General features: G+C 38.8%; 1 protein-coding gene across 18 annotated transcripts; it reads left to right on the top strand.

The window, feature by feature from the left end:
- Positions 1-24,823: 24,823 nt before the first annotated feature.
- LOC118832959 (E3 ubiquitin-protein ligase DTX3L-like) lies at positions 24,824-69,864 on the top strand. 18 transcript variants are annotated; one of them, XR_005009240.1, is made up of 17 exons: positions 24,857-24,971; positions 51,931-51,966; positions 54,800-54,865; positions 54,946-55,025; positions 55,292-55,346; positions 56,394-56,468; positions 56,734-56,775; positions 57,293-57,408; positions 58,016-58,095; positions 58,944-59,011; positions 59,549-59,605; positions 60,420-60,499; positions 60,767-60,869; positions 61,406-61,488; positions 61,795-61,874; positions 64,299-64,344; positions 65,648-69,864. XR_005009240.1 is itself a non-coding variant. In XM_036740359.1 (2 exons), the coding sequence occupies exon 2, from the start codon at positions 47,340-47,342 to the stop codon at positions 49,611-49,613; it is 2,274 nt and encodes a 757-aa protein (XP_036596254.1). In that variant the 5' UTR covers positions 24,824-24,971; positions 47,279-47,339; the 3' UTR covers positions 49,614-51,601. The 18 variants fall into 18 exon arrangements, 1 of the variants encoding a protein (XP_036596254.1); XR_005009247.1 differs by lacking the exon at positions 61,795-61,874 and having other exon boundaries at positions 57,334-57,408; XR_005009246.1 differs by lacking the exon at positions 61,795-61,874 and having other exon boundaries at positions 57,299-57,408.
- Positions 69,865-144,179: the final 74,315 nt, after the last annotated feature.

Below are 144,179 nucleotides of genomic sequence, written 5' to 3'. Positions count from 1 at the left end.
TTCTCTCCCTTCCTCCCCACCCACCCCCACTGAGAAGGCAAGCTATTTGATATATGTTATACATGTGTAGTCACACAAAACATTTCCATAAATGTCTTGTTGTGAAAGACTAATTATACTCCCCTCCATCCTATCCCACCCTCTGGAGGGTCTTTCAAATGCTCTTCAATTAACCCTTTTGATTTTTTGAATAAAATAAATACTCTGCATTCATGGTCATGAATAGAAATATCAGTTCCTGGGGTACTTGATCAAGGCACTGCATAAAATTTTTTTATTAGTCTTCACTCTGAAGTGGCCAAATCCACATATGTTACAATCCTTTTATCTTTTTGGTATTTCCAAACCTGGGTGTGTGGCACAGATTTACGAATTAAAGCAGAGGCATCTCAAGGTGAAAGTAGAAAGGAAATTTTATGAAGATCCCACGGGAAAGGGCAACTCAGGCACCAAAAGGGCCCCAAGGGTCCTCTCAGTGTCAGAGCACACAGGACACAGAAAATTTGGGTGTTCATATAGATCCCTAACCCCAACTCCTCCTCCCAACCTCCTTCCTCTGGGCTTGAAGACGCAAGCCTTGAGGGTACAATCTGGATGCCATAAAACTACCTGGTGACAATGGCAAAGAACAAATGGTATGGTTATTTTTGACAAGCAGGTGATGCACCATTCTTATATCTTAAGTGATAAATCTACCTCAGTGACAATGACAATGAACAAATGGTTTGGTTATCTGTGACAAGCAGAAGCCAGTTGTTGGTTACTTTATCTTCACATCTGTGGCAAACTAGCCTTTCCCACCACCTTTGCTTCTTCAACGGATGCCTCTCATCACCCTTACATCTGTGACAGATATCCCCCAGAACCCTTAAATTTTGTCTCCAATCATTCTTATACCTAACTGGTCTTGCACGTCTACATTTCACCTGGCTTTCCGGTTTTTCATCCATTATTCTTCTGAGCCGGGGGTCCCTTATCCTAGGGTCAATACACAGGAGGTGAGCATCCTGTGTCCTATCCTTATTCTCAGAGGATTTTATGGTTGCTAACTTATTCACCTCTGCCCTTCTTTCTTTCAGGCCTCTCGCCCTTAGGTAAATACACAGGACATGAGCATCTTGTGTCCTATTTTTATGCTTGAGGGATCCTACAGTTACTAACTTGTCTTCCCATGGTCACTAACTCATCTTACAGAAAAATTTAAGTAGAAAGCTGAAGTTTAGAGTTCATGAGAGGCCTTGCTATCTTAGTTATTCCTATTTATTCAATTTTTCCTTTTTATGAGAGGTCTTCACTTGTTCCACTCATGGGTTTTAATTCAGAACATTGTCATAGTGTCAATATACATTTTATTGAAATAAATGCTGCTTATTATAAGTATGCTTGTTTTTTTTAATTGTACTATCCCTGCCTAGACATTCCTGCAGCTGACCCAAAAAATAAAACTTCAAACAATGTGCATCCCCTGAGTGTTTTCTGCCTTTCTAGAACCTCTCACAGATCTTCCTACTGGGACCTACTGAGCCTCTGGGCTTATAGCCCTGGGCCTACAGTCAGAGAGAGCTGCATTCCAGTCTTCCCTTAGAAGCCTAACTAGGTTTGGGACCCTGGGCCATCCCTGGAGCTTTCTAGGCCTCACTGTCCTCTGCTCTAAAAAGAACAATGAGAACGTCCACTAGCTCAGCTGGCTGTAGTGACGACCAAATGAGCTCACCATGCAAAATGCTTTGGCAGCCTTAAAGCAAATGCAACATGAGGCTTGGTCCATCCCTAAAATTCACTGGGCTACAAGGCCACTATCCATTCCAATCTTCCACAGCTATGACATCCCTCTATTTCAATACCCCCTCAACTCTGACAGTCTCTTCTCCTGGCCACTTAAAGTCCTAGATAAAATCTGTTCTCAGGCCTGACCTAAGGATCCACCCTCTTGTGACTGGCTATGATTTGGGGACTTTGGAGTCTGTGTATTTTTTTGTGAATTCACTGCTTATGGTTCTTAGAAATACTGTGATTTAAAGCACAGAGATGTACCCTTTCCAATCTTGTCAAATGAAGCATTTTGTAATAAAATAAATACTCTGAATTCCCTGCCCAGAAAAGAAATAATAATACTGGACTTACTTGATTTCAGGTCACTGTATAGAAGTTTTTATATTTCCCGATTTTGCTCCTGGAAGATTGATGAATGTTCCAGGCCTTTCACCTTTTCTTTGGGGGTTCCACTTTCCTTTCCTGAGGTTTAACTAACAACATCAACTCTGTACTAATAAATCTTTTTCTGAAATAAAGTCTGTTTATTATATTCTATATTTAATTGTTTTAAAAATGACACTATTGGGGCAGCTAGATGGTGCAGTGAGTAGAGCACCGGCCCTGGAGTCAGGAGCCTCAGACACTTGACACACTTACTGTGTGACCTTGGGCAAGTCACTTAACCTCAATTGCCCTGCCTTCCCCCCTCCAAAAAAAATGACACTACCCCTGCCTAAACATTGGGGTAACTAACAGAAAAAATAAATTTGTGAAAATATCAGAATTCCCTGAGTATTTTTTTTATTTTCTAGATAACACTCCTCCTCCTCCTCCCCCACCCTACCAGCATTCAGTACAGACATATTACATCCACCCTCAGACACAGGTTTGGGACCCTGGGCCATCCCTGGAGTGTTATGACCCTCACTGCCCTCTCTTCTAAAATGAGGAGTGACCTTGGCAGCTAGCTGGCTGCTTTCTGAGGAGAATAACATGAGCTAGCATTGAAATGAGATTTAATAAATCTACAAGGCCTGACATTCCATGTTCTAAGGTCTCGCCCTCTTGTGACAGGCTAGGCTTTGGTGTCTTCTGAGTACAGGTATTTTATTGAAACTACAGTGGTTTACAAAGACAATGGAGGCCCTTTCACATCCTCTCCAATTAACCCTTTAATGTTTTGAATAAAATATATACTGGAGATAAAACCACTGCTCGGGGGCTCCTGGGACTGAGGTTGCTGCTGGGGTTGGGGGAAGGGGTAAGTGAAGCTTCAGAGGAGACTTAGGGGGAGCCTGGGTCTCTTGGGGAGCCTGGAGCTGCAGCTCAGGCTCCAGAGGAATCTGTTGGTGCATAATTGGCAGAGGAGGTGGTGGAGAATGGGTCAGTTGGGATAACTGAGACTGCTGATGTGGCTATTGGGGAATCTGTAGCTGTGCTTGGAGTTGCTAAGGATGCTGCTGGGGCCACGCCTGGCACTCGGCCAACAGACCACTTGGGGCAGGCCTGGGAGAAGGTGTGGTGCCCCCGGAAGTGCACCAGGGCTGGCCACAGCACCCGTCGGGGCTGCACTGCTCTAACCACCCCCCCACCTTGGGTAACAACGTACCACAGATTTGTTTGTACCACACCATCCCCTGCACACACGGCCCTTGCGCATCTTGGGCCCTTGCGCATCTTGGGCCCATGGAAGGTCAGCTCAGACTCCCCTCCTAGGACAGGGGCAGGTTGGTGGCCCCTTACATAGGTGCCTGGCACAGCCTGTTGGTCAGCAAGCAGCACCCGGGGCACCTCCTTCATTGGGAGCTGCTGCCTCCTCAGCTCTCCCCAGCAGTGTGGCTGGGTTTGGCCAGGCACCTGGCAGAGACATTCCTCTCATGCAATAAAGGAACAAAGGACCAGGCCTAACAGCCCAAGGCCTGCAAGCAGCCTGGGAGAAAGGGCAGGGAAGATTGGGCCCCAAGGTATGACATGAACTTGGACAGACTTTCAGAGAGAGTGGGGGATAGAAGGGCCTGGCCTGCTATGGTCAATGGGGTCAGAAAGAGTCAGACAGGACTGAACAGCACAACGACAATAACTTGGTTGTTCTAACAGTGGAAAACTTGGATCTGGATTCTGTCAGCCCAGCCCCTTTTCTTCCCCTTAACTAGGTCTCAGTCATGGTATCCCTAAAATGAGGGAGAAGGTTAGTAATAATGTTCAAACTGCAGACCAAGTGATAATTTCAAACATGAGGGTTCAAACCTATCCTTGTGTGAGAGATGATCTCTTAGAAGGTAAAGTCTCCTCAAAGGGTTAATGATTTCTTGTGTCCCCTGTTCTATTAAAATGTACCCCCTTAGGGCAGGTAAGGGGGAATGAGTGAATCTTGCTCTCATCAGATTTGACCTGAGGAGGGAATACCATACACACTCAATAGGGTATCTTACTCCACAGGAAAGAAGGAGGAAGGAGGTAAAAAGGGGGGGATGACAGAAGGGAGGGCAGATGGGGGAGTAGGTAATCAAAAACAAACACTTTTGAAAAGGGACAGGGTCAAGGGAGAAAATTCAATAAAGGGAGATAGGTTAGGAAGGAACAAAATATAGTTAGTCTTTCACAACATGACTATTGTGGAAGGGTTTTACATAATGACACACATGTGGCCTATGTTGAATTGCTTGCCTTCTTAGGGAGGGTGGGTGGGGAGGGAAGAGGGGAGAGAATTTGGAACTCAAAGTTTTAAAAACAGATGTTCAAAAACAAAAAAAAAATGTTTTTGCGTGCAACTAGGAAATAAGATATACAGGCAATGGGGCACAGAAATTTATCTTGCCCTACAAGAAAGGAAGGGAAAACGGGATGGGAGGGCAGTGGGGTGACAGAAGGGAGGGCTGACTGGGGAATGGGGTAACCAGAATATACACCATCTTGGAGTAGGTGGGAGGGTAGAAATGGGGAGAAAATTTGTGATTCAAACTCTTGTGAAAGTCAATGCTGAAAACTAAATATATTAAATTAAAAAAAAGAAAAGAAAAGAATTTATCAAGAATATATTCTAAGGGTTCTTCAGAAATCATGGGATCAGGGGGAGGAGCCAAGATGGTGGCTGGAAAGCAGGGACTAGTGTGAGCTCCCCACCAAATGGCTCTGAACCAATTCTAGAACTGCAGAACCCACAAAACAGCAGAGGGAAGCAGGGCTCCAGCCCAGGACAGCCTGGATGGTCTTTGGTGAGGTCTATCCCACACGGAGCTGGGAGCAGAGCGGAGCGGAGTGGAGTAGAGCCCAGTGTGAGCGGTGTGGACCAACCAGACCAGGAGCTGGGCAGAGCGTGCCCTAGAGCCCTGAATCAGTAAGCTGCAGTAGTTACCAGACTTCTCAACCCACAAACACCAAAGACAACAGAGAAGGTTAGTGGGAAAAGCTGCGGGAGTGGAAGGAGTTCGAGGTTCGGCTACCACCCCAGGGGCAGTGGAGGTGGGGCAGCTACAGAAGTACAGCTGCAGTTGCTTCCAGCCCCAGGCCCACCTGGTGGGAGGAATTAAGTGACTGATCAGAGCAGAAGTGAATAGCCTGCTGAAGATCTAAGTCCAGTCTGGGTTGGGGGTTCTTGGGGAAGGAGGAGTGCTGGTGTAGCAGAGCTGGTGCATCCCCCCAAGCGTGGAACATCGTTCTCTTAACTCCACAAGCAGTCATACCCCATTGAAAAACTCAAGGGTCAAGTAATTTGGCTGGGAATATAGCCAGGCAGCGAAAATGCACCCAGATTCAGTCTCAGACTTTGGATTCTTTCTTTGGTGGCAAAGAAGACCAAAACATACAGCCTAAAGAAGTCAACAAAGTCAAAGAGCCTACAACAAAAGCCTCCAAGAAAAACATGAACTGGTCCCAGGCCATGGAAGAGCTCAAAAAGGATTTGGAAAAGCAAGTTCGAGAAGTAGAGGAAAAATTGGGAAGAGAAATGAGAAGGATGCGAGAAAACCATGAAAAACAATTCAATGACCTGCTAAAGGAGACCCAAAAAAATACTGAAAAATATACTGAAAAAAACAACACCTTAAAAAATAGACTAACTCAAATGGCAAAAGAGCTCCAAAAAGCCAATGAGGAAAAGAATGCCTTGAAAGGCAGAATTAGCCAAATGGAAAAGGAGGTCCAAAAGACCACTGAAGAAAATACTACCTTAAAAATTAGATTGGAGCAAGTGGAAGCTAGTGACTTTATGAGAAATCAACATATTATAAAACAGAACCAAAGGAATGAAAAAATGGAAGACAATGTAAAATATCTCATTGGAAAAACCACTGACCTGGAAAATAGATCCAGGAGAGAGAATTTAAAAATTATCGGACTACCTGAAAGCCATGATCAAAAAAAGAGCCTAGATATCATCTTTCAAGAAATTATCAAGGAGAACTTCCCTGATATTCTAGAGCCACAGGGCAAAATAGAAATTGAAAGAATCCATCGATCGCCTCCTCAAATAGATCCCAAAAAGAAATCTCCTAGGAATATTGTCGCCAAATTCCAGAGCTCCCAGATCAAGGAGAAAATACAAAAAGCAGCCAGAAAGAAACAATTTGAGTACTGTGGAAACACAATCAGAATAACCAAAGATCTGGCAGCTTCTACATTAAGAGATCAAAGGGCTTGGAATACGATATTCCAGAGGTCAATGGAGCTAGGATTAAAACCAAGAATCACCTACCCAGCAAAACTGAGTATCATGCTCCAAGGCAAAATATTGACTTTCAATAAAATAGAGGACTTTCAAGCTTTCTCAATGAAAAGACCAGAACTGAATAAAAAATTTGACTTTCTAACACAAGAATCAAGAGAAGCATGAAAAGGTAATCAAGAAAAAGAACAAGAAAAAGAAATTGCAAGGGACTTACTAAAGTTGAACTGTTTTGCTTACATTCCTACATGGAAAGACGATGTTTATGATTCATGAGACCTCAGTATTAGGGTAGCTGAAGGGAATATGCATATATATGTGTGTGTATATATATATATATATATATATATGTTTATGTACATATATATGTATATGTGAGTGTGTATGTATGTATATATGTATGTGTGTGTGTATATATATATATATATATATATATATAGAGAGAGAGAGAGAGAGAGAGAGAGAGAGAGAGAGAGAGAGATTGAAAGAGAGAGAGCAGACACAGGGTGAGTTGAAGATGAAGGGAAGATATCCCAAAGAAATAAAATCAAATTAAGGGATGAGAGAGGAATATATTGAGAGAGGGAGATAGGGAGAGATAGAATGGGGTGGATTATCTCGCATAAAAGTGGCAAGAAGAAGCAGTTCTGTGGGAGGAGGGGAGAGGGCAGGTGAGGGGGAAATGAGTGAATCTTGCTCTCATCAGATTTGGCCTGAGGAGGGAATACCATACATACTAAATGGGGTATCTTACCCCACAGGAAAGAAGAGGGAAGAAGATAAAAAAAGGGGGGATGATGGAGGGGAGGACAGATTGGGATGGAGGTAATCAAAAACAAACACTTTCAAAAGGGGACAGGGTCAAGGGAGAAAATTCAATAAGGGGGATGGGTTGGGAAGGGGCAAAATATAGTTAGTCTTTCACAACATGAGTATTGTGGAAGGGTTATACATAATGATACACATGTGGCCTATGTTGAATTGTTTGACTTCTTAGGGAGGGTGGGTGGGAAGAGAAGAGGGGAGAGAATTTGGAACTCAAAGTTTTAAAAACAGATGTTCAAAAACAAAAAAAAAGTTTTTGCATGCAACTAGAAAATAAGATACACAGGCAATGGGTCATAGAAATTTATCTAGCCCTACAAGAAAGGAAGGGAAAAGGGGATGGGAGGGGAGTGGAATGAAGGAAGGGAGGGCTGACTGGGGAAAAGAGCAACCAGAATATACACCATCTTGGAGTGGGGGGGAGGGTAGAAATGGGGAGAAAATTTGTAATTCAAATCTTGTGAAAATCAATGCTGAAAACTAAATATATTAAATAAATAAATTTAAAAGAAGGGAAAAAAAAAGAAATCATGGGATCAGTTTCATAACTAGATAAAAGCTTAGGTACCACCTAGTCCAGCTACTTTTATCAAAATAAATTTTATTGGCATAAAAAATAATATATTCTAAGCTATCAAGCAGGAAAAAAAATGTACCCCCTTAGAAGATGTGAACTTCATAGTAACCTGGAAAAACCTACACAATAAAATGCTGAGTGAGCGGAGCAGAACCAGGAGAACATTGTACAGAACCACAGATATATTGATTCTGTGACAACTAACCTTGATAGACTTCACTCTTCTCAGCAATACAAGGTTTAAAGACAACTCCAAAGGACTCATGATGGAGAGAGTGATCTACATCCAGAGAAAGAACTATGGAGTCTAAATGCAGACTGAGGCAAACTATTTGCTCTCCTTTTTTTCTATTGTTTTTTTTCTCTTTTGTTTTTGGTTTTTTTTTTTGGTTTTGCTTCTTCTTTCTCATGATTCATTCCATTCTTCTTTACAACTTGACTATCGTGTAAATAAGTTTAATGCAAAGTTATATGTAGAAGATATATCGGATTCCATGATGTTTGGGGGAGGAGGAGGGAGGGGGGAAGAAAATCTGGAACTCAAAATCATGCAGAATTGATGGAGTGCTTGTGCTTGGACCCTAATTCTAACATCACATTTCCCCTTAGCCTCTGCTTGGGTGCCTGTGCCTGAACTCCAGTTCTAAAATCACATCTCTCCCTTGCTTCAAAGCATTGGCCCTAGCAGTCTCTCTAGCTAAAGGGCAGAGTGCCCCAAAATTATCTCTGCTTCTTCCTCAGTAAGCAGCTATGCCCAATTATAGATTGATTCCTGATGATACACTGAGTCTAACACACATCCTAGACATAGTCAAATATATACTCCCTTACATTAATCTTGTCTAACAAGACACATGATAGAATCCACCTGGATATGCCCAGTCAGCCCTGTACTTTTGGTGACTTAGTGACGTTTCACAGCAAAAATCACACCTCCTCCTAGGCCCCCCCCCCGCCACTTGGGCTATTTCCCAGTGAATTTTGGGTAAGATACCTGTGCAGTAGATACCAAAAGTGCATGTTCCCTTAAGAACTGACCACTCCTTAATCACACCTTAGCCACTCTGTAATCCCACCCCAAAACACCTAATTGCCAGGTTTCATCCCTAAATCTTGTACTTAAACTTTCCCTGTAGCCCTGTATGGTTGCAGGTTTCCTAAGCACTCTTGCCTGCTTTATTTATGTAAAGCGTAATAAATCTTTGCCTCCATGATTTAAAGAATGCTTGGGTCCGTGAATTCATTCCAGGTGACCTGGGAACTTTGGTTTGGAATTCCTACATGCCTGGGATTCATTTCTCCCTCAACATTTTGGTGGCCTGCATGGGGAGAGCCTGAGGTCCCAAGTTTTCCGCAAGTCACAGTTCCCCTTCCCTAGCCCTGTAGACAGGTTTTTTCCCCTCAAGTACCTAGGCACTGCTTGTAGGGAGTTGGGTAGAGCCCTCAGAAGGCTCAGGAGCCTTCAGAAGGTTCAGGTTTAACTTCGGATAGGTCTCAGCATACTCCCCCTCTCTTTTGGCGAGGGACACCTTGTTTTGGGGGACACTTGCGGTTTTCTCTCACTCTCTAGGATGCTAGTCAGTCGAGATTGCTGCAGGTGTTGCAGTACCCCTTTGTTTTTTTTTTTTTAGTTTTAAGGCTTACAGGCAATAAGTATGGGCCAATCTCCTTCCATCCCCCGAGATTCACCCCTAGGATGTCTCTTAAACAACTGGAAGACACCAGAATGTTTCCCCTACAGCCAGGGATCTGCCCCAAGTCATCTTAAAAGCAGGGTCTCCAAGACCCCAATAAAGCATGGCACCTGGCTTCCATTACATTCCTGAGGGCCAAGCAAAAAGGATTCCTAAAAGTCCTCTCTGTGATTCCTGTCATTTTCTGTGTGTTTTCTGTGTCTGTGTTTCTGTGTGAGTGTGTAATCTGACACCCTGTAATGTTCACTATCTCTGTATTTCTCTCCCTCCCTGATTCCAGTGCCTTCGGAGGAGCTGGAGGGTGGGGAAGAGAGAAAGAGAGAGAAAAATGTTTTCTTGTTTAGGTTATGTGATGGAAATGGCAAATTGTAAAGGGTAAGAAAAGTGTCAGGTCAAAGTTAGAAAGAAATAAGGTTGGGAAACTTTTGTGAAGTTGGAAAAAATGTTCTTTTCTTTTTCCCTCCATTCCAAATCTGGCCAATTCGGAATGTGAAGAGAGATAAGAAAGAAAGTGGGAAACTTTTCCCTTAAATTTAAGTGAAATGGGTTACTCCTAATTTGATGTTTAAGATAAGTCAGAATTTATTATACTATTTGGCACTAAGACAAATTGGGAAAATGCATAGATCTGAAAAAGAGACACTTTGAGCTCCCCAGTGCCAGGAGAAGGGATTAGACTCCACTGGATCTTTTCCAGTGTCCCACTAGCCTTTGACTGGCAAATTCAAAGTTCTCACTTTCAAAAAAATTTTTAAGGAGTGAACACAAAAGTGAAGTTTACTTGAGTAAAAGTTAGAATCATTAAGATCTCTCACCCTGCTATCCTGTCTCTGACCAAGCCAGGGATGCAATAAAGTTAGAGCAGCTAAAACAAATTCCTCTCATCCCAGATCAGAGAAAGGAACAGAGTAATGGTAAGGAATTTGAATTACCCACCCCTACCTGGGAAAAGAAAAAGGGGGGAGGCATAGCAGCTATATCGGGGACTCCACTGGCAACAGCCCTGGACCCCTGGGCACCCTGAAGCCCACACCTCTAGGCAAGCAGAGGAACCTCTCCTCTCAAACCCGCAAGTCCTTGCTCCCACACCACTGGAACCTAAAGTTTTGCTCCAAGTTTCCCAAAGCTGAGCAACCCCTATCAGGAGGACCAGAGGTTCCTCAGGGACCCTCCTCCTTATCCACCAAGTCCTCCTCCTGAATGGCTCCTCAGACCCTTAATTCAGGTGCTGGACTTCACAGCCTCCAAGCACTCCCTGGTCCTTAGTTCCTCTCTCCCCTTTCCCAAATCCCTGACTCGACCACCCCTGAGTCCACAACCAGGCTCTGCAACTGTGGGGAGAGAAGAAAACCCTCTACATTTGGTAAGTCCAATTTTCTATCAATAATGTTTAATATGTAATGATTTGGGAATGCAATTAATGTCATCTGAAATATTCTGCTTGTGTTGTTATTGTATTTCTAAATTGTAGTAAAATTCTCCTGTATTGTAAAAATTGAGTGACCATTGTGAATCAGAATTGATGTTAGCAGCACTGCTAACCCTGTCTTATAATGTTTTATAACTGCCATTTAGCAAGCCAGGTATTTCTACCTTTACCTGTAGTTAATAGGAAGTTTACAGCTAAAACAATTTGGCTATCACTTAGCCCAACCTTCACTCACATGGGGGGGCGGGGTGGGGCAGGTCCCAGGGGGTATCTCCTTATATCTCCCCTTCAGTGTACTAGACACAACCCTAAGGGCTTGGGACAATGTCATGACTCATGAGCTTCCACTAGTGCATTTTCCCCATGAACATCAGTTGATATCATTTAGCTAACCTGACCTTCTTAATGTTCAGAAAGGTATAATTAATAGAGTGGAAGAATTGGCATAAAACTAACTCCAGCTCTCCCAGAGTCATCCTCTAGTACACATGAGTCCAAAAGAAAGTGGGCTCCAGAGTAGAGAACCCAGGTGGGAAAGAGTTACTAGGCAGTTCCTTGAAGTCCTTTTGCTGGATCCTCAAGATATTCTCCTTATTTAGAATGGAGCTTTTCTGCTGGGCTCCTTGTAAAGACTTCCTCTGTTTCTCCTCATGGTGTGGAATCTGCCCTCTCCTCCTGATGCAGACACTGCTGCCTACTGGGACACTGCTAAGATACTGATGAAAAGTCCAAATCCTCTGGCCCTATAGAGTTCCCAAGGTCCTACTTTGCTTGAGAGGAGGAGAGGAGAGGAGACTGAGAGGATGTGCCTCCTTACCCCATTCCCAAGTGATTCCTGCTGAAGGACTTGGCTGGAGGCTTCTACCAATGAACTTCTAGAAACTGAAATGCCCCGATGCCAAACCGGCTCTGGCTTTCTCGAATCTGCCAGGGACTTGACCACATTCCTCAACCCATCTGCATGGACTTCCTGTCACACTTAGTAAAAATGCCAGAGATGATGGCCGGGTCTGGTTCACATCTAGTTCACATTTCTGGATTTCTCATTCAATTTCCATGGATTCTTACCTGATGAAGGTAAGACTATGGTGAGAATGGGCTGTAGAGGGTGGGGAGATTGATTGACTGACTTAATCTACACCCAGTGTTAGACATAGAGGAAGCTTTACTAGCCTTAAAGGGTGATATCAGCTGGTGTCCCAGAGCTGTAAGGATTGGGAACCACTTGGCTCAGACAGCCTTAGAAGGGAGGGAGGGCACTTATCCTTAGTCCATTTTATAGTTCAGAAGGTAGAGAGATGAAGTGACTTCTGAGCTGTGCTGGTAAATGTCTATCAACTGGCTTTTGGTGGGGGGGGGGGATCTATTAAACATGTTTAAGATTAATCTCCTTTGTTAACATTTCTATACCACTCTCTTAGGCCTAGACAATCAACCAAACAATAAAAGTAGCCCAAAATTTTAGCATTTCCTGTGACCACTTAGTTGGCAGAGGAGTATGTAAGGATATCAGGGGGTATTTGCCTGATATCTTCTCAGGGAAGATGGCAAGGTGATAGCCTGCTTGCCTGCCTGGAGAGGAAGGGAAGCATGGCTTGGCCTGGGGCTGGCTGAATGTAGTGGGCTGGGTGACTTTGTGCTTACTCACCAAGGAGGCTGGGCAGGGAGGAGGATTCCAACAGGGTAAGGATGAAGTCCCCAAAGAGATTTTCTCTGGAAGTTGGGGAGTGAGTGCTGAGATGGGTGAAGGGAAGCACTTATAGGCTGTGTGACTTAACCCTACCCCCATGGCCATCCCCAAACCACTCCCTTTCCAGGCTGGTCATTTCCCTTCTCTGGGCCTCTTTTCCTCCTTCTGGGCAATGGGAATCATAAGACTTGCACTTTACACTGTGGAATTAGGGTGAGAGCTCTTACATGGGTCTTGTGAAGATCAAAAGGGGGCATGTGAAAGGTTCTTTGTAATCCTTAAATCACATTGTGATCTGCAGAGCATTCCGTAGCATTCAGATTCTCTTGGGAAATTCAAGATTTCAAGCAAATATTTGGCCTAGAGGCAGACTTATGGGCACCTGGCAAAGTGACCATGGAGTCCTCACATGAAATGATAGATTCCATGTTTGTTGCTCCTCCTGAGTCAGTTCTTGTAGCCACAGCTGATTTGCAAATCTTCTTTTATGTAAGGTTATGCTCTCTCTCTCTCTCTCTCCCCCACCCCCGCACACATGCAAATATATGAATGTTTGAGATTTGGGGTATGTTTGTTATCTCCCATTAGATTGTAGTACCTAGGGATTTAGGTCTGTGCCCAGTTGGCTGCTCAGAGAAAAGGGGGAAAGAAGCTCCCCCCTTCTTGGCTGATAGACTGCCATGGTACCAGTCTAATAAGGAGCTAGCATCAAGGCCAGCAACTCAGCGTAAGATTTCCTTGGTAACAGACAAGTCACCATGACAACCAGAGGTAGGGCCCCTCTGATACAGCTTTCAACAAAACAATTCTTCCTCTGCAGGGCCTCACTCCTGAAGGGTGGGGCTGCAGCCTAGAACCCATATTGAGAGCCTATCCTCTTCCAAAGACTTTGCCAGCATTCCCCTGTCCCCCATTCCCACAGGACGAAGAAAAATTAATTAGGATATGGTGAAATTGGGATGAATTGACACAGGAGAAGAACATTCATCCTTAAAGCATTCGCTTAGCACTCCTCACCCACCAGCTTCCACATTCCCAGGAGGGAGGAATATACCATCTGACCTGTGGCTTCCTGACTGAGGCCTATGTTGACTTTCTCCCTACTGTAGAGACTTTGTCACATCTCCCCTCAATTAGCAGTAGGCATAGCTTCTGCACAGTCACTTCAGAAGGAAGAGGGTGGGAGGTGGGCATTGAAAACATGTTATTTTCTGTCTGGATATGATTGTAGGTTAGAGAGGCCCCAGATTGCAGAGACTGCTCAGGTTACACTTTAGGCATTTCCTACTTTGAGCCTTCAATGACAATAAAATATGGTAGATGTTAATTTGACCAAGACATAGAAGGAAAAAGATTCCTAGGAAGGAACTGGGGAGGAGGGCCATACTTGTTGCTTCCCCATCCTAGTGCTTAGGATAATACCAGGTACATAGTAAGTGTCTAATAAATGTTTATTAATTGATCAAAGTCCAAAACCAGAGGCCTTTCTTCTGTGTCACAGTGAATAAGTGTAATTTGCAGGTAGATAGGAGGAGAAGCATGTAAGGATTAAGTCTCCAACATCATGGTTTCTGGAGATCAGGACAATGAGGGCTGAGACAGGCATAGAATGAAGCATCTACTACCTGTGTGACCTAACCTCAGCCCCACGGCCATCCTGAAATCAACATTCTTTCCAGGCAGGACATTTCCCTTTTCGGGGCCTCTGTTCCTTCATTTGGGCAATGAACATCATAATACTTGTACCTTCTACCTCAGAATTAGGGTGAGAATGCTCCCAAAGGCTTGTGAAAATTGAATGTGGCAATGTGAAAGAAGAATTGTAATCCTGAAAGCTCTTGTGATCTGCAGAACATTCCTGAACATTCAGATATTCTCTTGGAAAATTCAAGATTTCAGGACCCTGGACAGATTTATGTACACCTGGTTAGGAGATGATCACTGAGTCCTTGAATGTAATGATAGTTGATATGATTCTTCTTCCTCCTGGCTCAGTTTTTGTAGCCACAGCTGGTGAATATGTCTTCTTATACATATTGTTCTACAGCTAGCTTCTATATGAATCTATCTCTGGCTCTCTCTCTCTTCAGCACTTGGCAAAGTGCCTGTCACACAGTAGGCAATTAATAAATATTTATTGACCAATTGATTGATGTTGAAAGTATATTGATTTTACTAACAAAAGGGGATATATTTGGGGGATTCTGTGAGTTCTAATAGACCCCATGTGACTAGCCAGCTTGTAATCAAGGAGAAGTAGATGTTTCTTTTGCCTTAGTCAGACCATTCTGATGCAGAAAATCTTGAGCTTCCCAGAAGGGAAACCTGCTCATAATGGTAAAATGAAGTGGGAATGGGGATGGGAGCTTTGGGAACACTACCTCCCCCTTCCTTTAAGATGATGACACCAGGTTTCCATGGTGGTTCTGATAGCAAGTAGTATTTCTGGGGCCAAAGTAATGGGACTTGTTTCTACTGATTCCAGCTATCAGGAGAAATAGAAGTAAGTTGGCTAGAAGGGTGTGGGCCTGCTCTCATCAAGGTTTCTGTTCTTCTGCCTCAAGGTCAGATGCCCCAGCAGTGGGGCTGACAATATCCTCATTGGCAACCTCCTGTTCTCAGTTCTGGTCAAAAGTGGTTCAAGACTTCTTCATTAGTTGCCCTGGTGGCTCAATGAGCTTTTATTTTGCAAACCTTAAAATGCTATATAGATGCTCCTCCTCCTCCCTCCCCCTTCTTTAAATTCCTTTAAACATAATTGAAATAAGCTCTTCAGGCAAATGCAAAGTGAGCCCGGACAAGACCAGCCACCTTTGAGGTGCTCCTACGCTCTGGAAATGGGCCTTCTTCCCATACATACAGGGGGGCACTCCAGTCTTTGTTCACTAAGGCTAGTTACATATGGAGACCTATCCCTCCACTTCCTTACAAAGGGAAGGGAGCAATGGATGCCTGCCATTTTGAAAAGGATGTCCCATATGCATCTCAAACTCTACATGTTCACAAGAAATGTCATCATCTTTCCTCTCAAACACAGGCCTCTTCTGAACTCTATTCTTGTCAGGGACAACATAATCTTTTAAGCCAGGCAGGACTGAAACCTCACAGTCATCCTCTAATAGGTGACCTGACAGTGTATCTTTCATGAAACCAAGACTGCACCTCATTTTCTAGTCACCATTAACTTTCCCTCTCTTTCCAATTCCAGATCAGTTGTTTTTGATAATGTATGTACCTTACATTTTCTTGGTTTTTTTAATTCTTTCCACTTTGTTTTAATACTTCTCCCATGAAGTCACTGCTTTCTCTGTCTCCTTCACCATGAACATGTCCATAGGTAAATCACTTTCCTTCTCAGGGGCCCAGGTTGCTCATATTTGAAGATAGGAAAATGGTATTTGAACTAATGACTTACAGAATTATTTTGAAGCCAGAGCTTTAGAAATGTAAAAGTGCTATGACAATGGGAACTATTGTAGTTATGAATGTTGTTGAATCAGACCTATGATTTCTGCTAAGGCAGTTTGACTCCTGCTCTGAGATCTGGAGTCTTACAGAGCCGCTTGAGGAACTGGGATATGGGCAGGGATAGCTATGATAGCTTTCACTACAAAGATTCAAAAAAAAAGAATCAGAGGTCCATTCCAGAGTAGAAAACATTAAGGCACTTTCAGGAAGGGCTGCTTTGGGTTTTCTGTGTCCTTGAGGTTATGAAGTTTTCCTTCAGGTACATAGTACACAGTACAGGAGTGTTATTGGCTGCTTAGAGGCATCTCAGAATGACTGCCATGTGCAAAGCTTTGCCACAACCCATAGAGGGGCAGTCTATGTTTGGGGATATGTCTGTGAACTTCTTCATTTACAGTGCCCTCCTGGTGCCTGGTGGGGAGGGGGCAGAAGAAACAGAAGGTTCTCTGGGTCTGAGATGGGAACACCTTCTGGCAGGATCTAGCAAGCTCAAAAGGCTTCTAGGGAAGTGTCTGTGATGAACTGGATGTCTGAAGTCTGAGCACTAGTCTGGACAATCTCTAAGAACATCATCACAATGTTCACGATCATGTTCCCCCTTCAGGGTCTGCAGGAGAATGGATTTCACGGTTAGAACATCTCTTGAACCCCACTGGCTAATCTGTGGAAGGTTTTCATGTGAAGATGTGGAGGTGAATATACCTCCCTAGATAAAATACAAATTCTGGGCATATTGGGGCAGCTCAGGATTACAAAATGCCCTCCTAGGACCTGTGACTTTTTTCCTCATAAGAAAAATTTTCATCTGGTGATATAAGACCTTTCAAAACTTTTAAAGAAGAGGCTGCTTGGGGGTTCCAGAAAAAGCACTAGATGAAGAAACAGGAGATCTAGGGTCTAGTGCACCCTCTGCCACCCATTAGCTGTGTGACCTTTGACTGGTCCCTTCCCCTGTCTAGGTCTTCCTTTCCTCATCTTTCAGGTGAGGAGGTTGATGGATGTGTTTGATTTCCAAGGACATTTCCAGCTCTGACATTGCAGAAATCTAATTAACCTACAGTAATAAATGTTTAACAGCTTGCTCTCCAAAAAATGTATGCATGACATACTTTTAAATTTAATCTAAACTGTTAACATTTTGCCATCACTTTCTTAAAACTAGACAGTCAAAAAATACAAAAAAATGAAGCCTTGATTTATATCATTTGCCAGTTTCTGTGCTGTAAAGGCTCACGCTGACAATTTCATTATTGGCTCTCTCCAGCTGGTTTGAGCTGGCTCCAGCATATCTTGCATCAATTTCAGTGAGATTTGCCAAGGTTTCCAAAAGAAAAGAAGCCCTATTGAAACTTTTAAGTATTTTTTCCTTTTTATAAATGTTTACAATTTATTTTGTTTTATTCGGAACTTCACTCCCAGAAAAAGAGCATATTTCCACAAGAAAAAAGGACAAGAAATGAAAACATTTGCATAGATCTACCTTATATAAAAATTCATTCCATGTAGCATTCCAGAGCAAGTGTCTTGTTTGGTTTGGTTTGTGATTTAAAAAAAAACTATTTCTGCAAAATCACTTATAGAAAGAAAATAATGTTGTCGTATTCAAAAATTTCCAAGGTTTCTTCCAGCTCTGACATCCTAAAATTCTAAGACCTGGAACCCCTTCCTTTCTCCATGCATTGCAGTTGGGGAAGGTTTTTGTGAAGGATTTCAGGCACCCAGGATGTGGAGGACATGTCTGACAGGAAGGCTAGAGGATTTTGTTAGGGATCCTGAGAGGCTGAGGAGGTGGATAACCTAGAATGAGAGCAGTAGTGAGCTTAGCAAAGGGGAACTAGTCTCTTGGGGCCTAAGCCAGCATAGGCATCTACTGGTACAATAAGAAGAGCCCTGGTCTGGAAGTGGGCTACAAATACAAAGAATGAACCAACCCATACTCACAAGAGCTAAGAAATAAAGGAATAAATGGAGTTTTCCTTAAAATGATAAGTGGTATCTATCTAAAACCATCAGCAAGTGTTATACGTAATGGGGATAAGCTAGAAGCTTTCCCAATAAGATCTGGAGTGAAAAAAGGATGCCCATTATCATCACTATTATGCAATATTGTACTAGAAATATTAACTTTAGCAATAAGAGAAGAAACAGTAATTGAAGGAATTAAAATAGGCAGTAAGGAAACAAAACCATCACTCTTTGCAGATGAAATGATGGTATATTTAGAGAATTCCAGAGAATCAACTAAAAAGCTACTTGAAACAATTAACAACTTTAGCAAAGTTGCAGAATATAAAATAAACCCACATAAACTAACATTCATTTTTATAAGATTTATAAGGTAAAAGTTCCAATTTTTCTCCTTGCCTCCCCCCTCCCAAAGACGGTAAGCAATCTGGTATAGGTTATATATGTGCAATCATGTTAAACATATTTCTACATTAGTCATGTTGTGAAAGAAGAAGCAGAACAAACCGGGGAAAACAATGAAAGAAAAACCAAAAAAGTGAAAATAATGTGCTTTAATCTGCATTCAGACTCCATAGTTCTTTCCCTGGATGTGGATAACTTTTTCCCTCATGAGTCTTTTGGAATTGTCTTAGATCATTGTATTGCTGAGAAGAGCTAAGTCTGTCATAGTTGATCATTACACAATGTTGCTGTTACTGTGTACAATGTTCTCCTGGTTCTGCGCACTTCACTCAGTCAGTTCATATAAATCTTTCCAAGTTTTTTTTTTCTGAAATCTGCCTGTTCATCATTTCTTGTAGCACAATAGTATTCCATTACATTCATATACCACTATTTTTTCAGCCATTCCACAACTGATAGGCATCCCCTCAATTTCTAATTCTTTTCTACCACAAAAAGAGCTGCTATAAATACCTTTGTCCATGTAGGTCCTTTTCCCTTTTTTATTATCTCTTTGGGATACAGACCTAGTAAGGGTATTGCTGGATCAAAGGGTATGCACAGTTTGATTGCTCTTTGGGCATAGTTCCAATTTGTTCTCCAGAATGGTTGAATCGTGAACTCCACATTTCTTGAGAAATGCAATGCTTTGCTGTTGGAAGGATCCTGACATAGGAAACAGTGAACCTTGTCAATAATGCTGACATTTCACATACGCAGAAAAGGCATCTGCCTATGAAGCATCATTTCAGAGACACAGAAAGTGCCCTCTCCCCTAGTCCCATTGACCTATAAATTCTACTCTTTCACTGCAATGCCATAGAAAGGCATTTCATTTTGGATTTGAAGTCAGCAAGCATTCCCCATCCTTTTCCTTCCTTGGTTCTCCTTTTCTTCTGTGTCTGAGCTGAGTCAGCATCTACTACAGGATGGGAAGAGGATTTCCCAAGCAGTCTCTACAAACTTGAGGGTCCCTAATCTAGGGCCAATCGTAGGGAGACAATAATCTATTTCCAGTTATTCCCTCCCCCTTCTGATACGATAGAACAGAAATTCGTGTCTGTTGCTTGTTGAGGCAGGGTAGGAGCCAGAAGTGGTATCAATGTGTTGGCAAAGTCTGAAGCAAGAAGGGAATTCCAAGGGAACACTAGGCATAAATGGCACCATCAGTAGGTGACTCCCTGCTGCAAAAGGAGAGATTGGTAAAGGAGGGCTATTTAGTGAGTGCTTTAAGGATTTCTGGGCTCTTCCAGTGTTAATTCAGCCAAATTTTGCCATGTTGGGATTCTCTCTTTGCTCTGTGGATTTGAGTATAACTGCTCTACATCTGGTGCATAATTCCTCTTTGCTGGAGGTTTGGGGAGTTAATAGGGTCTGGGGAAAATATTTAATCTGAAATTTTGTTGGTTGAATGCATACCCAGAAGGCTTTCTGTTCCTCCTGGCACAATAATCCCATCCCACAGAGTCTCAACGACATTTGTGTTATGAAGCCAAAGGGAGAAAAGAGAAAAGAAGATGGCCAAGAGTTAGAACATACACTTAGGGAAATGTGATGGAGAATGAAGGAAGGGAAAAGTGTTTTCCCATGAAAAAGTGAGGACATGGACATGATTAGACAAGAGGAATTGTCATGGTCTTTTTTTCCAGGAACTTAACAATCTTCAGCAAACACAAACGACATCATGGAAATACCACCATTGGCCTTCCTCAGCTCTGTTACATCAATGGCCATCAGGACTGTGCTGAGGAACCTCTACAGGTGAATAATTCCTTATACTAATGTAAATCCATTTTGCAGAGGGTGCTGAGAACTTGAGTGACTTGCCCAGGGTCACACAGCCAATAAGCGTCATAAGTGAGACTTGAAACCAGGTCTTCCTAGCTCTATGGCCAACTTTCTATCCACTGTGCCATATTGTCACTCTAGCATTTATTTGGCCACAGTTCCCCATGAAGACTGTCTCCTATGTCATAGAGGTGTTGGAGGAAGCCTGGTCTACCTACATAGCTTCAGGCAAGCTTTATTCTTTCCGTACCTTTCACTGTATAGCCCACGGTCCCAGGTATCCTCACCACCTGTGGGGTATGGATTGTTTTTTTAAGCCCCAATCATTTTTCTTTCAAATGTTGTATTATGTATTTTGTTCTGGTCCTGCTCACTTTTCTCTGAATCACTTCATTTCAGTCTCTGAATCAGTCATTCATTTCTTATAGCAACATAACATTCCATTACATTCATATCCCATAATTTATTTAGGCATTCCTCAAATGATGAGTACCCACTTTGTTTCTAGGACCTCACTATTATAAAATTTACAGCTGGGTCTTTCTCTTCTGTCTTTGTTCTCTTTGGAGCATTCACCTAGTAGCTGTATTGCTGGGTCAAAGGGTATGCACCATTTAGTGATTTTTTTGGGTAGACTTTCAAATTGCTTTCCAGAAAGGTTGGATCAATTCTCATTTCCAGCAAGGGTTCCTGTCCTTCCCATAGACACACAAACAGTTGTTATTTTTCTGTTCTTGTCTTCTTTGACAATCTTTTGGTTATGAGGGCAAAACACAGAGAAGTTTCAATGCGCATTTCTTTCATTATTAGTGATTTTGAGCATGTTCTCATATGGTTATTGATAGCTTGCCTTTTTTTGAGAATTGCCTGTTCATTTCTTTTGGCCATTTACCTATTGGGGAAGGGCTTTTATTCTTATATATTTGTGTCATATTTGCCTATATATGTTGGGTACTAGACCTTTATCAGAAAAATTTACTGCAGAGATTCCCTCCCAGTCTACAGTCTACTATTTTATTTTTAATTCTGACCTCTTTGATCTTGTTTTTTAAAAAAGTTTTTCAATTTTATGTCATCAAAGCTATCTCCTGTAACATTATCACCTTTTTGGTAAGAAAATGAATGAATGAATGAATTCTTCCCTCAGTCATAGCAGGAAAGGTATCTCCTCTAATTTCTTAATGATCTGACCTTTCAATCTGGGACACAACCATTTGAAGCTTATTGTTTTATATGGTGTGAGGTCCAGGGGTGGTGAACCTGCCTTGAAGCCACATGTAGCCTTCCTAGTCCTTGGATGCAGCCTTTGGACTGAATCCAAATTTTGCAGAACAAATCCTTTTATTGTTTTGTGAAGTTTGGATTCAGTCAAAGGGGAACACTTGAAAACCTGGAGGGCCACATGTGGCCTCATGGTGGCAGGTTCCCCACCCCTGGACTGTGAGCTATTAGCTCAAGCTTAATTTCTTCCACGTTGTTTTCTAATTTTTCAAGCACCATGATATGTTGTTACCTATCCAGCCCTTATGCCAGTACTTGACATTCTTGGGTTTCTAAAATCCAATGCTTTTTAACATTCAGTGACTTTGGGATCTTGTGTGCTTAATTTGTTGCACTGATCAACTTTTCTATTTAAAAAAAGTACCAAATTCTTTGGATAATTATCGCTTTGTAGTATAATTTGAGATCTGATATGGCTACCCTATTTCTTCCCATTTTTTCATGTTTTCTCTAGAGCTCTTTGATCATGTGTATCTCCAGATGAATTTTAGTAGACCTTAGATAGTTCGGTATAGTGCTAAATCTGCAACTTATGTAATGCAGTAATGTCATTTTTATTAGATGAGCTTGGTTCATAAGAAGCCATATGGCTTTTTGAATAAAGAATTAGCTGTACAGCCCTGACGACCTACCCAGGTTCAAGTCCTTCCTCTGACACACATTGGCTGTGTGACCCTGAGCAAGTCACTGAAACTCTCAGTGCTTTAGGCAGAGAAGGTACCAGACATAGAAGGAGCTTCCTCCTTGGGGATTTCCCTATAATAATGAAATCACAGGTCCAGTCTCTAGCCTATCTCTATCATGTCATAACCTTGAACAATGGGCTTGTCTAAAATTATTTGAGTCATCCCTTAACTTTGTAGAGCATGTTTTGTGGTTGTATTCATATAATTCCTGAGTAAGGCTTTGTAGGCAGATTCCCACATCTTTTATAAATTCTGTGGTTGTTTTGAATGTAATTGCTTGTCTTTGCTGGGTTTTGCTAGTAATACACAGAAAGGTTGACTACTTGTGTGGGTTTGTTTTATATCCTTCTACTTTATCAAATATTTTGCTTATTTCTTTTACTATGTTAGTTGACTCTAGGGTCCCTAAAATATCACATCAACTGCGTCAACTGTAAAAAGTGACAATTTTGTTTCTTGTTTACATATGGTCATTCCCCATATTTGTTTTTTTGTTTGTTGTTTTTTTTTACCTCTTGTCTCATTGCTACACTTAGCATTTCTAGTACTCTATTAAATAATAGTGTTACCAATAAATATTCTTGCTTTATCCTTAGTCTTACTGGAAAGGCCTCTTGTGCTTCCCTATGATAGATGAAACTTTTGAGAAAACATGCCATCCTTTTTGTCAAAAAAATTAAAAAATATAGGAATAAAGGCTGAATCTGTTTCATTAATAGGGTCAACAGTATCTAAAATTAAGATAAAGTATCTATTCATATAATTATGTATTTTCCTTTTTAAAAATTAATGTGATTTATTACATTTGTAATTTTTCTTAATACTGAACCAGACCAGCATTTCTAGTATAAACATAATCTGGCCACAGTAAACTCTTTGTAATATATTCTGGGAGCTTCTTTGCCAATATTTTATTCAGGACTTTTGTATTTATATTCATCAGAGAGAATGGTCTATATATTTTCTTTGGCTTTTCTTGCCTTGGATTTGTATTTGAAATCATATTTTTTTCACAGGAGTTTTTGTATTTTAATAGACAAATTTATGTAAAACTGAAGTTAATTGTTCTTTAAAGATTTAGTAGCATTCACTTGTAAGTCCATTTGCTTCTTGAGTTCCTTCTCTCCCTTCTCCCCAACCTTTGCAAGTACATTTATGGTTTGTTCATTTTCTTTTTGTTATATTAATCTGGGTACTTTATGTTTTTGTAAATATTCATCCCTTTATCATTTCTGTTAGCATAAAATTGGAAAAAAAAAGAGTTTCTAATACTTTCCTTTCTTTCATCTGCCTCAGGTCTCTCTCCATTCTAATCAATCCTCATCATTCAGCCACCAAACTGATTATCCTAAAGCATAGGTGTGATTATACCACCCCTGTCTTCCCCTTCTCTCTCTGTCTCTGTCTCTCTCTCTCTCTCTCTCTCTCCCTCTCTCTCTCTCTCTCTCTCTCTCTCTCTCTCTCTCTCTCTCTCTATCCCCCTCTCCCTCTGTCTCTCTCTGTCTCTGTCTCTCTCTGTCTCTCTCTCTCTCTCTGTCTCTCTCTCTCTATGTCCCCCTCTCCCTCTGCCTCTCCCCAGTGGCTCCCCATTGCCTCCAGGATCAAACACAAAATCCTCTCTTTGGCATGCAATGCCCTTCCTAACCTATCCCCCTCCCACCTTCCCAGTCTTCTTACACCTTACTTCCTTCCATATACTCTTCAATTCAATGACACTGGATTGTTTTATCCATTATTATTGTTTATCCATTATTATTATCTGTTAATTATTTCGTATTTATCCTGTGTGTAGCTTTTTTTGTACATATTTGTTTGCTTACTGTCTCTCCCCCTTAGATGGTGAGCTCTTTGAGATCAGGGACAGTCTTTAGCCTCTTTCTCTATCCAGTGCTTAGCACAGTACCTGGCACATAGTAGGCACTTATTAAATGTCAATTGCCTGACTGATCTCCATCTTTTTTTCCATTAAAAAATCCAGTGCTTAGTACAGTACCTGGCACATAGTAAGCACTTATTAAATGTCAATTGCCTCACTGATCTCCATCTTTTTTTGCCATTAAAAAAAATCCTGGTAATTTGGTTGTCCTTTAAAAAAATTTCAATTAGCTGTTTGTGTAATTGCCCAAATTTTATTCTTCTTTTATTTTCAGAATTCTTCTTCATGAGCAGTTGGGGTTTTTTTCTATTTATTTCTTTTACAGGTTTTTCTTTTGATCTTTATGTTTTCTCTTATTCAAGAATGTATTTGGAAAGAAAAATTGTACATAAGGATTGCTTTGCCTGAATCCTGCAAGTTTCGGTACGTTGTGTCATTTTATCAGTTCACTCTATGAGAGGATCTCTTTTTCTGATTTGTCTTTTTTCCTTTCTGATTTCCAGCTCTGGCCAGATGCCTGACATGTAGGAGGAGCTGAGCAAATCTGGATTGACTGCCAGACTGATTTGTTCTGCGGGGGCGGCACTCTCTCTCAAGACCCCCACCCCCACCCACCCCACCCCCGTGTCACGACTTGCCTTCCATTCGTTGAATCTAGCCCTGCCTCCAAATGTGATGTCACGAATCTCCTCCTTTCTGCGGCTTTCACCTGGACTGGGGTGTTGCGCATTCTGCGAAAAGGGGCTGCCAGCAGTACAAGCTCCATCCGCCTCCCGCTCCCGTCCCCCGGGCCTGCCAGATCTGCGGTACGAGTCCCCCGTGTGGGGGAGGTAAGTCCCCTTTACTCCCTCCCTTACCTCCCCAGAACCCCAAGGGGGTGTAGCTGTTCTCTTCCCCCACCCCCGCACCCCCAGACCTCCGTCTTGGGCCTTTTAGACTTAACCCACGGATGGATCTGCAGCTAGATGTGCCCAGGCCTCTGTCTGTCTGTCGTGAGGGATGGAGGTCCCCCGGGAATGCATCCAGTGATTTCCCACCTCATCACCCCAACTTCAGCTGCCCCCCTCCCCACTGCCGCTCCACTGCGCCCCCCACCCCCCACCCAGCCCCTCTGTGGAGCGCCGCCCAGAAGGTGGGACTGGTGGGTGGCGGTGGGGAAAGCAGAGCCAGTCTACTAAATACCTCTTATTTTTCTATCTTCATTTTCATTCATTTATTATTCTGGACTCAAAAAACGCCTGATCAGATAAACATTTCCATGTACATCATGCAAAAGAAAAAGACAGTTGTCCACGCACCTGTTGATCTTTGTCATCTATTGCTTCGTTTTTAGGGTTTTTTTTTAACTACGTAATAAATTCAATCTGTATTTTTCCAAGCTGTCACTGCTTCTTTCTGGCCTTCCTTCTGTTCTCGTCTCTTCAGTTGTTTGGGTGTTTGCTTCTGGTTTTTGGTTTTTTTTTTTGTTTTGTTTTGTTTTTTGCTTTTTAAAAAAAAAAATTTTTTTTGGTTTTGGTTTTAAGATGCCTTAGTGACCGTCTTTTTTTTTCCTTTTCCCCTATCTCTGTCTTCTCTCCCTCGTTAAAAAAAAGAAAGAACGAAAGAAAAAAGATAGCCTTTATAACAAATATACATGGTCAAGTAAAACAAATTTCCACTTTATCTGTGTATGAAAATGTGTCTTATTCTGCATCTAGATTTCCTCACCTGTCAAGATGTGGGTCCCATGCTTCATCATCAGTCTTCTAGGATCTTAATTAGTCCTTACATTGATCAGGGTTCTGAAGCCTTTCACAAAGGCAAAACTCACCTCTTTTAGGCTCACTGAACTGGATACAAAGCTAATGTAGCTTTATGAGGCCCCCAGGTATGGACAACTTAAATACTTAAAATGCACAAAAGGATTGTTTCTATATAGGACGTCTCACCAATTTTATTGGACTGGGAAGAGTAATTCTCTTATTTTAAAGGTTTTTTTAAATTTATTTTTACAAGCCTTTATTTTTACTGCTTCCCAGTGGCGCCCCCTTCCCCACAACAACAGCCACAACACCCTCACAATCAATATGAATATTCTAGCAAAAGCAATTCCCATCTTGACCATGTCCAAATAAGCAGATGTCATTCTGGATTTTCAGTCCATTACCTCTCTGGCAGGAGGTGGGTAGCATGATTCACCTACTGTCCTCTGGACTGCATTACTTAGGGTTCTAAAAGCTTTTAAAGTTTTTTTCTCTATATAATGTTGTCATTGTGCAAATTGTTCTAGTCCTGCTCACTTCAGTCTGTATCAGATCTTAAGAGTTCTTCCCAGTTTCCCCTGGTACTGTTCATTTCTTATGGTACAATAAAATATTTTGCTGCCATTATAGTCATAGACCATAATTTATTTAGTTGTTTCACTATAGGTGGATACCCCCATAGTTTCCAGTTTGGGGCTACTTCAAAAAGTGCATCTATAAATATTTTTGTATATATGGCCCTTTTCCTTTGTTCCCTAGCCCCCCAGTGGAGGTACAGTTAGGCCACAGTTTAGTAACTTTGGGGGCACAATTATCACTTGCTTCCCAGTACGTCTGGGCCAATTTGTGTCTTTACTAGCAATGATTTCTGTGTGCCTATTTTCCTGCAGCCTCTGCAACATATGTCATTTTGTTCATTAATAGTCAATAAACATTTATTAAGCACCTACTATGTGCCATCCACTGTGTTAAGTGCTGGGCATACAAATACCAAAAAGAAAGACAGTGCTGGTGTCAAGAAATTTACAGTTTAATGGAGGAAGATAACACACACACAAAAGCCGGTGTGTGTGTATGTGTGTGTGTGTGAGGGAGATTTCATTTTTGATTTTTGATAGCAAGTCTGATGGGTGGGAGGTGGCACCACAAAGCTGCCTTAATTTGCATTTCTCTAATTATTAGTAATTTAGAGTGTTTTATCATGTCATTGTAGAGTGCTGAGTTTTCTTCCTTTGAAGCCTACCTCTTCATAGCTTTTGACCATTTATCTATTGGTGCATGGCTCTTAGTCTGAGAAATTTGAATCGATTATTTATATGTATATATATATATATATATAATGTGTGTGTATGTATATATGTATAAACACACATGTATAATAAAGCCTTTAATAGAGAAATTTGCTGCAAATTTTCCTACATTAACCTTTTTTTCTTCTAATTTTAATAGCATTAGAATTTTTGTGCAAAAGCTTTTTCAATTTTATACAATTGAAATAGTCCATTTTGTTTTCTGTGATCATCTTCATAGCTTGTTTTTTCATGACCTCTTCCCTTATCTGTAGATGTGAAAGGTAATTTTTTCTCTTGCTTTTCTAGTTTCTCCATAGCCTGTAATGTGTGCTCTTGGCCATAGTGGTTGACGCCTCAGGCTTTCTTTTTAAAATGTTACACAATGTGAATGATGATGCCTCATGGACAGGGCTGTATTTTAATGGGACAAGATGCATATAATTATTGATAGCCAAAAAAAGAAGGTACTGGCCATTCAGTTCCAGGATTAAAAATCTTGAGATTTCTGTCATGACAGAGAAGGACACTTACACTGACATCAGAATCCCTAGGGAGTTTCACACCATAGATTCATCCCATGATGCTATGCTCATTATATCATCAGATTTGTACCTAGTAGACAGGGTGAATCTAGCTCCCTGGTAGAAATTAGATGACGTGAATACCTCTATTGTACCCTGTGTCTCTTTTTGTTTTAAGATATAGTGCCCCCAAATACCCTGAGCCTCTTGGATAGGATAGTTGAAAAGAATAGGAAAAGAGAGTTGTACCTCCCTCAGAGAGCTAGCCTGTCTGATGGATTATTGATAATATTCAGAAATGCTGAATATTTGTCTGGGTTTATTATTGTTCATTATTAGGATTAGTTTTTAGTTGACTTTTTAAAGTAAACCATCATATCATCTGCATAAAGTAATAGTTTGTATTTTTCTTTGCCAATACTTATTTATTCAAAATGTTTTTATTGTCTTATTTCTATGCCTTGAATTTGGAGTAAAATATTGAATAGCAGTGGTAATAATGGACATCCTTGTATCACCCCTGATCTTATTGGAAAGACTTCTAGCTAATCCCCGTTAAAGATACTACTTGCTCTTAGTTTTAGATAACTTCTTATCATTTTAAAGAACTTTCCAATTATTCCTATGCTTTTTGTTTTTTTTTTTCAGCAGGAATCACTATTTTATAAAAATTTTTTCTGCTTCTATCAAAATAATCAGATGATTTTGTGAATTTTGTTGGTAATATGGTAAATTATTTTTATAGTGTTCCTAATATAGAGCTAGACCTACATTCCTGGCATAAATGGAGCCTGATCCTAGTACAGGGGTCAGGAACCTGTGGCCTTGAGGCCACATGTGGCTTTCTAGGTCCTTGGGTGTGGTCTTTTGACTGAGTCCAAGTTTTACAGAACATATCCTTTTATTAAGGGGATTTGTTCTGTGAAGTTTGGATTCAGTCAAAGGGCTGCACTTGAGGACCTAGAGAGCCAATGTGGCCTTGAGACCACAACTTCCCCACCCCTGTCTTGTATATATTAATGTAGCCTCCTTGCTAATATTTTATTTAAAGTTTTCTTATCAATAATCATTATCAAAAGTGGTCTATACTTTTCTATCTCCTTTTGACTCCCTATATTTAGTTACCAAGTTTTTGTCAGAGAAGGGATTTTTTAGGCTCCCATCTTTACCACTTTTTACCAGTTTATGTAGTATTTGAATTGTTTAAATTTTTGGGAGAGTTCAGGGTTTTTTGTTTTTCGTTGGGGTTTTTTTTGCTAAATTAAAAAAAATTAACATTCTTTTTTTCAAAATTTTGAGTTCCAAATATTCTCCCTCCATCCATTCCTTTGCCTACTCATTGAGAAGGCAAGCAATATAATATACATGATACAAAGATGTTTCCATGTTAGCCATGTTGCAAAATAAAAAAAGCAAGAAAAATAAAGAAAACGAAAAAACTCTGCTTCTATCTGCACGCAGAGTTGATCAGTTCTCTCTGTGGAAGTGATCAAGAGTGATTTAGAGTATTTTTTTCCATATGCCTATTTATAGCCCTATTTCTTCTGAGTACTATATGTTCATATCAGTTGGGAAATGGCTTTTATTTTTATCAATTTGGCTTCATTTCCTTATCTGACAGGTATATTTTCCATGTTCCCCTAATCTGTCTAAATCTTTTACCCATTTTGATCTTATCTTGGTATATGGTGTGAGATGTTGGTCTTAGCCTAGTGTCTGCCAAATTGCTTTCCAGTTTTCCCAGAAATTTTTGTCAGATACTGACTTTTTGTCCCAAAAGCTTAGATCTTTGGATTGCTCAAACACTGATTACTATGGTCATTTACTACTGTGTGTTGTACTAATATGTACTGTATGTGTACTATAATGTGTACTGTATACCTAATCTATATTGCTGATTTACCACTCTACTTCTTAGCCAGTCCCAGATTGTTTTGATGGTTACTACTTTGTAACACAGTTTGAGAACAGGTACTGCTTGGCAGGCTTCATTCACATTTAGTTATTGTTTTCCTTGATATTCTTGACTTCTTGTTCTTCCAGATGAATATTGTTATTATTTTTTACCTTTATAAGATAATTCTTTGGTATTTTGATTGGTATGGCATTGAATAACTAAATTGACTTAGGTAGAATTGTCAGTTTTATTACATTGGCTCAGCCTATCCATGAACAATTAATATTTATCCATTTGTTTAGATCTGTATTTATGTGAAAAGTGTTTTGTAATTGTGTTTATATAGTTCCTAGATTTGTCTTGCCCATTGACTCCTACGTAGTTTACATTGAATTGTTACTTTAAAAGGAAATTTTCTTTCTAGCTCTTCCTTCTAATTTGGGGGGGGGGAGGTAAAATATAGAAATGAAGTTGATTTATATGGGTTTATTTTATATTCTAAAACCTTGCTGAAATTGATCATTGTTTCAGCTAGTTTTTGAGTTAATTCTCTAGGGTTCTCTAAGTATACCATCATATTTTCTATAGAAAATGACAATTTTGTTTTCTCATTACCTACTTCTATTCAGTTCCTTTTTCTTGTGTTATTGCTATAGCTAGCATTTCCAGTACAATATTGAATGATAGTGGTGATAAGAGATATCCTTGCTTCATCCCTGATCTTATTGGGAAGGGTTCTACTTTTTCTCCATTAGAGATAATGCTTGTTTTGAGTTTTAGATAAATAATTTATTGTAATAAACCCTGTACTTATTTCTGTACTTTCTAGTGTTTTTTGTAAGAATGGGTATTGTATTTTGTCAAAAGCTTTTTCTATACCTTTTGAGGTAATTCTGTGATTTTTGTTGTTTTCGTTAGTAATATGGTCAATTATGCTTATTTCCCAATATTGAATCATCACTATATTCCTGGCATAAATAACACTAGGTCTTAGTGTATGATCTTTGTGATGTACTACTGTAATATCCTTGCTAATATTTTGTTTAAAATTCTTTATACCAATATTCATTATGGAAATGAGTCTGTAGTTTTATTTCTTTGCTTTTGCTCTCCCTGGTTTTGGTATCAAAACTGTATTTGTGTCATAGAAGGAATTTGGTAGAATTCTTTCTTTGTCTATTTTGTGAAATAGATAAATGTTTGGTAAAATTCACTTGTAAATCCATCTGGTCCTGGAGATTTTTTTTAGGAAGCTAATTTGTTGCTAGTTCAATTTCTTTTTCTAAGATATGGTTATTCAAGGATTCTGTTTCCTTTTCTGTTTATCTGGGCAATTTATATTTTTGTGAGTTTTTATCCATGTCACTGAGATTGTCAGTTTTAGTGGTGCATAATTGGGGGAAATACCTCCTAATAATTGCTTTAATTTCATCTTCATTGGTAGTACATTCATCTTTTTTCATTTTTGATATTGATAATTTTATTTTCTTTTATTTTTAATCAAATTAACAAATGGATTTATTTAATTTATAGATTTTTTTTTCATAAAACCAGCTTCTAGTTTTATTACTTCAGTGGTTTTTTTTTTAAATTTTATTAATTTTTTCAATTTTATTAATCTCTCCTGTGATTTTTAGGATATTTATTTTGGTGTTTAGTTAGAAATTGTTCATTTTTTTTTGCTTGTTTTTAGTTACATTCCTTGTTCATTGATGCATTCTTTTTCCTGTTTGTCGATGTAAAATTTCCACTACCTAGTGCTTTGGCTGCATCTCACAAATTTTGGTATTGTCTGATTATTGTTATTATTTTCCCCTTCACCTTCCCCCACTTTGCAAGGTATTTATTGGGCCAGAGAAAACATTTTATAATTTGCAAACCTTTAGCCTTTACACTGTTTGGCTGCCAACCTCTTATCTCTTTCTTCAACAAATGTGAGATTGATGCAAAATAAAGAAAAAAAGAAGAAAATAATGAGCACAACTGATTGATATATTGAAAAAGTTGGAAAATATGTGCAGTATGTAATCCCTGTGGACCTCCCACCATTGCTAAAGGTTGCATTATGAGCATATTCTAATACCAGTTCTTTCAACACATTTCCATATAATTTTGTGCTATATAAATATGTATGTGTGTGTGTATATATATATACACATATATATATATACATGTGTGTGTATAAACACATATATATTTGCATTTTGGTTGCTCTTTCCATTTACATTGTTGCAATCTTTATGTATATTGCTTTCTTGACTCACTTTACTTAACTTTCATCGGTTCATATAGATCATTCCATAGTTCTCTGTATTCAAATTCATCATTTCTTATGGCATAGTAATAGTCCATTACATTTGTGCACCACAATTTTTTTTAGCAATTCCCCAATTGGTGGGAATCTAATTTTTTCTAACTAATCTAATTGTTTCTGATTTTTTTTGCCAACTCTACAAGTGTTTCTTCTATAAAATTTTTTTCCATATGGGCATTTCTTTTTGTCAGTGGCCTCCTTGAAGAATAAACCCAGTAGTGGAGGTTTGGGGCCAAAAGTTATGGACATTTTATTCACTTTCTTTGCATTATTCCAAATTTCTTTACAAAATGGTCGTACCAATTCACAGCTCCACCAGCAATTTGTCAGTGTGCTTAATTTCCCACAACCCCTCCAATACTAATTATTCTCATCTTTTGTCATTTTGCCAGTTTTCAAGGTGTGAGGGGAACCTCAGGGCTGTTTGATTTGCATTCCTCTTAGTAGTGATTTTGAGCATTTTGTTTGCATGTGGCTGTAAGTGACTCCTTTGAGAATTGTTTGTTCATACTCTTTTACTACTTTTCTAATGGCGAATCACTTTTGTTCTCTAATGTATCTATTAATTGTCTATATATCTTGGATACCAACATCTTTTAAGAGCAATTTGATAGAAAAATTTTTTTTCCTATTCTACCACTTCCTTGCTTATCCAAGGTGCATTCACTTTGTGCAGAAGCTTTTCTGTTTTATGTAATCTAAGGTATTTATTTTATCTTTTGTAATTGCCTCTATCCCTTCTTTGGTTAAGAATATATATCCTACCCATAACTGTGAGAGATATATGGTCTGTTTCTCTTCTAATATTTGTATTGTATGTTCTTAATAGTAAGGTCACATATCCATTTAAAATGAATTCTGGAATATGGTACAAACTTAGCCTAATTTCTGCGAGACTGCTTTCTAGTTTCCCAGCTGTTTTTATCAAATTTAGAGTTCTTTCCTAAGAGTAACATATGTTTTCCACCATATTGAACACTGGGTTACTAAGTTGTTGTTGATTCTCCCTTGTCTAGTCTTTTCCATCACCCTACCTGTCTGCCTATAACCAATCCGAGATGGTTCTTGTGACTGCTGTTTTATAATATAGTTTGAATTCTTGAGGTGTTCATTCTTCAGTCCTACCTCATTTGATAATTTCACTTGATATTTTAGATCTTGGTTTTTCCAAATGAATTTTGTTATTATTTTATAAAATTCTATTAAGTATCCCCCAGATAATTTGACTGGCATGGCATTAAAAGGCTAAATTATTGGTAGTCTTGTCATTTTTATTCTATTGGCACAGCCCAGCTACAAGCACTGGTATTTATATTGTCCTTCATCTTTTGAAGGGACACTTCGTAAATGACTCTAAGTGTTTTGTGTGTATTTGTAGATTGATCCAAAGATATTTTAAGTCTTTCCTAGTTGTTTGAAATTGGATTTTCCTTTTTATTATTGCCTATGGTATTTTTTTATTATTACATAGAAATGCAGTTGATTTTTAACGGTTTATATTTTGGTTTGTCTTAGGCTGAAATTAACCTGTGGAGCCAATCCTTGGAATAATAGTTTATTGACAGAAGTAAAATAGGAGCACCCAGAGTATATGCATGTAGGTGGTCTGAGAGAGACTACAAGAGAAATCCACAAGAGCAGTCTTTTTTATATGGACAACAGAGTAGGAACTTCTCTAGGTATCTAAAAATAACTCATGTGCAGTACAGTTCTTTCTCAAAGCTTATATCTATAGGATTTTGTCAGATCTCATTTCAATAAAATTTATTCCAATACAACTAATTTTCAGAATTTTCATCCATCTATTTTTTTCATTGGTATGTTTATCATGACCTATGCACCTTGATAGTTGGAGTAACATTGGCTGGTTCCATTATATGCACCTGATCTTGGCAGGAGGGAAGGAATTATACAAAACTACTTCCTAAAACTGGGCTATGCTACAATTTAACCTCCCTAGGATAGTACTATGTTAGAATTTAACCTTCACTTACCCTTACAGTCTCCTTTTATACTATTTTATAGTATCACCCACTTAGAGAATCCATATCTTATCGAGAACCATACTGACGATTGTACAGTTCTCAGGTCTTTATATAACTAATATGTATAGAACTGCACTATAACTAACAAAGCTAATAAAATGTTGTGATAGGATGAACCAGAATCTTTAGAATAATATTTGCTTACAGGAAATATCTCTTAAAATAAACCTTTCACTAACTCCCCAGTGTATTTTTGATCCCGGATAATATTAAGAATTTAGGTAAACATTTGTGGGCAACATTCAGTTACTGTCCATTTAAAGCACAGGTTTCTAATTCTGTCATGTTGGGTTTAGCTTTTTCCTTCATAATAGCTAACGTTATAATAATCACTAACATTTATGTAGCACTATATGCCAAGTACTAGGAGGGAGGGAAAGAATGAAGAAGTGGGAAATGGAGAGACATGGAGTAGAAGGGAGAAGGAAAAGAAGAGAAAGAAAGAGAGACAGATGGAGAAATACATTGTGAGAAAAAGGAAGTAAGAGGGAAATACAGAAAGATGGAGAGGAAGGGCGTGTGGACAGAAAGGGAAATGAGAAGGAAGAGAGGAGGAGGTGGAAAGAGAAAGATAGAGACATAATGGAGAGGGAAATGGAGAGAGAGACAGAAAATGAAAGAGAGACAGAGGCAGAAAATATGGAGAGGTTGGGAGGGATGGGAGAGTAAGGTAGAAAGAAGAGGGAGGGAGAAGAAGGAGAGAGAAGGATTGAGGAAGAAGAAAAGGGAAAGAGAAAGATTGGGGAGAAAAATTTATAAAATTATTTTGGGGGAGAGAGAGACACAGAGAGAAGGATGAAGATGGAGGGGAAGAGACAGAGAAAGAATGGAGAGACAGAGAAATATGGAAAGGGAATAAAGCATGGAGGGAGGGAGAAAGGGAGAGATTGAAAGGGGAGAGACAACAGGGGAACAGAGGCAGAGAGAAGGAGATGGAGGATCAGAGAGGGAGAAAGAGAAAGGGAGATGTAGGGAAAGGGAGAAAGAAAGAAGAGAAAAACATGCAGAGGAAGAGAGAGACATCAAGAAGCATGGAGGGGGAGAGAGTGACAGAGACAGAAAAGTAGTCCAGAGAGAATAAGAAAGAGGGAGGTAGAGAGAGAAGGAAAAAGGGAGGAAGAGCAAAGGAAAGAGAGCATCATATAGAGAGAAGGCTGAAGAGAGAGACAGATATATAAAGGAATGTGAGATAGGGAAGGAGAGAAAGAAAGAATGTGGAGAAGGGAGAGACAAAGAAAAAAGGATTAAGAGGTTGAGAAAGGGAACTGGAAAGAGACAGGAGAGAAAAAGGGTGAAGGAGAGACAGACACAAAGAAAGCAAGATGGGGGAGAATGAGGCAGGTAGAAGAGAGAAGGATGGGGAGAGAGAAAGAGACAGAGGTAGAACAGAGAAAGATGGGTGGAGATGAAGAAATGAAAAAGAGATTAAGAGAGAGATGGCTAGAAAGGGAAGGAGTGACAGAGAAGATGGAGAGGGAGGGGGTGAAATATGGAAAGAGAAAGCAACCAAAAGAGAGGGGAGGGCAGAAAGGGAGAGAGAGAATGACAAGGAGGAAGCATAACTGAGAAATTGAGGAAAAACAGAAAGGGAGAGAGGGAAACAGAGAGGAGAGAATTACAAAATAAGGATGGAGTAAAGATGAGAAAAGGGAGAGAGAGACAAAGAAAGAATGTGGGGGGGTGCAAGCGAGGGTGGGAGTAGAGAGAGGGAAAGGGAAGGAGGGAGTGAGAGATATGGATATGAAGGGAGAGAGATAGAGACAGAAGAGAAAGATAAGTATGGAAAGGGAAGGAGAGAGAGAGGATGAAAATGGATAGAGGGAGGGAGGGAGGCAAATGGGAGAAAAAAGAAGAAAGAAAAACAGAGAGGGGAAGAGAAGGAAAGGGAGAGAAACAGAGAGAATGGTAAAAAGAAACAGATACACAAAGAGAGACTGGGGGTTGAAAGAGAGGGAGAAAAAGGAAAAGAGAGGGGTGGAGAGGGAAAGAGAGGAAAGGGGGGAGACAGATATGGAGAGACAGACACAAAAGGAGAGGGAGTTGGAGGGAGGGAGAAGAAGAGAGATAATTGAGAAGAGTGGAGGGAAAGAGGGAAAGAGAAAGATGTGGAAGAATGAGAGACAGGGAAATAGGTACAGAGAGAAAGGGAAGAAGAGAGGGAGATAGGGCAAAAAGGGGGAGAAAAGAGAAAGAGAAAATATTAGATGGCAAGACAGAGAGATACAGAAACAGAAGGAGACAACAAGAGAGGATAGGTATGGAGGGAGAGAGAATGAGGAAAGAAAGAGAGAAGGGGATGAAGGGAGCAGAGAGAAACAGAAAGAGAAGGATGGAGAGAAAGGGAGATGGAGAGACAGATTGGGGCAAAGCAGAAGAGAAAGTGATGGAGAGAGAGAGAAGGATAGAGAGGGGAGAGAGAGTGAAGATGGAGAGAGGAAGGTAGGGAGGGTATAATAAAACAGGGAGAGGGAGAGAGTGACAGAAAAAAAGATGCAGGGAAAGAGCTAGGAAGAGGAGAGAGAACAGAGATATGGAGATAGAAAGAAAAAATCAATCTCCCAATTATGAAAAGCTCACAAAAGAAGATACAATTCTTTTAAAATGGTTTAATTTTTAGGAAAAATTAACTATACAATTATTAACAAACATTCTTTATTACTAATAGCCCTTCAGTTTGTCCTAATTCGAAAACTGGCTTTTTAAGAAAGCAGTTAGACCACATGGTAGCCTTTTGAAAATGTCACATCTATTTTAACCTTCTTGCACATCCTGAAATGCTTTAGGACAACCAGTTTATGTAATAAATGAGCTTCAACAAATTGAGACAGACCTTTTCTGAAAACTAAGTGCTTTAGCGTAGTATGACTGTAAAGACCTGATGTATTTAATGAACTCCTACGTAACTATTTTGTATGGCATCTAGCCACATGTACTAAGGGAAAGAGAGGAAGTGATCTTTAAGCACTGACTTAGGGAAAGCAGAAATTTCTACTCAGCACATCACAGAGAATACCAAATTCTGTATTTACTGTCCATATGTCTCCTTGGACAGATAAGCTACTGGATTTTAAGTTTTCATTTGTAAAACCATAAAAAAACCATATTGCTTGTAGAGAGTGACAGCATTTCACTCCCTCCATCCTTTGTTTTCCAGAGTGTCAAGTTAATGCTATAAAAATCTCATTGAATCCTTCCTGACCTATTAGGTAGTCTGACAAGGATGTCTATTTCTGGTCATCCTGAGGACCACAAGGATTTCCCTTTTCTTTTCCCATTGTACGTATGTGCAATCTATGCACCTCTAGGTACACTACTTTAAGTAGTTTTGTGAAGGAGATGGATAACATTTATTGCCTCTTTTATCTTTGCATTTGAAAACACATAATGATGTAAAAGTTTACTGACAACTAACTAAAATGATTGAATATGTGCAATCCTTATTCCAAGTTGAGATCTTATAGACGATTGCTAAAGATAATCATTAAAACATATCCAAAGTCACTTAACCCCAATTGCCCTGCCTAAAAAAAAAAAAAAAAAATTTAAAAAAAAAAACCTATCCAAAGCCTGTATATTTTGGTATTTGTATGGATGGACATCTTTGGATATTCAAATAGATCTGACAGAAATTCAGTAGTTCCCTATTACCCCCAGGATAAAATTTAAGGTGGATCATTTATTACCATTATCTTTACTTCGCCTTTTCCATCTTTTTTTTTCACTGACATCTCAGAACTACCCCCTCCCCCAAGCACAATCAATTTATTAGTTAAGTTGTTGCTCAGTCATTTCAGTCATTCCCAACTCTTTTTTACCCAATTTTGGTTTTTTTTGGCAAAGATACTGGAGTGGTTTTCCATTTCCTTCTCCAGCTCATTTTACAAACGAGGAGACAGAGGCAAATAGGGTTAATTGACTTGCCCAGAGTCACATAGGTAGGATGTGTCTGAGCCAATAATAGGGAAAGCTTGAAAAATGCAAAACTCATTGTTTTTTTTTTTTCTTTTTCTACTTTTAGACTTCACTGGCAATAAAACTTTAAACTGACTTCAGTTTTGTTTATTCTCTAGTCAGTGAAATCACTTCCTTTCTTACCCTAAAATAATACATCTGTTACTCTCTAAGGAAGAGAGAGTGATAGAGGGTTCTGCTGTTTATATGCACCTTAGTCCTTGGGGGACTACAATGGCCAAAACCCATTAAGATCTTCCAGACTTTCACTACAATTTGGTAAAGAAATTTCCTTTCCATTCTCAAATTTAGCACACAATAATTTATAATGCTATAAATTTCTGCAAAAAGGGAAAGACTCTCATTCCTCTTATATCTTTGTCTCTTTGCCTTCCTAACCTGGACAGAAGTAGTAATACAAAGGTACAATTTTATCTTTTGAAAGCTTTTAAACTATCAGCATAAAAAGTTCATCTTCTTTTTCTACCTGTCCCTAACACATTAGTATTTTAAATTTTCCTGTAAGTGTCTGTATCAACAATCCAGCTAGCAGCTGTTGTGAGGGTATAAAACCAACAACAACCAGCTCACAGAACACTGCAAGCCCAGGTCCTTTTGATCTGCTGTACTGAGGAAAGCAACGGTAAGGGGTTAACAATCTTACTTTAATCCAGCATACAAATATCATTTACTTAGTTCAGGGGAAAAAACCAGCACCCTGAATTACAGACCAAATATAATTCGTAGTTATCAACATCTGAGTGTTCAGCCAGGGAGCTCGTTACAACGGCTGGCCCAGAGTCACATGCCACTCCTGCTGTGGTGCAGAGCTCCAAGAGAGAATGCTAACCTCTGTGCTTGTATATCCTGTTCAGGGCCCCGAGGGCCCCAACCTGACTAAGGCTGAGTATGGGAAAGTTCCCCACCCCCAATATCACTTCAGATACAAATAAATCAATGACTCCCAATTGTCTCAGTGCTGAGAAATACAAAAACATCCCACTTTATCTGCCCCATTCAAACAAAGGCCAGAATCATTAAAGGTCAACAGCAAAAATTCCCACCTTAATTACTATTACAGTGTCTGGAAAAGATAGTAGGTAAATCATAAAACCCTTTGGAAATTCTTTGCCATACATACTGAGATGTCCCATAAGTAAAGTCAGAGAAGACTTTAGATTAATCCTTCAGCCAATAGAAAAGAAAGCCAAGTATAGGTCAGTTGCTGAAAAGAACTATTCACAGGTACAGAAGTCCTAATAGTAGCATTATTAGCAACAAAAGGAGTCTTATAGTTCTTAAATCTTCAACAAAGTGATAAACATGTTGACCTTCTTCATCAAATTTCCTTTTCTTACACGTAAGATAAAGGTATTACATGGGAGCTACCCCTTTTTGATAATTGTTTCTCTAAATCTCCTATTACTGGCAATATTCCTTTAATCTGAGTTTTAAACAAAGGAATTTGCTTAATTCATGGGTATGACTTATCCTTCTAATTATTAATTATAACTGGTTCAATTCCTCTTATTGAGATAGCATCATTACTAGAGTGGACTCCCAATACAGAATCAATCATTTTCCTTTCATCCTGGTGCTTTTCCAGTGTGGGGTGAAACTTCCACTTTCCTACATCCCCCTCCTGAACCAGAAGGCACATAATAACTAAATCAGGTGAATTTTCTTTGGAAGTTCTAACAACTCCCTTTCTGGGTCCAGAATGTGATAACCTGCAATTCATATATCAGGTCCCTTCCCAACTGATTAACCCAAAAAACCCATGATTTTTGATTGAATGGAAGGTTTGGGGAAAGTGAGAGAGTGTTTCATTGTTTCACCTCTTATTTTTTATAGGTCTTTTTTGGAGCCAGAATACTCATCCCCAAAATACTAGTAATCCATGTGCTTTGGATGCAGGATTTCTAAAAGTCCTCTTAGACAAACCAGCTTGTATTCTTCAAATGAACCTTCTTTGGCTACTGCAAATCTAGCCCTTTCTTAGGTATAAACATTCCAAACATCAGAGGGAGATTTTAGCCATGGACATGTGCATGCAGAGAGAGAGAGAGAGAGAGAGAGAGAGAGAAAGAGAGAGAGAGAGAGAGAGAGAGAGAGAGAGAGAGAGCGCTGCCAGCAACACAATACCTGGCTTCGCATCTTTCTCCACCATTTTAGCCGGTGAAGACCCAGGTGTGATCCCTTTAGCTCATGCTGCCTGTTTTCAGATACACAATACCTAATCTCTAGTTTTTTCACAGCTTTTTGCTCGCTGAACCACTGGTCAGGGTGCAGAGTCCCAGCGGGAGACTTTTTAGAAAGTTACAGTCTCTTACCAGCTAGAAAGTGGCTACATTTTCCCACTGGGAGTTTACTCATTGCTCCTCCAGTGTCCTAGGAGCCTGTCAACTACACCAAATCATTACATTGAAATGAACCCATGTGGAAACAATCCTTGACACAATAAAGACTTGATTCAAAAGTGGAAAATAGGAACATCCAGAGTAAATGCATCTAGGCAGAGAGACTGGGAGGCTACAAGAAAAATATATAACACTCTATTTTTATACAGATGACAGAGTAGTAACTTCTGTGGTTATTTAAAAATACCTCAGGTATAGTACACTTGTTTCTGAGGAGTTATTTCAATACAAAATATTTTTCAAAACTTATCCCTTTCTTTCTTCATTGGTAAATTTATTGTGACCTGGGGGCATCAATAACATAGACATAAAATTGGCAGGACAATCTATTGTGGTTTGTTTCCAGTATGTGGACCTATTCTTGGCAGGAGGTAGGCAATAATGGAAGACTACTTCCTAAAATTGTTCTATGTTACAATTTAACCTCTGTACAATGGTATTTTTTAACCTCTTTTTGATGTTTATATTTGCAGCTTTCCTAAACTTGTTGTCTGTGATAGTATCTTTGCTGATTCCTAGGATCTTCCATTAATACCATCATAACATGAGCCAAAGGATAGTTTGATCTCTTCTCTCTTCTGTTTTTTTCCCTCATCTTATTGTATTTTCTAGCATTTCCAGAACTCTATATCAAATAATAGTGGGGAAAGTGAGTGTCCTTGCTTTCCTCCTGTCATTACAGGAAAAGCTTCTAGTATAACCCCGTCATGTATGATATTTGATTTTAGTTTTAGATAGATGCTTTTTAGGACATTAAAAAAATCCTCTAGCCCTATACTTTATATGATTTTTAATATCAGTGGGCATTGCAATTTGTCACAGACTTTTCCCAAAACTCTTCAGATAATCGTGTGGTTTTTGGATATTTTTGTTTGTAATATGATTGTGCTAATTTTTTCTAATGTTGAACCATCCTTGCTATGCTGATACGAATCCAACTTGATCACAAAGAATAATTTCTTGGATACATTCCTATAGTTTGACAGGTTTTTATTTAAAATTTTTGAAGTAATATTCATTAACGACATTGGTCTGTAGATGGCCCATGTTTTCTTCTTTTGTGTAATAGACAACATGGCCCCTCTGGAGATAGATACCAAGGCAGGAAAGAAGTAACATTTTTTAACCTGTTTGTATTTCCTCTGTCTTTGTGTGTCTCTCAGAATCTGTAATTGTGCTCACAGAGCTCAGAAGGAAAAACTTTGGCAGCAAAGCTATCTCTCTGTGTCTGGTTAGCTAATCTAGGTTTTTTTAGATTCTGTTCTCTTCCTTTGCATTTCTGAATTGTGGCCAATACCGCTGGGAAAGTAAAGTCTTAATAAGTCATTTGGTTTGTTTAACAACAATATGTGCTAAAATTACAAAAGGAAATTTTCAGTGGAGTGAATATAATTTGGAATATGGTTGAAATGTAGGATTTGAGTAAAGGAAAGTTGTGTAGTCTGAGTAATTGTTTTAGAAGATTTGGAAAGAGAAAAAAGCATGGGGGAAAATAAAGAAGGTAGATAAAAAAGTGAGGGGACACATCCTGTCCTTGGACATTTGCTCTGGGTGCCCTTGTACCAGCTTCAAAATGTCAAAGCATATTGACAAGGTTCAAGTATGTTGACGGAAAAGGGATGAAAAAGTTTTGGCTTTATTTAAGTGGAAAGGTGTGAAACTTCATGTGTTTATCTTATTGGGAACTATAGTAATAAAAAAGTTGCTGTTTGATTTGGAAGTATATAGAAAAAACAGTTCTAGAGGGCTAGGAGTAAATTGATAAGCAATGGGTTCTTTCTGAGACTGTAGAACCCAGATTTGAACTAAATTAAAATGTGCTCCTAAGTGTGATAATTGGGATAGGTTAAAACCTAATATCATGGTGCCACTTTTACAATCTTTGGCAGTGGATTGGCTGGAAATAGTGAACCCCATAATATGAAATGCTTGGAATAACAAGCCCTTGTGTAAAATACAATACTATATAGTTAAAATTATGAACTGAGACTCATTGCCACTTGGAAAATAAATCCAGGTATAATTGAATTGATTCTGGTCTTATTTTAAGTGAAATGTGTCTCCTAATATAATGTTTATGATGTGTCAAAATTTACTATGCTATTTGACATTAAGAAAAATTGGGAAAATGCATAGATCTGAAATTTTGTTAATTGGGTAGCCTTAAGCAAGTTACCTCACATCTGTTTACATCAGTTTACTAATCTGTAAGGGGATAATAATAGAACCTACCTCCCAGGGTTGTTATGAGGATCATATGATTGTAAAGCACATAATACAATGCTTGTCATAGGGCAAGCACCATATGAATGTTAACTTGTTGTTTCTTTAATTAGATGTAATTGCTTCATACATAATAACTTTATGAAGGTTTTAGATGTGATCAGCATACAATGCAAATGGTGGTAAAAGAATTTTATATGTAAGGTAATTTGGAAATGCATTCAACTGAATTGAGGTCACTTGAGTGTTAATGGGTTTGTTTCAAGTCTCAAATATGTACTGTTGTTTATGGCATTGTTATGTTTCTAAATCTTCTTATGCTGTGCAATTGGTAACCTATTGTATCAATTATGTCATTAGAAGAACAAATTTCATAACTTGGAACTTATTAGAGTATGAACTGAACAACTAAAAAAAGGTGAGAAAAATTGTTTGAAAACAGGCCTGCTAACCCTGTTTTATAATGGTTCGCATCTGTAATTTAGAAAATGGACATTTCCATCTTTGCCTATATTTAAGAGGAAGTTACAACTAAAACTATTTGGCTATGACTCCTGAAAGTTGTAAGATTGTTATCTGGAATTGTTGTTATAATGTTAAAACCAATCAAATATTTACGTAGATAGATTAAAAGTGGAAATTGCTCATTGATTACTGTGTGACAAATGGTATAAAGAAAAGATCTTGTAGACTCCCCTTATTTTGTAAACTTGCCAGGTTTCTGGAAACCATCTGGGCATGTAAGGTCATCAGCCCTGAGAAAAGAGCTTGTTATGGGTTATGGAGTTCCTAAACAATGAAATTGGCTTACGGAGAATTTACAAATTTGTGTATAATATAGAAGTGATTTCCAATGATTGATCCTTACACCAGGATGAGTCTAAGCTCAAGGAGAAGAATACAAAAACAATTAAAGAATGTTAAGTGAAATCTCTCATGTGTATGTGAGTCCTGGTTAATTTTTATTGTTTATTGTAACTCCACGAGAGTAAAAATAACCCTAAGTTGTGATTAGTGAAAGTTGCTATTTGAGATAAAAGCTCTTAGGACTGTAATTTATATTGTTTTGAATTCAGGTATAATAAACTGATGGATCATTAAGTCAATGATCCACCATAAGAAAGAAATGCCACAAGGTATTCACAAGGAATGCAATCCTGAACAGGTGGAGGTCTGTATCTGGGGAAAAGTGGAGAGTATGAGCATGGCATAGCCTAAGGCTTAGTTTCCCCATTATGTTACTTTTGAATAGAAATGTTTCCCACCCGGTTATGCCTGACTCTGGCTATGAGGTGGAATTGTTCTTGCATGATTGGTTGTCAGTTCTGACTCTTACCTGAACTCGGAGCTAAGGCTACTTTATCCTGCCATATATGTGTTGAGTCATTAAGGACCAGTTTTGATGCCATTAGAATCATGTCCCTGCTTTTTCCTTTTATAGCAAATTTCTGTAATCAGAGCAAGTGGTCAGTAGAAGATAAGAGCACAATGCTCTTATGTAAGATGCTACTGTTTTTAGTCTAAATATGTAGTCATTCCATATCCTATACAACTAAATAACATTATACTTGGGCTTGTCTTCTGCCTCCTACTACTTACTTAGTCATATGTAAGATTATGTCCCTGGAATAGCTCATTCCTTCTGAATGCTATGGAAATAACTAGACAAAGCTAAAAGAAGCTTGCAAAACAAAGATACAAACACAATGTAAAATCATTATCCCATAGACTAAGGCTAGAACATATCTGAGCTACTGTAATAAAATGCATGTGTGTAAGATCTGAGCTATTCAGCCTGGAATTATACTCCTTTCCATATCCTAAACAACTTAGTAAATGAGTATTTGGCCTAGTGACCTGCCTGTTACTAAATATGTATTTCTGTAAAAAATAAGGTCCTTAAATGTTTCAAAATGATGTAAAAAATTGAGTGCTGCTGCAACAGTTTATGGGACCAAGCTGTTATTTACTATTAATAATTAAAATGAAATCAGAAACATCTTCAGTTTGGTTTGAAGAAATAAATTTTAGTGCAATCAGTTCTCTTAGAGGAAAATAACTTATAGAATAATTTGTGTTACGCCAATAGAAACATCAATTTTATTTAAAATTCTTATTTAATGCAGAAATAACACTTCTTTCCTGTGGTTCAAAATGTTCTATTTTCAAAAATTTCGTTGGTATGTACTGTTTTGAAATTGATTACTTCCGTGTATCTCCACATCCCATCCCCAGTCTTTTGGTACAATTGACATTAACTCGGTAACTTTTATGGAAATTCACTTGTGTATCATAGGTCATCTCCTTTTAAAAGTATTCTATAATATATGTTTTAATGTGAGGAGTAGATCCTTATCTGTCCCTGCTCCTCCTAAGGGGGGAATTGAATAATTGATTTGAATTAGAGGTAAATTAAATTACGTGGTATTTACATTTGGAATTCTAAAGTAATTAACAATTAAAATAAAACTTGTAAAATTAAAAAGTGAGTAAAAGTGTTGAGAAAACAACAAGATCAAATGAATATATATATGTAATTTGGAAGATTTTAAGAGTTCTGCCTTCTGTGGTATTTAAAATATTTAGTTTGTATTTGAACGTATTGTGTGTGTGTATATGTGTGTGTGTGTGTGTGTGTGTGTGTGTGTGTGTGTGTGTGATATATATATCTCAATATAACAGTAATCCTTTAGCTTGTTGTTAACAATGTTTGTGTCAGATACAGAGTTTAAATAATGATAGAAACAGCATGGGGTGTTTATAGCCTAAATTCTCTGAAGTTTCAGGTGAACTATGGGCTCCTAATTTGATGTTCTCCTTATAGCTCTGTTATTGATTAGATCAGAAACACAAGGGTCCAGCTGGTTTCCACCACACATGCTAGTTGCTAGAGAGGTAAACTTTCTGACGGGTATTGGAATCTTGTATCAAAAACTGTTTTGTAAAAGAGTATAATGAAAATGTCTAAGGTTTCTATACAAATAATTTGGAACTAGAGAGGCAGTCCACTGAAGTGATGGCCCTGAGGACACAATATTTTCCAGACTGCCTGAAGAAGAAATGTGCCAAGGACAGGATGACTGCATGAGACATCTGAGACCCAAGATGAAATATATTCATTGAATGGATATTGGAAGGGTTACTAAATTGCAAGGAGACTTAATATTTGTTAATATTGATGTCCATTATTGTATCCCTTTGGCTTTTATTTTTCATATCTGTATCTTAAGTTCTCTTGGCTTTCTTGATGTATGATTTTTCCCCTCTGGATTAATATCTGATTTTGAACATTCTTACTATGGCTTGTACTAGGCTTCATTTATGGTTATGATCCGCGCTTTGTATTTGGAACAATCCTATATCAGCTGCAAGACGTAAAAGTGCCTTGTTCACTTGTTCTTGTTCTTCCTCACTTACTGTCTGTTGACCTTTATCTTGTTGGTAGCTTCTTTCTTCAACCTTAAGAGACCCTTTCTGAAATGTTTTACCAACTAAAATCTCTGTGGTCATTGGCATCCCCAGGGGTCACCTGTCACCAAGAGGGTATGGGGAGTGAATGTTAAGGGGTCTCCTGAACTTGTCTTTTTCACTTGCCGTATTTTGCAGAAACATTGGTCCCAGAGTATGCAAGAGGCCCTAAATGTGTCAATGATGAGCCACACCATCCCTAACCTGACACAGTTTGTTGCTTGCACCCCAAGCTGGATTCCCTGTGTGGGAGTCAAGACAGGTGCCAGTCAGTCTGCAATAGAGCAAGAAACTCTTTCTGCAGCTGAGATGCTTGTAGATGATCAGATCATCATATCTTCATGGTCTGGCAGTTCCCAAGGGAAAAGAATGCTGCTTTTGCCATTTTACTTATTCATGATTTCTACTTTCCTTTGGGAGGGAATTGGTCTTTTTCCCTCCCCTATGACTTTCCCTTTTTTCTCTAACTTAAATGCCAAGGCTTACCCTGCACTGCTAGGCTCCTTGGCAAAGGAGTTCCCACATGCATGTGCCTTTCTCTTGTAATAACTCAAGTTGCAACCTTTGTCTCATGGACTTGTGACACTAATTTTGGTTAACACTGTACATAATATACTGAGTATTTTTTTCTTCTGGTTCTATAGATACTTCACTTTCCTAGTTTGCTATTTTATTGATTTGATTTTCTCCCCCCTTCTTTTTAATCAAATTAGCTAAAGGTTTATCAATTTTATTAGTCTTTTCAAAGAATCAGCTTTTAGTTTTAGATATCATTTCTTTGAAGTATTTTTGTTTTCAATGTATCTGTTTCTCCTCTATTTTTTAAATATCTTTGTGCTTATTTTAAGCTTGCTTATTTGTTGGCTTTCTAATTTTTTCAATGAATATTCAGTTTACTATTTGTCTTATCTTCAATGTTGTTAATATATGTTTGTAAAGAGATATCTACATGCACAAATTTCCTCTTTAGGACTGCTTTATCTGCATCCTGTAAATTGTTGTTTATTGTTTCATGATCATGATCATCATCATCATCCTTCTCCTCATTATTCCAAATAATTACTTGGGTTTTTTTGGTTGTTCTTTGAAGTTGTTGTTATTTAGGATTTCATTGTTAAGTTGCCATTTGGTTCTCTGTCTTATGTTTGTGTTGTCTGAACCAATTACTATTTTTATTAAGTTATGATCTGGGCAGAGAGGAGGAGGTAAGGAGCTGACAGCATCCTTTCATCTCCCTTCTCTGCTCCCCACTTTCCCCTTCCAGCAACCAGTGATCAAACGTCACAGGCCTGACTCTTCGACTCACAAGTCCCTACCCTGCTGTGATGGCCACTGGCGGCACTGCCCACAGCCCGCCATACCGGGTCCTGGTCCGGGTGTCTGAGAACTACCCTAGAATGGAGAGGAAGCTGCAAAAGTATTTCCAGAACCCGTGGAGGTCAGGGGGAGGCAAGTGCAAGGTCAAAGTCGGCCCCACTGAAGGCACATTCTGGGTGGAGTTTTATAAAAGACAAGCCAAGGAGGGTGTGATAGCAAGGAGAGATCACTCTGTGGCAGTCACTGATACATCATATGTAAATGTCTTCCTAGAAGCAAGTGAAGATCCAGATGAGAAAAACACTTTGGAGATAAGCCAGCTTTTCTCTCAGACTCAGTCACTCCCAAAGGAATCTCCAGATAAGAAGCCCCTAGATGAAGGAGGTGCTGCTAGCTCCTCTAATTCCTTCATTCAAAAGGTATTTCTCTATGTGGAGGCCCAGCTGAACTTCAAGCTTTCCAAAGAACAAAGGGAGAAAATTATTAGCCTCTGCCCAAATCTCAGAATAGAGGGAGGCCATGATGGACCTGAGAAAGTGATTGGTGACTACGAAGATATTGAAAAAACTTATCGATTCTTAAGGGACAGCATCCTGGGAAATAACAAGAAAGAGGATTTTTCCAACTCAGCCTCAGCAAGAAAAATTGAGCAAATTATGCCAAATAACTATAACAGTCCTATTCTTCACTCAAATCCCAAACGCAGAGCAGAAGAGTCAGACCTTATCTCAGTTCCTTCATATTTGTATGAATATTTCAAATATTTCTTTGCTGAAACTCTGGACAGAATAGAAAGGGAGCATCAAGTACGTATCACAAGTACCATGTCGCATCCTACGGGCAATGTGTATTTAGACTTCGAGACAAGTAATTCAGGGGATAGGAAAGCAGCTCAAGAAGCTTTTACTAGAGCATTTCAGAGGGAAATACAGAATGTGAACCGTCATGATGTTCATTTCACAGATAATAAGCTGGCACTTGATGTCCAAAAAACACTGACTGACATGTTTAAAGGCCTCCGTATTAAAGCTGAAGGAAAAGTCTTAATCCTCTGGGGAAACCCACAGGAAATCATAGCAGCTCAGCATTTCATTGAAGCAAACTTCTGCCGCAGACAACCTCTAGACATGATGGCCTCCCAAAACATGATGAAGAATGGAATTGAGGTTGATACTGCTGCCTTGCGTCTTCTGTGCCAAGAATTCAGAGAAATCGAGATAAAATATGACATTGTAATGGAACTGGCGAACAATCCCCAAACTCGGAAAACTCTCGTTGTCTTTAAACCAAAAAACGCAGGCTTAGACCTCACTGTACATGCTTATCAACATTTCATTGATGGCTTTCAGATGCTCTTACCTCAGATTGTCAAAGAGGTAGTGATGCTGAAACCATTAAACCAAGAGAGAAAGTATTGGCCTGAAAGGGCATTCTTTGAAGAATTTGAAAGAAGGCACCCCTATGTAAATTTGGAGTGGAACGAACAAGAACTGATACTAACTGGTTTGGCCAGGTACCTTGTAGAAGCAGTGAAATATGTTAAGAGATATTTTGGTATTGAAGCTCCTGCTCCTCAGCAGAGACAAGGTCCACCTCCCTCTCTTGCGAATTGGAAAAGAGACTCCAGGTCCCCCTTGGACAGAATTGGTGCTGATTTAAACATGGCTTTACCTACCCTCAAGAGATTGCCTAGTTCTGGGGGCTTAGGAAAAGAGGAGAAGGAGGAAGAGGAGGAGGAATGTGTCATCTGTATGGAAAGCATTCAAAACAAAGAAGTCCTCCCAAAGTGCAAGCATGCGTTCTGTGGTCCTTGTATCAGAGAAGCCATGAAACATAAGCCAGTGTGCCCTGTGTGCCAGACTTCCTATGGTATCTTGAAAGGGAATCAGCCAGATGGAACAATGACAACTTCTTACAGAACATCTTCACTTCCAGGTTATAATTCCTATGGCACTATTGTGATTCATTATGACATGCGGGGAGGCATCCAGACAGATGATCATCCCAACCCAGGAAAACGCTATGAAGGAACAAGACGGGTGGCATATTTGCCAAATAACGAAGAAGGACAGCAGGTTTTGAATCTCCTCAAAAGAGCTTTTGACCAAAGGCTGATTTTCACAGTAGGACAGTCTCGAACATCAGGAGTCAAGGATGTGATCACTTGGAATGATATTCACCACAAAACTCTCCAATTCGGCGGGCCAGAAAACTTTGGTTACCCTGATCCCAGCTATCTGCAGCGAGTCAAGCTGGAGCTGAAGGCAAAAGGAATTGAGTAAGAGTGCTGAAAGCTTCAAGGATTCCTTGAGAGCTGGGCTTGCAAAAGCTGTAGCTATGGAAAGGAATCAGAACAGTCATTAAAATATATTGTGTGTCTGCACCATTTACAGAAAAATAAAAGACATTGAGAAGAAATCAGTTTGCTTAGAGGTGAGAGGAATGAACTGCTATCTGCTAACCTGTCTAATTTCTTGGAGATTTTGCTTTATATTCAACAAACTGAGAGCCTCGTAGGAGTGTAAAAGTTGTTCTAGTGAGAACCCAAAGTGTATCTCTCAGTGCTTTCCTGCCTGTTTCCATTTTTCTTTCACCAGAGATGCTGGAGTTAAGGAATCTTCCATTGTACCACTTGCACAAGGTGATGATTGACCCTCAGGTCCATTGACATTATTTGTGGAAAGCTGTTGGTGGTCTCAAAACACACCAGAGCTTGCTCCCTTATAACTGAAATGGTAGCCAAGAACATTAAAAATGTTTGGAAGACATCTTGAACAAGATTTTAGTTTCTGAATACTTAAATGAATGCTTCACTTCAGAAAGAAACTATCCATCCTTGGGGTTCTGTCAAATTTAATATAAATTGAGGAGTGGGGCAAGATATTTCTGTCTTTAATCCATTCCAATGACTTCCAATCACTTTCAGGAAGAAATAAAAAAGTCTGTATTTGGCATTGAAAGCCCTTCATAGCCTTGCCCCTCCCTTTCCTTCCACACTATGTACTCTGTGATTCAGTGATACTGGCTTCCTTGATGTTCCCTGCGCAAGAAACTACATCTCTCCAGATTGTGCACTTTCACTGGATATCCACGATACCTGGAATTCTTTTCCTCCACATTTCCAGCAACCAGCTTCCCTGACTTCTTTCAAGTCCTACCTAAAATCCCACCTTCTACATGAAGTCTTTCCCAAACCCCCTTAATACTAGTGTTTTTCTGGTGTGGATTATCTCTGATTTGTCCTGTATGTAGCTTGTTTGTATATAGTTGTTTGCATATTGTCTTCCCCGTTGGACTTTGAGCTACTTGAGAGCAGAGACTGTCTTTTGCTTTCCTTTGTATCCCCAGCGCTTAGCACAGTGCCTAGAATATAGTATACCCTTAAGTACTTGTTGACTAACTGTCCGACTATGGGCAGGCTCATTGACCTGGGAATCAGAGTTTCCACATTAACAGGCAGCTGGCAATGGCTTGTGTGCTGCCCTGGTTCTCTGCATTCCTAGCTCACCTTTTGGGGTGCACCTTGTGGCAATTGCTCTGTTTGTTTAGTCTTAGTGAGACCACATTTATAACCAAATGTTTTCTGACTTTTAACCTCCACAAAATTTTCTGCTCAAGTTGCTGTTGTTCTGGGTGCCCTCTCAAAAGTGTAGTTGTAGGACAACAGATGAAATGTGCCTTCATCTCCGAATGTGTCCACCTTTGGTATTTGTTACAAAAACTAAGTAAAAATATTCATTAGGAGCTGAAATACTGGATCCTGTGGCATTGCTTAGAGAATGAAAGAGAACCTGTGTACAGAGAGGTTTCTTTTCCAGTTACAAACATCTTATTGGTGATAATACAACACCTTGTTACCCCAGTGCAGAAGGTCAAGTATTGTAGCTCAAGTGATCTTTAGTTTGTTCTTCTCTAAATAATTAAATCATTTGGATATGACTCTATGTTTATGTTAGTGGAGACATGATTTAATAGCCGTGTCAGATGCTTCTAATATAGTGAAAACTGTGTAATTATCAGAAAAAAAATTGTGCTCCGTAAAATACTTATTAACTATTTCTGTGTTTTTACATTTGTAATATCTCTGTGCCCTAAATTGACATAGTCAATTTTTGTATAAGTTCCTTGTGCTACTGTGAAATGTGTATATTCTTTTGCAGTCCCATTTAGAAGATGCTAAAAGTCTTTATGGTCTAGTTTCTCCAGCAATTTGTTCAGTTCCTTATTTTCTTTTCCTTTAAATCTCTATTAAAATCATTCCAAACTGAAAGAGAGACATTGATGATTGAATATGTGAACAAGTTCATCTATACTCTTATCTTTTTATGAGGTACAAATCAGCAATTCCCTCATATGAGCCACGTGGATGCTTGCGTCTCAAGTGTGGAGAATACAGGAGCCAAAATTATTGGGGACCCAAGCACAGGCTGAAGGTTGGGAAGGCATAATGAATTAAGGTGGACCCTTTGGTGGAATAAACAACTTTAAATTTCCTGCAAATGTCTAGGAAAAATAGTAGGTAAATCACAGGAATGCTTAAATTTGGATAAACCTGATACACAGGTTAACTTTATCTAATTTTCCTTCTTTTCTTACCAGTAAAATTGGGTACTGCATGGGCACTGCCTCTTTTTGGTAAGTCTTTATTTCTCTAAGTCTTCAATTACTGACTTTATTCCTTCAGTCTGAACTTTAGACAGAGGGAATTGCTTAATGCATGGCCATGGATTATCCTTGGAACAACTGATTATAATGGTTCAATTCCTTTTATCAAGCCAGGATCATTCCTAGACTGGGCCCACAATACAGACTAAGTTTCCTTCATTTCACAGTGGTTTTCCAGCCTGGGGTGAAACCACCACTTTCCTTCATCCTCTTCCAGAACCTGAAGCCACATAGTACCTAAATCAGCCTTTTCCTCCCAAAAACACCCCCTCTGGGGTACAGAATATACAGGATATGTATCATAATTTACATACATGGTTTCTTCCCATCAAATCAACAGGCAAATAAAGTAATAGCAAAAAAATATGATTTTCAATTAAAGGTCCTATTTGAACAGAGGGTTTGGAGAGAATGAGAGAGCCTTAAACTGTCTTACCTCTTCTTCCATTTTCTTCCAATTTTTCTTCTTTCTGACTATCCAAATTATTTGTAAGTTTGTTGGAGGCATAATACCCACTTCACAGATATAAGTAATCCATTTGCTTTGGATACAGTGTTTCTCAACATCCCACTAAGTGTGCTAACTGACCTACTACAAATGAACCTTCCTGCAGCCACTGCAAATCTGGTTTTTCATAAATAGAAACATTCCACACATGACAGAAACATAGTAACCTCTTGAGATAGAGGCTTGCCATCAATGAACAAAGCTTCCCATATTTCTCCACCATTTTAGCCAGTGGAGATACATACAGGATCTTTTCAGAGCATATGATACACATTTTCTAATTTACAATACCTAGTCTCCAATTTCTTCACATCTCTTTATTCCCCAAGGCATTGATTGGAGCTCACTCACCTTTGGTACCTGAGAATCCTGCCCAGTCAGCCAAATTTTAAGGATGGAATGAACTTATTTTCTTTATAAATGTTTGAAAAGAGAAAAACAGTATCATCCAGAGTATATACATATAGGCAGTCTGCTATCAGTCAGTCAACATTATGAATGTACTGTGTGCCAAGCACTGTGCTAAACACTGGGAATGCAGCAAGGCAAAAGACAATCCTTACCCTCAAGGAGCTTACAATCTAATGGGGGAGACAACATGCAAAACATATAAACAAAAATATATACAGAATAAATAGTAACTACTTAAGCCTGAAACAACCAGAATTAGGAGGCTGGGGAAGTCTTCATGTAAAAGATGTGATTTTAGTTGAGATCTAAAGGAAGTCTGGGAAGTCAGTAGGTGGAATTAAGGAAGTCCTGGCACTAGGGGCAGCCACAAAAAATGCCCACAAATGGTGTGTCCCATTTGTGGAACATTTAGGAGACCAGTGTGACTGGAGCAAAGAGTACATGTAGGGGACTAAGGTGTAAGAAATCTGGAAAGGTAGGTGGGTAGGATATGAAGGGCTTTGAATGCCAAGCAGAGCATTTCGTATACACTCTTGGAGGCGATAGGGAGCCACTGGGAGTTATTGGGGGTGTTGAGGATTGGGGAGTGACATGATAGGATCTGATCTTTAGGAGAATCAATTTAGTAAATGAATGGAGGATAGATTAGAGTTGGGAGAAACTTGAAATAGGCAGACCCACCAGCAGGCTACTGTAGCTGTCCAGGTGTGGGTAACAAGGACCTGCACAAAAGTGGTGGCAGTGTCAGAGAAGAGAAGGGGACATATTCAAGAAATATTATAAACGTGGGAGAGGAAATGATTTAGAGTGAAAGGAAATTTGTTGCCTATGGAACAGGTATTCTACAAGGCACAGTGGAAGACTTGGGTGGTGTGGGAGTTACTTAGGGGTGAGAGGGTGGAGGGGGATGGGAATAAGTAATTGAGTGGTAGGGGGTGTGGAATGTGATTTGGATGATGATCTTCAGGGGTTCAAAATCACTGAGATGAGAAGGGTATGACCAGGTATGAGAATATTCCTCATTGAGTGGAGGATACCACTCCTCTTCCCAATGGACGCTGGAGATAAGGCTGGAGGAAGTGCAGTATAAGATGGGAAGCATACATTCAGATGGTCAGATGGAACACTCTGCTTCTCTAGTCCTCTTCCTTCTGAAGGGTGGAGAATAGGCAGGAAAAGGGTACAGCAAAAAGTGAAAGTCACACCTGCGCAATAAGAGACAGAGTCAGAAGTCCCATTCCCCACCAACTTTCCTCTTCCCTCAAGAGACAGGCACAGCAGGAGATGGAAGGCCTGACGTGAAAAGGTAGGTTGCTCCTCTTTGCCCCAAAGATTCTCCACATCTTAGTTTGTGAGATCGGGCTGGCAGTAGGAGGTAGAAGTTGCCTTGTGCTTGTACAGATGGAAGTTGGTTTGGGGCAGATGGAAGACTCCTAACCTGGCCTCTTGCCACCTTCCCACAGCGGAGATGCTGCACTAAGCAGGGGTTGGAAGGCACAAGGCATGTGGTTAGAGGAACATTAGGCTCCTCAGTTGAAGGAGCTTGTTCCTGAAGAGTGGGTAACAGGAAATGGTAGACTGCCATGGTGGGGGAAGTCCTTTGGGGCAGAGGAACATGCCTAGTCCCTTGCCACCTTCCCTCAAAGGACACTATGACCACTGTATTTAATTTTCCTTCAACTTGTTTTTCTTGTTCTTTGTGCCTTTTCATTCTCCTCTTTCATGGCTGTGTTGAATATAAGGAGGAAAAATAGACATTGCATGTGGCAAAGGATGTCATAGGTCTGGGTTGGAGTCAAGGGTCAACCATGATCAATTTCTCTGTCTTTATTTTTCTCTGAGTCCCCTATGGTTAACATTATGCCTGCATTTCTTCATCCTTAGGAGTACTCCTAGGAAGAGCTTAGCAGTCTAAATCCTGTGCACAACTGGAACCTTTACCTTTGGAAAGTGAGTCGCCTTCAGGTTCTCCGTCTTTTTGCCTGCGAGTCCCTTAAAGTTAACATGATTTCTCCATTTGTGGGTCCTAGGAATATTCCAGTGAAGAGCTGTGCAATCTCGCTTTTCTGGACAAATTTCATTTTGAAAAGCTCACTGTTATTTCAGAAAGGTGAGTTTCCAGAATTGAATTTGCTTAAGAAATTTATAGAGGATGGGGGTGGGGGCATCAGTCAGAGCAACGCTGGGCCAGTGCCTCCTGATGGGCCAATGAAATGGTTCACTGCACTCCTGAGGCATCTTTCTTTGCAAGTGCAAAGAAACATTTCTACCAGTAAAAAGGATAACTTGCTTCTATAAAGAAAGCTGTACATTTTGGGTCACTTTTTGGACTCCGAGCAAACTGAGATTAGTAATTTTCTTATCCCAATGTTGCAGGGGAGAGACCAGAGGATAACACAGGTTTAATGACTTGGTTACCTTGACAAGTCTGGTAAGTGGATGAGTTGGGAGGTAAAGTCCAGGCTTCCTGATCCTACAGATCAGGTTTTCACCACCAAGCGATTTGGAATGCTGCCTGTCAAGCATCGTTTTTCCTCCCCCGCCACATATGTATTCATTCTTGCCATGCTTGACTTCCCTAAAAATTCATGGTCCACATAGCTAGAAGTACAGGCCTTTCTAAAGATCTTCAGTTTTGAAGCCCCTTGTCAGACAACTGAGAAAAACGAGGCCATGGGATTTTCCAAGGCCGAATTGAAAGAATGTGTCTGACGTATGCATTAGGTCCCCTGCTTGGCAGACTCCAGATGCTGGCCACTGGACACTGCCGTAAGTGTGCCTCTACCTCGCTCACATTTTATTCTTTCTTATTGTTCCCATTCCAGGTGTGCCAGGTCTTTCCCCTTCTGTTCAGGATTAATCACAATAAGAACAGCAACAAAAAGGGCTAGAATAATAATTTCAACTACCAAATCAGAAACGAGCACAGCAGATATCATTGAAGGAATACAGTGTGTGTATGTTATCACCTTGACCCAGCAGCAGACCTCTGATTCCAATGCTCTTTGTAGTCCAATTGACAGAGGAATTAAGTGATGCTAAGACATGGGAAGTTACTCAGGCCAGGAGGAAACACTTCATATGTGGCTGAGGTGGGATTGCTAGTCGGGCCTTCCTGGCTCCAAGTCCAAGGCTCTAAGACATTTGGCCATTATGTCTGTTTCCATACTTCACTTTTTTTTCACCATACCATCATCCTTGGCTTACTTGGGCATTCATCTGCCCCAAGACCCCAAGTTCTGATCGGTTAATGCCAAACTGATGGACATGGGCATATTTTCCCCTCCTTTTTTGTATTTCTCTGATGCCATTTCATTTTTCCTCATCCTACTTGTATTCAAGGGGCAAAAGTTTCCTGGGGAAAAAGTTCTTGCAGGCTCAGATCAGATTCTGGGGCCTCCCCACAAAGTCATTTTCTCCTTCTTTTGGCCTCTTAAGGCCTTAAGGTTAACCTCATTTCTCTGTTAATTGGTTCTAGGATTATTCCCAGGAAGAACAATCTTCCCTTTGTGGACAGATTTCATTTTGACAAGGTCATTGTTTCTTTTCAAAGGTGAGTTTCCAGATTTACATTTGTTTCAGCAATTTGAATAGCTTAGGTCTGGGGGCCTAAGTCAGGGGAAAGTCAGAGAGTTTGCCCCCAAGGTGGACCTTTGAAATAATTCCCCTGCACTCCTGACACATCTTTCCTTGCCAGTGCTCATGTACCTCAGTAATAAAAGAAGCACTCCCTTGTATGCAACAAGCTCTACTTTTTGTGTGCCCTTTGAACCTCAAAGCAAACTGATATTGGTAGTTTTCTTGCTTTACTTTTGCAGGTCAGAGAGCTGAGAAGGAGTGAGGCCCTCTTGACATGACTGGTGAGTGGATGGGGTGAGATGTGAAGTCCAGGCTTCCTGACTGGCAAGTCAGGATGTGGCCTCTTAGTGATTTGGGCCCCTGCTGGTCAGCCATTCATTTTTCCTTCTCTGCCACATATGTATTCATTCTTGCCATCTTACATTATCCTAAAAATTCAAGGTCCATAGAGCTGGAACTATAGGCCTTTTCAGGGGCCTTTTGCTTGAAAGCTCCTTATCAGACAAGTGAGGGATATGAGGCCCATGAGATTTTCAAAGGTCTAATTGATAGAATGTGTCCAATCACATAGATGTGATAGATGTGACCATCAGGTCCCCTGCTTGGCTAACTCCAGAGGCAGCCTCCTGGATATTACCTTGAGTGTGCCTCTACCTTGGTCAGATTTGATTCTTCAATGGCATTTCCCTTCGCTTGACTCCATCGAATGGAGGCCGCAGGAAAATAAATTGAAAATAGTTGGGATATCACAAAGTTGGGACAATGTGCAGTCAGTTTTGCCATCTCTTTTCCTCTAAGTTCCAGAGGCTTCACTTCAGTTCTGTACTTCCCATTCCAAGGACTGTGTTAACCTGGAAAATTTCAGAAGACACCCTCAGGTTCACTATCGCAACCATCCCACTTCTTTTTGAAAGGTGAATCTCTTTAATTCCTCTTTTTGGGGGTGAGGAATGGATGATGATTGACTTTGGGAGTGGAATTTGGCCCAGACTACAGGCTCTCCCCTAACGTGATGGACAAATACCGTTCTTGCACTACCTAACGTGATGGACAAATACCAATCTTGCGCTCCAGGTGTACCAAGCATTTTCCTCTCTGTTCATGATTAATCACAATAACAAATACAACAAAAATGACGATAATAATACCTCTAAATACAGAAACAGAAACAGCCACCACAAATATCTTTTATAGAATAGAATGTATGTGTACTATCTCCTTTGAGCCAACAACAGACCTCTGATTCTCATGCTCTTTGTAGTCTAGAAATTAAATGGTGCTAAGTGATGGACTTGAGAAGATATATATTTTTCCCCTGCTTTTTTGTATTTCCCTGATGCCATTTCATTTTTCTTCATCCTATGTGTACAGAAGAGTGGCAAAATAACTGCTCATTTCCAGGGGCAAAAGTTCTTGCAGGCTCAGATCAGATTCTGAGGCCTCCCTACGAAGTCAGATTCTCCTTCTTTTAGCCTCTCAATGCCTTAAGGCTGACCTTATTTTTCTGTTGATTGATTCTAGGTTTATTCCCTGGAAGAGCTGAGGAACCTTCCCTCTGTGGACAAATTTCGTTTTGACAAGGTCACTGTTTCTTTTCAAAGGTGAGTTTCCAGATTTGCTTTTGTTTCAGAAATTTGAGTAAGTTAGGTCTGGGGGCCTAAGTCAGGGAAAGCCAGGTAGTTTATCCCAGAATGGTCCTTTGAAATAGTTCCCCTGCACTCCTGACACACCTTTCCTTACAAGTACTCTATCAGTAATAAGAAAAAGAAGCACTTCCTTGTATTAACTGTTAAACCTCAAAATTTGGTTGAAGGAAACAACAGAGCTAGGTGATAGAAAAATCCATGTTGTTTATTATTTTCCCTTAAAGCATAGCGGAGTTAGCTTACTTGTACGTACAAGGAGTCAGAGCATAAACTCTGGCTGCCTGAACAAAGCAATGAGAAAACTTATATACGTTATTTTAGCAGAGCTAACAAGCCTGTATGACCTCATTTTTATGACCCCCATGTATGTTTAACCATGATACAAGAAGAGGATTTTCCTTAATGGAATAGAGTTGTAAAGGATGTTGACAAAAGTCAGTTGAAACTACAGCCCAGCATCTCTGTGTCTCATTACATTCCATAACATAGTATATACCTGTAGAATATTAAGCAAGGTAATCTTTCTTGGGGTTAGGGTAATGTCCTTAGGTCAGTCTAATCTGGGCTTGTTGACAGAGGTAAGGGTATTTATTACCTGAGCAAACTTTTAGAGAAAATAAAGAAGCCCAGGTCCTGGATCTTCATCCAGTTACTCATTAAATCAGGCTCTGGGTCTACTTGAAATTAAAAATGTGAAAAATATTATACTATTTTATATCAACACCAAGCTCTACATTTGGTATGCCTGTTGAACCTCAGAACAAACTGTGGGATTGGTGGTTTTCTTGCTCTGATTTTTGCAGGTCAGAGAGCTGAGGAAGAGTGAGGTCACATGACTCGGTGCTCTTGACATGGCTGGTGAGTGGATGAGGTGAGATGTGAAGTCCCAGCTTCTTGACCCTGCAGGTCAGGATGTGGCCTCTTAGTTTGGGCCCCTGCTGGTCAGCTATTCATTTCTCCCTCCCCCACTACCACATATGGATTCATTCTTACCACTCAACATTACCACTCAACATTACCCTAAAAATTCAGGGTCCACATAGGCAGACCTATAGGCCTTTTCACAGGTCCTTTCCTTGAAAGCTCCATAGCAGATAATTGAGGGAAGTGAGACCCCAGGGTTTTCAAATGTCTAATTGACAGAATGTGTCTGATATATGCATCAGGTCCCCTGCTTGGCTGACTCCAGATGGTTGCCACTGCACATTACCCTGAGTATGCCTCTACCCTCAGTCATATTTTTTTCTTTTTTGGCATTCCCATTCTTTTGGCTCCATCTAATGGAGTCAGCAGGACAAACAATTGCAAGTACTTGGGATCCCAGATAGTTGGGACCATGTGCAGGGCCTCTCATGCATTCAGTCTTGCCCCTTTGGCTTCACATCATTTCTGCACTTTTCCTTCCTAGGAGGGAGATACCCTGGAAGATTTGAGAAGTGGCCCCCTCATTCACAAATGTCCTCAGGTAACAATCCCTCTTCTAAATGTAAATGTAAGTCTCTTCAGTTCTTTCTTTTGAAAAAATGGATGATGGTTGCCCTTGGGCAAGGCATTGGGCCTTGCCTAAAGGGTCTGCCATAATGTGCTGGACAGATTGCTTTCTTCCACTGCAGCCCTGCCAGATCTTTTCCTTCCTGTTCAGGATTAATCACAATAAGAACAGAAAAAAGGGCTATAATAATTTCAACTACCAAATCAGCAACAAGCACTGCAAATATCATCGAAGGAGTACAGTGTGTGTATGTTATCTCCTTTGAGCCAACAACAGACCTCTGATTCTAATGCTCTTTTTAGTCCAATTGACAGAGGAATTAAGTGATGCTAAGACATGGGAAGTTACTCAGGCCAGAGGACACACCTGATATGTGGCTGAGGTGGGATTGCTAGTCGGGCCTTCCTAGCTCCGAGTCCAAGGTCTAAGACATTTGGCCATCTGCCATCATTTCTGTTCCCATACTGCTTCATTTCCTCTCACCATGCCATCATCCTTGGCTTGCTTGGGTGTTCATTTTCCCCAAGAACCCAGGTATTGATATGTTGACAACAAAGTGATGGACATGGGTGTATTTTTCCTCTCCCTTTTGCATTTCCCTGATGCCATTTCATTTTCCTTCATTCTAAATGTACTCAAGGGTGGCAAAATAAGTGGACATTTCTTGGGGCAAAAGTTCTTGCAGGCTCAGATCAGATTCTGGGGCCTCTCCCAAATGTCATATTCTCCTTCTTTTGGCTTCTCAATGTCTTAAGTTTAACCTTCTTTCTCTGTCGATTGGTTCTAGGATTATTCCCAGAAGGAGCTGAGCAATCTTCCCCTGGTGGACAAATTTCATTTTGACAAGGTCACTGTTTCTTTTCGAAGGTGAGTTTCCAGATTTGCATTTGTTCAGAAATTTGAATAGCTTAGGTCTGGGGGCCTAAGTCAGGGAAAGCCAGGGAGTTTCCTCCTGACAGACTTTTGAAATAGTTCCCCTACACTCCTGACACATCTTTCCTTGGAAATGCTCACAAACGTCTATAATAAGAAAAAGAAACACTCCTTTGTATGTAACAAGTTCTACAATTGCTGTGCATTTTGAGCATCAGAGCAAACTGTGAGATTGGGGATTTTCTTGCTCTGATTTTGCAGGTCAGAGAGCTGAGGAGGAGTGGGGTCACATGACCTGGCGCTCTTGACATGACTGCTGAGTGGATGGGGTGAGATGTGAAGTCCAGGCTTCCTGGCCATGCAGGTCAGGATGTGACTTCAATGATTTGGGTCCCTGCTGATCAGCCATTAATTTCTTCCCTCCTCCCCACCATCACCACCACATAGGCATTCATTCTTGCCATCCTGACTTCCCTAAAAATTCAGTGTCCACATAGCTAGAATTACAGAATTTTTCAGGGGCCCTTTACTTGACAGACAGATGGGTGAGGAGAGGGAGGCTCTCTGGCTTTGCCAAGGCCTTATTCAGTGTCTATGATTGATACCTGCATTAGACCCTCTGCTTGGGAGACCCCAGATGGAGGCCAGTAGACAGAGCCATTTCTCCATGTTGGTCACATTTTCTTCTTCTTTGTAGCTTCTGTTCCCCTGGCTCCATCCAAAGGAATCTGCAGGAACATAAATTGTGATTAGTTGGGATAGCAGACAGTTGGAAGATGCACAGGGCCACCCACACAGTCAGTCTTTCCAACTCTTTTCCTCTTAGTCCCAGTCAGTCTTGCCATATCTTTTCCTCTAACCCCCAATGGCATCACATCCTTCTACAATTCTTATTCTTAGGATTTTTATATCCTGGAAGATTTGAGGAGTTATCCTCTTCTTTACAAATGTCTTCATGTAACCATCCCTCTTCCTTTTGAAAGGTAAGTCTCTTCAATTCCTTTTTCTTTTGGGAGAAATGGATGAAGGTAGCCATTGGAGGTGTTTGGCTTTGATTAAATGCTGTGCCATAATGTAATGGACAGATCCCATTCTTGTGTTTCTGGCATGCCAGGACTTCTCCTTTCTGTTCAGGATTAATCATAAGAACAACAGCAACAAAAACCACAATTATATCTTCAGCTACAAAAACAGAAACAGCTACAACAAATATCATTTATGGAATACAGTGTATGTATGTTTTCCCCTCTGACTCAGTAGCAGACTTCTGATTTTGATGCTCTTTGTAGTCCAGTTGGCAGAAGAATTAAGTGATGCTAAGACATGAAATAGGATTTTGCCAGGATGACACATCTCATAAATGGCTCAGGTGGGATTCCTGATTGTGCTTTCCTATTTCCATATCCAAGTCTCTAAGACATTCTGCTGTCCACCATCACTTTTCCTCCTGTGCTTCATTTCATTCTTGTTTTTCTTTATTATTTATTTAATTTAGACATTTTTTTAAAAAGTTTGAGTTCTGCATTCTCTCTTTCACACTTTTCCCTCATCCATTGTGATCACAAAAAAACACGACACCAATTATACATGTGAAATTTTGCAAAACATATTTCTATATTAGTCATGTTGCAAAAATAAAGCAAGAAAAATAAAGTCAAAATGTTATGATTTTATCTGCATTTAGGCTCCATCAGTTCTTTCTCTGGAGTTGGATAGCATTTTTCATCATGGGTCTTTTGGAATTTTCTTGGATCATTATATTTATCAGAATTGCTAAGTCATTCATAGTTGTTCATCATAGCATATTGCTGTTACTGTGTATAATATTCTCCTGGTTCTACTCATTTCACTTTGTATCAGTTCATAGAAGTCTTTCTAGGTTTTTCTGGGACCATCCTGCTCTTCATTTCTTTTTTGATAATATTTTATTTTTCCTAATTCCAAGTAAAAACAATTTTTAACATGCATCTTTTAAAGTTTTGAGTTCCTAGTTCCCTTTCTCATTCCATCCCCTACCTCCTTCTAGGAGGTAGGCAATTTGACATAGATTATAATGTCAGTCATGCAAAACATATTTCCATATTACTCATGTTGTGAAAGAAAACAGACAAAAACATTTAAAAAGGAAAAATAACATGCTTCGATCTGCATTCCAACTCCATCATTTCTTTCTTTGGAGATGGATAGCATTTTTCATCATGAATCCTTTGGAATTGTCTTATATAATTGTACTGCTGACATTCATTAAGTTATTCACAGTTGATCATCATATAATATTGCTGTTACTCTGTACACTGTTCTCCTGGTTTTGCTCACTTCACCTTGCTTCAGTTCATATAAGTCTTTCTGGTTTTTTCTGAAAACATCCTCTTTTAAATTTCTTATGGCACAGCAGGATTCCATTACAACACATACCACAACTTGTTCAGCCTTCCCCAGTTGATAGAAATCTCCTGAATTTCCAGTTCTTTGCCACTGCCAGAAGAACTGGTATGAATATTTTTGTACATATAGTTCCTTTTCTGTGTTTTTTAATTCTCTTTGGAATACAGATCTAGTAGTGGTATTCCTGTGTCAAAGGGTAGGCACAGTTTTATAGCCCTTTGGACATAGTTCAGAATTGCTCTCCAGATTGTTTGGATTAGTTCACAACAATGATCTCCTGGTTTTGCTCACTTCACTTTGCATCAGTTCATGTAAATCTTTCAAGATTTTTATAAAAGCACCCTATTTTAGATTTCTTATAGCACAGTAGTATTCCATTACAATCATATATCTCAACTTGTTCAACCTTCCCTCATTGATAGAAATTCCCTCAATTTCCAATTCTTTACCATCACAAAAAGGGCTGCTATAAATATTTTTTTGTACAAAGAGTTCCTTCCTCACCCTCCCCCCCTTTTTTAATTTCTTTGGGATACAGACCTGGTAGTAGTATTCCTGTGTCAAAGGGTATGTACAGTTTTATAGCCCTTCTGGAATAGTTCCAAGTTGTTCTCCAGAATGGCTGGATCAGTTCACAATTCCACCAACAGTGTTTTAATGTCCCTATTTTCCCATGTCCCTTCCAACATTTGTCATTTTCCTTTTCTGTCACATTAGCCAGTCTGATAGGTATGAGATAGTAACTCACAGTTGTTTTAATTTGCATTTCTCTAATCAATAGTGATTTAGAACATATTTTTAATATGTCTATAATCCTACTTGTCAGTCACGGTTGGAGAGGCTCTGTTAAGGGAGACTTTGTTGGGGGAGGCATCAGCCAGCCTTCAGCTTTTGTATTTCCTGCTATCCCTGGAGTGTTAGGTCACCTACTACCTGTTATCTAGCACCTACCATCAGTTAGAGTAAGGCAGAGATGCAATGTCCCATCCCCTTTTGCTGATATGGACATATTCGAATTAACTTTGTCTCATAGGAAAGTTATCAATAAAAGCTGGCTCCATCTCTAGTGATCAGCTTTTCAATGTATTGTTACCTTGATGTGCTTTTAATAAACTTTTAATTGTCTTTTTCCTGAATTTTCCCTCCTTAATCAGGGCAAAAGCCCAAAGAGTTTTCCTTTTAAGAAATGGAGAACCACCTAGAATTTTTTGAGGGTTTTCACTCATGGTTATCACTGTGGGTGGGGCAACCCCACCCCTGGAACCAGCAATCTGCCTGATAGCTGGCCCACTCCAGCAATTAAGCTTTGAAGTAGCTGAGAATTTGGGTCCCCAAAACTCAGGATGGAAAATGGAGAAACAAGTTCCCAAATCAAATTCTGACATTTTTTTTTCATTTGTGCACCAAGAAGGGAAGACAGAAGGAAAGTCAAAAGGCTTACCTGGAAGAGGCAGGTAAGTAAATGGCCTTGTCTGCATTTGCATGGGAATACCAGTATTCATAAAGGGAGTGGGAGGAGTGAGCCTTTGGGAACTCCAGGGTAGGCTAGTTGTAATAGCTTAGAAAACATACAGCCTGATAGGTCCACAACTGAGCAATAAAGATGGTTAAGAGCTGGGGAAATTATGGGGGGAAAACATATTTTGACCAAATAAAGGATGGGCCCTTAAGTATTGAACTCAGTCAGATACACATTCTAAATGTGATTTGAAGATCTCTAGGCTAGGCAAATTGGGTTTTCAGTGCTGTAGAGAGAGGCTTTGAAAACAGCAATTGGTGGAGGTGACAAGGTACTAGGAATACCTTTTGGGAAGGCTAAAGTAGAACTTTCAAGGCTTTTAAACATAAACAAAAAGGGGGGAATCTCTCAATTTCTGACTGGTCAAAGTGAAAGAGATGAAGAAAAAATTCAGGAATATTACTTCTAGAGACAGCCTGGGATATGATTGGTAAGGGAAGTATTTAGTCAGAATATAAAAGAAGCAAGACAGGTGCAGTTGTAAAGGGCTTTAATCTCAGCTTGAAGGAAAGGAGGAGATCAAGTTTAACCAAGTTAGGACTAAGAGGAAATAGTTAGGAAGTTAAGAAAAGCTGTAGTCTCATTTGCACTAATAGTGTTGTCAACCTGTGAGTTTGGTTAAAGGAGGCAAACAGACTAGGTGAAATAAAAATTAGTATAGATTTATTTTCTTTAAGCTAACTTGTTTAAGCAAGCTTCTGATTAACTTGAACAAGAGAGAGAGAAAGTTTAGGTAACAATTCAGAGCTGCAGTTTATGATCTCCATATCAAAGAAAAGAAGTTCTCAGTTAAATAATTAATTGACAAGGTAGAGTCACTTAGAGATGTAAATGTCTCTAGCCCACAGCCCTGGCTGCAGACTTTCTGTCACCACAGACAATAAAGATTTTTGAAGCTGCTGAGGCAGGAAAAGGGGATTTTTTTTTAGAATAGAGCAAAAGCAGTTTGGATTATTGGGGTTCAAATAATCTGAAAGGTTTGACAGTGTCAATAAAGGGCTTGAAATTTGGAAAGAGAAGTGGGGAAGGGTCTTATCTCACTCAGAGAATGAGGATGTGAGAAACTTTATTTGCTTACTCAAGATGATATGGAAAATATAGAAATGTATATGCAGCATTGAATTACTTGGAGATAGCAAACCATTAGCAGGATATATTTTAGTCCTTATGTGAGTAATATTCATTGATTATTTCATTACTGTGTAATAGAGGTTATGTTTGCAATTTCTGTGTTTCAGAAAAGTTTCACGGATCCTAAAAGAAGGGAGAAAATACAAGACTGTCGCTTTAAATGTTTGGCAGTAGACCAAATGAAAGTAGCTGGCCCTATAATTTGAAGGGCTAGCAGTAAATGGCCCTTGGACAAATTGAGATTTATATTTTACCATTAGTGATTATAAATCCAGATTTGATTTGGCACTGAAACTAAATCATCTTGTGGTCTCATAGTGAAATGTGTTCCCCATCAGGATAATAGTGGTAAAATGTAAAAATGCATTTATTATTTGGCATTAAGGCAGAAGAAAAAAATGCTAGAAAATGCATGGATCAGGAAAACCTGAGTCAAAAAAATCCAATCTCAGCAACTAATCTAGCCTCAAAAATTTATTGACTATGTGACTTCACTTCTGTTTACCTCAGTTTCCCCATCTGTAAAAGGGGAAATGAAATAATAGCACCCACCTCCTAGGGTTTTTGTAAGGGTTATATGATTGTAAAGTGCTTAACACAATGCCTGGAATATGACAAGCACTATATAAATGTTAACTATTGTTAAAATTATTATTTCTTTAATCAGCTGCAACAGTTCCATGCTTCATACCTTTATACCAGGTTTTAGATATGATCAGTGTAAAATGCCAAAAGTGATCAAATAAAGGGATTTCTATGTAAAAGGAATCAGAGATGCATTCAGACAAACTGGCATTCAGATAAATGTACCTCCAAATTCTGTTATGTTTTAAGAATCCATAATAGTATTTATATTGTTATTATGATTTAAATTTACTTTTGTTGTGGATGCTGGGAAAATATTGTATGAGACATGCTGAAAATTTCTTTTGATCTAGTTACTTTGAAATTATGATGTCATTAGCAGTTATTGTAATAATGTAAAAATCTATCAAGTATACAGTTGAGTATATTTTGAAAGGGAAAATTGATAATTCCTTACTGCATGGGAAAAGGTGTAAAGAAAATACCTCGTAAAATCTTTTTATTTGTAAACTTCCGAGATTTTTTGAGATTGTCTGCTTGGGCGACCTCATAAAATCTTATCAGCCCCATGAAAGAACTTGCTCATGTTGTGAAATTCCTGAACGATGAACTGGTTTTCTGCGAAAATGTGATCCCCTCTTATAACTCTTCCAAAAATGAGGGAGAAATATTCAAGCCTGCTTATAATAAAGAGTGAGTTTCATCTAAAGTTATTTGCCTATTACTTGTGAAGATTATGGAATTATGCCTGGAATAGTATATACTGAAGTTGCAACTTTACCCAACTTAATCTCAACAAATTCCAATCTTAAAGATTTATTTTTGCTTTAAGGGGCGAATATAGAATACGTTAAGAGCTAGTTAACTGTTAGTCTGGAGGTTGACAGCAATTGACCAGTGTTTTTCTGGGTTTTTGAGTAAACTCTCTTATATTCACTCTCTCTGTGAAATTCCAGAATGTAATTATTTTCTTCATTTGTAAGGATTAATTTTTACACCTGGATGAGTTTAAACTCAAGGAGGAGAAGAAAAAGAAGGAAAGAGTGTTTAATAAATTTTTAAAGGCCTGGTAAACTTTTTACTATTGCAACACCATGAGAACAATAGTAACAGCTGTATCTAGCCCTAAGCTTTGATTAACGAAATTTGCGATTTGAGGTAAAATCTCATGGGATTGTAATCTGATGTTATCCTAAATTTGGATTTCTGGTATGATTATATATATTGTCATGAGGCTAATAGTTCACCATTCAAGGGGGATGCCATGCACTGCCCAAAGGGAGTACAGTCTGGGAACTGCTATTAATGGATATCTCGGCCTGAAAAAAAGTTGAGGGAATGACCTTGGCATGGTCAAAGGGAGGATTCTATTGACTCAGTTTCCCCATGGTGCTATTCTTTTTTGAATAGGTTTGTTTCCTACCTGGACAATCCTGAGCTTGACTGGTTGTGATACTCTTTGTATGAGGTGGAACTTTGTTGCACGTTAGAAATACTAAGAATTTTACCTGGCCATGTGTGAATTTAGAAAAAAAAATTTTTATTTCATGTCATTATTTGATGGGGTGACTTGGCTGGCACAAGAACACTTAGCTAGGTACAAAGCTCTCTTTATAATACATCCAGATTCGAATTTCGTGCCTCGAACCCCATTGGTCAGCATTTCAGGGTTCACTAAACCCCACCCCTTGATCATATCCCTTCACCTCCACACCTCAATCCCCTTTTCTCTTCTCATCCACATAGACCCCTTTCTTTATATTTTTAGCTTCCTTTCCATTTTTCTGCATCAGATAGCATGAGAAAGGATCCCTCTCAATTGCTAAAGGGAATTGACAAAAACCATGAGTTTGAAGATTCAAACCCAGGATATCAATGATAAAAGAACCCATCTTCTAATACTGAGTCTAGTTTGAGTCTTATCCTTTTGTGATTGACACCTGGCCTGGCAGTTCTTTTGAGATACTGGGACAGGCCTTCTTGGAACAAAGAGAGGAGTCTGCCTCATAGATATGCTGATTTTCAAGGGGCCAAACTCCTCAACTGCTTCAAAAGCAATTTCATTTCCTATAATTAACTATAATTAGTATGGCTTCAAATCTTATTTTCATATAATCTCTGTGGAAACAAAATTCAATCATACCTTACATTGCATGATTCACTTTTCTTAAAATTTAACTACAACTTAGCTGAAATCAAACACAGCTAAGGATGCGTTATTCTGATATGCATTTCTGGAGTCATTCTGTGCCCTTAGACTTAGGCCTAGAGGACTAGTTTTGATGCTGTTCTACCTAGTCTCTCCTTCTTCCTCTTATAGCAAATTTCTTGTCAGAGAATTTGAACAGTGGAAGTTTGTCATTGCAATGCTAAATAAGTATGTTTTAAGCAAATTCATTTGTTTAACCTCTTGATAAGCATCTACTTACAATGAGTGCTGATAGCTATGAATTCATGTATAGGATAAGATCCTTAAAATGTCTCCTCCTGCTTGAGGGGAATTACCAGGCATGGAAAATTTGAGAAAGCAAGAAGATCAGACGATTATATATACAGACCTTGAATGTGTTATAATAATAAATTCTAAAAATTGGGTTCAGGACCTTATATATAAAATTGCATTGATAATTGTAAAGAAAAAGAAACACCAAGTGGTATGTAATAACTGGGAGTTTCTGGAGTTTCTGGGTTCCTAATTTGATGTTCTCATAGCTCCATTGTTAATAAGACCAGAATCATAAGACTTGAGCAGTTTTTTTTTACCACATGAATTGGTTATTGGAAAAATCACATTTAAGAGGTTATACTAAATTATATTGAGCCTGGTTACAGACAGATTTGAGTAGGATTACCTAGGAATCTCTTCAAGTGCCTTGGAATCAGAGATGCAAACCCACTGGAAAGAGGCCACTTCAGAGTTGCCCTCGGAATGAGGCCTATTCCTGAAAGACCAAGGGAAGACATTATCTGGGACTCAAGATAAAATGTGTTGATTAAGTGAACATTGGGAGTGGGTTACAAGGAAAATTGATGTTATTTCACATTAATCACTATTGTATTACTTTGGTCTTTTGATTCATGGTATTTATATTTACTGAATTTTCTTGGTGACTTTGTTGATATATAAATCTCTCCTCTAAAATTAGCACAGGGCGAGCTCTCTAAATGACTTGATGTGTAACCTGCTTTACTTTATATATAGAACTTATTTAAGAAGGTTTATGTCCTTGGGGGATACATGAGATTATGATTCCATACCTAAGATTATTTGACTTTATGACATTGATGGAAACATGGGATTATGATTTGTGATACTCATGGCTACAGTACACTTGTTTCCTTTTATAAGTTTAAGTCCCCTGGCTTATAGCCACAGATGCTTGCTCAAAATGATGCGGCATGAGCAGCAGAGAGCAAGATGATGCAGTTGAGGATAAAAGAGTGAGGTGAAACCAGTTGTGCTGCTGTTCCATATATATGTTTAGCACCAAATGGGGGGATTATAGAAAGTCCTGCTTGTCAATCACTTTTGGGGGAGGCATCAGCCCGTCTGCAGCTTTTGTATTATCACCTGCTATCCCTCACATATCTAGTCACCTACTACCTGTTAGCCTGCATGTCCTGGCAGTTGGGGAGGAGCTGAGGTGCAATGTCCCATCCCCTTTTGCTAATGCAGACCTATCTGAAATGTCTTTATCTTGTTATTAAAGTTATCAATAAAAGCTGGCTCCATCTTAAATTCTTGGCTGATGTCTTAGTGATCAGCTAGTCAACATGTTATTCCCTATATGTGTTATACCGACAGCGAGCAAGACACACCACAAGAGTTTAAATTTTGAATGGAGAAGTTTATTAGCCGGCGACCGTTTGGGGAAATAGAGTCTCCCAAATCAAAACGGCCCCGTTTGAAGAGAAAGGGTAGTTTATATAGAGAATACAGGTTCAGTGGTTAATTATCTCTTGAAGTTTACATATGTTACTTTGCAGACTCAGCAAGCCTGTGTTATTTCACTTTTTATGACCATGATACCTTAGAGGAACCTCCTGAATAGATTGTAAATACAACATATCAGATAGTTGACAAAGTGTCAATTGGAATTACAACCCAGGATCTCTGTCTCCAACTTTTGCCATAACTCTTGAAGCTAGGAAGGCTCAAGATAAGGCAAAAGTCATATAATTCAAGATAATGTCTAGGGCCAAGGCTTCCATCCTGGTAATTAGCTTATGTTCCTTGGAAGAGTCTTAGGGGCCCAGGACACTCACCAAATGGCAGGAACTCAGTCTGTTTTTTTATGCAGACTGGGGTTTGTAGTTAGAGGCTGGGGGCAGGGTTTTTTAAGCAATAGCTGGCTACTCAGGTACCACATATGCACTTTTAATAAACTCCTTTTAATGCTCTTTTTCCTGAGTTTTACCTCATTAATTAGGGTGAAATCCCAAACAAAGAATTTCCTTTGAATAAGACATTGTCTTCTCTGTCACCTGAAGGAATTGGTGTTGTTCTGAGAGTGAGGTAACTTGGGGAAGGAGAATCCCCAGGGAAAGCTCTACAAGGAATTGTCAGAAACTGCCGAGAAGGGAAAGCCCGAATTGGATACCTGAAAAATTTTCATTTCATGAGGAATATGGAGAATAGAGAGAGACTATTATAGTGTTCATGAACCAGGAAGTGGAGGATTAGAATAGAGAGAGAGAATGAATAAGAGAGTAAGAGAAATCCTCCTGAAAAGAGGTGCAAAATATGAATTTAAAAAACTAATGAGCAGGAATAGTTTAAGGGGAACAAAGGAAAGGTAAATCGACTTGACTAAGAGGGAAAAAGAAAGGAAGGATTAAACAGTTAAAAGCAGGAAAGAAAATTGAATTTATAATTTAAAAAAAGGTAAAGGGGTAACAAATGGGAGATGGGGTGAAGAGAAGATTGCCAGTGGGAACAGAGCCACTTTAAAAAAGATTAAGCTAAAGTAACTGAAGAGACATAGGACTATGTTTACAGCAGAAGAGAGGAAAAAAAAATTTTAAATCTGTCAGAGGCAAATGGAAAAAAATAAACCTAACTTTTAAAGTTTTAAATGTGAATGGATTAAACAATTCAGTTTTTAAAAGGACGTATTTGATAAGAAAACAAGACTACAATCTATGCTTACAAGAAACACATCGGAAAAACAAAGACATGCACAAAATAAAATTGATGGGATGGGGAAAAGTTTACTATGCATCAAGTGAATCCTAAAAAGCAGATATTGCAATCATGGTATCTGACAAAGCTAAAAACAGATTCAAAATTTTAAAAGGATAAATAAGAACACTCTATTATGCTGAAAGGAACCATAGACAAAATATCAGTAATAAGCTTATATGCTTCAAATACCTTAGCATACAAATTCACAAAGCAAATATTAACTGAACTACAAGATCACATAGGTGGTAACACGACAGGGACAGGAGACTTCAATATCCTCAGACAGAAAGTAAACAAAATGGAAAAATAGAACTGAATCAAATGCTGGAGAATTTAAAACTAAAGAACTTAAGTATTTTCTAAATGGGACAACAAAGATTATGCATATATCTCAGCACCTCATAGTCCTTTTAGAAAAACTGACCATGAATTTGGGCACAGAAATATTGGAAAGAAATGTAACAAGGCAGAAATACTAAATGGTGACCTTTATAGAATTTGTGTAATGTAATAAAAACAGACATTGGGTCAGGGACCACAAACAAAAGACAGAAAACTAAATGGAGACAACAGTGAAATCCCAAATAATGAATGGGTCAGAGAACAAATAGAAATAATTAACCAGGAAAGAAAACATTTTGAGTTACCATCTGCTTGAGCCTCCCATCTCCATGCCAATACTGTAAGGACAGGTAACCTATGAAGAAAAGTTGTACTTTAATGATGGGCTTTCTTCTCAAGTTCATAACTGAGGAATAAATTAGTTATTGCAAATAGTAATTGTTTCAATTATTTACTGACATCCCTTTGAATAATTCTCTTTGTGTGTGTGTCTTTCTGTCTATGGGTCACTTTTTCTTTATCTCTGTGAAAGCAAAGCAGAAGTATAAAAAACCATCAATGATTTCAAGGAGCTTAAAATCTAATAGTGGAGACAGAATGTAATTAAATAGGTATATACATGATATATGGGAAACAGAAGGAAGGAAAAGGCTCAGTTAGGTGGAATGAGCAAGGATCTGTAGGTGAGATTTGATCTGAGGCTTGAAGAAAGCCAAGGAAGTAAAGATGTGTAAATGATAAGGCCATTCCAGCTGTTTTGGTACTATATGTGCTATTTGCCATAATATTAAAAACAGGCATCCTTCCAATCTTTCAATGATACAAACATGTATCATAAAAACATAAATCCCAAAATGAGAGGGAGACAGTCTCGAGAAAGAAAATAATAGAACGATATTCCTGATAAACATGGACACAAAACTTTAAAATATTAGTACATTACAACAACATATTTTAAATGATTATCATGATATATTAGGAAGGCAGAATTTATGATTTCAAAGAGAATCTCATATGTGCCTAAAAGGTCCGGAACCGCAGGATATAAGGAATTCTCTAGGCAGAAGGCAGGAGAACTAAAGCATGTATTTACACTCCACAGTAACAATCCCACAAACCAGCGTCCCCATTTTGATATTTTCATCAAAAGCTTCCAGGCCCAATAAGTCCGCCTCACAAGAGTAACTAGGAGGCCACAGAGAAGCGAGATGGTATAAGGCAAAATCGTATACATGCTTCCCCTCTACGGTAGGAAGATTACCCACTAGCCTCTAGTCAGCTCTGCTACCGGCAGCTCAGCTTCGGCTGTAGGCGTCTCTGGCTCCAACCGGAAAAGGAAAGGAGGATCTTCAAGCTGTCCTCTCCCCTCTTATAGAGTTTCTGACATCATCAAGCGCCGCCTGAACGACCAGGGCCGATTCGTTCTTGACTTGGCCCCTCCCCCAGCGTAGACCACGTTAACACACCTCCCCTCAGCCAGCGCCACGACTCATCACACAGGAAGCTCTGGTCCTGCCCCGGAAGAGCAAGCCCCAGCATCAAGGGAAGCTCAATGAGGCAAGCTGAGCCATTCAAAGAAAACAAAGTCCATTCTGGCTACACTCCACCCCTCACAATGTTCTAGGATGCACAATCCAATCACAATTCAAATTAAATTATATATCCTAGAACATTGTGATCCAATTATGCAGGAAACTAAAACATATCATTCACAATAAAGCAAAACATATCATTCAGTGACATTCCCAAATATTGGTTTACGATTCAAATGTGATCCACCCCTAGATCCCAGCCAGATAATCTGTTCAATCAATCATCCCAAAATAATTATTAATAATTCAAATGTCCACCCCTAGATCTTTGTATCCATTACATAGGATCAATAATATCATAACAATAAAACAATATAGCAAGGATAACACAAAATAAGTACACAGAACACTATCATCATTCCCCCCCTCAAACAATTGGGGCTCAAAATCTTGGGGTAATGGGTGAAGGTCTCATTTTCCATAGCTTCTTCTTGCTGAAATTGGATGTAGAGGTGTCCCTGCCCCAAAGAGTCCCATTCCAGAGTTCAGTTCTTTAGCGAGCTGGCAGGAATTCCAAGAATGCTACGTACTTAGGCAGTCACCGGAAACTGCAGGGTGCTTAAACCTGCAGGAGACAGAACTAGCGACAAGGTTAACTAAAACAGAAAACAAAAAGAGTAGGCAAGTATGGGCTATTATCCTTTAAATAAAATCGTCTCCAGTTTAGTTGAAATTTCAGTTATGCAAAGATCCAATATCAGAGCCAAACTCAGATGGGAAATGTTTCTTTTTAAACGGAACACAATGAGGAAACTAAGCCAAGAAGATCCCACCCTAGATGGAGACCAGGATTGTCCTCCCAGCCTTTCCCCAGATGTACAAGGGAAACCAGGAGGATCCCATCCTAGATAGACTAGGATTGTCCTCCTAGCCTTTCCCCAGATGTACAAGGGAAAGCAGGAGGATCCCATCCTAGATAGACTAGGATTGTCCTCCCAGACTTTCCCCAGATGTACAAGCTTTTATCCGTTAATCACACAAAGTCACCTTCCCTCTGAGTGGCTTGTGTCAATTACCAGCATCAGCCATACCTGTGGGGTCCGTGAATCTAATATTATAGCCCTATTCACGGTAAAATATATGGTTCAGGGGTACGATTTGGTAATTATCTTCCCCTGAAGAGACAACTGTTACAGTGTTGTTCTTCCCATGGGCTATGACTTCTGCAGCCTTTGGAATATCATCTGGCTTCCGTTTTACCCATACCTTAGCTCCCAACTTTATTCTATCAATGGAGCAAGCCCCTTTTGCCCCTCTAGTAGTTATTCTGGGAGGAGGGTCAGTTTTCACAAAGGGTATTTTTTCACAGGGGATAATAATCACTTGAACTATCCTATCATTCCTGCCAAATTGTACAGGTTTTTCACCCAAATTCTGGAGTGTCACAACAATTTCTTTTTGATAATTCGAGTCTATCACTCCAGCCAATACATGTACTCCTTGAGCTGCTAATCCTGGTTTAGGTAATATCCGTCCAAAATGATTCTTGGGGATTCTCATACATACTCCAGTAGGGGTTTTTCTTATCTCTTTCCTATTCAACCTAAAATTCTCTATACAATGTAAATCATATCCTGCCGAACCAGGTGTTCCTGGACATGGTAGGGGGACATCTTCCCTCACAGTCCAAAATTCAATATTTTTGATCTCACGTGTTTGCTGTTCTCTAATCTGCAAATTTGGGGTCATCATTCTGGCTAGAGGTGTACTCCCCCCTAAGGGCCTATTATTCAAATTACGTAAGGCAATAGACAAATTATCCTTCCAATGTAGATATGAATTATTAGAGCTTAATTTTCTCAGCTGTTCTTTCAACAATCCATTCATTCTTTCAAACAGCCCAGATGCTTGTGGGTAATATGGAATATGATATATCCATTCTATATTATTCAACACACAATATCTTTTCACTTCTTTGCTCTTGAAATGTGACCCATTGTCACTTTGAATCTGCATTGGGGTTCCATAGTATAAACTTACAATATCTAGGGTTTTACAGGTGTTTTTCTGAGTTGCATCCTTATAAGGACAAGCCACTAGGACACCTGAATAGGTGTCAACACATGTACATACATATTTACATCCTTTATCCTGGGGTAGTGGGCCAATATAATCTATCTGCCAAATTTGGGCTGGAACTTTTCCCCTTGCTATTTCTCCAGTTACTATCCTAGGAAGAGTTCGTTCTTTTTCTAATTGGCATATACAACACCCCTCTGTTATTTGTTTTAACAACGCATGAGAGATACTGATACCTCGATCCTGTGCCCATCGGTGGGTGGCCTGGACCCCTAAATGGCCGGAGGTCTGGTGGACCCATCTCGCTAAGGCTAAGTCATCAGTTGGAGTTGGAGTAGGGACAATACATTCAGTGGCAATCTTTGCTAGTCGATCCGCGTGTGCATTGTACTCACGCTCTGGTGTGGTCAGGGTCGCGTGAGCATCAACATGAAAAACTGACAAATCCGTAACCAAAGACATGTCCCGTATATTTTCCCATAACTCTTTACTTGTTTGCCATGAATCTCCCAATTCTGATTCCTCCATATAGGCATCCAAGTAGCTAATCCATTAGCTACCGCCCATGAATCAGTAAATATATGACACTGTCCTCCCTTCTCCATTCTGATGGCCTGATGTACTGCCATCAGTTCAGCATATTGGCTACTTCCCCCTATCCCAGAACTTTCCAGAGTTCGCCTAGTACAGGGGTTATAGGCTACTGCTTTCCAATGTCTCTTCTGTCCTAAATATTTTGCTGTCCCATCAGTAAACCAAGCATGTTTCTTTTGTTCTACACTTAGTCCATCATACCCATTATTCCATTTCACTAAGGATGGCACCATCTGTTGCTTAGATTCAATGGGTTTTTCATTTCTTTCAGTGCCAATGTTCACCACCGATTCATGTAAAGCAGAAACTCCACTTTTGCCTGCTCTGGACCTATTCTGAATATACCACTTCCATTTGATTATGCTCACCTCTTGTGCATGTCCAATTCTGTGAGAAGCTGGGGTACTCATTACCCAAGTCATAATTGGAATTCCAGGCCTTAATATCACTTCATGACCCAGGGTTAGTTGCTCAGTTTCTACTAAAGCCCAATATGCAGCTAACAGCTGCTTCTCAAAAGGTGTATACTGCACTCCAGATGAGGGCAGTTTCCTTGACCAAAAGCCTAAAGGTACACTTCGGCTCTGTTGTTTTTGCCACAGACTCCAATTTGCATAGTCATCTTGTACAGTCACTTGTAACTCCACTGGCCCATTTTGCATAGGCCATAAGTCCAGAGCTAATTGTATAGCAGCCTTTGCTTCCTCAAAAGCTCTACTTTGTTCAAGGCCCCAATCGAATTCATATTTCTTTCTGGTGACTTTATACAAGGGTTTTAAAATCTGTCCCAAATGTGGGATGTGGTGTCTCCAATAACCAAATAGCCCTATGAACTTTTGGGCCTCTTTCTTATTAGTAGGGGTGGGAAAATCCTGAATTTTTTGTCGAGCTTGTGGGAGAATTTCTCGCAGTCCTCTATTCCACTGTATCCCCAAGAATTTTACAGTTTGAGCTGGCCCCTGAACCTTTGCGGGGTTGATTTCCCATCCTTTGCTTTTCATATGGTCAGTTAATAATGCTAAACTCTCCTCCACTTCTTTTATATTCTTTCCCTGTATCATGATGTCATCTATGTAATGTGTAAGCTGTACACCAGGTAGCTTTAATTCATCCAAATGCTCAGCTACAATCCTGTGGCAAATAGTTGGGCTATGAATATATCCTTGTGGCAGGCGTGTAAATGTATACTGTCGGCCTTGCCAAGTAAAAGCAAACTGGTTCCATTGCTTGGGGTCTATTGGGATCATAAAGAAGGCATTGGCCAAATCAATAACTGCATACCAAGTCCCTTCAGGTTTTTGTATTCTCTCTATTAAAGTAACCGTGTCTGGAACAGCAGCATACAAGGGAGGAGTCACTTTGTTCAGCTGTCTATAATCTACTGTCATCCTCCATGTCCCATCTGACTTTCGGACTGGCCAGACAGGGTTGTTCCATTGAGTAGTTGTAGGGACTAACACTCCTGCCTCAACACATTCTCTTATAGTGTTGGCAATTTCATCTTGCCCACCTGGCACACGATATTGCCTCAAAGTAATTACTTCAGAAGGTTCGGGCAAAGTGATTGGATCCATCTTGATTTTCCCCACTAAGACTGCATTAATGCCTATTTTCCTCACAGCAAATTGGTATTTCCCTTCAGGTAAATTTAAGGTCATACCCTTCAAAATGTCTATTCCAATGATGTATTCAGGAATAGGCACAATAACCACACTATATTCTTTCTTGGGCAACTGTCCAATTTTCATCATCAATTTAACTTGTCTGGCTGATATTTCAGTCCCTCCTAGTCCTGTGATGGTAATAGGAGTTCCATGGCTGAATTTGTCTGGATTCCCACAGATAAGGGTGGCCTCGGCCCCAGTATCTATTAATGCCCTAGTTACTGTACTTGACCCATTTTTCCAATATATGGTCAAGTTAATGTGAGGTCTGCAATCCAGCTTACGTATTTCCTTAATTTGGGCTGGGGCCTGGCCTGTTTCCTAGTATTCCCTGCCATGTGATTCACTTGGGTATGAAGGTTCACCATCTGTAGCATTTGCAGGAGCAGTTCTTATTTCCCTATCTCTCCTGTTATCGAGTCCTTTATCTCGGTACATCCTGTACAATTCATTGGTTGGAATGCCATCTATCATTTCAAAACCTACCCCTGCTCTCAATAGAGCAGTGAACATTTCTTTTCTTGTCACTCCATTTTGGCGCCAAGTTTGCTGGCTGTTCACCCTTCTCTCTCGAGGAGATCTGTCCCTTCCCCAGTCTCCTAAGTCATGTAACTGTAAAATCTTATTTATCACCTCTGTAAGATGGTTCCCTACTTCCCCAAGTAACAGATTCAAAATTAGTTGTTTATAAGCAGGGGGAGCTGTCCTAATTATTAAATTCCTATGAGGGATTCCTATGGGATCATTGTAATATTTGTCTGCAGTTCCTGTCATAATAGCAGTCTTCATTACCTCCTCCTTTAGTCTCATGATACAATCTTTAAGTGAATACCAGGGTCTGTGCTCAGTGGGCCACATAGAATCATTAGTATATCTCTTATTGCATCCCGCAGCAGCTAATGCCAACAGAGTAGTCCTGCTAGCATCATCTCCTCACTGATGATGTTCCCTAAAAGCTTGCTGAACTAGAGGATCGTGGCTGATACCGATGAATCTCATACAGTCCCTCTTATCTACTAATATTCCACCGGCCCCTTGATCACTGAGCCTTACCATCCAAGATATTAATGGTTCTCCTACTCTTTGGCTGAATCTACTCAAAATATCTGTGACCTCTTGTGGTGAGAAATCTTCCTGAAATTCCCTCGTAACTAAATTGCCACCTCTGGTTTCTGTCCTCCTCCTCTCTACGGGCCGAACGCTTGTCTGAGTATTTAACCATCTCCCATTCTGTGTGCGAGGGATATCCTGAACCCTAGTAGCGTTTTCTGTCTCAGCCCCTAACACTGTCTCATTTTCCCCCCACTCGCTTCCCCTGCCACCATGGCAAGGACAAAGCAGGCAGTCAGGCTTGGTCTGGGCTGAGTTGGGATGCACTCTTGGCTTATTTGGCCTCCTGTTGCTCCTAGCCACATTAATAGAAAAGTTCTCATCTGAGTCAGTGGGTTCTTGAGCAGCAATTTGTTCTCCTGCTATCTGAGATTCCCGTTCTTGCTGTGGGGTAAGAGTGCCCCCATCTCTTTCACTTAATCTCAATCTTTCATATACTAGCCGGTAGGCTGATAACACTATCCAGCTTTGCCTAGATAGTGATGCCCCTGACTGAATCCCAACCTCTTGTAAACACCTTTCCAAATCCTTAGGATCTCCTCTCTGTAGCCTTGGTTCCCAGTTTTCACAGGGTCCGGCTTTTTTAGCCAATTCCTTTGCTAAGGAGGAATAAAAAGGATCCTCCCGCCCTGGGATATTCATCTCTTCCTCTGAAGTTCTTCTGCTTCTGAACAGAGATCTTATATCTAGCGATCCCATCCTCATCGCCAAATATATTAGGAAGGCAGAATTTATGATTTCAAAGAGAATCTCATATGTGCCTAAAAGGTCCGGAACCGCAGGATATAAGGAATTCTCTAGGCAGAAGGCAGGAGAACTAAAGCATGTATTTACACTCCACAGTAACAATCCCACAAACCAGCGTCCCCATTTTGATATTTTCATCAAAAGCTTCCAGGCCCAATAAGTCCGCCTCACAAGAGTAACTAGGAGGCCACAGAGAAGCGAGATGGTATAAGGCAAAATCGTATACATGCTTCCCCTCTACGGTAAGAAGATTACCCACTAGCCTCTAGTCAGCTCTGCTACCGGCAGCTCAGCTTCGGCTGTAGGCGTCTCTGGCTCCAACCGGAAAAGGAAAGGAGGATCTTCAAGCTGTCCTCTCCCCTCTTATAGAGTTTCTGACATCATCAAGGGCTGCCTGAACGACCAGGGCCGATTCGTTCTTGACTTGGCCCCTCCCCCAGCGTAGACCACATTAACACACCTCCCCTCAGCCAGCGCCACGACTCATCACACAGGAAGCTCTGGTCCTGCCCTGGAAGAGCAAGCCCCAGCATCCAGGGAAGCTCAACGAGGCAAGCTGAGCCATTCAAAGAAAACAAAGTCCATTCTGGCTACACATGACAAGGTTGGGTTTACGCCAGGAATGTAGAGTTAGTTCAATTATTTGACAACATTCATCTTTATTACTATAGAAAGCAACCTTTCTTTCATATAGTGAACAATATCTAAGTCCAAGAGCAAAAATTTATACATAGTGGAGAAATGTTAGAGACTTTTCAAAAAAAATACATGTAAACTGAGGATGCCCATTATCATCATTACTATTTCATATAGTGCTAGAAAAGCTAGCTGTTGCAATAAAACAAGAAAAATAAAGAGAATAAGCATAGGCAAAGGAGAAAGAGAAGAATCACTTTTTGTAGATGATATGTTGTTAATTAGAAAAACCTAGAGCAAAGGTTCCCAAACTTATTTGGACTACCACACCCTTTTCAAAAAAAATTACTCAGTATTCCTATGGAAATCTACTTTCTGTAACTCTTTAACAGTTTCTTTGAAATTTATTTCATTTTTTAAAAATAGAAAATATTTTTAAATGACACATTTTAAATTTAATAATTTATTGTAAGTTTGTGGGGATTTTTTGCTCCCAAGGCCTGCTCTTGGATTTGCTGGGGCCTAGTCTGCACTGGCATGGCCTACACTGGACTGTGCTTCACTCTAGCCCCAGGTGGACAGACATTTCCTGCCAACCTTCTAAGTTGTTTTGGGCTAGGAAATTGTTTTACCCTGTCCTTTCATATGTTCTTCTTCAGAATTTGTTTTGGGGCACTATTTTAAAGGTATTTGAAGGGGATTTTGGGAAAGCTCAGGCAAGTCCCTGCCCTTTTTTCTGCCATCTTGGCTCTGCCCTCTCTTATATGTGCATTTTAAAGAAATATTTGGACCTAGTATCACTTTTCCCACGATTTTTATATCAACTGGTGTTAAGCTTCAACATTCCAATTGTCATAGGAAATCCATTTTGTGCACCTTTTCATTATTCTGAAGGGGATGAGGGTTATCAGCTCTAAACCATATTTTCCTCACCTCTTCCAGCTCATTGATGTGATCCCTTCTCTCCCACCAGAATGTGAGCTCATTCAAGGCAGGAATTTTCTTGCTTTTAGCTTGTGGCACTTAGCAAGCAATTTATAAATGTTTCTCTGACTCTCTCTCTCTTCCTCTGTCTCACTCTGTCTCTGTTTGTGTCTTTGTCTCTTTCCCTATGTTTCTCTCTGCGTCTGTCTGTCTCTCTACGTGGACTCTTTGATCCACTAAACTGGCCACTTTGATGTTATTTGGACTAGATGCTCCATCTCCCAATTCCAGGCATTTTCACTTGCTGTCCCTTATGCCTGGAATTCTCTCCCTCCTCATTTCCACCTCCTAACTTTCCTAACTTCCTTCAAGTCCCAGTTAAAATCCCATCTCCTACAAGGAACCACTCCTGATCCACCTACATGTTATTGTCTTTTACTCTCTGAATTATCACTAGTTTTCTTATAAATATCTTGTTTGTGCGTAGTTTTTTTTACGTTGTCTCTGAAATTAGATTGTAAGGTACTTGGGAGCTGGGACTGTCTTTTAATTTACTTTGTACCCCCCAAAATTAACCAATTCTTGGCATATAGTTGGTGCTTAATGAATGCTTGTTGACTGTTGACTGTCTTTCTATCTAATGTTCCTCACTCTTTCAGCCCCAGTTGATTGCCCTGTCTTCTCTTCACTCTGGACTTCCTCTACCAAACTTCTTTCAGCTTTTCATCCTTAATTCCTACTTTGGAAGTACCCTCTCCCTCTACTTGAATGGGTTCTTCCAGAACCTACACTGAAGGCAGGACTCAGACTAGCCACAGATCATTCCTCTCCAGATTTCCTCTCCTATGACAACCTATCCCTGCCTCTCTACCCCACCTCTATAGCTTTCCAACTTCCTTTTACTTTCTGTCTTTTAACATTAGAAGAGACTGTTTTTCTTTCTACTTGTATTTATATTCTCCATGCTCAGCACATCCTCTGGTACAATAGGAAGTACTTAATAAGTGTTGTTAACTGACTGACTGATACAACCTCTTTTCTCACCTGGGAAATTGCAACAGACTTCCAACTGGTCTCCCTGACTAAGGTATCTCCCATCTCTCCTCCACTCAACTCTACAAAGCATCCTAGAGTCACTGTCTTCTCATGACAATCCCATGTCCAATAAATTCTAGCCTACCTGCCCCTCCCCCACAGAAATTTTTTCATGAAATACAAACTCCTCTCTTTGTCATTGAATGCCATTCATAACCTGGCTACAATCCACATTTCTAGCTTTATCTTGTATGATTCCCCTTCAGGGATTCTATGGTCACTCTAAACAAATTTGTCTTCTTGTTGTTCTTTACCCACGATACTTTATTTCCCACTTCCATACCTTTGCAAAGGCTGTTCCCTCTGCCTGGAATGAACAATCTCCTCAGCTCTTCAGCTTAGAACATTAGTTTCCTTCAAGCTCAGTTACCATAACACCTCTTCTCAAGGCCTTTCCAGCTCCCTCCCTGCTTCTTAGAAACCCTCCCCTTGCCTTTTGTCAATGTTTTGTATATGATTATAGGAAAAGAGAGTGGGGACGGAGAGAGAAATGTGATATAGTGTGCCCTCAGTGGCGTGAATGTATGATAAAGTAATTGACACAAAAAGACAAAGACATGGGGCTAGGCGAGTTGTATAGTCAAGCTATAGACTGATTTTAATGAAATTACTGAAATATTTTATACAGGTTAATTGCTGAGTCATCCAGACTTCAAAGAAGAGTACAATAAAGCATCGGTTAAGTTTTTTATCTCCTTGTTCCTAGGAGTGAGACACTATTTTTCCTCAAGACTAACCAAATTGAAACATTTATGTTCTCTCGCATACAGATGACCAGAGTGAAACATTTCTGTCATCTCCCACGTGGGTACTCAGCTACAAAGGCGGGTTTTCTTTGCCAAGTCCTCTTATCCTAAAACTGGCCTTGCCGTGCATAGGCCCATTTTCAATTGACCCTGCCTTGCAGAGGTCTAAGAGGCCTAAATAGGATATAGCTGGCTCCCCACATCTCCCCCTTTTTCATTCTGTAATTTTACGTGACTTAAACATAGCATTCATTATCCTAAGGACACAAGGTAGACAAAAAAGTACCATGACCAAACAAAGAATATAAGGTAGTATATGAAAAATAGTCAAAAATACATTATTAAATGGGTTACATTTTTTGAAAATATCGATAATTGTTTTTGCTACCCCCTCTGGATCAATATCAGGAAGAGGGGTGTTTCACTATTTCAGCGTTCCAATCAACCCCCCCCTTTCTCTTTTGTAGGCACTTCACCATTATAGATACATGTAAATTCTTCGCCTTAACCATCAACCATTCAAGTAAATATGGGAAGGATTGATTGACACATTGACAAATCAAAGGGGGCAGTCCCCTTTATGAATATAGATACATAGACTCAAAAAGAAATTAAAAATGCAATTGTCTTTTTAAGATTCAAAATGTCTTTTCTTATATAGCTGTTTGGCAATGAACATCGTCAATGAAATCCTCTGGTCCTTGGTATCTGTTCCACCTTCTCCAGCACAGCATCTTCTTCTTTTTCTTGTCTTCTTATAGGAATCAGCTTTCTGTCCATTCTCCTACAAGAGTGATCTTAGCACAATTTTAAATTACCATTTCTAGTCCTTATAACCCTGATCATATTTACAAACTCAAAATTTGAACCGTGGCCAAGTGTCATATTTAAGAAATTCACCTCCGAAGCCAGTGTCTTACACTTTACATACAACCATTATTAAATTCCTCACTAGGAGGATGAGATATCACTTAAGGAATTAATAACAGGCTTCAGAACATACACAAATAGTCAATTTTTAACAGAATGCATATAGAATCTCAACCTTTTAGTCATGCCGTGTTTCTTTGATGTCATTTACAAAGTAAACCACAAACCTCTGTTTTTTGACATCATTAGTTCTAACAAAACTTTAGACAAGCATGATATTAATCAAATAACAAAATAACATTCTCACATTGCTTAAGGAACATTTACAAAGTGAGCCCACATGCATTTCTACCCTTGTTCATAAAACTTTACCAAGGTGGTGAAAAAGTCCTTAAGTAACACTAATTCCAGAGTATTGTAACAAACAAAGTTTCTAGTTATTGCAGGATTCTTAGATATCACAAATTTTCTTAGTCAAAAAGGTGTAACAGAATCTCACATTGTTAGCAGTAAGAGACTGATCACAGAAAAAATACTACCACTCTTAGAATCCTTTTTATCTCTTGTACATAAACTTGCAATTTCTCAGCAAGCTAAGTTTATTGTTTAGGACCTACATAAATCAAACAAGTTCTTTTCCGGGGCTGATGAACTAGCCCATAGATATGGTTTACAGGGATCTTGGCAATTTTACAAAATAAGGAGAAGTAACATGGATCTCAGGAAGGGGTTAATAGAAAAACCTTGGGCCTATCTGCTATCTTTTGTCTTTTCTCTGAGCACACTTAATCAAGGTGGAGGCTTTCTAAAAATCATGCAAAGGATTTTACAAAACTTTTCTTAATAAAAATATTTCCCTTTCTCAGAAACAGCTTACAATTTATCCTGATATTATTATTAATTCCTAAGTATTAAACAATTCTTAAATTTGATCACCAAACCTTTTCCACATAATTGAAGAGAAAAAAAGAGAAAACTAAACATAGTTTTGTAAATACTAGACTTAAGCTTAATTAACAATCTCACAAATTTTGTAAATGATAGCAAAACAATTAAAGACAAAATTTGGTAATTTATGAGTTCTTAAATTACAAAACTACAAAATATAATTATAAAGACATGGTCAATTAGAATGACTTAAAAGTTTTCTAATTCAGTACAATTCTTAGCCTAATAACACTTAGATTATAAAAGAAATTGCTTTTCTAACAACACAGATGATACAGTTGCTTACCAAGTTATACCATAAGGAAAATTTTAGAAATATAACAATATCATAAACAAGTATCATCTATTTAAACTTCAAAACCAAAACCAATTAATTACCATTCCAGTGGCTTTCCCTCAGTCAGATGTGATCCCAAATTGCCTGATACAGAGAATCATTCACCTCACATTGAAGAAAATTCACATAAAATTAATGAATATGAAGCAATTATATTCAACCTATAACAATCTATATTCAAATAGCATTTATTTTATGCCAAGCATTGTGCGAAACACCTTTATAATCATGTGATCTTTGTAATATCCCTGGGAGTGAATTCCACCACCATCCCCTTATTGAACAGTAAAATTAAAGTAAATAGAATTTTCTTGGGGCTATATAGTTGATAAATTTTTCAATGCCAGATAACAATATGCACCTTTTTATTATTCAAATATGCATTTCTAAGTTCCATTTACGTTTTTCTTGGGAAAGTTTTATAAACACTTTGGAATCACCTATTATAAGCAGTTCAGTTTAAAATGTGCTGGGCTAATATTCTAACTACTTCTTTTGGCCCAGGTAAAAAGGAAGCCTAAGGAATTTGAACCATTGCTGACAAGGTATAGTCAGTTCCCCCTCCAGGCAGAGGAGTTTGACAATTAATTGAACATTAATAATAATAATAATTCACAATAACCAATATCTTTACCATAGCTAATATCCCTACTAGATTTAATAGAACCTACCCATGAATCTAGCCTGAAAGGTGGGAGGACATGATTCCTTCTATCTCTCTAGAGCTTTAATGGTTTTTAACACTAAAACAGTAATCCCAAGAAACCTGGTTAACAATCTTACAAGTTTCATAAGTGCTGGCCGAATTGTTTTAGCTGTGACCTTCTGTTAACTACAGGTAAATGTAGGAATACCTAGTTTTCTAAATGGCAATTACAAAGCACAAGACAGGGTTATCAGGGCTGAGAAAGTAATTTGACCAATTTTACACAGTTGTTTTCATGTTTCAGTTTCAACAAAATTCAGATTAAAAATTTCTTTGTCTTGTGGTACTTGTTATTGCTGTAGATCCCTGCCCCACAGCCCCTGATAAAACCCACAGTCTGCATAAGAAAGGATGGACTAAGACCCTGCCTTTGGCATTCAGCAAATGTCCCTGGGGCCCCATGACTGTTCAAGACTCAGAGCCTGAACTAATTAACTAGAAGGAAAGCCTAAGGCTCAGAGATGTCTCTATCTTATGTCAACAAACCCAGATGGAATCCCTTGGTCTGTCTATGGCCATTAAGGATGAAAACCTTAGCCCCAGACATTGTCTTGAATTATGTGACTTTTCCTTATCCTGATATTTTATGAACATATACCATGTTGTGGAATGTTAATGGCAAATTGGACACAGAGATCCTGGGTTGTAATTTCAGTTGACACTTTGACAACTATCTAATTTGTTGTATTTACAATCTATTCCATTAAGGAAGTTCCTCTTCTTGTATCATGGCCATAAAAGTGAAATAACACAGGCTTGCCAAGTCTGCTAAAATAACATATGCAAGTTTCAAGAGATAATTAACCACTGCACCTTGATTTTTCTGTGTAAATATGTCTCCTTCACCCCCTACTCTTGGCCGTTCTGATTTGGGCTGCTTATGCCCTGGAACAGACACCGGCTAATAAATTCTCCATTTAAAACTTATACTCTTGTAGCGTGTCTTGCTCGCTGTTGGTACAACAGTCTAACACTATTTTTAGCTCACAACATTCACTCAAGTTTTACAATATAGGAGAATTTTACTACAATTTAGAAGTACAATAATAGTACAAACAGAAAACTTTCAGATGACATTAATTGCATTCCCAAATCATTACATATATTGGGCTTACCAAGCATAGAGGCTTTTCTTCTCTCCCCACAGTTGCAGAGCTTGGCTGTGGACTGGGGGTGGTCAAGCCAGAGATTTGGGAAAGGGGAGGGAGACTAAGGACCGGGGAGTGCTGGGAAGCTGTAGAGTCCAGCACCCGAATTAAAGGTCTGAGGAGTCATTGAGGAGGGTCCCTGAGGAATCTTTGCTTCCTAATAAGGGTTGCTGGGCTTTGGGAGACTTGGAGCAAAAATTCCACATTCCGGTGGTGTGGGAGCAAGGGTTTGGGGGCTTGAGAGGAGAGGTTCCTCTGCTTGCCTAGAAGTGTGGACGTCAGAATGCCCAGGGGTCCAGGGCTGTTGTCAGTGGGGTATGAGAGGGCAACAAAGCAGCAAAGTAGAGAACAGGGAGTAGAGCTTTTGTTGCGACACGTATTTTAATTTTTGTAGTTTCAATGATTATAATTTAATTTACATTGATATTTTAGGTGAAAGAAAAAACATCAAAATATAGGGCCTAAATAAGAAAAAGCAGCTAGTAAGTGGGGCAATTATTTTGAAAAGGAACCAACTCTCTATTGTATATTCACAGCCAAATCACTCATATATATATATATATATATATATATATATATATATATATATATATGGAGAGAGAGAGAGAGAGAAAATTCCTATTCTAAGAAGTATTTTTGTTTCTCAGGAAATATAGTAAGTATCAGTCTTTTGGGTAAAATATGTTCAGATTGGCTCTCATTCTCTGCTTTTATTTCTCTGTTTTGGAAGCTTTAAGCCACTTGTTTCAAACTCAAAATGAGAATGAGTGTCACTAAATTGCACATAAGGATCTCTGTAGTTGTATATAAAAAAGTACTTATTAATTCTATTGATTTATTTAATACCTTTACGTTATTAACTATTTTCCAATTCTGTTTATAGGATCATTACTAGAGTTCCTAATTCTAAAAATTGGGAAAGCACACTCTACTTTTTTATTTATACTAGTCTCATGGTGATTCTTATTAACCACACATGAATTAAAACATCTTTGTATATACTTCTGACATTGAGCTGGAATTCTTAACCCCCCCAAGGAGTCTACAGATAGATTGGAGGGGGATATAGAAAAAATACATATTTTTGTCATTTAAACTGAATATTCTTCACATTCATAAGTGTATTATTATTTTGAAAAAGGTTTCATCTATGGTTAACAGAATCTGCTAAAGAATTTTTAGCTGCTCTAACATTTATTGCAGCCCTAAAAAGATCTTAATAGTTCTAATTTTAACTCTAGTAACGTTTACTTCTGTGTTGTTCACGCCTAAAAAACTTTTTGGAAAGTGAGAACCTTGAATCCTCCAGCCAAGGTGAGTGGGAATCTGGAAAAGATCCAGTGGTGCCTTGCCCTTCTCCCCCATGCTGGGAAATTCAAAGTGTCTCTTTTTCAGATCTATGCATTTTTAAAATTTGCTTAAAGCCAAATAGTATAATAAATTCTGACTTCATCTTAAACATCAAATTTAGGAGTAACACATTTCACTTAACTCTATTTTCTTTCTTATATCTCTTCACATTTCAAATTTGGCCAGAATTGGAATGAGGGGAGAAAGAAAGAGCATTTTCTTATTTCAACAACTTTAACAACAAAGAGTCAGATAACATACTCTCTTCACACAGAGACACATAATACAAAACAGATACAGACAGAAAATGACAAGACACACACAAAGGATTTCTAGAAATCTGGCATTTTTCTTTTCCCTTTCTACTTTGGTAACTCCCAATTTGCTAGTCTATCCCCTAGTGGGTTATTGTCATCCATCCCTGGGCTGAGGCTCACAAGATCTCACCCCAACCCAGTATCATGCTTAATTGTTCTTTGTACCATAGGAACTTTTCCTTCTGGAGTAAGACATATTTTTAAAATCTTCCAAATGGAAAAGGCTGACATTGGGAAGTGTTCTGGTCCATCTTCCCTTAATCTCTTACTTATTTGTTTTTCAAGAATCTCCCATTTTTCTAAATCAATTGTACCTTCTTGTTTTTGCTCTTCTGTTATACAAAAACCTCTTTCTGTTACAATTTTTCTTAATACTTGCAGATACAGATCCCTATCCTTAAATTGTATCTGCCCCATAGTTAAATTTTCTAAATCTACTTTTCTAACTCTAAATCTCTAAAATTTCTACAATCCCCCAGTAAGCCTAGTTAAAATTAATCCTCTTACCCATTGTGAATCGGCTCCAGAGCCTGTATCAATAAGACCATCTGGACTTCAGGTCCCTGTTCCAACCACCAACTCTGCCCTCAGTGGCATGAACATATGATGAAGTAATTGACACAAAAAGACAAAGACATGGGGCTAGGCAAGTCATATAGTCAAGCTATAGACTTATTTTAATGCAGTTACTGACAGTATTTTATACAGGTTAATTGCTGAGTCATCCAGACTTCAAAAAAGAGTACAATAAAGCATTGGTTAAGTTGTTTATCTCCTTGTTCCTGGAAGAGAGACACTATTTTTACTCAAGGCTAACCAAATTGAAACATTTATGTTCTCTAGCATATAGATAACTGGGCTGAAACATTTCTGTCATCTCCCATGTAGATAATCAGCTACAAAGGCGGATTTTCTTTGACAAGTCTTCTTATCCTACAACTGGCCTTGCTGTGAATAGACCCATTCTCGATTGACCCTGCCTTGCAGAGGTCTAAGAGGCCTAAACAGAATATAGCTGGCTCCCCACAATATAGTGTATTAGGATGAAATTTCAAGTTCCAAAAGAACAGAGCAGTTTCATTTTTTTCTTTGTATCCTCAGCACCTAGGGCAGTTCCTGTGCCTTGTAGATGCTGAAGAAATACTTACACAACAATGTTTGTTTTTAAGGAAAATGACACCGTCTTTCAGTGACATTGAAGAGGTTTGGGGTTGAGGGGTGCTTGACACCCCAAAGTACCAACACGCTGGGTCCTGCCGAAAGAATTTGATTCAAGCCTTCTCAGCCAAGGGAAAAGACAAAGTTTATTAAGGGTTAGCCATATTGGTTTGCCTTAAGAAATCCCACCCTTTGTTGTAATACTGGAAAAATTAGGAACCCCTGAGAAACCCCTAGCTACTGACAAGCACCCCCAGAAAGAATGGACTCAGATCTCTTTGGCATTTAGCAGAAATCCCTGGGGCCCTGTGACTCTTCCAAGGAATGCTAATAGATAGGACCATCCCACCAAAGGATAACCTGGCAGACCCTTTCTGTCTAGCACATATCCCTGGGGCTCCCTGACTACACCAAGGAATGTCAATGAGATTATCCCACCTAACTATAACCTGACTGAATCTTTTGATCAGCCAGGACTTTTGTTCCTGTTCCCCCCACCCTGTAACCTGGCCTGTAGGTTCCAGGAGATAATTAACCATTGTACCCCCACATGTCCTACATAAGTCACACCGTCAACACAACACGGGGCCATTGATTTGGGTTGCAGCCCTGATGGCCGTTGGCTAATAAATTCCCCATTTAAAACTTATACTCTGTGGTGTGTCTCACTCACTTCTGGTACAACATGTGACGCCTGTTTTCACAAGCGGGCCAGATTCAATCTACTGAACTAGATTGAATCTGAGCACCTTCATGGAGGCAAGATGGAGATTATATACACAAAGATTGTGGGGTGGTCTGCGGTGACTAAAGGAGGGGTTTAGGGAGAGACTTGAGGAGTCTAAAGAGGAGCTTGATGAGACTGAGATGAGGTCAGACTCCAGGGTGGGAAATAGCTGAAGGCTACCTAGAGATGACAGACAATAGAGGGCTAGGGTAACAGAGCTAGGGTATAGATATTTTGATTAGGCTTAAGTGTGGAAAACAGCTGGACAATAGAGGGCTAGGCTAGGCAGAGACTTGGGCCCAATGATAATGCAAGGCCCATGGCCTTAGGGGAAGGCCAGATCTAGTTGGAAGACTCAAGGAGAGTTCAAGGGGGCTCCCAAAGACTGTACTCCAGGTTCAAGGGGGTTCCCAGAGACTGTGCCCTCATCATCTAGTGAAAATTTCTAGGTCTTCTTGTGGTTCATCCAATTACTGTTTTAGTTGGCCTCTGTGTGTCCAAATCCTCTTATTTCATTCTGGCCCTTTCCAAATCCTATTTGTATTTATTTTAGAGAATTCCCTTGTTGTTAATAGAGGCAGAATAGACCTAAAGGCAATCTTTCTTTTAGGAAGTGAAACAAGTAAGGAATTCTTTAGCATAAATAGGAATTCAGATTAAATTGTCACCATTAAAATTGCCTCTTACACTCTTAATTCTAACACAGGAGATATGATACAGGTTAAGACTTCACAGCAGTGGAGACAGCATTGAGCAGACTCAACCCTACCTCTCTGGGTGGAGTATTAATGTTGTCCACTCAAAAGAGCAAAACTTGGAGGAAAGAAAGAAAAGCAAATGGCTGATCTCAATCTGGAAGATCCTTTATGTAATAAGCATCAAAGTATGACTGAGACAATGGCCCTGTAAAGTCTACTCAGACAGGCTCATTCAGGCTTCCAAGAGGTGACTGCTATGTTTTCAGGAATTTCTGATAGCTGGTTGTGAAGTCAGTCAGTTACCTAAAAAGTAAGTTTATTGGGAGCAATCTCCTGTTTATGACTGATAAAGACCAGGTACCTTATACAGGACACATTTCTCTTACTGTATTGTTTTATGGGCACTATCCTTTTATGATGTAATCTTCTTGTCATGACATTCCCTCCTTTATGGCTGACAGAAACTAGACATCCTGGGGGCACTCTCTTGTTCTATGGGAACTGTAATTTTGGCTGACAAAGGACATGGGCATCCTGAGTCAGGGGAAAGAGAGGACAGAGCACTGCTTTGCTCTATGGGTATATAATCTGTGCAGCCTGACCCCAAAGTGAGTTCATTTTTAATTGAGTGCCTGTGCATTGATATGCATGTCCACTGGCTTTGCGAGATAAACATGAGCGTGCAACCTAATTTGTTTGTCTTTCTTAGAATGAACTCTTCAAGGTTGACATTTTTGGTGCCATGACTCAGATAGGACAGCAACTGGAGACTGTACTCTTCTCCCAACAGCTCTAGGACTGGACACCCTGAGGACTTGTTCTCCTGAAAGTTCACACCCTAACTGGGACATCATAATAGTACTGATTTCAATACTGTTCCAATAAAAATTGTGTGTCATATCATAAGCATGTTTCCTATTTTTTCCCAAATTATCATGTTTGCCTGTACTTTAAACCACTGAACATAGAAAACATAAATTATAAAGCAAAAACAACTTCTCAACTAGTTTATTTTATGAGTGTGGGTTGGATGGCCCCTCTCAGCTCACAAGATAGGCAGCTAGGTGGCACAGGGCCTAGGTCCCTGGAAAGGGATTCAGAAAGACTTGAATTCGAATCCAGACTCAGATAGTAATTTGGTTAGTGACCCTGGGCTCTCATTCACTGAGCCTCTCTTTGCCTCAGTTTTCTCATATTTAAAATGGGAATGATAAAAGCACCTAGTTCCTGAGGTGGCTTTAAGGGTCAAATGAGATAATATTTCTCCAGGATGAGGATCCTTCCATCTCTGACAATCTGGGGGCATCAGGACACTCCTAGCTCTCCCTTTCCCTATAGTAAGGGCTCTCCTATGGCTGATATTCCTGCCTTCCAATGACTATCCAGCTCCACCATTCTCTATTGCAGCTCCCACTGTTGTACTGACAGCGAGCAAGGCATGCCACAGAGTATAAGTTTTAAATGGAGAATTTATTAGCCGGCATCCATTCCAGGGCATAACAGCCCAAATCAGAACAGCCCCACTCAGGGCTCAAAGGATCACATTTATACAAACCCAGCCAGTCTGTGTTACCTCACTTTTTATGAACCTCATGTATGTTTAACCATGATACAAGAAGAGGAACTTCTTTAATGGGATAGATTGTAAATACAACAAATTAGATAGTTGTCAAAGTGTCAACTGAAATTACAACCCAGGATCTCTGTGTTTAATTTGCCATTAACATTCCATAACATGGTATATTCCAATAAAATATTAAGATAAGGAAAAGTCACATAATTCAATATAATGTCTGGGGCCAAGGTTTTCACCCTTAATGGCCATGGACAGACCAAGGAATGCTCCATCTGGGTTTGTTGACATAAGATAGAGACATCTCTGAGCTTACTCAGAGAACAAAGAGATGTTAGGGTCAGGCTTTTCTCAAGTATCACATTCCCCACTTCTTTTATGGAGCTATTCAAACCCTCGAAAAAGGAACGACCTGATTGGGGACGTCTAGAGTCTGGGAACAGAGGGCCTACAGTCACAGCCAGGATCAATAAAATGAGGGGACCAGCCAAAGCGCTAAGCAGGGTGGTGAGCCAGGGGGGGACATTGGTCCCCTGCAAATCACTCAATGTCAGCTTAGGCTCGTTCCAGGTGCACAGGTCAGCAGTAGTTCTCCTAACTGCTTCTTGTAAAGCAGAGCCCATAAAGAAAGGGGGTTGGGGGTTTACACAGACCCAGCAATCTTGAGCAAGCTTATGATTTGTTATATTCACAAGCCGATGGGTACATTCTAGGAGGTGAAAAAGATTTAAGTTTCGAGTGGGCAGATGAATGGTTGGTGGGTGTGGGACAGGGACAAGTGCTCCTAAGGTTACTGGTATCTCTGGGGTTTTCTGGAACATCAGGGACACCTGGGGCTTTGGGCGTAGATCTTTGAGGATTGATTCCAGAACAATGGTACAGGAGGGATTGAGGGGTGGTCTGGGGTGACTAGAGGAGGGGTTCAGGGAGGGTCCTGAGGAGGAGTCCAAAGATAAGGTCAGACTCCAGGAACCAAGAGAATGGGCCTAAGGGCAGGAAGTGGCTGAAGGAATATCAGGATTGGGAAGTAACTGAAGGCATGCATATAGTAACAATAGAGAGCAAGGCTCAGGTAGAGATTTTGGCCTAATGATAATGCAAGGCTTATGGCCTTAGGGGAAGGTCAGATCTAGTTGGAAGATTCAAGGAGAATTCGAGGAGGCACCCAGGGACTGTATTCCAGATTCAAGGGGGTTCCCAGAGATTGTACCCTCATCATTCCCCCCCTCAAACAAATAGGACCCAAATTCTTGTGGTGTCAGGGACGAAGTTCTCAGCTTCTGAAACTGCTTCCTGCTGGCAAGGGGCGTAGAGCTGTCCCTGCCTTGTTGACAGAGGTAGGGGTATTTCCTAAGCAAAGTTTAGAGAGTTTAGAGAAAAAAGAATCCCAGGTCCTGGACCTTCTTCCAGTTACTCATTAATTCAGGCTCTGGGTCTGGTTGAAATTAAAAATGATATAAAATGGTATAAAACGTTCCACATTTCCCCCTTTTCATCAAAGGCAAACTGAAAGTTTCTCTTGAAGATCAATTAAGGTATGGAAAAACCTCTGTCTTCCTCAGGGGTGAAGTTCTAAAAATCCTTATCTAGGTGGAGTCAGGTTTTTTTTTTTCCTTTTCTGTGTTTGGACATCCCCAGAGATGGGCAGTAATTGTAAACTAATTGTAAACAAGCAGAGGATGCAAGTTGCAAGGGGGATCAGGGTAGGGAGCATAATGGCTAAAAATACTAAAGACATAGGCAGTCTTGGGAATGCAAGGACTCAGAAAGGGAAAGAGCAGGTCTTTGCTCAGGTTCTGGTCTGGACTCTGTGAAAAAGTTGTCTGCGTCTGATGCTGTCCCCTTCAGGCTCTTTGAAACTGGAGGGCAAGGTCTCCTATGGGCTCAGATGTCCGCTCGGGAGCAGGGACAGTCTTCAGATGTTACAGAAGGATCAAGGAGTCCATATCCACATGTTGGCAGCTGTAGAAGCAGTCAGACTTAACAGGAGCTCCCAGAACACATATGATTTGATAATTGAGAGAAAAACAGCACAACACAGGTCCCAGCCACGCAGGCTAAATTCAAACAGCGCAATAAATGGTTCGGTATCCCAGTCACACAGAGCTGAGTTTAAACAAATACAATAAAGTTCTTCTCATAATTCACAAAACTTCACAATTACATTGAGTCAGGTACAGACCAAACTACTTAGATGGTTCACAATAGACGGGTATTGAGATGGGGAAATTTGCATGTCACATGTTTTACATTTACACATTAGATAACCAAGAAAACTTAAACATGAACTGTACAAAGTAATGCAATCATTATTAACAATATTGACAAATATTGAAGTCCTTGTATCCCAGTAACACAGTACATATAACGTCATAAACTTTTAGTCATGCCATGTCTCTTTGGTGGCATTTACAAAATAACCCACAAGCCATTCTTAACAAAGCTTAAAATGTTTCTGATTTAATTCCAGCACTTAATTGCACAATTTGTATACAAAGTAACTTTAAATCCCAGTTACATATTCCCAATGTTCATTTAAAGCAGCACCTTTTTTTTTCAGATACCTGATTGTAGTTATCTGGTCCCTAGATAGTAAAAGAGAGTTCTGCTTCTCTGGTTCAGATCTAGAAATTCTCAGACAATTCTTACTTAACATAACTTAGTACAATGACTTAAATTTGGTTCTCCTTTTTTTTGAAACTTCCGAGTATTTCAGTTTATATATCATCTGTTGTTTCTATCCTTAAACCTTTCAAATGTGAAGGTCCAACCACAAATTGAACTCATCTTCCTTTTAAAATTATCAGACAGATACCTTAACGAAGGAAACATAATTTCATTTGTACTACTATCTTATACAACTTTGCTCAAAAATCCAGAGATGCTATCTCTGTATTATTTTAATTTTTATTTGGCCATGAACATAGGTTAAAATTGTAAGCTACTCATTCCTGCATCCTATTACAATAACTCAGAGATATTCCAATAGTCATCTTTTACCTAATAGATTTACCATTGTGTTTACAAAACTTCTTGATAATGTAAATTTGCTATGAAAGAAATGAGGGACAATGTCATATATCTTAACAGAAGGAAAGAACTTCCTTAGCTCTGTTTGATTCCAGGCCATGAGTCATATCTGATAGCCAATCATATAGTCACTAGATACTGAAAGCAGGGCTTAGGAGTAATCAGGTGGGGATTTTCCTTTTCAGAAAGGAAATAGCAGAATTGGGAAATAGAGTCAGGAAGATCCTACCTAGGCCATGTCCAAGGTCGTCTTCAAAACTGTTTCCCAGGCACAGACATCCACCTTTAAATTTCTCAGCCTGTAATGCCTGCCATTCTACTACTGGCTTCATGTGACCTATCCCTGTAATCAGAGCTTAAAACAATATGAAATTGTAGTCCCATAAAATCTTAAATAGCAAATAAATATCCTTCATATAGGACTGTCCCAAATTTCATTGAGCTAATAATTATCAAATCAAGCTACATAGCTTTTCCATCTTCTAAATACTTTCTCACACTCTTTCCCAACTTACTTAAACCATCTGAAACTAGCATTCTCTCAGGACAGGAGAGGTTTAGCTAACTCCCACTTGTCCCCAAACTTTCTTATCTGCCTTTCGTATTTCCCCTCAAACCTTTATTTACCTTTCCAAATCTTTCAAACCCATTATTCAGTCTTCCTTTACATTTCAACATAAGAGAAAACAACTCATAAGTTAATACTTTTTACTGACCTGTGTATACTGGAATCCATTGCAGCTTAAACAAAGCAAAGAGGTTAATGACCAACCTCACAGGTTGATGGATTTATGTCCCCTGTTTACTCATTCTAGAGGAAAGGGACACTTTAAGAATAAAGTCTTATACACATTGTTAAGCTCTAACTCTCGCTTAAAATCACAAAAACATTTTTCAAAACATTTCTAGAATTATTTCCCTAAACTGAAGATGTCTCTGATTTAGTTGCGGTAATTAATTACACTATTTCTTTAGTACCTAATTGCTCTTATCACTTTAAAACATCTAAGAACTCTATCTCACATAGATACAATATAACTTTAAATCCCAGCCTTAGTCTATGGGATAATGAGTCAACCTTACATTTGTAAATAATATTATCTCATAAAACTTCTTTTCCCTTTTATTCCCAAATTATTCCCATTAATACTTTAGAAGCCATATTATCTTTCATTTGGCTATACAAGACTACCAATGTAACCAGTCATTTGATTAAAACAACAAGATTTCACATATTTGCATTTATCCAATTTTCCATTTTTTTTCATAAAGCCAACTTCTTTCACAATGGTAACAGATTCTGGCAGATAACTTCCCTTTTGTCACTACCTGCTTATTTCTGATTACAGAGATATGCCATATCATCTCCCCTGAGGGTGGGTTCTTTTCCATCAGATGGCAGGCTTCACTAATAAAAACTGTATCCTTGAGAACCACATCCTCAAAACCTAATCTTATCCTAAAAACCCATCATTTTTTGCTGACTTTAAGAAGCCAGGTTCAGATTCTTCTGACCCCCACTGTTCTCTTTCTTTCAGTAAAAACTCAAATCCCAGTAACTGCTGCTCCTCCCCCTTCCTTCCCTTCTGACAGGTGGGCAAAGGTAAAACTCTTCTTATCTAAACTAAGGGGGGAGGAGTAAGGAATGCACAGACTACAGCTTCGAACCTCCTTCCTCAAAATTCTAGAATAAGACATTGAAAGGGCCTTTCTTGGGGTACATAAAACACATGTTTTAACCACCCTCCCAAGACTCCTATAAATAAGCATTAATTTCCCAAGTATAAGGTTCCCACCCAGAAACTCTGAAAACTCACAGTAGGTTTGAACTGCAACCAATTAGCTTACAGGTGGAAATTCAGCAGGCCTTCTGAAAATTATACAAAAAGATTTTACAGAGCATTTTTCAAAAGTATTTTCCCTTCTTTAAAACAGTTTAAAATTGATCTTGATATAAACAGGGATTGTCACTAAACTTTCATGAAGAAAATTATTTAGAAGGTTTTAAAATTATAGACATCTCCTTAGTTTTCCTTAAACAAATTAACCCTTAAACGCTGGAATTCATTAACTAAGTTGGTGCCAAATGTCCTCATTCTCAAATATTGCACAGAATTCCTAGATATTACAAAGTTCCTTAGTCAAAAGGTGTTGTAATGTAGAGGACACTTAATTTCTATAATCACATACCCAATTAAATTTACCTTATCACAATAACAAAGTTTACCAGGACTTTAAAAACTTTTTTCATAGGAATTCCTCTACACAGAAAACCACACAAGATTGATAAGAATTCATGGCTAGATGGTTCCAAAAGTCCTTGTTTCAGTTAAAAACCTCAATTTCTTAATTAAGTACAATTCCTAATTTAACAACATCTAGATTATAAGAGGAATTGTTTTTCTAACAGCATAGGCAATGCAATGTTAACCAAGTTACATAATACAATAAATTTAGAAATATAAGTACACAACAAGAAATTATCATGTATTTAAAACTTGAAACAAGCTAATTAATTACCAATCAAGTGATCATAACTGAGTTGGGTAAGCAAATCAAATCTGGATTCATAATCACTAGTGGTAACATTTTAATTTCTAAGGCTCAATACTCTTAGCACTGTAAAGAAAAGATTATTATCTATAAAATCACATTTTCCTTCAATATTGCTGACACATGTGTTTGCCAAATTACACAATTTAGAAATGTAACAATGCCCTAAACATAATTATGCATTTAGAACTTGAAACAACCCATTTATCAATTTAGGTGATCACATTCCTAAATCTCCTTGCACAGAGAATCTTTCATCTCATCATTTGAAACTATAACTTTAAATCACCAGATATATTCTCATAATAGAAAATTTTTTCACATGGAAAGTCTGTTCTCATGGTTAAATATCAGTATTATTAATTATTTCACTTGTTATATCCACATATAACAGTTCCAAATTTTATCACATCCCTTTAAAAACCCAATTCACATATATTGCTATAATATCATTTCTTACCACACAATGGTTTTCTCAATTTCACAATCTAAGAGAATTTTAGAAATACAATGCAATTTTAGAAATACAGAAACAAAAATTTCAGATGACATCAATTACATTTCCAGATTATCACACATAGAAAATTTTCAACTTATTACTTTTGGTATTCAAAAACTACTTCAAAAGTTAACAATTACATTTAAATCAGAGAGAGATAATAATAATGTTGTGTCTAAAATATAAACAAGCATCATTATTATTTTCCCTTTACAAATCAGGAAACAGATGAAACAGAGATTAAAATACAGTTTTGCAATTGGAACAAAGAAGTGTGAAGTTACCTAGAGCAGAGAGCAGGGGCTGGTTTCGCACAGAAGACAACTTTTTTGGAGGCAGAGCTTAGGAAATGCTAATCACAGGCCCAATTCATTCATCTTCCCTTCCCCCACAACTGCAGAAGTTACTTAGCCTAGGGCAGTTTGCAGCTTCTGGGGACAGGGTGGGTAGAATGCATAGGACCTGGGTGTCTTTTCCAAGCTTTGCCAAAAAAGGATGGGCTACAAAGGTACCCAGGGGCATAGGACTGACTGTCAGTCTGCGAATTTCTGTCCTTCTCCTCCTTTTTCCAGGTGGGGAAGGGTGATTTAAGTTTTCCCTATAGTTCTCCTGCATTCTCTTCTAATCTGATCTGGGACGAGAGGAGTTTGTTTGAACTGCTCTTTTACTGCAGCCCTGGCTCAGTCAGAGTCAGGACAATGGTGAAAGATCTCAATGATTGTAACTCAAGTAAACTTCACCTTTTGCTTACTCCTTAAAAACCTTTTTGCCCTTAAATCTAAGGGAAAAGATTACCTCTTAACTTTGGGGAGGGAGTGGATAAGTGATCAGGGACAAAGACAAACGAGAGTCCAACTGAAAACTTTAACCAGATTCCATATTCATGGATAAACAGGTTTTCAGCGAGAAGGCATTCATTGGGAGGAGGTGTTTCAGCAAGAGTGAGCTCCTGGAGTGATTTTACAGTTTCAGAAGTTCTCTCTCCCAAAATCCAACTAACCAGTTTCCAAACTTTTTAATGATTAAATCCCAGGATCTGCTAAAAAGTGTTAGACCTATTTCCATTGTAATTCCAAGTTGACCAGACAATAAACCACAAGGAAAAGAATCTTTGTTTCCCTAGTTGCAGCCTGAAATCTCTGGCTGCCTGTGTTTCAGATTTTACCAAAATATAGACATTTCACATTTTTTTTCCAGACACAGACACACGGACATAGACAAATTCAGAACATACAGAACACAGAACAGAACCAAATGTGTGAGTAAAATTGAAAGCTAAACCAAGTCCCCTCAGAGGAAAGAAGAACCAGGTTTCCTCTTTAGGGATAACAAGAGGCCTTCAATCTTTCTCACACGACCCTTGGTGAGAAGAGAGCGTCCTGTCCTCACCCCTCTGCACACAAGCCTGCGTCCAGGTTAGCGTGTTAACAGAGACCAGATGGCTAGCCCAGAACAGAAATCCTACCTCTAGAGGTTTGAAACCAGGATTCTCCATAGGCCGAAAAGGGACGATTCAGCAGGGAGCTCGTCCTCTGACACCTTCACTCTAACATCAGAGTCCTAGGAAAGGAAACCTCAGGGGCCGGCCCTCTGAAGTGAGAGAAGGTGAATCGAGAGCAGGGGCTCCCTGTTGAGGTCCGAAATTCTGTGTGTGTCTCCAGCACGATAACACGAAATACTGCCTCTATCTCGCTGGGGCCTCCAAATGTTGTACTGACAGCGAGCAAGACATGCCACAGAGTATAAGTTTTAAATGGAGAATTTATTAGCCGGCATCCGTTTCGGGACATAGCAGCCCAAATCAGAATGGCCCTGCTCAGGGCTCAAAGGATCACATTTATACAAACCCAGCAAGCCTGTGTTACCTCACTTTTTATGACCCCCAGGTATGTTTAACCATGATACAAGAAGAGGAACTTCCTTAATGGGATAGATTGTAAATACAACAAATTAGATAGTTGTCAATGTGTCAATTGAAATTAAAACCCAGGATCTCTGTGTTTAATTTGCCATTAACATTCCATAACATGGTATATGCCCATAAAATATTAAGATAAGGAAAAGTCACATAATTCAAGATAATGTCTGGGGCCAAGGTTTTTACCCTTAATGGCCATGGACAGACCAAGGAATGCTCCATCTGGGTTTGTTGACATAAGATAGAGACATCTCTGAGCTTACTCAGAGAACAAAGAGACTGTTAGGGTCAGGCTTTTCTCAAGTATCACACCACCACCTACCATCTGTCTTTCGGGATCTCTGAAAGTCTAGTCATTCTGTGCTCTAAGGGCCCACCCCCAACTAACAGTCTCAACCTTGGTGTCTTTTTGTCCTTCTGTTTAAATTCTCTACATACCTTTTCATCATACAGTGATTTAAAAGAAAAAAATTGTTCCCTTCAAACCTTGGGAAAGTTACAATAATATTTTGAAAAATCAACACACTCCATTTATTGCAAAAAAATGGGGATATTAATACTGCACTTATTTGATCAAGCCACCATATGGAATTATGTTCTTCATTCTTCCTTTTCAAAGAACCATTGCAAGTACTTTCTACGCATCTTTTCCATTAGGCTTCATGATCAAAGACAAGACTTTTAATTCGGAACATCAAAATAGTGTTGATTTAAATATTCCTAAATAAAGTTGTTTATCCAATCATGAGTATATTTTGTAATTTATTTTTCTTAAATATCATGCCTGTCATCAGCTTAATTCACTGAATAGAGATAAAAATAACTTTCAAAAAGAAATGCTTCTTCATGATTTTGCGTGTGACAGTGTAAGTATATGTGTGCACATGTGTGTGTGCACATGTCTGTGTGCTGAAATAAGGTCTGCTCATTGTACCATAATTGTGGTTAATTTTTGCTTTAAAAATCATGCTATCCCTGCCTATACATTGTAATCATTAATTTAAAAATAAACATATGAAAAAATCAGAATGCCCTGAATGTTTTCTGATTTTCTATGACCTCTGCCAGCTGTGGCTCAGGACTTGAAGCCCTGGGCCAAGGGTCATAAAGGACTGCATTTACATCCACCCTCAGACACAGACTGGGTTTGGGACCCTGCGCCATCCCTGGAGCATTAGGACACTTACTGCCCTCTCTAAAATGAGGAGTGACCTTGGCAGCTAGCTGGCTGCTTTCTAATGAGGATAACATGAGCTAGCATTGGAAAGAGCTTTTTCATCCTCTTCTGGGATGGTAGAGGTCATTCTAACTTCTCCTGTTGTACAAGTTCTTCTACCTCTGATAGCCTGCCATTAGGTGCCCTCCTAGCTCTAACAGTCTCTTCTCTATGGCAGCTCCTAGCCCAGACATTCTCTGTGTGTTCTCAACTCTCAACAAACCCTGACATTCCATGTTCTAAGATTTCACCATTTTATGACATGCAAGGCTTTGGTGTCTTTTGAGTACATGCATTTTATTGAAAATTACCCGGTTATGTGTCTTAGCAATCCAGTGGTTTATGAAGAGAAATGGAGGCCCTTTCAAATTTTCTCCAGTTAACGCTTTACTGTTTTGAATAAAATAAATACTGTGGCAGAAGCTGTTGTTGGAGTTATTGGTACATCTCCAGCTACTATTGGGGCTGCCAGTGATACAACTGGGGCCAATCCTAGGGCTTTGCTGGTGCTTCTGGGCTTGGCCATAAGGCCTCCTAAGGAATGTTCAGGCCTCATGACTGAGGGAAAAGGGGGGCTCCCAGAGAAATGCATTGGGTTTTGCCACAGCACCCATTGGGGCTGCGCTCCTTTCTCTCCCTCTTGGGTAATATACCTCATATTTGATTTGTTTCTATCGTACCCCCACCTGGACACATGGGCCATTGCACATCTTGGGCCCACAAAGGTCAGCACAGGCTCCCCAACTTGGACAGGGGGATAAATCAGTGACCAGATTAAGTAGGTGCTTGGCACAGGCAGTTAGTCAGTGAGCAATACCCGGGGCACCTCTTCTTGTCTCTGGCTGGAGCATCTGGGTAGCCTCAGGCTGGCTGGATGGCATTCAGGGTTGTTTGGATGGCAGGCAAGGCTAGTTGTATGAGCAACTGGCTCCTGCCTTCTCCTGTCTCTACAGCATGTGGGGCAACTATGGCAACTGCCAACTGGACGGCAGGCCTGTCACTACCTGGATGTCTGGCTTTTGTCTTCTCTGGTCTCTGTCTAAAATACAAGGGTTGTAAAGGTAATGGGAAAAATCAATGACCAGTGGTCTAGACTCTGGATTAATGGGCAGGTTAGTTCTGGGTTCCCTGACAAGCTACTGCCTCCTTGGCTCTCCCCAGCAGTGTGGTTGGGTTTACCCTAGGCACCTGGTACAACATGCCTTTTATATAACAATGAAGCAAAAAAAAATCCTGCCTAACAGCCCAGGGCCAGCAACTAGCCTGGGATAAATGTCAGGAAATATTTGGCCCAAACTCAAGACTAACTAATTAATAAGTGTAATGGAAAAGCCTGGATATGGATTCTAATATCAGACCTACCCCTTTTCTTCCCTTAAGGAGGCTTCAGTTACCCTGCCTGAATAATGGAAGGGGTGATTAGCAAGAATGTGAAAAATGCTGGAAGGCATGTGGATAAATAGGTACACTCATACATTGTTAGTGGAGTTGTGAACTGGTCCATTGATTCTGGAGAACAATTAGGAACTATGAGCAAAGGGATATAAAACTGCATATACCCTTTGATCCAGTAATACCACTACTAGGTTTGATTGCCAAAGAGATCAGAAAAAAAAGAAAAGAAAAAAGGACCTCTATGTACAAAAATACTTATAACAGCTCTTTCTATGGTGACAAAGAATTAGAAATTGAAGGGATACTCTACAATTGAGAAATGGCTGAACAAGGTGTGGTTTATAATTGTGATGGAATACTAATATGCTGTAATAAATATTGAGCAGGATGCTTTCAGAAAGACCTGTAAAGACTTATCTGAACTCATGTAAAGTAAACAGCAGTATTGTAATAATGATCAACTGTGAAAGACTTAGCTACTCTGATTAATATAAGATGCACAACAACTCCAAAGGACTCATGATAAAATTCTATCCACATTCAGAGAGAAAACTGATGAACACTGAGTGCAGACTGAAGCCTATTTTTCACTTTGTTTATCTTGAATTTTTTTGCAACATGCTTCATACAAAAGTGTCTGGTTGGCATCACTTCACATTATGTAAATGGTATCATATTGCTTGCCTTTTCAGTGATCAGGGGAGAGGCCAAAGGAAGGGAGAAAATTTGGAACTAAAAGTAAAGAAAAAAATCAATGTTAAAAAATCAATTAAAATTTTTTCATTCCTAGATTCTCTAATTTGGTTATGATACAATCTTTTATGTATACATTTGGAGTTTATCATGGTATTTATTGTGAGGCAATCATCTAATTATTTTCCCACATCCTCTCCAGCATTTATCATTTTCCTGTTTTGTTATTTTAGCCAATCTGACAGGAGAGATGTGGCATCTAATCATCTAATTTCTGACTGACCAGTGTCCAGTTTTCCCATTAGTTTTTGTCAAATACTGAGTACATTCCCCAGTAACTAGGGACTTTAAGTTTATCGATAACTTTACTATTGATTGCTTTTTGCTGTATATTATATATCTGATGTTTCACTGACCAGCTTCTCAATTGTTTAACCAGTATCAAGTCATTTTAATGATTCCTACTTTGTAGTACAGTACCTCCTGCCTTGCCACATTCTTTTCATTGTTAGCCTTGAGATTTTTTTCCTTTTGATCCTTCATATTAAATGCATTATTTTTCTTACTCTATATAATATTTTTGGTAGTTTGATTAGTATAGTATGGAATAAATCAATTAATTTAGATAGTATTGCTTTTTATTGTATTGGATCAACCTACCTATTAGCAAATAACTTTTCTCACATTATTCAAGACTCTATTTCTGCAAAGAGGATTTTATACTTGGATGCAAAGAGTTCCTGGTTGCATCTTGGGAAGATACATTCCCAAATATTTTATGCATCCTGAAATTATGTTAAATGCAATTACTCTTTCTAGCTATATTAGGAAGGCAGAATTTATGATTTCAAAGAGAATCTCATATGTGCCTAAAAGGTCCGGAACCGCAGGATATAAGGAATTCTCTAGGCAGAAGGCAGGAGAACTAAAGCATGTATTTACACTCCACAATAACAAGCCCACAAACCAGCGTCCCCATTTTGATATTTTCATCAAAAGCTTCCAGGCCCAATAAGTCCGCCTTACAAGGGTAATCAGAAGGCCACAGAGAAGCGAGATGGTATAAGGCAAAATCGTATACATGCTTCCCCTCTACGGTAAGAAGATTACCCACTAGCCTCTAGTCAGCTCTGCTACCGGCAGCTCAGCTTCGGCTGTAGGTGTCTCTGGCTCCAACCGGAAAAGGAAAGGAGGATCTTCAAGCTGTCCTCTCCCCTTTTATAGAGTTTTTGACATCATCAAGCGCCGCCTGAACGACCAGGGCCGATTGGTTCTTGACTTGGCCCCTCCCCCAGCGTAGACCACGTTAACACACCTCCCCTCAGCCAGCGCCACGACTCATCACACAGGAAGCTCTGGTCCTGCCCCGGAAGAGCAAGCCCCAGCATCCAGGGAAGCTCAACGAGGTGAGCTGAGTCATTCAAAGAAAACAAAGTCCATTCTGGCTACACTAGCTCTTCCTACTGGGTTTTGTTGGTGACATATAGTGAAGCTGATGACTTACGTGAATTTATTTTATATCTCACAACTTTGCTAAATTTGTTAATTGTTTCAATTAATTGTTTCTTGGATTCTTTAGGGTTTTCTAAGTAAATCAACATATCTACAAAAAAGTGGTTCTTTTCTTTCCCCTTTGCCTATGCTCATTCCCTTTATTTTTCCTTCTTGTCATATCACAACAACAAGATTTTCTTTTTCTTTTTTTGATTTTTTAAAAAATTATTTATTTGAAATGTTAATGCTACTTCAATAGCAACAGAACATTGTCCAATTTGAATTTCATTCCCTGCTCAATCAATAGTTGTCAAATAAAATTTAAAATTGTATATTCCCTTTGAAATAACAAGAGCAACACCCCCAACTCCGTTCTATTTCTACTTCAGGCAGAGTAAGCCCAGGACCATCTAGTTTCACTCCAGCAGTAACCTGGGACAAAACTCTTAAATGAACAATCTTCTACCTTCCCTTCTCCCCATAGTCACTCTAAATGTTCAGCCAGAACAGTTGACAAGAATTCTTTTTTGTTTGTTTTTATAATAAGTTTATTTTTAGTTTTCAATATTCACTTCTATAAGTTTTCAATTCTCTCCCCCCTCCCCAAGATGGCATGCATTCCAATATAGGCTCTACATAAACATTCCTATTAAACATATTTTCACATTGGTCATGTTGTATAGAAAAATTAGAATGGATGGGAGGAGCCATGAGAAAGAAAACAAAACAAAACAAAAAAAAGAAAATAGTCTGCTTCAATCTGCATTCAGGATCCATATTTCTTCCTCTTTATGTGGATGGCATTTTTATCATGAGTCTTTTAGAATTGTTTTAGGTCCTTCAATAGCTGAGAATAAACAGCTAGATTTTCTAAGCACTATGTTAAATATTAATGATAATAATGGACATCTTTAGTTTACATATAATTTTTTTGCAATGTTCTCTTGCCTTTCTCATGTATATATAATGTGTGCTCTTGGATTTAGATGGATATTGTTTACTGTATTAAAGAAAAGTCAGTTGATTACTATCCATCCTAGAATGAAAATAAACGTAGAATTTTGTCAAAAGTTTTTTGTCATCTGTTGATATAGTCAGATGGCTTTAATTATTTATATGATTAACATTTTATTATACTTATAGTCTTCCTGATAATTGAAATAACCCTACATTCCTGGCATAAACCCAACCTTCTCATCATAATCTTTTTACTATGTTGTTGTAACCAACTTACTAATATCTTATTTAAAAGTTTTGTGTCCATGTTTATTAAGAACATTGGTTTATTTCTCTAAATGATCTCCCCCATCCTCAGGATATGTTTTTATGATATAAATATGTATCATAGAAAAATTGGAAGGATTCATGTTTATAATATTATAGCAAGTAGCATGTATAATATCAACATGCCTGAAATGTCCTTATCACTTCTGCATCTTTTAGTTCCCTGGTTTTATTCAAGCTTCAGATCAAATCTCACCTTTTACATATCCTTGCTCTTTCCATCTAATTGAGCCTTCTCCTTTCTTCTATTCTCTATGCATTATGTATATACCTATTTAGTTACATGTTACCTCTGCTATTAGATTTTAAGCTCCTTGAAAGAAGTGGGTTTTTGTACTTTTGCTTTTCTTTGACGGGGATAAAGGAAAGGAACCACACACACACACACACACACACACACACACATACACACACACAAGATAATTATTCATATGTTAGTAAAGATACCTGAAACAGTTACTATTTGTAATACCTAATCTATCCCTCAGTTATGAACTTGAGAAAGGAGGCCATCATCAAATTATAATCTTTCTTTCTGGGTTCCCTATCCTTACAGTATTGCCATGGAGATGGAAGGCTCAAGCAGATGCTAACTCAGAATGTTTTCTTTCATATAGTTAATTGTTTCTATGATTTGTTCTTTGACCCACTCATTATTTAGGATTTTACCATTAAGTCTTCATTTAGGTCCCTAACCCAATGACTATTTTTGTTGCATTTTACAAATTCTGTAATGGACACATTTACTATTTCTGCCTTTTTACATTTCTTTCCAGTATTGCTGTGCCTAAATACATGGTCAGTTTTTCTAAAAGCACTATGAGGTTCTTAGAAATAGGTATAATCTTGGTAATCCCATTTAGAAAACATCATAAGTCTTTTCAGTCTAAATTCTCCAGCAATTTGTTCACTTCTGTACTATCCATTTTTTTTTACTTTCTGTTAGACTTATCCATAAGTGGGAGAGGGATATTGAATTCTCCCATTACTATTGTGTTACCATCTATACGTCCTTGTTGTTCAGTTCATGTTTGCTTTGTGAATTTGAATGCTAGGAGATCTGAAGCATACAATTTTATCACCAATATTAGTATGTCTATGGCTCCTTTCAGCACAATATAGTATTCTTATTTATCCCTTTTTTATTTTGAATCTGTTTTACATTTATCCGAGAGCATGACTGCAACTTCTGCTTTTTTGGATTCATGTGACACGTAGATTTTTTCCAATCCCTTCAGTTTCATTTTGTGTAAGTCTTTGTTTTTTTAAATGTGTTTCTTGTAAGCCACAGATTGTAGGGTTTTGTTTTCTTATCCATTTTCTCCTTTTTCTGTTTGTCTGATCCATTCACTTTTAAAGCTATGAAATTTAGGTTCATACTTCTTCCATTTGCCTCTGATAGTTTTTTTTTTCAAGTCAAGATTGTTTTCCCCTCTTCTGGTGTAAAGACAGTCTTATTTGTCTTTTCATTTACTTTAGTTTAATCTTTTTGTTTAAGATGGCTCTATTCCAACTGGCAACTTTCCCCTCATAACCTCTCCCATTTTCTTGTGGTTATTATAAATTCAATTTTCTTTCCTTCCTTTAGGTAATAATTTAATTCTTTCCCTCTTTTTTCCCTCTTAGTCAAGTCAATTTACCTTTCCTCTCTTGCCATTCAACTAGCCTGTTCATTTTTTTTAATTTCATTTTTTGCACTTGTGAGAAACACACTTGTGGGGATCACAGAACTTCCCAGCCAAGGTCAAGGAGTAAGCCCAGGTGAGCTGCCACTGCCCACTGCTTCCCTGGTTGTGAGCCCTCAGGAAGATAAACGTGATAGACATATTCTCACAGAAAGAACTCAGAAACAGAGTGGGCAGAGGAAGGCATTTATTACACTTCTCACAAGGAAGCAGGTGTGCTGCTCACAAAGAACACATACACCAATACAGAAGCAAGAACAAATTTAAATACTGTTAGTATAGTCATACTCCTCCCATCAGAGTCAAGATTGATCCGGACTCCTCAGGGTTACACTCTTCCTTATCCTCCCACTACATTCCCTCCTTAGTATGTTCCCCCTCCTGGATCATACATCCCATGATTAGAAAATGGCAGAAAGCTCCACCTTAAGGTGGGTCAGTTAATATGCCTGAGATTAATTATGCAAGCAAAGTAGTAAGGACATGTGATGAGGCACGACCCCTCAGGTTTGAGCTGGTTGTCTAGTTCCCCTGGAGCCAGAATGTGCTCAATCACCACCCTTGCAAGATACGCAAGCTTATCACAAACTCCCAACAGCCTGGGAGCAGTTGCCATTTCTCAATGACATCTGTGGGAGAAAAATAAGACACCATAATATTCATTCTTACATACCCCTTTCCAGAGAGGATTTCTTTCACTCTTTTATCTATTCTTGCTCTCTGCTCTAATCTTCCATTCTCTGGTTCAAGAACCCTACAATCATCTAGTTTCTCTATTCTCTGTATTCTCACAAAATGGAAATTCCTGATGTATCCAATCTGGGTTCTCCTCCCAAGGCAGTTCCTGCCACTGCCTTGTAGAGCTTGCCCTGGGGATTTTCTTTTCCCAATTTGCCTCACCCTCAGAACAATACCAATTCCTGCAGGCTGCAGAGAAGACCAGAAAAAGGAAAAGTCTTTGTTTGGGCTTTCACCCTAATTAATGAGGCAAACCTCAGGAAAAAGAGAGTTTATTAAAGGTGCACCTAGGAAGTAACATGTTGACTAGCTGATCACTAAGATGACACCCAGGGATTCAAGATGGAGTCAGTTTTTATCAATAATTTTCATAACAAAATAAAGACATTTCATAAACATCCACATTTTAGCAAAAGAGGATGCAACATTGCATCTCTGCTCCTCCCCAACTTCCAGGACATGGAGGCTAACAGGTAGTAGGTAACCAGATATGTGAGGGACAGCAGGTGATAATACAAAACTTGTGGACTGGGTGATGCCTCCCCCAACAGTGACTGACAAGCAGGACTGGGAATAATTTGTCTCTGAGTCAGCATAACTTTCGATAATCCCCCCATTTGGTGCTAACCGCATATATGGAACAGCAGCACAACTGGCTTCATCTTACTCCTTTATCCTTAAGTGCATCACCCCATTCTCTGCTGTTCATGCCATATCAATGTGAGCAAGCATCAGTGGTATAAGCTAGGGGACTTAAATTTACAATAAGAAACACATGTATTGTGGCCATGAGTATCATAGATCATAATCCAATGTTTCCATCAATGTCATAAAATCAAATAAACTTAGGTACGGGGTCACATAATCTCATGTATCCCCCAAGAAGACAAACCTTGTTAAATAAGCTCTGGCAGTTTATAGATCAAACTATTTAGAGGGTTCACCATGTACTACTTTTAGAGGGGAGATTTACATATCAGCAAGATCACCAAGAAAACTCAATAAACATTAACCATGAAACAAAAGACCAAAGTAATACAATAATTATCATTAATATTGAATAGCATCATTTCTTCTTGTAACCCACTCCCAATGTTCAGTCAATCAGCACATTTCATCCTGAGTCCCAGACAATGTCTTCCCTTGGTCATTCAGGAATAGGCTTCATTCCCAGGGCAGCTCTGAAGTGGCCTCTTTCCAGTGGGTTTGTTTCTCCGGTTCCAAGGCACTTGAAGAGATTCCTAGGTAATTCTACTCAAATCAGTCAGTAACCAGGCTCAATACAATTTAGTATAACCTCTTAAATGTGATTTTTCCAATAACTAGTTCATGTGCTGAAAAATCTGCTCAAGTCTTATGATTCTGGCCTTATTAACAATTGAGCTATGAGAATATCAAATTAGAAACACATAATCCGCATGAAACTTCAGAAGCTTTCAATTATTACATGCCACTTGCTGTTTCAAACTTTCTTCTTTATAACTATCAATGCAATTTTATATATAAATTCCTGAACCCAATTTTTAGAACTTATCATTATAGCATGTTCAAGTCCTATATATGTAATCACTTGATCTTTTTGCTTCCTCAAAATTTTCCACGCCTGGTAATTCCCTCATAGGAGTAGGAGATACTTTAAAGATCTTATCCTATACATGAATATTTAGCTACCAGTACTCATTGTAAATAGATACCTTTTATCCCTAGGTACAACAGTCACACAAATGAATTTGCTTAAAAGATACTTAAGTCCAAGTGTAACAAACAACAAAGGACTTGGGTCTGGATGTGTAAATATAAAATATGTTCCATTGTTAACCATGTTTAAGTAAATCATTGTATCACCTACAAAAAGGGCTTCTTTTCTTTCCTCTTTGCCTATACTCATTCTCTTTTTTCCTTCTTGTCTTGTAACAGCTAGCTTTTCTAGCTTTATGTTAAACAGTAATGATGATAATGGACAGCCTTAGTTTATACATAATTTTTGAAAGATATTAAAGTTTATCCACTATGTATAATTTTTGTCTTGAATTTAGATGGATAGTATTGACTATATTAAAAAAAGTCACTTTATTACTCTGATATTACACAAACATAGATTACTGTTCTTAGAAGCTCTTTAAGCAAAGGAGATATTTTTAAGGTAACTTGAATAGTTTGCATGCACTTCAGGATATGTTCTAGACATAGGTTTTAATCCCAGATTAGATTAAAAAAACCTAAGGTCTTGTCATTTCTGAACCTGACTTTTTTAATGTGCCACATCATTTAAAAAAAACTGGATGATAGGGATTTTAGATCACATTAAGAGTGTTGACTTTATTTTCCTATAAAAAAGAAAATTTCCCCCCATCCCACCCTCTCAATTTATCTTCCCCCTATCTCTTGCTCCTTCTGGATTTTTTCCTTGGTCTCTTCAGAAGCTAGTGATAGAAAGCTATCATTGCCATTTATGTGCACATACCAAAGAAACCACTCTGAATTAGAGTAACTTCCTGGTTTATACCGACAAAGAATTATAAGGAGTCAGCCACAGAATCCAAAAGTAAATCAAATTTACTCTTAGGATATTAATGCTTCTAACAGAGACAGGGGACCCATTTCAAATCATTTTCATAGATACAAAGCTGATAGTCAATCCAAGAATAATGGGATTTAAACTGAGGGTGGTCCAGCTTGATTGATAATTTGAAAAAAGAAATAACCAAAACCTAAGTACGAGTTCACTACCATAATCTTTTGTAGAAAAGATCAAAAAGGGAGTAAAAATTATTTTTATTTTCCCATTGCATTATTCTTGGAAATGGTTCTACGAAAGTAATATAGGTGATATTTTATTTTGAAATCCCTTATTAGATGTTGACATTAAGTACAAACAAAATGACTGGTTTTGGTTTTTCAAGCTTTTTGTCTTAATGCTTCCATAACATTATTCAACCTAAAGTTTTCTTTTTAAAAATACAAATTTGCATTTGCTACAACTAAGTTGAAATTCTTGAGTATTGGCTTTTAACAAACACAGAAAATGGTCAATTTTTTTAAAGGGGAAAAAAGTCTCTGTTGGAGTTTAACCTGCTAATTGGTGTTAGTCATCTTACTTCAGTGTATACAATTTCTATGTTCCAGTATGCAATGTAAAACTCTTTTTGCATGAAGATAAATGCAAAAACATTAAAATTCTTTTTTCATCAAGTTCAGTGCAAAAACACTGTTGCAAAGCATGATGAAAAGAAAGTGTGTTTAATGAAAAGTTACTTTACACTGTTCTTTTTGGAAAAATTATTATATTTGGAACTATTCTGAAGCTGTTAATTTTTTTAAATAGAATATTGCAGGTTTAAATAAATAAATAACAAACCTAAGGAAAATAGGATTTCCCATTGAGATAACTAACACAAAATATTTCATAAGTTATTCTCTACTGAGATAACTGATTACACTGAAATTCTATTCCTTAAACCAAAAAAAAGAAGAGGTTTCTAACTTAAACCTTACAAATTAAGATTCATGTCTCTGTTTCACAAGCTTCTTTATCTTTGTCTAATTATTCCCAAGATTCTGAAAGAGATACTTCAAAGACTTAATTTCATACATAAATATATAAGTATTAGTAGGTAGATAACTAATTCAAGTAACAATTTACATAGTTGCTTAGGATATGGAATGACTACAAATTCAGATAAAAAACAGTAAGCTCTTTCCCACTTGCAGCTTATTATAATCAATCAGATATTTTAGTATTCATCAAATAATTAAGAGATTTAGTATTGCAATGACAAACTTCCACTGTTTGCCTGTCCTGATAATAGAGATTTGCTATGACAAGAAGAAGGAGGGAAAGAGTTATACCAGCATCAAAACTGGTCCTCTAGGCCTAAGCCTAGGGGCATAGATGTAACAACAATCTGGCTGGCAGCTACTGTGGCTGTCTAAGACCAACAACAACCAGCACACAGAGGGCTGCCAACACAGGTTCTTTGATCTGCTTTTCTAAGGAAAGCAACTTTAAGGGGTTAACAATCTCAGTTTAATTAAACATACATATATCATTCACTTAATTCAGGGGGAAAAGATTAGCCTCCTGAACTTCAAGGCAAATACAAACAGAAATTACAAACATCAACAGACAGACCTTGTTAGATTCAAATCACAATTCATAGTTACCAGATAATCACCAACATCTATCTGGGTTACAAAGCCAGGGGGATAGGTTCAATGGCTTGCCCAGAGTCTGTTACCCACATTCTTTCAGTGAGTGCACCCCCAAAAGTCAAACACCAACCTCAGATCCTATATACCCATCTCAGGGCCCTGGGGTACTTGATTACCTCAGTTCTAGAAGCACTGGAACAAAGAACAGTGAAAAGTCCCATGTAGGGTGTGGGAAAGTTAGTTAATCCCTCCTGCCACCATATACAGGGTTTCCAGTCAATGACTCCCAATTGTCTTAGTGCTGAGAAACATTCCAAGACAAGATCCCACTTTACCAGCCCCATTCCAACAAAGACCAGAATCATTAAAAGTACTTAAGAGAAGAACAGCAAAAAGCACCGCCCTGATTAACATTACAACAGAATAACTCACCAAAGGTATACCAGGATAAAGCATCTTTAGCTCTATTTGATTTCAAATAGATCATAATTAAGTTTTAAGAACAGCCAATCATACTGTAATGTTTAAAAAGCTCAAGAGACCTAATTTCTGGGTACTTAGTCATTTTATTAATAATGCCAGCATTTTAATAAAAGGTGAGTAGTACACTGGAATGCCAAAGACTATCAAGGCAGTGGGCTCACAACTCATATGTCCTCGGAAGAGGGGTGTTCCTGAGGGTAGAAATCAACTCTGATTGGTTAACAATTAATAAGATGTGGACTTTACAAAGAGAAGTGAGCTCACTCCAATGAGGAGCAGAGAGTGACATCATTTCACTGTTGGACAAAGAGACTATCCCTATACAGACTATGCCTATGCCTAGACTATCCCCAGCCTTGGATAATCAAGATGAAGAATTTATATCCCCCACCTAAGCTTGAGATAGTTGGGTGGAGTACCCAGTATGAGGAGAATGTTAATCTTATCTTCCATCAGTCCTGTCCTTGAGAGATTGGACAAGGAAGCAGGACAGGGGAAAAAAGCTGGGGTCTCTCCAAATTTGATAGCTTGCTATTAATATGAGAGAAAGAATCATTTCTCTCAATACAACAAAGCCCCAGTTAGGCTCAAGATTAACCAGGTGTTCAAAAAAGGAACAGCACTATGGGGAAAATAAATCGAGGCTTCTCTCTTAGGGCATGCCAAGGTTATTTCCTTAATCTTTCCCAGGCCCAAATATACATCTATAGCAGTTCCCAGACTGCACTCCCTTTGGGCAGCACATGACATCCCCCTTGAAAATGGTGGCCTATTGGCCTCATGACAATGTAGACAATCATACTTGAAATCCAAATTTAGAATAATGTCAGATTACAATCCCATGAGATTTTAGCTCAAATAGTGAGTTTCATTAATCATAGCTTAGGGCTAGATAAAGTTGTTAGTATTTCTCTCATGGTGTTGCAGTAATAAAAAGTTTACCAGGCCTTTAAAAATTTACTCAACAATTGTTCTGATGAGGTTAAAGAAAAATGATGAGGTAAGGAACCCCAGGTTTTTAAGGGTGGTCGAGACCCCAAAACACTGACACACTGGGTCCTGCCAAGAGAATTAGACTCAAGCCTTCTCAGCCAAGGAAAAACAAAGTTTACTAAAGATTAGCCATATTGGATTGTATTAAGAAATCTCACCCTTTGTGACGCTTGTTTTCACAAGTGGGCCAGATTCAACCTGAGCTAGAATGAGTCTGAGTGGCTTCATGGAGGCAAGATGAGCCTTATATACAGAAAGATTGTGGGAAGGATTGAGGGGTGGTCTTGAGTAGTCTGGGATGACTAGAGGAGGGGTTTAGAGTGGACTGGGGTGAGGTCAGACTCCAGGGTGGGAAATAGCTGAAGGTTACCGGGAGATGACAGACAATAAGAGAGCTAGGGTATAGATATTTTGATAAGGATCAAGGGTGGGAAACAGCTGGACAATAGAGGGCTAGGCTAGGTAGAGATCTGGGCCTAGATAATGAAAGGCTTATGCCCTCAGGGAAGGCTAGATCAAGTGGGAAGATTCAAGGAGAGTTCAAGAGGGTTCCCAGAGACTGTACTCCAGATTCAAGGGGGTTCCCAGAGACTGTACCCTCATCAGCTCCTTCCTTTTCTTTTTCTTCTTCAGTTTAAACTCACCCTGATAAAAATCAATCATTAGAAACCAAGAAGATAATTACATTCTGCAATTTCACAAAGACAGTGAATATATGAAAATTTACTCAAAATCCCAGGAAAACATTGGCCAATTGCTGTCAACCTCCAGACTAACAGTTATCCATCTCTTAAGATATTCTATATTCACATCTTGAGGCAAAAATAAATCTTTAAGACTGGAGTTTGTTGAGATTAATTTGGCTAAAGATCTAACTTCAATATGTACTATTCCAGTTATAATTTCATAATCTTCACAAGTGATAAGGCAACTAACCTTAGATGAAGCTGGCTCTTTATTATAAGCTGGCTTGAACATTTCTCCCCCATTTTTGTGAGGAGTAGAAGTGGGGATCACATTTTCTCAAGAAAACAGTTGATTGTTTAGGAATTTCACAACACTAGCTAGCTCTTTGCTAAGATTTTATGAGTTTGCCAAAGCAGATGGTTTCAAGAAGCCCTTGAAGTTTATAAATAAGGAGATTTGAAAGGTCTTTTAGTTGTACCTTTTCCCATACAGTAAGCAATTATCAATTTTCCCTTTCAAAATATACCCAACTAAATACTTGGTAGGTTTTTGCATTGTGACAATAACCTCTTATGACTTAAGTAATAACTTCAAAGTAACCAGATGAAAAGAAATTTTCAGCATATCTTATACAATGGTTTCCCAGCATCGATGATACAAGGAAATTTAGAAACACGATAACAATATATACAATAGGGATTTTAAAACATAGCAATTTGCAGATACAGGATGCCAAATAATATGAATTTATTTGAATGCATCCCTGAATCCTTTACATAGAAATCACTCCATGTCATTGTTTTAGCATTTTATTCTGATTACATCTAAAACCTGTAAAAAGTTATCAAGAATGGATCAATTTTATCTAATTAAAGAAATAATAATATTAACAATAGTTATAATTTATATAGTGCGTGCCATATGCCAGGAACAGTGATAAGCACTTTTCAATCATGGGATCCTTATAACAACCCTGGGAGGTGGGTGCTATTATTTAATTTGCCCCTTTACAGGTGGGGAGACTAAGGTAAGGAGAGGTGAAGACACACAGTCAATAAATTTTTGAGACTAGATTAACTGCTGAGACTGGATTTTTTTGACTCAGGTTTTCTCAATACATGAATTTTCTAGCATTTTTTTTTCTTCTCCCTTAAGGCCAAATAACAAATGCTTTTTTTGCAATTACTTTCTGATTTACCACAATTACCCTGAGAGGGTGTAGCAACAATGTGGCTGGCAGCTGCTGTGGCTGTGTAAGACCAACAACAACCAGCACACAGAAGGGCTGCCAACACAGGTTCTTTGATCTGCTTTTCTAAGGAAAGCAACTTTAAGGGGTTAACAATCTCAGTTTAATTAAACATACATATATCATTCACTTAGTTCAGGGGACAAAGATTAGCCCCCTGAACTCCAGGGCAAATACAAACAGAAATTACAAACATCAACAGACAGACCCTGTCTGATTCAAATTACAATTCGTAGTTACCAGGGAAGTACCAACATCTATCTGTCTGGGTTACAAAAGGGGTGGGGCTGTTCAATGGCTTGCCCAGGGTCTTATCACCCACATTCTTTCAATGAGTGTACCCCCCAAAGTGAAATGCCAACCTCAGGTCTTCTATACTCATTTCAGAGCCCTGAGGGCTCAACGCTCACTATCTAGAGTGTGAGAAATCACTAACAGAGTGTGGGAAAGCTCTAACCACCAGCACCACATCATATACCATATCATATCAATGACTCTCTATTATCTTAGTGCTGAGAAACATTCCAAGACAAAAAGATCCCACTTTACCTGCCTGGCCAAACAAAGAACAGTGAAAAGTCCCATTTTGCTTGCCATTACAGAGGGGAACGCATTTTCACTATAAATGAGACCACAGGATGATTTAGTTTCAGGACCAAATCAAATCTGGATTTATAATCACTAATGGTAAAGTGTAAATCTCAATTTGTCTAAGGGCCATTTGCTGCTAGCCCTTTAAATTAGAGGGCCAGGCTACTTTCATTTGGTGTATTGCCAAAGATTTAAAGGAACAGTCTTGTATTTTCGCCCTTCTTTTAGGATCCATGAAACTTTTCTGAAACACAGAAATTGCAAACATAACATCTATTACACAGTAATAAAATAATCAATGGATATTACTCACACAAGGACTGAAATATATCCTGCTAATGGTTTGCTATCTCCAAGCAATTCAATGCCGCATATACATTTCTATATTGTCCATATCATCTTGAATAACCAAATAAAGTTTCTTGCATCCTTCTTCTCTGAATGAGATCAAACCTTTCCTCACATCTTTCCAAATTTCCACAACCCTTTACTTTCAAGCCCTCTATTCATACTATCAGTACTAGTGAGACTACAACTCCCTACCCATTTCCTCTTATCCCTAATTTGGTTAAACTTGATCTCCTCCTTTCTTTTAAGCTCAGATTAAAGCCCTGCACAACTACACCAGTCTTGTTTCTTTCATATTCTGATCAGAAACTTCCCTTGCCAATCCTATCCTAGACGATCTATAGAAATAATCTTCATTTTACTGATTGTTTTTCTTCTCTTTCTCTTGTCTGCCCCTCCAACTTGTCCACAGTTGGAAAGGGACACAGAGATTGTTCTTTTTTATGTTCAAGTTTAAAAGTCTTGAAAGTTCTACTTTAGCTTCCCCAAAAGGTATTCCTAGTACCTAGTCACCTCCCCCAATTGCTGTTTCAAAGCCTCTCTCAACAGCACTGAAAACCCCTGGTTTCTCTAGCTTATAGATCTTTAAATCACATTTGGAACGCACATCTGAGTTCAATACCTAAGGTCCCATCCTTTATCTGGCCAAAATATTTTTTTCTTTTTTTCTCATAATTTCCCAAGTCTCTACCTATCTAACCTCATTGCTCAGTTGTGGGTATATCTGGCAGAATGTTTCCCAGGCTATTACAACTTGTCTACCCTGGAGTCCACAGAGGGCTCACTCCTCCCACTCCCTTTAGAAATACTGGTATTCTAATATAAATGTAGGCAAGGCCATTTACTTACCAGCCTTTTCCTGGTGAGCTTTCAGCCTTTTCTTCTGCCTTCCCTTCTTCCTGCACAAAGGGGAAAAAATCAAAATTTGGATTTGGGAACCTATTTCTCTTTTTTCTGTCCTGGGTTTTGGGGAGCTAAATTCTCTGCCACTTCACAGCTTAGTTAACCGCTAAGGTGCATCCACTATCAGGCAATGCCTGGTTGCAGGCTGGGACATGGGGGTGGAGCAGGCTCACCCACAGTGATAGTTACGTTTAAAAAAACCCCAAAATTCCTAGGGACTCTCTATTTGTTAAAAAGAAAATTCTTTGGGCTTATTCCCAGATTAACGAGGTAAAACTCAGGATAGAACAATAAAAAGGAGTTTCTTAAAAATACATGAAAGTAGCAACACATTGACAGGCTGAGCACTGGAGATGGAACCAGCTTTTATTGATAACTTTCATAATGAGATAAAGATAACTCGAATATGTACTGTCAATCCTCTCATATTATTTGAACCCCAATAATACCTAAAGCATTCGAACTGCTTTGCTCTATTCTAAAAATCCCCCTTTCTGTGTCAGCAGCTTCAAAGACCAGATAAGATTAACAAGGGGTGTCTTTCCTGCTGGTGACAGAATGTCTGCAGCCAGAATAGTGGGCTAGAGACATTTGCATCTTGTGATTGTGTGTGGGATGAAAGACCCTCACCAATTAAAAAAAATTAATTTTTAATAAGGAGCCATCTCAGGGTGGGAACAGAAATAAAATTTTATTCCATTCTCACGAGAATAGGGTGTCCTCTGCCAGAAGAGATCCAGCAAGGGAGGCAAAAGCACAGGGAACAAAGCACCAATATTATCCTTAACACAAGAGAATTCCTGCCCATCTCTGACCCTTCTCACCATTGGCTGGGAGGCGGGCTTACAATCTGAGCACAAAAATCTAGACAAAGAAGTGGGAAATCAAGGCACAGAAATTCCAATTCCCATTCCCTTAGTTAATGATTACAACTGAGGTGACATCTATAAATCTAAAGAAGGAGAATAGGATAAGGGGAGGGAGAGACCCTCTCCATTCTTTTACAGTACTTTTACAGTAAAGGAAAGCAGGTCACAGTGACCCTGTTGTTACTTAATAAATCTTTGAACCAGAACTAGAAGAAAGAACAAAAACTTTCAGGAGGAAAAAAAGAAACTTTCCCAGAGGCTGAGTAACCAAATTCTCATGGCCTCAGAATTTTTCCACTTCCCTATTTCCCCATTTCTTGATTTTTAAACATTTTTTTAAGTATAGCTATACATATAGCTATACTTAAAATGTGAAGACTTTGCAGGGAATATATATATATATATATATATACATGTATGTATGTATGTATGTATGTATGTATGTATGTATAGCTATACTTAAAATGTGAAGACTTCGCAGGGAATATATATATATAGCTATACTTAAAATGTGAAGACTTCGCAGGGAATTATATATATATTCCCTGCGAATCTTCATATTTTATTTTCTCAGGGCCTCACACAATTGTAATCTCTAAGTGACCCTACCTTGTCAATTGTCTTGTTTACCTAAGAACTTCCTTTCTTTATTATGAAGATCATAAACTGCAGTTGGGATTTGTTACTTAAACCATGTCTGTCTTCTTCCAGTCAATCAGAAGTTGCTTCTAATTCCATGATCATGTATCTGCTAGCTTCAAAGGAATAAAGTATATGGATTTATACGTCACCTAGTCTATTTGCCTACTTTAACCAAACTTTCAGGTCGACAGTACATATCAGAAAAAGGGGATGGGAAGTGGCATTTTAGCTACTCCCCAACTGATAGTAGGTGCTAGCTAACAGGTAGTAGGTGACTTAGTACTTGAAGAATAGCAGGAAACACAAAATGTGCAGACTGGGTGATACTTTTCCCAACAAGGCCTCTATTAACAGAGTCTCCCTCAACAGTGACTGATAAGCAGGACTACAGTCATATGAAAAATCCTCTAAATCACTATTGATTAGGAAAATACAAATTAAAATAACTTGGAGGTACCACCTCACATCTATCAGATTGGCTGGTATGACAGAAAAGGAAAATGACAAATGTTAGAGGGGATATGGGAAAGAGGGACATTAAAGCAGTGTTGGTGGAGTTGTGAACTGATTCAACCATTCTGAAGAGCAATTTGGAAATATGAGCACTATTAGCTCTGTATCCCAAAGAGATTTAAAAAAAAAAGAAGTGGGGGAAGGAACTATTTGTACAAAATATTTAGAGCAGCTCTTTTTGTGGTAGCAAAGACTTGGAAATTGAGGGGATGTCTATCATCTGTTAATGTCCATCATCAACTGGGGGAGGCTGAACAAGTTGTAGTATATGAATGTAATGGAATACTACTGTGGTATAAGAAATATAAAATAGGATGCTTTTATAAAAGCCTTGAAAGACTTACAAGAACTGATGCAAAGTGAAGTTAGCAGCACCAGGAGAACATTGTACACAGTAACAGCAATACTGCATGATGATCAACTGCAAATGACTTAGCTATTCTCAGAAATACAATAATACAAGGCAAGTCCAAAGGACTCATACTAAAAAAAATGCTTTCCACATTAAGATAAAGAACTGATGGAGTCTGAATGAAGATTGCATCACAATATTTTAACTTCTGTTACTTTTCTTGCTTTATTTTTGTAACATGGCCAATAGAGAAATGTTTTGCATGATTTCACATGTATAACTGGTAACATATTCTTTGTGATCAAAATTGAAAAAGTGAGAAAGAGAATTCAAAACAAAACCTTTTTTAATGTCTAAATTAAATAATTTTTTTTTGAAAAACCAAGAACAAAATTGAATGACAGGAGGAAAAGTGATGGTTAACAGCAAAAAGTCTTAGATACATAGAAACAGGAAAGCCCAATAAGGAATCCTACCTAAGCCAATTATGAGATGTGTCACATTGGCAAAGTCCCATTCCATGTCTTAGCATCACTTAATTCTTCTGACAACTGGACTACAAAGAACATCAAAATCAGAAGTCTGCTGCTGGGTCAAAGGAGAAAACACGCATACACTGTACTTCATAAATGATATTTGTGGTAGTTGCTTCTGGTTTTGTAGCTGAAGATATTATTGTGGTTTTTGTGTTGCTCTTGTGATTAATCCTGTAATAGTCCTGGCACACCTGGAGTATAAGAATGGAATCTGTCCATTATATTATGGAGGAGGATTTAAAGCAAAGCCAAACACCACCCCCAATGGTGACTTTCACCCATTTCTCCCAAAAGAAAAAGGAATTGAAGAGACTTACCTTTCAAAAGGAAGAGGGATGTTTACATGAGGACATTTGTAAAGAAGATGATGACTCCTCGAATCTTCCAGGATATTACAATCCTAGGAATAAGAAGTGTAGAAGGATGTGATACCAGTGGGATTAGAGGAAAATATATGGCAAGACTGACTAGGACAAGAGGAAAAGAATTGGAAAGACTGACTGTGTGGGTAGCCCTGCACATCTTTCTTCTGTCTGGCATCCCAACTACTTGTAACTTATTGTCCAGGCAGATTCCACTGGATGGAGCCAGGAGAATGGAAATGAAAATAAAGAATAAAGAATGACCCAGGCAGAGGCACACTCAAGGCAGCATCCACTGGCCTGTATCTAGGGTCGCCCAAGCAGGGAGACCTAGAGTATACATCAGACACATTTTTTAGATTATGCCTTTGAAAACCCTGTGAGCCTCACTCAGATGATAGGGCTTTTAAGTAAAGGGTACCTGAAAAGGCCTAGAGTTCTAGCTATTTGGACCCTGAACTTTTAGGGTACTGTAGGATGGGAAGAATGGATACATATGTGGCAGGGGAGGAAAAACAAATGGCTGAACTCCAGGCGCCCAAATTGCTAAGAGGCCCCATCCTGATATTCAGGGTCAAGAAACCTGGACTCCACATCTCAAATCATCCACTTACCAGACCCCTCAAGAGGGCCAAGTCAGGTGACCTCATTCGTCCTCAGCTCTCTGACCTGTAAAAATCAGAGCAAGAAAACCACCAATCTCACAGTTTGCTCTGAGGATCAACGGGCACACACAATGGAGAGCTTACTGCATACAAAGAGGTGTTTCTTTTTCTTATTACTGATGTACATTAGCACTTCCAAAAAAAGATGTATCAGGAGTGCAGGGGTACTATTTCAAAAGTCCATCAAGAGATAAACTCCCTGGCTTTCCTTGACTCAGGTCCCCAGACCTAATCTACTTAAATTTCCAAAACAAAAGCAAATCTGGAAACTCACCTTTGAAAAGAAACAGTGACGTTGTCAAAATGAAATTTGTCCACAAGGGGAAGGATGCTCAGCTCTTCCTAGGAATAATCCTAGAACCAATCAACCATAAGGTTAACCTTATGGAATTAAGAGGTTTTTACCTCTCAGGAGGTAAGTGGACAGGAGGCAAGAAGGAGAAAGTGACATTTGGGGGAGGCCTCAGAATCTGAACCAAATCTGCAAGAACTTTTGCCCCTGGCAATGTGTATTTATTTTGCCACCCTTGAATACAAGTAGGATGAAAGAAAATAAAATGGCATCAGGGGAACACAAAAAGGAGGGAAAATGTATATATGCCAAAGTCTATCACTTAGCATCACTTAATTCCTCTGTCAAACGGATCACCAAGAACATGGGAATCAGAGGTCTGTTGTTGGATCAAACACAACAGCACACATACTCTGTATTCCATAAAAGATATTTTTGGTGGTTGTTTCTGTTTTTGTATTTACAGATATGATTATTGTTCTTTTGTTGTATTTGTTATTGTGATTAATCATGAACAGAAAGGAAAATACCTGGTATGTCTGGAGCAAAAGAATAGTATTTGTCCATCACATTAAGGCAGAGTGCATAGGCTGGGCCAAATTCCAGCCTCAAAGGCAATAATCATTCTTCTTTCTCAAAAGAAAAAGAAACTGAAGAGACTTACCTTCCAAAGGCAAGTGGGATGGTTGCAATAGTGAACACGAGGGTGACTTTTGAAATCTTCCAGGTTAGCACAGTCCTAGGGATGGAAAGTCCAAAAATGAAGTGAACCCTCCAGGACTTAGAGGAAAAGAGAAGGCAACACTGACTCTGTGGGTGGCTCTGTACATTGTCCCAACTCTGTAACATCCCAACTAATTGCAATTTATTTTCCTGCTGTCTTCATTCCATGGAGTTAAAACAACGGAAATGGTAAAGAAGAATCGAATTGACTGTATGCTAAAAGCAGCATGCAGTGTCCTGTATCTAGGGTCTGCCAAGCATGGGACCAAATGCATTTGTCAGACACATTCTATCAATTGGGCCTTTGAAAACCCTGTGGGCCTCACTTCCCTCCCTTATTGGATAAGCGACTTTCAAGAAAAGGGTCCCTGAAAAATTCTGTAGTCCTGTTTATGTGAACAGTGAATTTTTAGGGAAGTCAAGGATGGCAAGAATGAATACATAGGTGGCAGAGGAGGAAAAATGAATGGCTGACCAGCAAGGGCCCAAATCACTAAGAGGCTCCATCCTGACCCGCACAGTCAGGAAGCCAGGACTTCACATCTCACCTCATCCACTCACCAGTCATGTCCAGAGCACCGAGTCATGTGACCTCACTCCTCCTCAGCTGTCTGATCTGCAAAATCAGAGCAAGAAAACCACCAATCTTCCAGTTTGCTCTGATGCTCAAAAGGCACACAAATTGTAGACTTTGTTGCACACAAGGAAGGTCTTTTTTATTACAGATGCCTATGAGCACTTTCAGGGGAAGATGTCAAAAGTCCAGGGAAATTATTTTAAAGATCAATCAAGAGATAAACTCCCTGGCTTTCCCTGACGTAAACCCCCAGACTTAACTGATTTAAATTCCTGGAACAAATGTCAGTCTGGAGACTCACCTTTGAAAAGAAACAGTGAGCTTGTCAAAATGAAATTCGTCCACAGGAGGAAGACTACTCAGCTCTTCCTGGCAATAATTCTAGAACCAATCAAGAGAGAAATAAGGTTAACCTTAAGACACTGAGAGTCAAAAGAAAGGCAAAAGTGACATTGGAGGGAGGCCCCAGATTCTTAACCGAGCCTGCAAGAACTTTTGCCCCTGGAAATGGGCACTTACTTTCTCACCCTTGAGTACATTTAGGATGAAGGAAAATGAAATATCAAAACAGAAATATAAAAAGGAGGCAGAAAATACATATGCCGAAGTCTATCACTTAGCATCATTTAATTCCTCGGTCAATTGGACTACCAAGAGCACTGGAATCAGAGGTCTGTTGTTGGCTCAAAAGAGATAACATATACACACTGTACTCCTTCAATGATATTTGCTGTCCTTGTTTCTGACTTGGTAGGTGAAGTTATTATTATGGCTGTTTTTGTTGCTGTTGTTATTGTGATTAATCCTGAACAGAAAGAAAAACATCTGGCACACCTGGAGTGGGCAGAAGAATAGAATCTGTGCATCACATTATAGCAGACCCCTTAGGCAAGGCCCAATGCCAACCCCAAGGGCAAGCATCAACCATCTTTGCCAAAAGATAAAGGAATCTAAGAGACTCACATATGAAAGGGAAGAGGGATGGTTGCCTGAGGACATTTGTGAACCAGAGGGCCACTCCTCAAATCTTCCTGGTATCTCCATCTTAGGAAGGAGAAGTAAAGAAATGCTGTTAAGCCTTGGGGACTTAGAGGAAAAACAATGGCAAGACTGACTGGGTAGGTGGCCCTGCACATCTTCTAGTTCTCTGGCATCCCAACTACATGCAGTTTATTGTCGTGGAGATTCCATTTGATGGAGCCAGAAGAACAGAGATTACAAGGAAGAATGAAATGTGACCAACATGGAGAAATGGCTCTGTCCTGTGGCCTCCATCTGGGGTCTACCAAGCAGAGGGTCCAGTGCACATGTCCCTCACAGTCATTCAATTAGGCCTTGGCCAAGCCCAAGGGCCTCACTCTCCTCACTTGTCTGTTAAGGGGCTGTCAAATACAAGACCTTTGAGAAGGCCTGCATTTCTAGCTATGTGTGCACTGAATTTTTAGGGAAGCACGGCAAGAATAAATATATATTGGGGGGAGGGAAGATCACTAAGAAGCCCCATCCTGACCTGCACAGTCAGGAAGCCTGGACTTCAAATCTCAACTCATCCACTTACCAGTCATGTCGAGAGGGTCAGCGCATGTGACCTGACTCATCATCAGGTTTCTGACCTACAAAATCAGAGCAAAAAAACCCACCAATCTCACAGTTTGCTCTGAGGCTCAAAAGTAACAGAAAATCTAAACCTGTTTGCTTACAAGTGTGTGCTTTTTCTTATTACAAATGTGCATAAGCACTTCCAAGGAGGGATGTGTCAGGAGTGCAGGGGAACTATTTCAAAGGTCCATCAGGAGGTAAACTCCCCGGCTTTTCCTGACTTAGGACCCCAGACCTAAGCTATTCAAATTTCTAAAACAAATACAAATTTGGAAACTCACTTTTGAAAAGAAACAGTGAGTTTGTCAAAATGAAATGTGTTCACAAGGGGAAGATTGCTCAGTTCTTCCCAGGAATAAACCTAGAACCAATCAACAGAGAAATAAGGTTAACCTTAAGGCACTGAAAGGCCAAAAGAAGGAGAATCTGAATTTGTGGGGAGGCCCCAGAACCTGATCCTAACCTGTAAGAACTTTGACCTAGGAAATGTCCACTAATTTTGCCACCCCTGAATACCTATAGGATAAAGGAAAAGGAAATACAAAAAGAAGGTGGAAAATTTATTCCCACTTCCATCACTTTGGTATCAACATATCAAGACCTGTGATCTTGGGGAAGATGAACACCCAAGCAAGCTAAAGATGATGGCATGGTGAAAGGAAATGAAATATGGGAACAAAAACTATGGCAGACAGCCAAACATCTTAAAGCCTTGGACTTGGGGCCCGGAAGGCCTGAAGAGCAGTCCTACCTCAGCCACATATGAAGTGTGTCCTCCTGGCCTGAGTAACTTCCCATGTTTTAGCATCACTTAATCTCTCCATCAATTGGACTAAAAAGAGCACCAGAATCAAAGGTCTGGTACTGGGTCAAAGGAGATAACATACACACACTGTACTCCTTCAATGATATTTGTTGTGCTCTTTTCAGATTTGGTAGTTGGAATTCTTATTAGGATTGTTTTTGTTGTTGTTGTTGTTGTTGTGATTAATCCTGAACAGAAAGGAAAAGACTGGCACACCTAGAATGAGGGGAAGAATGGAATCTGTCCATCACATTGTGGCAGACCTCACAGGCAAATGCCACACCCAAGGGCAACCATCATCCAATTTTCTCAAACTAAAGAGGAATTGAAGAGACTTATATTTGGAAGGAAAGAAGAATGGTCGAACATTTGTGAACAAGTCGACCAATTCTCAGATCTTCGAGGGTATCTCCATCCTAGGAAGGAAAGATCAGAAATTATGTTAAGCCTTAGGGACTTAGAGGAAAAGAGATGGCAAGACTGACTGCAGGGGTGGCCCCAAACATTGTCCCAGCTGTCTGGTATCTCAACTACTTGCAATTTTTTGTCCTGCTGACTCCATTTGGTGGAGCCAGAAGAACAGAAATGACAAAGAAGAATAAAATATGACTGAAGTAGAGGCATACTAAAAGTAGTGTCCAGTGGGCTGCATCTAGAGTCAGCCAAGCAAATGTGTGTATGTAAGACAGATTTTATTGATTAGGCCTTTGAAAACTCTGAGAGGCTCACTTCCCTCATTCATCTGATAAGGGGCTTTCAAGCAAATGGACCCTGAAAAGGCCAGTAGTTTTCCTTATGTTGACTCTGAATATTTAGGGAAGTGAAGGATGGCAGGGGAGGAAAAATGAACAGCTGACCTGGCAGGGCCCCAAATTGCTAAGAGGCCCCATCCTAACCTTCATGGTCAAGAAACCTGGACTTCAAATCTCATTTCATCCACTTACTAGACATGTCAACAGGATCAAGTCATGTGACCTTACTCCTCCTCAGCCCTTTGACTTAAAAAACCAGAGCAAGAAAACCACCAATCTCACAGTTTGCTCTGAGGCTCAACAGGCACACAAAATATGGAGCTTGCTATATACAAGGGAGATCCTCTTTTTTTATTACTGATGTACATAAGCATTTCCAAGGAAAGACGTGTCAGGAGTGCAGGGGAACTACCTCAAAGGTCCATTGGAGGTAACTCTCTGGCTTTCCCTGACTTAGGCCCCTAGACCTAACCTACTCAAATTTACAAAACAAATACAAATCTGGAAACTCACCTTTGAAAAGAAATAGTGACCTTTTCCAAATGAAATTTGTCCACAGGAAGAAGACTCCTTATCTCTTCCTGGGAATAATCCTAGAACCAATCAACAGGGAAATAAAGTTAACCTTAAGGCATCAAGAGGTAAAAAGAAGGATAAAGTGACATTTGAGAGAGGCCCCAGAATATGAACCAAGCCAGCAAGAACTTTAGACCTGGCAATGTGTATTTATTTTGCCACCCTTGAATACAAGTAGGATGAAAGAAAATAAAATGGTATAAGGAAAATACAAAGAGGAGATGGGAAAAAATATATATAGATATACACACCCAAATCCATCATTTAGCATCACTTAATTCCTCTGTCAATTGAACTACCAAGAGCATGGGAATCAGAGACCTGTTGTTGAATCAAAGGAGATAACATACATACCCTGCATTCCATAAAAGATATTTTTGCTGGTTGTTTCTGTTTCTGTATTTAGAGATATTACTATTGTTCTTTTTCTTAAATTTGTTACTGTGATTCATCATGAACAGAAAGGAAAAGATCTGGTATGCCTGGAGTGCAAGAATGTAATTTGTTTATCACATTAAAGGAGAATTCATAGGCTGGGCCAAATTCCAGCCCCAAAGGCAATCATCATCCTCAAGAGAAAAAGGAAGTGAAAAGTCTTACCTTTCAAAGGGAAGCAGAATAGTTACAAAGGTAAATATGATGGAGACTTCTTAAATTTTCCAGGTTAATACAGTCCTTGGAATGGAAAATCCATAAATGAAGTATAGCTTCCAGTGTTTAATGGAAAAGGGATGGCAAGACTATCTGGGTTGCCATGCACATTGTCCAAGCTCAATGACATCTCAACTATTTGCAGTTTATTTTCCTGCTGTCTCCTTTTGATGGAGTCAAGACAATGGAAATGAGAAAAAAGAATCAAATCCCTCCAAGGTAAAGGCACACTCATGGCAGTTTCCAGAGGCCTGTATCAGAGGTTAACTGACCTAGGAGGTCTAATTTGCACTTCACTCACATTCTGTGGATGAGGCCTTGGAAAACCCAAGGGCCTCATTTTTCTCAATTGTCTGATAAGGGTCTTCCAAATAGAAGGTCTTTGAAAAGGCTTGTAGTTCTTGCTATGTGGACCATGAATTTTAATGGAAGTCAAGCATGACAAGAATGAATACATATGTAGCAGAGGAAGAAAAACGATGCTTGACAGGCAGCATTCCAAATCGCTTGGTGGTCACCACCTGACCTGTAGAGTCAGGAAGCCTGTACTCTACCTCCCAGCTCAACCACTTACCAGATCTGTCAAAGTAACCAAGTTACTCATCTTGTGTTATCTGCTGGTCTCTCCCTGCAACATTGGAATAAAAAAATTACTAATCTCACAATTTGCTCAGAAGCTCCAAAGTGATCCAAAATGTACAGCTTTCTTTATACAAGTGAGTTATTCTTTTTACTGGTACAGATGTGTAGAAGCACTTGCAAAAAAAATGCCTCAGGAATGCAGTGGAACCATTTCTTTGGTCCATCAGAAGACATCAGCCCAGGGTTGCCCTGACTGATGCTCCCACCCCCAACTGTTATAAATTTCTTTAAGCAAGTTCAATTCTGGAAACTCACCTTTCTGAAATAACAGTGAGCTTTTCAAAATGAAGTTTGTCCAGAAAGGGAAATTGCACAGCTCTTCACTGCAATAATCCTAGACCCACAAATGTAGAAATCATATTAACTTTAAGGGATTCACAGGCAAAAAGATAGAGAACCTGAAGGAAACTCACTTTTCAAAGGTAACAATGCCAGTTGTGATAGGACATTTGTGCATAGGAATTAGACAGCTAAGCTCTTCCTGGGAGTGCTCCTAAGGATGAAGAAGTGCAGGCATAATGTTAACTTTCAAAGATTCACAGACAAAAAGAAAGAGATAGTGATTCCTTGGTTGACCTTCGACTCCAACCCAGACCTACAACATCCTTTGCCATCTGAAATGTCAATTTTTCCTTCTTACATTCAACACATGCAGGAAAGAGGGAAATGAAAAGGCACAGAGAATAAGAAAAACAAGTTGGAGGAATATTAAATACAGTGGTCAGAGCTCTGATTCTGTTCTCAGCAGACGTGGAGGTTCCCCATTCAGACCTCAGACCTTGTCCACCTATTTTATACTAAAGCCCTTGGAGCTTTAGTTATATGCAACATGAAGCGCCAATTACATCCACTATTGAATAACTGTATAGAAATGAAGTTAGGGATTGTAGTCAGGTTTTTTGCCTTACATAAGTGACTTCATTTTGCATCAGACCACCATTTTGGGGTAAGGCTTTCAGGTGTTTGTCTTTACTCCAGTAATATAAGCATATATGTTGTATAGTTGGCAAAGAACATGCCTGTGCGCATAAGCTACAGTTAAAGTTGCGGGACCCCCTCCCCACCAAAGCAGGACAGGGCATGGATAGACATTTTTAAAATAACTTTGTCATAAGCTTATTTTGTCAGGTATCAATCAAATTAACTGGTAACCAACTTAGGTCACTGGCTACCAAGCAGAATTTGAGTGTAACCAGCTATTGCCCATAGCTGCAACTCTAAGAAGGCCACCAATGTTCCCAAACTTCAGCATACCCTTGGCTCCCCACTAAATTGGGCTCCTGAATTTCCAGTACTCGAGACTTAGGCATCAATGAGGGCACTGATGACTGACTAAAGGAAATTTGTTCACTTACCTGGCAACCACCTTGCAGGGAAGATACATGGCTTCTGGCTGGGCAGAGATTGAACCTTGTCACTGAGCACCACTGAAAGACATGCTTATTGGAAAACTAGAGGAAATTAGGTTAGTGGTTTGTTGCTACTGGGATTAAGGCTATTATTATACTAGAAAGCAGAAACTGACATTTGCACACTCTTCACGAATGATGTTTGATTGCTAGAATTGGGAAGTATAAGTCTAATTAGTATTTGGGTCACTCTACTTACTATATGTAACAGCAAATCAGTTTAGTGGATGCATTACATTTTACAAGTGACAATGTTTATGGATTCCTGTTAAAAGTGTCCCATTGGAATATGATCAGGAAGGAGCAGAGAGAGACAAGGCTAAGAATCAACTCTGGAACTTACTGTATTCTACAAGCCAATAACAAATACTGAGACTAAGTCTCCTTAATGCTATGGAAAGCTCTGCTGCCACTGCTCTGTCTGCTCTGGAGAAAGTCACAGCTGGCTCATTGAAGCTCACATTTCACTGGTAGGGAACCTCTTGGCTCTTAGGTCCATAAGGGCTAAGAAGTCTGAACAAGGAACAGGAAATCCCACTTTCTTCATTAGATTCATGAGCTGCCAACCATGGCTGGGCCTAGAACTCTTAGAAGTTGCATCTTCACTGGTAGGGTTAGGCTGGTCACCTACTGCCTCCACCAAAGGGGGCAAGGACTAAAGCTTAAAACCCATGCTGCAACATAAGGGAGATCCTCTTTTCTGCCTTTCTGTCCCTGTCTTTGTCTATCTCCACCTCTCTCTCTCTCTCTCTCTCTCTCTCTCTCTCTCTCTCTCTCTCTCTCTCTATGAATCCAATACTTTTCTTTACCCTCTATTCTTAAGAGGGCATTCTGTTAAAAGAATGCCCAGAGGGGAAACCAACTCTTATACTGAGCTTGCAATGATATAGTCAATTATGAGGAACTTTGTTTTAAAACAAAAGTGTCTCATGATAACCATCTCCCTGGGAACCAGAGAGATAAGTAGCTGCAACGGCATTTTAATACAGATATAGGAGATATTTTAAGAACCATAAGTTGTGAAGATAAGGGTACTAAGCCAATGACTAGAGGACTTCTGACTTTCTTGAAACAAGAGCAACCATAGCAGGAAATTAAAAACACACTCTTGCAAGATTTAGAGAAACTGTTACTTAAGAAACTAAGGGAAAAGAACAGGATTGATAATGAGAGAGAAAATGAGTCACTTCCAACAGAAAGAAAGAACAGGTGGAGAAAATTAAACAGATAACCTAGGTTTTACTAGAAACTCTAAACCAAGAAGCTCTGAAATATAACACTAGAAAAGCAAACAGGAAGAGAAAAGAGTGACTTATTAGATGGTGGGTTAAGTGACTCATTGCCAAGGGGATATGATGATATGGATGACCCCTAGCGGTAAACATATGGTGCCTGGCTTTTAAGAGTCTGCCAAAAAGATGGTGAATCTGCTAGACCTAGATCAAGCTAACCATAAAATAAAAAAGAAATAAGTTACAGAGATGAATAAAATATTGGAAAACTTAGACATGGTAGACCTCTTCAGAGGTAGAATGGGATGAGAGAAAAAAAATTAAAAATAAACAAATAAATAAATAAAAGGGCCAGCTAGGTGGCACAGAGAGTAGAATACTGGCTATGGAGTCAGTAGGACCTGAGTTCAAATCCGGCCTCAAACACTTGACACACTTACTAGCTGTGTGACCTTGGGCAAGTCACTTATTGCCAATTGCCCTGCCTTCCCCCCTTAAAAAAAATTAAAAATAAATAAATAGAATGGGATGAGGAAAGATTATACCTATTTCACAGGTGTGCATGGCACTTTCAAAAAAGTAATCATATATTTGGGCATATAAACATAATAATTGCAGAAAAGCAAAAATATTAAACAAATCTTTTTATTGACCATAATGCAATAAAATAAAAAACTGGCCTTTAAAGCATAGATTAAAAAATTAAAATTAAATAACATAACCCTAAAGAATGGATGGGCAAAAGAATACATCATAGAAATAATAATTTCATTAAAGATAATGACAACAAAACAAAATTTGTAGGAGGCAGCCAACATAGTACTTAGGGCAAATTTTCTATCTCTAAAGGCTTATTTATTCTTTTTATAAAAGAAAGAGCAGATCAACAAATTGAATAGTCAACTAAAAAAACTCCCCAAAACCAAAAATTTTATAACACCAATTAAAAATCAAAATAGAAATTCTGAAAATCAAAGGTGAGATAAACAAAACTGAAAGTAAAAACAACCAATGAATTATGAAATAAAACAAGAAAAATTATTGGGGGGGGGAGAAAAACCCAATAGATAAACCATGACATAGATTTGATTTTAAAAAAAGGAAAAAAGAGACCCAAGGATATCAGAAATATCAAGGAAATCAATAAAAAAATATGAAGGAAAAGAGCCTAAAAGTACCAAATCACAAACTATACTACAAAGCTGCAATCATCAAAAACAATTTGCTACTGGATAATAAAAGGAGAGGTTGATCAGTGGAATAAATTATGTACACAATACACAGAAGTAAATGAGAAGACTTAGTTTTTTACATACCCAAAGATTTCAGCTATTTGGGCAAGAACTCACTATTTGACAAAAACTACAGGGAAAGTTGGAAAGTAGTCTAGCAGAAACTGGTATTGATCAACATCTCATACCATAAATCAAGATAAGTTCAAAATAAGCTAATGATTTAAATATAAAGGATGACATCATAAGCAAACCAGTGGAATATGGAAGAAATCATCTGTTAGATATATAGACATGGGAAGAGTTCATGGCCAAACAAGAGATAAAAAGTTTCATGGGGGGGGGGTGTGAAGGAGAGAAATGGATAATTTTTATTAGATAAAATTAAGTTTTTGCACTAACAAAAACAATGCAGCTAAAAATTAGAAAAACAGCATGAAAGTGGGGAAAAGTTAAAAAAAAACAAGTAATGATTATTTGAAAAAATTATGATCATGATGACAATTTCTGGGATGCAGATAAAGCAGTCCTAAGGAGGAAAAAAAACATATCCTTACAAACAGATTAACAACATACAAAAAGAGAGGAATAATGAACTGAATATTCATTGAAAAAATTAGAGAGTTACAAATAAAAAAGCATAAAATAAGCAGAAAGATATCAAAAATAGAGAAGAAACAGACAAAATTGAAAAAAAAAACTTAAGAGAACTGATATGTAAAACTAAAGGCTGTTTCTTTGAAAAGATGAATGAAATTGACAAACCTTTAGCTAATCTGATTAAAAAGAAGAGAGGAGAAAATAAAATCTATAAAACAGCAAATGAGCAAATGAAATATCAACAAAAACAGAAGAAAAAAATAAACAGCATGTTATACACAGTTATATGCTAAGAAAACTGAGAACTCGTAGTCCTAATGGATTCACAGGAGAATTCTATCAAATTTTCAAAGAACAAATGGTACTGATATTTCACAAATTACTCTCAAAAACTGAGGGGGAAAAAGCACTATACACAAATCTTCTTATGAGACAAATATAGTCCTAATACTTAAATGAAGCAAAGGTAAGATACACACTCAACTATCATAGATGTATCACAAGAAAATTCCCTTTGCTGTTTGATTTCAGGTAAAAGTCATAGATACATTTTGGAACAGCCAATCAAGCAATAGAATTCCACATTATTCAAAGGGTATCATAGTCAAGTCCAGAACCAACTAGGTAGAAAATATTCCTATTCAAAAAGGAAATAACAGTGGGGAAACTAAGCCAAAAAGCTCTTGCCATTACCTTCCTAGGGCCACCTTTTCAAACTGCCCAGTCTTTTACATTCACTGTTTAAAACTTAGAACAGAGTACAATTGTTGTTTTTCCTATTATAGTTAACAGTTGGTTTACAATAAATAAGAATAAAACACTTATCTTTATTACTTATTAAATACATACGAGGTCTATCCAAAAGCATTTCTTCATCATTTTACATTTCTGGTTTAAGCATATACTGATGTAAAGATCAATTAAGAAGAAATAAGGAAAATATTAACATTATGGAGCACTATATACAAAGTAAATACATAATAGTTCACTCATAATCCAGAAATTTAAAAAAACCAATCAACATTATTATACTGAATGTCTTAAAGTATTGTATAGATTAAAAAGAAAAACCCTTTGAAAGCAGCATCTATTGATACTAAGTAGGCTATGAGTGTTCCTAAGGCAGGAAGGACTTTGTCCCTCTGTGAGATAATGTCCCATGTCACTTCTAGTCTCAGGGGAGACATTACAAAGCACTCAATGTGATACTAATTCCTATGGCTCTTTCTTTCACAGAGTTGATAAGGATTTTTATCAGGGTGGAAAATACACAAAAAGTGATTTCTTAAGCAAACCAGTTAACTTTGACAAAACAGAACATACCCATTTAAATATTAAAACAATCATCAACCGAAGGGCATTCTGTGTTCCAGGAAAAAAGTTTCTAATAAGAAATAGTTCAAAGTTATAAAATGAGAGCGTTCAAATCAAAAGATGACCTAACCTACACTCTAGTTATCATATTTCAAATTGACAGCATTTCTAATATGAGGGTTTCCCAAAATCACAATATAAGAAATTATAAGCCTAATAGTAACACAAAATAATATCTGGATTTAAAACATAGACGCAAAAAGAAATTTATTGTCCCTCAAACATTATTAATCCAGGAGAATGCTGTTCTGAATTACCTTACAAATAAAATAATTTCATTTGTCAATTCAAAGATTCTATTCTAGTTGCATTCAGAGACCAATACAGAGTAACAATGATCCATTTACATTTAAGAGCTATTCAGTTTTGCAGTCATTTTTTTCAGTTATGTCTGACTCTTCCGGACCCCATTTGAGGTTTTCTTGGCAAAGATACTGAAGTGATTTGTTTGCTATTTCCTTCTCCAGCTAATTTGATGGATGAGGAAACTGAGGCAAACAGGGTTAAGTAACTTGCCCTGGGGTTACACAGCTAGTAAATGTCTGAGGTCGGATTTGAATTCAGATCTTTCTGACTCCCAGCCCAGCACTCTATTCACTGTACTACCTAGCTGTCCCCTTTAGAACTACAAGGGAGAACAAAAGCATTACCATTCAAGGCACAGATCAACCACACTGTGAATAAGAATTTTCTCAATTTATGCATCAAAACCCAATAGAAATTTTTTTCAAAAATGTTTCCTTTAACTTCAAGGTATTCAATATGTCAATCATCCCCAGAGGCATCAATATGACTTAATTTTGATAAAAAGCTTTCATTTAGTTTTTATTTTTACAGGCTGTAAACATTTCTCTGTAATGCCAAATTTCAAGTGTGTTTTGCCTCAAGGTGTATGTTATTTATAGACAGTCAAATATTACAATTTCTCAAAGCAAAAAAACACATCTCACTTTAAATAAGACTACATTACAATTTTGTTTAGGACAAATACAATAAAAGGCAACCCGGATCTATTGTTATAAATGGAATCATACAAAATCTCAATTTTCACAAGATTTAATAGAGAGACCCAAAACAAAATTTAATGTTAGTCAAATGATATTGGTGCTGGAGAATGCTGTTCTGAATTACCTTAGATATAAAATAATTTCATTCGTCTATCAATTGAGACATTGTATGTTAGTTGCATTCAGAGACCAATACAGAGTAGCGATGATTCAATAACACTTAAAAGCTATTCAGTTGTGCAATCATTTGTTGGTTGTGTCTGATTCTTTGTGACACCCTGTAGGGTTTATCTGGCAAAGATACAGCAGTGCTTTGTTTCCCATTTCCTCCTCCAGCTCACTTTACAGATGAGGAAACTAAGGCAAAGTTAAGTGACTTGCCAAGAATCACACAGCTAGTATGTGTCTGAGACTGGATTTGAACTCAGATCTTCCTGACTCCAGGTCCAGCACTCAATATACTCTACCACTTAGAGCTATAAGGGAGGACTAAATCATTATTATTCAAGGCACAGGTCAACCATACTAAGAATAATAATTTTCTTAATTCACTAATCCAAAACCAATAGGAAATTGTTTAAATGTTTATTTTAACTTTCAGGTATTCAGTATGTCAGCAATCCCCAGAGATCTCAAATAAGACTTAATTTTGACAGAGCTTTCAGTTACAGTTTTTATTTTTACATTCTATAAACACTTTTTTCCATCATGACATATTTGAAGTGTGTTTTGCACAAAGGTCTTTTTTACTTATAGAGAGTAAAATATCACAATTGCCCAAAGTGAAAAAAACACATCTCACTTTAAACAAGACTCTATTGTAATGCTGTTCAGGACTAATACAATAAAATCCAAACTCAATTTATTGTTATAAATGGATTCTTACAGAGCTCTCAATTTTCACAAGGATCATTCATTGCCAGAACTTCAAATTATAGACCCCACTACCTTCAGCAAGTCTATTGTCAAAGATTGACTTGACAATCCTGCCTTTTTCAACTCTGTCTATTGGGGTAGATTCTAAGCTCTTCTCAAACATTGAAATTGCAAACATAACTTCTGTTACATAGTAATCAAACCACAAATGTATATTCCCCACAAAAAGATTAGAATATATGCTTCTCTTGGTCCTTCAAGGACAGAGTTTTAGTATGTTATTCTCAAATGATTCCATGATGCCAAATTTATTTCTATATTCTCCATATTAACAAAGCTTATAATTGAATAGAATACTGTTCTATTTTAAATCAAGCTACATGATTCTAGTCATTTTTCTATATCAAGAAGAGTATCTAAATTGCTGAAATAAAAATAAGAAATCACAAAACTAATTTTAACAAGTATTTCTCCAAATGGTGTTCATAAAGCTCCAAGCATAGAAACATTTTCATTCTCCTCTTAACTTCGTAAGATCCAATATCTCCTCAAATTTGCTCTTTTTTCTTTTGGGGGGACTTTGATTAAATTTGGGCACAATGCAAAATTGCAGCTCTCTTTCCAAACTATTACTCAACACCTTATTTACCTGCACTACTTTCTCCTTCTTTATGTTTTCGAACCATATCCAAAGACCATTCTCAGAAGTTTTCTTCATTGCACTATCTCCTAAGAACAAGTCTATACAATATCATACAATTATACAATACCAATTAATGGCAAAACTTCAACTTGTCACTGATGCCCTGTTGAGGATGAGCTCATCACCTCTAATCTCATAACCATGCCGCTAACTCATGTTTCGATTGGTACCTACTGCCTCAGCCTCCACTGCCTTCTGACTAGAGGAATGGAAGGCAAAGTCCCAAACTCCTCTTAATGGATTCCTTTACAGAGCACAGAACATGGACTCTGCTCAGACCATTTTGCATCTAATGCCCTAACTGGTTACAACTACAGAGAACTAGATAATCTCTGCTAGGTATCTGCTGATGTTACCCTCCCACCCACATTTTCCTGTCTAATTTTGTTTTGTCTCCCCCTTTGTGTTGTAAACTCCTTGAGGGGTGAGGCTGTCATTTTATTAAATGTATTCTTAGTGGGTTTGGGGGGGGTGAGGTTAACATGTATGGATCAGGGCTGGAAAATGATGTTACTGGAGGCAAAAGCAAGCAGAGAAATTTTGGGGAATGGGAAAGTTGAGACCTCTATAAAGAGAGACTTTGAGGGGAGAGGGAAGGGGAAATTGAGGGGACTGAGCAGGTAGTGAGTAAACAATCTCAGTGATGATATTTTGAGTAATGAGCATATACTGGAAGATGAATAATGTTACTAGAGGCCACCCTACAGAATTCCAATCAGATAAACAAGTAAATGAGGGTACTTAGGAGGTATTTAACAAGAAAACTACTGAAATCAACATTATGAGATTTGTACTGATGACTGTATACTAGAGGAGGAAGGATAGTCCTGGAAGGAGAACAGCTGGTAGGTAATAAAGAGTTGGAAATTCTGAGCTCTCTCGGAAGGGAAGATTTTTCTTTCTTTTTTTATCTCAACCCAAAATCTTCCAATTAGACTGGAGAACATCCTTCACTATTCTAATCAATATAATGCTCTATAAAAATTGCAAAGGACTCATGGTGAAAAAATTTTATCCAACCAAGGATTGAGAAATGGACATGGAGGGCAGATTGAGGTATATTTTTTCAGGTGAAAATGGCTAACATAGAAATGTGCTTTGCAAGCTTTCATAAATGGAACAGGCATAGTATTCCTTGACTTCTTCATGGGTTGTGGAAGGAAGAAGGGACAAAAGAATTTGAAACTACCAAAAAAACTGAATTTCAAAAACAGAGAAAAATCTGTCTTTTTTAAAGGAACCTCAGAAGAAATGTTATTTGTCCACCATCCAGCATCTCCCCACTCCAGTCAGAGGGGAGAGGCAACAGAGACGGCATTGGGTACCAATGCTGAATCAAAATGCAGGATGGTAAGATTTATGATGGCTAAAATAACCTGGAAGAAAAATGATAGAGATTTCTGAAAAGGAAACCAAGTATTATAAGTTATAGGATATGAACAGATGGGGAATTCTGAGCCATTCCTAGAGGGACATTTTGGCAGGAGCTATTTTTCTTGACCCCACAGCACTCCAGTTCTGATTATCATCCAGAAAGAAAGAGGCAACATAGGGCACTTAGGAATAGTAGAACACCAAATCTCTATGATAATGAGATTTCTGGTAATGAGAACATCTGGAAAGAAAAATGATATTCCTAGGGTGGAACCCAAGCAGAGAAACTGGTGGTACACTAAGAGTGGAGAATTAAAGAATAATACAAGAAAATTATGGAAAACAAGGAAAACCTTAGACCAGTTTCCCTAAAAATACTGGTGCAAAAAATTATAAATCAAACACTAGCAAGAAGAGTATAATAATACATCATACAAAGATCATACACTATGATACTAGGTGCTATTGAACACTGGGCTTTATATGAGGGATTGATACCAGGTAGGAGGCATGCCAAGGCTACTTCAGTATTAGGAAAACCAATCAGAACTGACCATAAAAACAACAAAAATCATATGATTATTTGAATAGATGCAGAGAATGCTTTGGACAACACCTGGTTCTATTATAAACAGTGGGGAGGCTAGGAAGAAATGGAGCTTCTATTAAATTAATAATTAATGTCTAATTCATGCTTATGTAAAAAATGAAAGCAAGCATTACCTGCAGAGGGGATAAACTACAAGCCTTTCCACTAAGATCTGGTTTGAAGCAAGGATGTCCTTTATCACCATTATTACTCAGTAGTGTACTAGAAATGCTAGCTATAGCAATAAGGCAAGCCAAAGAAATTGAGAAAACTATATATCAGACATTGAGGAAACAAAATCTGTAGCTTTTTGAAGAGTCTATGACCATTTACTTCCAGAGAACCAACTAGTAAACAAGTGGAAATAATTAAAAACTTTCAGCAAAGTTGAAAGATATAAAATAAGCCCACAGAAATCATCAGCATTTCTCCATGTTACCAAAAGCAGGAAGAGGTAGAAATAGAAAGGACATTCAAAATAACTGCAGACCTTATAAAAGACATGAGAGTCTCCCTGCCAAGAGACACTCATGAACTACATGAATACAATTACAAAACCCTAATCACATGAATACAGATCTAAGTAGTTGGGGGAATATTAATTGCTCCTGGGTAAGCCAAGTCCATATAACAGACATGACAAAACAACTTAAATTAATTTGTTGACTCTCTGACTCAAACTACCAAAGAATTTCCTTACAGAGCTAGAAGTAATAACAACCAAATTCACCTGGAGGAATAAAAGCCCAAGAAGATCAAGAGAATCAATGAAAAAATGTGAATGAAGAAGGCCAGCAGTAACAGACCTCAAACTATATTACAAAGCTGTATTCATCATGACAATCTGGTACTGAATTCAAAATATGAGTGGTTGATCAAAGGAACAGTTGAGGTACACAAAGTATACAGAATACACAGAAGGACATGAGTACAATAACCTGGTGTTTGATCAACCCAAAGATCCTAGCTATTAGGGGAAGAACTCACCATTTGATGAAAACTGCTGGGAAAAGTGACAAACAAGTAGCCTGGCAGAAAGCAGGCATAGAACAAACTTGTACACTCTACACCAGGATAAGCCAAACTATCTGTTGCTTCTATGACAACTTGTCTCTCTCCTGTGGAGAGCAGAGTAACTATTCAATCAGTTATATATTCCAAAGTAGGATTATAACCATTAACTATGCCTTGAAAGTGATCTATCAATGTTCCAGAGTCCTCATCAAATCTAGGATTATTACTTCTCCAAGTGGATAAGTCCAAGGGACAAAAAGGCTGGTGTTGCCAAACAGGAACTACATCACTAAGTCAAGTGATAAAAGAGGCACAAAAATCCACTGAAGAGAAGAACTATTTCAAAAGCAAAAGTGGCAAAAGGGAAAAGACATACAAAAGTTCACATAAGAAAATGACTCCTTAAAAAGTAGTACTGGCCAAATGAAAAAGGAGGTACAACAACTCACTGAAGAAAATAATTTCTTAAAAATTAGAATTGGACAACTGGAAGCTAATGACTCTATGAGACATCAAGGAACAATAAAGCAAAATCAAAAGAATGAAAAAATAGAAGAAAATGTAAGATATCTCTTTGGAAAGCTAATGGACCTTCAAAATAGATCAAGGCAAGATAATTCAAGAATTACTGTACTACCTGGAAGCCATGATCAAAAAATGAGCCTAGACATCATCTTTCAGAAATTATTAAGGAAAACTGCCATGATATCTTAGAACCAGAGGGTAAAATAGAAATCAAAAGAATCCACCATTCACCTCCTAAAAGAGATCTTAAAATGAAAACTTCCAGGAGTATTATAGCCAAATTCCAAAACTCCCAGGTAAAGGAAAAAATGCTGCTAGAAGCCAGAAAGATAATCCAAATATCATGCAGCCACAGTCAGGATAATACAGGATTTAGCAGCCTCTACATTAAAGGATAGGAGGGATCATGTTGTGATGTTCTGGAGGGCAAAGGAACTAAAATGAAAATCAAGAATCACCTACCTTGCAAAACTAATTATCATCTTTCAGAGGAAAAACTAGATATTGAATGAAATAAAGGACTTTGAAGCATTCTTGATGAAAATACCAGAGCTGAATAGAAAATTTGATTTTCAAATACAAGACTTAAGAGAAGCATAAAAAGGTAAACAGGAAAGAGAAATCATAAGAGATTCAATAAGGTTAAAATGTTTACATTCCTACAAGGGAAGATAATACTTATAATTCCTAAGACCATCATCATTATTAGAGCAGTGAGAGGGAATATACATAGACAGATGGAAAAGGTGAGAGTTGAATATGATGGAATGATATTTTAAAAATTAGAGGTTAGAAAGGGAGATGCACTGGGAGGAGAAAGGTAGAGGTAGAATGGGGCAAATTATCTCATATATAAGAGGCATGAAAGAGCTTTTACAATGGAGAAGAACATAAAGACAGAGTGGCATCCAATACCTGAACCTTATTCTCATCAGAATTGGCTCAAAGAGGGAATAGCCTACACACTCAGTTGGGCAAAGAAATCTATCTTACCCTACTGGAAAGTAGAAGGGGAAAGATATAAGAGAAGGGGGTGTGATAGAAGGGAGGGCAGACTGGGGGAGGTGGTGGTCAGAACCAAAACACTTTTGAGGAGGGACAGGGTGAAAGGAGAAAGAGAAGGATAAAGAGGGGGAAGATATGATGGAGAGAAATACATAATCAGTAATCATAACTGTCAATGTGAATAGGATGAACTCACCCATAAAAGAAAAGTGAATGGCAGAGTGGATTAAAAGTCAGAATCCTACAGTGTGTTGTTTACAAGAAATACACTTGAAGCAGAGAGATACACACAGACTAAAGGTAAGGAGCTGGAGCAGAATCAATTATGCTTCAGCTGAATTTTAAAAAAAAAGCAGGGGTAGCAATGATGATCTTAGACAAAGCAAAAGCAAAAATAGCTCTAATCAAGAGGGGAAAGCAAGGAAACTTCATTTTGCTAAAAGGTACCACATACAATGTAGTAATATCAATACTAAACATATAGCATCCAAATTTTTCAAAGGAAAATTAGCTGAGTTAGAGGAAGAAATAGATAAACTATATTAGTATGGGACCTCCACTTCCCCCTCTAAAAACTAGATAAGTCTAACCAAAAATAAACAAGAAAGAAGTTAAGAAGATGAACATAATATTAGAAAAGTTAGATATGAGAGACATCTGGAGAAAACTGAATAAGAATAGGAAGGAATATACCTTTTTTCTTAGCAATACATGGCATCAACAAAAAAAATGACCATGCATTGGGGCTTTTAGACATAAAGTGTGATACTCTAAGCAAATTAGGTAAGTATAGAATAGTCTACCTCTCAGATCTATAGATAAGAGAAGAATTTATTGCCACATAAGAGATAGAGAGCATCATGCGATGTAAAATGGATAATACTGATCACATTAAATTTAAAAGTTTGGGCACAAACAAAACCAATGCTACCAAGAAGGAAAGCAGAAAACTAGGGCGAAATTTTTACAGCAAGTTTCTCTGATAAAGGCCTTATTTTTCAAATATAGAAAGAACTCATTCCTCAACTGATAAATGGTCAAAGGATATGAACAGACAGTTTTTAAATGAAGAGACCAAAGCTACCTCTAGTCATATGAAAATGCTCTAAATGACTACTGATTAAAGAAATGCAAATTAAAACTCCGAGGTACCACTTTACACCTATCAGATTGGCTAATATGACAGAAAAGTAAAATGATCAATGTTGAAGATGTGGGAAAATTGGGACACTTGAATATACTGTGGTGGAGTTGTGAACTGATCCAGCCATTCTGGAGAGCAATCTGGAGCTATGCCCAAAAGGTTATAAAAAGGTGCATACCCTTTGACCTACCAATACCACCACTAGGTCTGTATCCCAAAGAGATCCAAAATAAAAGGTAAAAGGACCAACACAAACAAAAAATAATTCTAGCAGCTCTTTTTGGTGGCTAAGAACTAGAAATTGAAGAGATACCCATCAATTGGGGAATGGCTGAACAAATTTTGATGTATGATTGTGATGGAATTCTATTGTCCTATAAGAAATGATAAGCAGCATGCTTTCAGAAAAACCTGGGAAGACTTACATGAACCGATGCAAAGTGAAATAAGCAGAATCAGAAGCAGTGTATATAGTAAGAGCAACGTGGCACAGTGATCAACTGTGAATGACAGCTATTCCCAGCAACAGAAAAAAATCCAAGATGATTCTGAAAGACCTATGGAGAAAAACACTAGAGAAAAACTGATGGAGTCTGAACGCAGATTGAAGCAGGTTATTTTCCACTTTGTGTATGTTTTGTTGTTGTTGTTTTGGTCTGTGTTTTCTTTCACAACATGAATAATATGGAAATGTTTTGCATGCCTGTATATGTATAACCTTTACCAAACTGCTTGCCTTCTCAAAGATGTGGCAGGGGAGGGAAAGTGAAAGGCTAATCTTAAATCTTTCACCTTACAATAATCAAAAGTTGTGAACTCAGGCCAGAATAATTCACCAGCTAAATTTCCTCCTGTTTTACACCAGATATTACAAAACCTAATTGTTTGGTTGGTTTTTCTTTTTCATTCCTGCCTCAGTTAGGAGTTCTTCCTTATCCCATGCTTCAAGGAGCATTCCCTCAAAGGAGTTTCCTTTGGCACATCATTTTTGCTTATTCTGGTGTTCTCTCTCTCTCT

The sequence above is a fragment of the Trichosurus vulpecula genome, chromosome X, assembly GCF_011100635.1.
Source record: "Trichosurus vulpecula isolate mTriVul1 chromosome X, mTriVul1.pri, whole genome shotgun sequence".
In the NCBI taxonomy this organism is placed as follows: domain Eukaryota; kingdom Metazoa; phylum Chordata; class Mammalia; order Diprotodontia; family Phalangeridae; genus Trichosurus; species Trichosurus vulpecula.
Note: the sequence above shows the minus strand (reverse complement) of the source record. Positions and strands in the feature narration are given on the sequence as shown.

Coding starts and splice junctions, on each gene's coding strand:
- LOC118832959 (XM_036740359.1), top strand. CDS start 47,340: ATGGCCACTGGCGGCACTGCCCACAGCCCGCCATACCGGGTCCTGGTC.